Source organism: Oncorhynchus mykiss, chromosome 18 (assembly GCF_013265735.2).
Source record: "Oncorhynchus mykiss isolate Arlee chromosome 18, USDA_OmykA_1.1, whole genome shotgun sequence".
Lineage (NCBI taxonomy): Eukaryota > Metazoa > Chordata > Actinopteri > Salmoniformes > Salmonidae > Oncorhynchus > Oncorhynchus mykiss.
The window spans coordinates 10,122,751-10,266,929 of NC_048582.1; the positions used below are offsets into that span (position 1 = coordinate 10,122,751).

The 144,179-nt window shown below is 46.0% G+C and overlaps 5 protein-coding genes across 8 annotated transcripts; 2 read left to right on the forward strand and 3 right to left on the reverse strand.

Moving 5' to 3' along the window:
* The first annotated feature begins 8,779 nt into the window (after positions 1–8,779).
* LOC110495585 (frizzled-5) lies at positions 8,780–11,378 on the forward strand. The gene is made up of 2 exons (XM_036951768.1): positions 8,780–9,240; positions 9,430–11,378. Exon 2 carries the CDS (start codon positions 9,446–9,448, stop codon positions 11,234–11,236), a length of 1,791 nt encoding a protein of 596 aa, XP_036807663.1. The 5' UTR covers positions 8,780–9,240; positions 9,430–9,445; the 3' UTR covers positions 11,237–11,378.
* A 4,215-nt stretch (positions 11,379–15,593) lies between these two features.
* Positions 15,594–24,095, reverse strand: LOC110497041 (cyclin-Y-like protein 1). Of its 2 annotated transcripts, none has more exons than XR_005037367.1 (10): positions 23,233–24,095; positions 22,586–22,660; positions 20,361–20,401; positions 20,127–20,224; positions 20,003–20,038; positions 19,135–19,186; positions 18,919–19,038; positions 17,440–17,606; positions 16,170–16,484; positions 15,594–16,130 (listed from the first exon to the last, which is right to left on the reverse strand). XR_005037367.1 is itself a non-coding variant. In XM_036951769.1 (10 exons), the coding sequence occupies exons 1-10, from the start codon at positions 23,393–23,395 to the stop codon at positions 15,975–15,977; spliced, it is 1,032 nt and encodes a 343-aa protein (XP_036807664.1). In that variant the 5' UTR covers positions 23,396–24,088; the 3' UTR covers positions 15,594–15,974. The 2 variants fall into 2 exon arrangements, 1 of the variants encoding a protein (XP_036807664.1); XM_036951769.1 differs by having other exon boundaries at positions 15,594–16,091; positions 16,322–16,484; positions 23,233–24,088.
* Positions 24,096–24,198: 103 nt separating this feature from the next.
* Positions 24,199–26,379, forward strand: LOC118941088 (protein N-lysine methyltransferase METTL21A-like). The gene is made up of 3 exons (XM_036951773.1): positions 24,199–24,457; positions 24,668–24,779; positions 25,583–26,379. The coding sequence occupies exons 1-3, from the start codon at positions 24,311–24,313 to the stop codon at positions 25,981–25,983; spliced, it is 660 nt and encodes a 219-aa protein (XP_036807668.1). The 5' UTR covers positions 24,199–24,310; the 3' UTR covers positions 25,984–26,379.
* LOC110495586 (cyclic AMP-responsive element-binding protein 1) lies at positions 26,261–35,756 on the reverse strand. Of its 3 annotated transcripts, none has more exons than XM_036951772.1 (8): positions 35,367–35,756; positions 33,705–33,830; positions 31,062–31,208; positions 29,833–29,936; positions 29,464–29,609; positions 28,844–29,026; positions 28,505–28,661; positions 26,261–28,257 (listed from the first exon to the last, which is right to left on the reverse strand). In XM_036951772.1, the coding sequence occupies exons 2-8, from the start codon at positions 33,789–33,791 to the stop codon at positions 28,113–28,115; spliced, it is 969 nt and encodes a 322-aa protein (XP_036807667.1). In that variant the 5' UTR covers positions 33,792–33,830; positions 35,367–35,756; the 3' UTR covers positions 26,261–28,112. The 3 variants fall into 3 exon arrangements, with proteins under 3 accessions (XP_036807667.1, XP_036807666.1, XP_036807665.1); XM_036951771.1 differs by having other exon boundaries at positions 35,511–35,755; XM_036951770.1 differs by having other exon boundaries at positions 35,358–35,755.
* Positions 35,757–52,740: 16,984 nt separating this feature from the next.
* LOC110516308 (Krueppel-like factor 7) lies at positions 52,741–107,131 on the reverse strand. The gene is made up of 4 exons (XM_036951774.1): positions 106,671–107,131; positions 72,648–73,287; positions 55,302–55,425; positions 52,741–53,510 (listed from the first exon to the last, which is right to left on the reverse strand). Exons 1-4 carry the CDS (start codon positions 106,770–106,772, stop codon positions 53,459–53,461), a joined length of 918 nt encoding a protein of 305 aa, XP_036807669.1. The 5' UTR covers positions 106,773–107,131; the 3' UTR covers positions 52,741–53,458.
* Between the last annotated feature and the right edge of the window lie 37,048 nt (positions 107,132–144,179).

Here is a 144,179-nt window from a genome sequence, read left to right on the forward strand (position 1 = left end):
TTTCTCAATAGCAAGGCTATGCTCACTATGTCTGTACATAGTCAAAGCTTTCCTTAAGTTTGGGTCAGTCACAGTGGACAGGTATTCTGCCACTGTGTACTCTCTGTTTAGGGCCAAATAGCATTCTAGTTTGCTCTGTTTTTTTGTTAATTCTTTCCAATGTGTCAAGTAATTATATTTTTGTTTTCTCATGATTTGGTTGGGTCTAATTGTGCTGCTGTCCTGGGGGTCTGTGGGGTGTGTTTGTGAACAGAGCCCCAAGACCAGCTTGCTTAGGGGACTCTTCTCCAGGTTCATCTCTCTGTAGGTGATGGCTTTGTTATGGAAGGTTTGGGAATCGCTTCCTTTTAGGTGGTTATAGAATTTAACGGCTCTTTTCTGGATTTTGATAATTAGTGGGTATCGGCCTAATTCTGCTCTGCATACATTATTTGGTGTCCTACGTTGTACACAGAGGATATTTTTGCAGAATTCTGCATGCAGAGTCTCAATTTGATGTTTGTCCCACTTTGTGAAGTCTTGGTTGGTGAGCGGACCCCAGACCTCACAACCATAAAGGGCAATGGGCTCTATGACTGATTCAAGTATTTTTAGCCAGGTCCTAGATCCTGTCCTGTCCTGTCCTGTCCGGTAGCCTGTGTGTCTGAAGAGAGAGAAAGGAGGATAAGACCAATGGGTAATGTCCTGTCCGGTAGCCTGTGTGTCTGAAGAGAGAGAAAGGAGGATAAGACCAATGGGTAGTGCAGTTCTCCATCAAAACATATGTGACTTTGGAGAAAGTTTCATTTACATTTTCACATTTAGTCGTTTCTCTTTCAAAAGCAAATTACAGTCAATTCATATACAATCATATACAATGAAAGGCTATGAAGGCTTATCCGATTGTTTTTCCATGAGCATAAATCATTTCTAGATAGCTGAATATTCGTAGTGTGTAGTGTATGTATTTAATATTTTCTTTTTTATACTGAACTAAAATATTAACGCAACATTTAGCGTGTTGGTCCCATGTTCCATGAACTGAAGTTAAAACCTCTCTCTCTCTCCCATAACAATTCCCCAGGGAAAGAGAGAGGGAGAGGGAGAGTCCTGTGTGTCTACCACAGCCCCCACACAGCCCCTCCACCCCCTGCCTGCAGCTGATTGGCAGTGACCATGTTTGCATTTAGGCCTCATTCAGGAGTGACCTGCTGCTCTTAATTACCACACTTGAGGAACTTGATGACACAGGAATCTGTAAAATGTCAAATTAGTACAACAACAACAAAACAAAGAGGGCCTTCCCCTGTCCTCTCCTCCTCCTCCTCCCCTCCTCCTCCCCCTGTCCTCCTCCCCCTGTCCTCCTCCTCCCTCTCCTCCTCCTCCTCCCCCTGTCCTCCTCCTCCTCCTCCCCTCCTCCTCCCCCTGTCCTCCTCCCCCTGTCCTCCCCCTCCTCCTCCTCCCCCTGTCCTCCTCCTCCTCCTCTCACTGTCCTCTCCTCCTCCTCCTCCCCTCCTCCTCATGTCCTCCTCCTCTCCTCCTCCTCCTCTCCCTGTCCTCCTCTCCTCCTCCTCCTCCTCCTCCTCCTCCTCTCCCTGTCCTCCTCTCCTCCTCCTCCCCTCCCCCTGTCCTCCTCCTCTCCCCCCTCTCCTCCTCTCCTCTCCTCCCCCCTGTCCTCCTCCTCCTACTTCTCCTCCTCTCCTCCTCTCCTCTCCTCCTTCTCCTCTCCTCCTGTCCTCCCCCCCCTGTCCTCTCCTCCTCCTCACCTCCTCCCCCTGTCCTCTCCTCCTCCTCACCACCTCCCCTGTCCTTCTCCTCTCCCCCTGTCCTCCTCTCCTCCTCTGATCCCAGCATCAGGCAGGCCAGGTGAGTCCCCTTACTGAGGGGAGAGAGGCTGTAGGGGTTGTTGCTGTTCTCTACTCAAGCTGAAGCTTTGGGAGAGAGGCTGTAGGGGTTGTTGCTGTTCTCTACTCAAGCTGAAGCTTTGGGAGAGAGGCTGTAGGGGTTGTTGCTGTTCTCTACTCATGCTGAAGCTTTGGGAGAGAGGCTGTAGGGGTTGTTGCTGTTCTCTACTCAAGCTGAAGCTTTGGGAGAGAGGCTGTAGGGGTTGTTGCTGTTCTCTACTCAAGCTGAAGCTTTGGGAGAGAGGCTGTAGGGGTTGTTGCTGTTCTCTACTCAAGCTGAAGCTTTGGGAGAGAGGCTGTAGGGGTTGTTGCTGTTCTCTACTCAAGCTGAAGCTTTGGGAGAGAGGCTGTAGGGGTTGTTGCTGTTCTCTACTCAAGCTGAAGCTTTGGGAAACTGATGACCATTTGCCTCTCTGTCAAACACTACATCTAATCACATCATTAGAAGCGTTGAGAAACACTTCATATTAGAAACACCCATTTGCAACACCAAAAACACAGCGTTTTGTATGTGTGTGTGTGTGTGTGTGTGTGTGTGTGTGTGTGTGTGTGTATCTGTTCATATGAGTGTGCATGTATGTTCATGTTCCAAGAAATATACGCCTTTTCAGATGTTATCAAAAGCAGCTGCATGGTGAATCCATGCAGCTGATCAAACCATTTGTACAACACTATCGTTTAATGTTCCTGATGCCTTGGTGTCTAATGGATGTCCCTGTACACATACAAACATGCATGTGATGTGGAACCTTTTACATAAATAACGGGATGCCGGGTTTTAAGGCCTCATCAAAGATGAATTCAAAGGGTTCTTATTCATGGAGGCTCGATAAAAGAGAAGAGAGAAGAAAGGAGAAACCACTTGAAGGGGTCTGGCCCTCCAACAAACAATGCTTAGACTAAGGTTGGATTGGAGGGGAATGGGAATGGAGGAAGTGGTACTGAAGGTAATGTATGGAAGGAGGAGGGGGGAGGATGGAGGAAGTGGTACTGAAGGTAAGGTATGGAAGGAGGAGGATGGAGGAAGTGGTACTGAAGGTAAGGTATGGAAGGAGGAGGGGGGAGGATGGAGGAAGTGGTACTGAAGGTAATGTATGGAAGGAGGATGGAGGAAGTGGTACTGAAGGTAAGGTATGGAAGGAGGAGGGGGGAGGATGGAGGAAGTGGTACTGAAGGTAAGGTATTGAAGGAGGATGGAGGAAGTGGTACTGAAGGTAATGTATGGAAGGAGGAGGGGGGAGGATGGAGGAAGTGGTACTGAAGGTAAGGTATTGAAGGAGGATGGAGGAAGTGTACTGAAGGTAATGTATGGAAGGAGGAGGGGGGAAGTGGTAATGAAGGTAATGTATGGAAGGAGTAGGGGGGAGGATGGAGGAAGTGGTACTGAAGGTAATGTATGGAAGGAGGATGGGGGAGGATGGAGGAAGTGGTACTGAAGGTAATGTATGGACAGAGTAGGGGGGAGGATGGAGGAAGTGGTACTGAAGGTAATGTATGGAAGGAGGAGGGGGGAAGTGGTACTGAAGGTAATGTATGGACAGAGTAGGGGGGAGGATGGAGGAAGTGGTACTGAAGGTAAGGTATGGAAGGAGGAGGGGGGAGGATGGAGGAAGTGGTACTGAAGGTAATGTATGGACAGAGTAGGGGGGAGGATGGAGGAAGTGGTACTGAAGGTAATGTATGGAAGGAGGATGGAGGAAGTGGTACTGAAGGTAAGGTATGGAAGGAGGAGGGGGGAGGATGGAGGAAGTGGTACTGAAGGTAATGTATGGAAGGAGGAGGGGGGAGGATGGAGGAAGTGGTACTGAAGGTAATGTATGGAAGGAGGATGGGGGAGGATGGAGGAAGTGGTACTGAAGGTAATGTATGGAAGGAGGATGGGGAGGATGGAGGAAGTGGTACTGAAGGTAATGTATGGAAGGAGGAGGGGGGAGGATGGAGGAAGTGGTACTGAAGGTAATGTATGGAAGGAGGAGGGGGGAGGATGGGAGTGAGCGAGTTGTTATATAAATCAAAGGTTTACACTACAGCGTCGCTCCAACATCAAAGCTTGCCCTCTCTTCTCTCGTTACTCTGGGAAGGTCCCCCCTATCTTTCCCCTCCCTCTCCTTGCCAAACTGTTCCTCCTGTTCTTCAGTTAGAGCACAGTTGCATCAAAGCGTTATCGTTGAGAAACTTCATTAGGTACTTTTATTTCAGTATTTCAGTGACCCTGGCATTGTGGCAGTCAGTGAGGCGTGTACACACTGCTGCTCTTCCCACAGAAACACTGGACTACTGAAGGCTCAGTCCCCAGGGCCTCTGGTTCAGAAAGACTGGACTACTGAGGGCTCAGTCCCCTGGGCCTCTGGTTTAGAAAGACTGGACTACTGAGGGCTCAGTCCCCAGGGCCTCTGGTTTAGAAAGACTGGACTACTGAAGGCTCAGTCCCCAGGGCCTGTGGTTCAGAAAGACTGTACTACTGAGGGCTCAGTCCCCTGGGCCTCTGGTTTAGAAAGACTGGACTACTGAAGGCTCAGTCCCCAGGGCCTGTGGTTCAGAAAGACTGTACTACTGAGGGCTCAGTCCCCTGGGCCTCTGGTTTAGAAAGACTGGACTACTGAGGGCTCAGTCCCCAGGGCCTCTGGTTTAGAAAGTGTGTGTGTGTGTGTGTGTGTGTGTGTGTGTGTGTGTGTGTGTGTGTGTGTGTGTGTGTGTGTGTGTGTGTGTGTGTGTGTGTGTGTGTGTGTGTGTGTGTGTGTGTGTGTGTGTGTGTGTGTGTGTGTGTGTGTGTGTGTGTGTGTGTGTGTGTGTGTGAAAGAGAGAGATAGCGAGGGAGAGAGAAAGAGAGCTGCATCTTACACAGTATGCTCCATGGGAAGGGACTGCTAGGACCTTTTCAGAGAGTCCCGGACCGGGCAATAACAACTTGTAGGTAAAATGTCAACCATAAGGTTGCTGCTTTCTGAGGTACCGTCTCCTGCCGCTGAGCCCTGGAGCTTTCTGAGGTACCGTCTCCTAACTCTGAGCCCTGGAGCTTTCTGAGGTACCGTCTCCTAACGCTGAGCCCTGGGGCTTTCTGAGGATCCGTCTCCTGTCACTGTGTCCTGGGGCTTTCTGAGGTACCGTCTCCTGCCTCTGTGTCCTGGGGCTTTCTGACGTACAGTCTCCTGCCACTGTGTCCTGGGGCTTTCTGAGGTACCGTCTCCTGCCGCTGAGTCCTGGGGCTTTCTGAGGTACCGTCTCCTGCCGCTGAGCCCTGGGGCTTTCTGAGGTACTGTCTCCTGCCGCTGAGTCCTGGGGCTTTCTGAGGTACTGTCTCCTGCCGCTGAGCCCTGGGGCTTTCTGAGGTACCGTCTCCTAACGCTGAGTCCTGGGGCTTTCTGAGGTACTGTCTGTCTCCTGCCGCTGAGCCCTGGAGACAACAAGTAGAAGACTAACAAAGTCCTATTCTATTGTATCCTATCAGCTGATGTCCAGGATGTGGATTTGTTCAGTGAGTAATAGCATACAGTACTTGTGTCAGACACACCCTAGAGACATAAATAAATAGTCCACTAATCACACCAACGCTGGCATTGGCTGCAGAGTAGACTTGACTGCATCCCAAATAGCACCCTACTCCCTTCACAGTGAACTACTTTTGACCAGAGCCCTATTGGGCCCTGGTCAAAACTAGTGCACTATATAGGGAATCCTTTGGGTCGCCACCATGGGCTATACACTGTACAGTACCCATAAATCAGTCAGAATGGCATGAGGGCATTGTTGCTCACTTGTTAGATCTCAAGTTCCACCTTTGAACCTCTTTGCTAAATGATATCACCATGTTCCAAGCAGACTTGAACACAATGGATGGCTGTGTGTGAATGTTTCAACTGAATCCATACTCATGTTTACTGTAGTTCCGTTCCCTGTGAACACTGAGACTGTCCCTCAATCACCTAGAGCTGTCACGTCATGATGTCAGACAGCTACCACACTTTGATCATACAGGCCTGCCTTACTGCAGGTTGAGATAAACACTGGTTTTACTACTGCTCACAGCACTCCAGTCTTCACTGTGGCCTGTTGTGGGATTTCACCTCAGTGAACAGTACATAGATTTTTCAACAATGCAAGTGAGTGTGCGTGTGCATACTGTCCTGTATGATATGTGTGTTTCCCCTCAGTGAACGGTACATTGGTTTGGCATTCTTCAGTTCTTCAGTTTCCCACAATGCCTCTGTGTGTGTGTGTTTTGCATGTATGTGTGTGTGTTTTGCCTCTGTGTGTGTGTGTTTTGCCTCTGTGTGTGTGTGTGTGTGTGTGTGTGTGTGTGTGTGTGTGTGTGTGTGTGTGTGTGTGTGTGTGTGTGTGTGTGTGTGTGTGTGTGTGTGTTTTGCCTGTGTGTGTGTGTGTTTTGCCTGTGTGTGTGTGTGTGTGTGTTGCCTCTGTGTGTGTGTGTGTGTGTGTTTTGTGTCTGCTTGTGTGTGTGTGTTTTTCATCTGTGTGTGTGTGTGTTTTGTGTCTGCTTGTGTGTATACTGTACTGCATGTACTGAACTGCCTGACTCAGCCCATTTTCCCTCCTTCCTCTGCTGAGAAAATGGACCTTGTATTCCAACATGCTTAATTGTCAATGCCAATTAGTCCAGGGGCCATGTCCACAATGGCTCAACTGTAGCGAGCTGCAAAGCCCTCTTTGTGATTGTCCAGTGGCCCACAGAGCAATCAGACGCTCATCTAGTCTCCTAACGACAAGAGGCCTGAGAGATGCCATCAGAAACAGAAAACAAAAGAGCCTTGGACAATGAGGGCAGCAGGAGACACAGAGAGACAGCGACGAACCAGCGCAGCCCATAGGGTTGTCCTTTCACAGATAGACACACGTACGTGTATACCAGAGGAGACTGGTGGGAGGAGCTATAGGAGGACGGGCTCATTGTAATGGCTGGATTGGAATCGATGGACCGGAGTCAAACGTGGGGTTTCCAGATGCTTCATGTGTTTAACTCCGTTCCATTCACTCCTTTCCAGCCATTACAATGAGCCTATCCTCCTTTAGTTCCTCCCACCAGCCTCCTCTAGTGCATACAAACGCACGTACAAGCAAGCATGTACACACACCTACATTCACATGCACGTAACAGAGTAGATTCTATCCATCCCTCACTGGGCTCCAGACAGGAATCTTCTGCTCCCAACAGTAACTCTCAACAACACAGTGTGACTCAACCTGACATAGGACATGTAACCAACAGGTTTTCATTTAGAATTCATTTGTCATTTTATTTGTAGAGGACTTTATCTTCAGTTCTGTTCAGAATAACCTCAGAACACCCATATGTTAAATTTGGCAATCTAGGTAACTATGCAATGAGACCAAATCTATGGAAGGGAGAACCATGCCAGGACAGGTCCAAGCACCTATAGAGGCATTCCTCCCACAAACACACAGATTATCATAGGAGTATATCCCACACAGGACAAACACACAGATTATTATAGGAGTATATCCCACACAGGACAAACACACAGATTATTATAGGAGTATATCACACACAGGACAAACACACAGATTATTATAGGAGTATATCCCACACAGGACAAACACACAGATTATTATAGGAGTATATCCCACACAGGACAAACACACAGATTATTATAGGAGTATATCACACACAGGACAAACACACAGATTATTATAGGAGTATATCCCACACAGGACAAACACACAGATTATTATAGGAGTATATCACACACAGGACAAACACACAGATTATTATAGGAGTATATCCCACACAGGACAAACACACAGATTATCATAGGAGTATATCCCACACAGGACAAACACACAGATTATTATAGGAGTATATCCCACACAGGACAAACACACAGATTATTATAGGAGTATATCCCACACAGGACAAACACACAGATTAATTATAGGAGTATATCCCACACAGGACAAACACACAGATTATTATAGGAGTATATCACACACAGGACAAACACACAGATTATTATAGGAGTATATCCCACACAGGACAAACACACAGATTATTATAGGAGTATATCCCACACAGGACAAACACACAGATTATTATAGGAGTATATCCCACACAGGACAAACACACAGATTATTATAGGAGTATATCCCACACAGGACAAACACACAGATTATTATAGGAGTATATCCCACACAGGACAAACACACAGATTATTATAGGAGTATATCCCACACAGGACAAACACACAGATTATTATAGGAGTATATCCCACACAGGACAAACACACAGATTATTATAGGAGTATATCACACACAGGACAAACACACAGATTATTATAGGAGTATATCCCAAACAGGACAAACACACAGATTATTATAGGAGTATATCCCACACAGGACAAACACACAGATTAATTATAGGAGCATAGCCCACACAGGACAAACACACAGATGAATTATAGGAGCATAGCCCACACAGGACAAACACACAGATTAATTATAGGAGCATAGCCCACACAGGACAAACACACAGATTAATTATAGGAGCATAGCCCACACAGGACAAACACACAGATTAATTATAGTAGACCTACCTGTTTGATATTCTGTCTGTAGTTTAGGACAAAGATATATGTCTGATTATATGTCACAATTTCCTATGTGTGCCAAAGGACTTCCAGTCAACTGTGAGAAGCATTGGAGTCAACATGGACCAGCATCCCTGTGGAACACTTTAGACACCTTGTAGAGTCCATACCCTGAATAACTGAGGCTGTTCTGAGGGCAAAGGGGGGGGGGGGGGGGGGGGGGGGGGGGGATCTGATAAGGTTATGGTAAAAGGAATTAATGGATTGTTGGTCACAACACTACTTTAAACATTGTCTAACTTTACTGGTGATGTTACATAGATTGTAGGCCTATAAAAATAAGGAATGATATTACCTTATGTGATAAGTAGGTTATGGGTAAAGAATGTACTGATTGAGTCGTTCAGGGTGTAAGCAGATTCCTATTGGAGAGGACGCAGCCCTGTGGGCGTGGCTGTCCAGAGTAAGCGGCCACGGTGTTGTTAGTCGATATGGTTAGGAGCCGGAGCAAGAAGACGCACGAGGGAAGACAGTCGTGGAGTGTAGGTTTTTTTCTGAGAATAGGAGGCTGTTTCACTAAATATTGTTGAAAGAAAAAGTGTGGCGCAAGGATTAGGCGTTGCTGCCTGAAAATTCCGTCTGCATTATCGAGTCGAAATGGACTTTATTTGATTGCACCGGAGGCGCGTTTCCTAAAGGTACACTGGGAGTGAATTTAGTGGTGGCAAGATCGCGCTTCTCTCTTTGATTGGCATTGCATATTGATGAGGTAGCTTACATTTTCCCGTGTGATCGACTTGGTGAGTTATACATTTGATCAACTTGTTTCATCACTGTATTTCTTAGCCTTTACGTGTGAGTGAATAAGACCCAAAGTGCATTGGATGTATTATTGATAGAACATAGAAACAGTAATACAACGTTTCAAACGTTCAGAGCGCATTTCCTGTCCAATAACCTCAATTATATTTTTTTGTGGAAATCCACAGCGTTGGAGGAGCTTCCATGGCGACCATGACGCACATCTGCCCTCTTTACATCAGCGTTCCGTGCCTACTCCTGCTGATGCGCGCACTACTGGTGCGCGCTGCCTCCAAGGCCATCGTGTGTGAACCCATCACGGTCCCCATGTGCAAGGGCATCGGCTACAACCTGACCTACACGCCCAACCAGTTTAACCACGACACTCAGGACGAGGTGGGGCTGGAGGTGCACCAGTTCTGGCCGCTGGTGCGCATCCACTGTTCCCCTGACCTGCTCTTCTTCCTCTGCAGCATGTACACCCCAATCTGCATCCCGGACTATCGCAAGCCTCTGCCCCCGTGCCGCTCCGTGTGCGAGCGGGCCAAGCGTGGCTGCTCCCCCCTGATGAGCCAGTATGGGTTTGAATGGCCCGAGAGGATGAGCTGCGAGGGGCTACCAGAGCTGGGTGATGCTGACCTCCTCTGTATGGACCGGAACAGCAGTGACGCCACTACTCTGTCCCCAGGCCCGGCCTTCCCCCCGAAGCCTACCCCCAAAGCCCCCTACCGCAACCCAGCCCGCCGCAGGCCGCATCTCCTGCCCAAACCCCACCACAGTCACCACCACCAGGACTGTGAACAACGCGGCTGCCGCTGTCGCCACCCCCTGGTGTCCGTCAAGCATGAGGCCCGCTCACTGTACGGCCGCGGCGTCCACACAGGCCCCGTGGAGAACTGCGCCCAGCCCTGCCGTCAGCCCTACTTCACCCCAGACGAACACGCCTTCACCTCCCTCTGGATCGGCCTGTGGTCGGTCCTCTGCTTCGTCTCGACCCTAACTACGGTGGTCACGTTCCTGATTGACCGCGACCGCTTCTCCTACCCCGAGCTGCCTATCGTCTACCTGGCTGCCTGCTACCTCTTCATCTCCCTGGGATACATGGTGCGGCTGGCGGCGGGCCACGAGCGTGTGGCGTGCTCCGAGGACGGCGGGCATGTGCTGTACGACGCTTCGGGCCCTGCCGGCCTGTGCACCTTGGTGTTCCTGCTGGTCTACTTCTTTGGCATGGCCGGCGCAATCTGGTGGGTGGTGCTCTCGCTCACCTGGTTCCTGGCGGCGGGTATGAAGTGGGGCAACGAGGCCATCGCCGGGTACTCGCAGTACTTCCACCTGGCCGCCTGGCTGGTGCCCAGCGTCAAGACCATCGCCGTGCTGGCCCTGAGCGCTGCTGACGGAGACCCTGTGGCAGGGATATGCTACGTGGGCAACCAGAGTGTGGAGAGCCTGCGGGGCTTCGTGCTTGCTCCCCTGGTGGTCTACCTCTTCACAGGCTCCCTCTTCCTCCTAGCGGGGTTTGTGTCGTTGTTCCGCATCCGCAGCGTCATCAAGCAGGGGGGGACCAAGACGGACAAGCTGGAGAAGCTGATGTTAAGGCTGGGCCTCTTTACCGTCCTCTACACGGTCCCTGCCGCGGTGGTGGTGGCCTGTCTGGTGTACGAGCAGCACCTCAGGCCCCAGTGGGACAGGGGTCTTTCCTGCTCCTGCCAGGCTGAGAGAGAGAGGCTAGGCCTAGGGCCAGACCACGCCATCTTCATGCTGAAGTACTTTATGAGCCTGGTGGTGGGGATCACCTCGGGGGTGTGGGTGTGGTCGGGGAAGACTCTGGAGTCGTGGAGGTTGTTCCTGGGGAGGTGCTGTTGTTCATGTCCCTGCTGGGGCCACAAACCGTCCAGCGCGTCTGTATACAGCGAGGCCAGCACATCCCTCACGACACGCACCGGGCTGCTCCCCTCGCAGTCTGAGCACAAGTCCCTGTCGCACCCATCTGTGTGACCAGACTGGATGGATGCTTGTCAGACTCATGGTGCTCCACAGAGATTGACTGGATGGACGCTTGTCAGACTCATGGTGCTCCACAGAGATTGACTGGATGGACGCTTGTCAGACTCATGGTGCTCCACAGAGATTGACTGGATGGACGCTTGTCAGACTCATGGTGCTCCACAGAGATTGACTGGATGGACGCTTGTCAGACTCATGGTGCTCCACAGAGATTGACTGGATGGACGCTTGTCAGACTCATGGTGCTCCACAGAGATTGACTGGATGGACGCTTGTCAGACTCATGGTGCTCCACAGAGATTGACTGGATGGACGCTTGTCAGACTCATGGTGCTCCACAGAGATTGACTGGATGGACGCTTGTCAGACTCATGGTGCTCCACAGAGATTGACTGGATGGACGCTTGTCAGACTCATGGTGCTCCACAGAGATTGACTGGATGGACGCTTGTCAGACTCATGGTGCTCCACAGAGATTGACTGGATGGACGCTTGTCAGACTCATGGTGCTCCACAGAGATTGACTGGATGGACGCTTGTCAGACTCATGGTGCTCCACAGAGATTGACTGGATGGACGCTTGTCAGACTCATGGTGCTCCACAGAGATTGACTGGATGGACGCTTGTCAGACTCATGGTGCTCCACAGAGATTGACTGGATGGACGCTTGTCAGACTCATGGTGCTCCACAGAGATTGACTGGATGGGCTCTTGTCAGACTCATGGTGCTCCACAGAGATTGACTGGATGGACGCTTGTCAGACTCATGGTGCTCCACAGAGATTGACTGGATGGACGCTTGTCAGACTCATGGTGCTCCACAGAGATTGACTGGATGGACGCTTGTCAGACTCATGGTGCTCCACAGAGATTGACTGGATGGATGCTTGTCAGACTCATGGTGCTCCACAGAGATTGACTGGATGGGCTCTTGTCAGACTCATGGTGCTCCACAGAGATTGACTGGATGGACGCTTGTCAGACTCATGGTGCTCCACAGAGATTGACTGGATGGACGCTTGTCAGACTCATGGTGCTCCACAGAGATTGACTGGATGGACGCTTGTCAGACTCATGGTGCTCCACAGAGATTGACTGGATGGACGCTTGTCAGACTCATGGTGCTCCACAGAGATTGACTGGATGGACGCTTGTCAGACTCATGGTGCTCCACAGAGATTGACTGGATGGGCTCTTGTCAGACTCATGGTGCTCCACAGAGATTGACTGGATGGACGCTTGTCAGACTCATGGTGCTCCACAGAGATTGACTGGATGGGCTCTTGTCAGACTCATGGTGCTCCACAGAGATTGACTGGATGGGCTCTTGTCAGACTCATGGTGCTCCACAGAGATTGACTGGATGGGCTCTTGTCAGACTCATGGTGCTCCACAGAGATTGACTGGATGGACGCTTGTCAGACTCATGGTGCTCCACAGAGATTGACTGGATGGGCTCTTGTCAGACTCATGGTGCTCCACAGAGATTGACTGGATGGACGCTTGTCAGACTCATGGTGCTCCACAGAGATTGACTGGATGGGCTCTTGTCAGACTCATGGTGCTCCACAGAGATTGACTGGATGGGCTCTTGTCAGACTCATGGTGCTCCACAGAGATTGACTGGATGGGCTCTTGTCAGACTCATGGTGCTCCACAGAGATTGACTGGATGGGCTCTTGTCAGACTCATGGTGCTCCACAGAGATTGACTGGATGGACGCTTGTCAGACTCATGGTGCTCCACAGAGATTGACTGGATGGACGCTTGTCAGACTCATGGTGCTCCACAGAGATTGACTGGATGGATGCTTGTCAGACTCATGGTGCTCCACAGAGATTGACTGGATGGGCTCTTGTCAGACTCATGGTGCTCCACAGAGATTGACTGGATGGACGCTTGTCAGACTCATGGTGCTCCACAGAGATTGACTGGATGGGCTCTTGTCAGACTCATGGTGCTCCACAGAGATTGACTGGATGGACGCTTGTCAGACTCATGGTGCTCCACAGAGATTGACTGGATGGGCTCTTGTCAGACTCATGGTGCTCCACAGAGATTGACTGGATGGGCTCTTGTCAGACTCATGGTGCTCCACAGAGATTGACTGGATGGGCTCTTGTCAGACTCATGGTGCTCCACAGAGATTGACTGGATGGGCTCTTGTCAGACTCATGGTGCTCCACAGAGATTGACTGGATGGGCTCTTGTCAGACTCATGGTGCTCCACAGAGATTGACTGGATGGGCTCTTGTCAGACTCATGGTGCTCCACAGAGATTGACTGGATGGACGCTTGTCAGACTCATGGTGCTCCACAGAGATTGACTGGATGGACGCTTGTCAGACTCATGGTGCTCCACAGAGATTGACTGGATGGACGCTTGTCAGACTCATGGTGCTCCACAGAGATTGACTGGATGGACGCTTGTCAGACTCATGGTGCTCCACAGAGATTGACTGGATGGACGCTTGTCAGACTCATGGTGCTCCACAGAGATTGACTGGATGGACTCTTGTCAGACTCATGGTGCTCCACAGAGTGGCCGACGGAAACTAGATGGACGTTAATTTAATTTATTGAACAGATTGTAAATGATGTAAACTATTGTCTTCACATAAGGACATGTTTAAACAAATTGTGGCAATATAGAAGTATTTTGTATTATATTTCCTACTTCTCATTCTAGACTCATTGCAGGAGATTTCCCCTGAAGTTGGAACTTTTTAAAAGGTGTTTTTAAATTATCTGGGGGGGGGGGACAGCTCAATAGGTCTCTAGAATTTTTACATGGCATGTTTTGCTAGTATGTTCTTAACCTGAAACATAATGGTTAGGAATCCAATCACGTCATTAACCTGGAGATAAGTGGCATGGTATTCTTCTATACGGAATAAAGATGGAGAATTGCTATTTGTCATTTTATTTAAAGTGGCCTTCCTAAAAGGACATTTCACTCTTGAAATTTTTATGGACACAGTAACGCCTTGTTAGGATGAAGGAATTTCACTACCCATTTATGATTATGTGCAGATTTTTAATATGAAGTCAGTTTAAAAAGCCCAGATGAATTGAGGTGTCACCACTCAATGTTTTACTTTTCCTGTTAAATTGATATCCCAAGAACACAAAGGGTGAAAGTGAGGAAAATAGTGTTAACTGAGTTGGTCTGATTGGAATCCAGAATTTCATCGTTCTCCCCCTTGCTTGACGAGCAATACAGACCCCCCCCCCCCACCACTTGTGCTGTGATTACTTACCTGGACCACCTACTGAGACTTGAGTGCCTCTTTAAAAGGTGCAATTACCACTTTATAGACCACTGTTGTAGCCTCTTCTGCCTCCATGTGGTGGGTTCTAGTAATTACAGCAGCACATTGTCCTTTCACTATCTTGTTTTTTCCCTGCAAATGTGTTAACCATAATCTACCTGTAGCATCCCATTTATCGAATGGCCTGTGTCTTATATACCTAATAAATCAACTGAATGGATCAGTGTACATGCGATTCTCTTTTTAAAAAATTGCCTTGTCTAATTCTGGCATGTTAAACTATGTAGCCTGTAACCCAGGTAGAGAATAATAAACGTGTGAATCTGGAGTATGTTCTGTCGTGGGTTGGTCTGATTCTAAAAACCATCAGACTGCTTATGGAGCCTACGCTTCTCCAGTCTAATCTATGAAAAACCAATGGGAAAATAAAATCAGCCCAATTTATTTGAAGTAATTTCAAATACAGGGCTTGATTGAGCTTAACCTGGCACATGAAACCAATAGAACAGCTGCAGAACTGCCAACCCCACCCAGCTGGCACTCCAGACAGGCTAAAGTAAACCCAGAACTGCCAACCCCACCTAGCTGGCACTCCAGACAGGCTAAAGTAAACCCAGAACTGCCAACCCCACCTAGCTGGCACTCCAGACAGGCTAAAGTAAACCCAGAACTGCCAACCCCACCCAGCTGGCACTCCAGACAGGCTAAAGTAAACCCAGAACTGCCAACCCCACCCAGCTGGCACTCCAGACAGGCTAAAGTAAACCCAGAACTGCCAACCCCACCCAGCTGGCACTCCAGACAGGCTAAAGTAAACCCAGAACTGCCAACCCCACCCAGCTGGCACCCCAGACAGGCTAAAGTAAACCCAGAACTGCCAACCCCACCCAGCTGGCACCACAGACAGGCTAAAGTAAACCCAGAACTGCCAACCCCACCCAGCTGGCACCACAGACAGGCTAAAGTAAACCCAGAACTGCCAACCCCACCCAGCTGGCACCACAGACAGGCTAAAGTAAACCCAGGACTGACACCATAACATCATGCATCTTATCTAGAAATGAGACACCATACACAGATTTGATAGTTTATTACGGTTTATTTGAAATAAACAGCAACTGAAAATATGTTCAATTAAAAACCGATACATTTCCCAGCTAAAGGGCCTACACAGTAAGCAAAGAAAACCACCCTACATCACCATCTGTCCGTGTGCCAAACTACACCACAGGGTAGTTAGAGGCTTCCTCACCATGGTCAGTGTGTGGTGTCAGACACTCCAACCCTTCTTGCAGATCTGGAGTGTATGAGTAAGTATCAGTGGTGGAGCTGCCACCATACAGATCTGGGCGTGATTTGGGACCAGCTGTGTGTGTCGATGGTGCCAGTGAGTGTCTAGTTTAGGAAGACCTTCGGTGCATCCTCAGCCTGTCCTGTGTGTGTAGCAGGTCCAGCTTTAGGACAGCACGGCGTGGGTGGTTCGGACACCCACCAGATTGTCTGCGCTGAGGGACCTCCTTATGGTCACCTTGCCCAGATCCTTGTATTTGTCCTCACACAGTCTGGAGATAGCCTGGGAACGCAACAACACTTATTACAGCCCAGAGATAGCCTGGGAACGCAACAACACTTATTACAGCCCAGAGATAGCCTGGGAACAATTTTTTAGTAACTACATGATAGTAGGGGAGTAGGGGCTGGGGTTGTTTCTGAACAGGACCAAGTCAACCAGGACAACCATTAAACTCCCCTCTTGCCAAGTAGCAGTGTTTTCATTCCTGCCGTCCTAGAAGCTCTCCTCACCTCCAGTTTAGTGGCTCGCTGGTTGTCAAGTGGCTCCAGGGGGAAGTTGAGGTTGTTGTCGTCGGCCAGGGAGCGCAGGTCAAAGTAGTACTTGGCGTAGACGCTGGCCGGCACGTTGATGTTGAACTGAAGCAGCTCCAGGAAGTGCCTCTCCATCTCATTCCTGTGAGATGTAGAGAGAGAGAGAGAGGGGTACAGGTAGAGAGAGGGGTACAGGCAGAGAGAGAGAGCGAGAGCGAGAGAGGGGTACAGGTAGAGAGAGAGAGGGGTACAGGTAGAGAGAGAGAGGGGTACAGGTAGAGAGAGAGAGGGGTAGAGCATAAATCTCAGCAGTCTTATCCTCCATACTCTCCCAGCCTCCTTTTCAAAACGTCAGAGGGAAGTGAGTTCTCGGGGAGAGGGTTGAGGACGCAAGGAATCGAGGGAAGACTTTTGAGATGTACCTGGCCAGCAAGGCAAAATCAAAATCTAATTTTATTGATTTACATAAGATGATGAGTTTTGACCCACATGGCAACGTTCCAATTTAACAATGCACCTCATAATATTGAGATTTATATATTTTTATTCACAGTTCACTCTTGGGTGAGCCAAAACAATAAATTCCTGCACACTTCTATGGAGACATTTGTCAGCGGCATCAATCTACTATAATGTATGAATATAGTCCTTTGAACAAGGATGTGCCACAAGAAGCCCACAGTGGTAAGAAGCCCACAGTGGTAAGACAGGGGGCCTTATGGGAGACCCACAGCCTGAATCCTAAAACTACCCTGACACCCCTCAAATTCAACTGGACCTCCAAGCCACTTCCCACTGCTTTTTTATATTGTTCTCTCTAAATCAGGGACTGAGACACCTGGGACACCAGATGGGTGCAATTAATGATCAGATAGAACAGAATATCAGCAGGCTCCGAGACCTCGTAGGGTCAGAGTTGAATACCCCTGCCCTAAGCACTTAGATATGAGAGGATTGGAGAGCTGTAAGGATGATGGTAGTCGTCCCTCTTGCTTACACCTATCCAACCCTCAGGTCTAATGCCTAAAGGTTGGGGTGACTTGTGAAGGTGAGCAGTCAGGGGGACAGGTGAGTGGACAGGACAGAGGGACACTGACATGTCCTCCACGGTGATGTCCTTGAGGATCTGGCAGTAGTCTACGTTCCACACGGCCTGGTCGTCCCACACCTTGGACGCCAGCAGGATGGCTCCCAGTACGATCCGCTTCCAGTTGCAGGGACAGATGTCCATCTCAGCGTAGGTCAGCAGACGCTCCAGGTACACCTTGGGGAAGGATGGACACAGTAAATGAGACGGTCCCATCGGACACTGCTGGACACAGTAAATGAGACGGTCTCATCGGACACTGCTGGACACAGTAACACCGTTACCAGGGCCAGGTGTTCAGCAGGACACAGTAACACCGTTACCAGGACCAGGTGTTCAGCAGGACACAGTAACACCGTTACCAGGACCAGGTGTTCAGCAGGACACAGTAACACCGTTACCAGGGCCAGGTGTTCAGCAGGACACAGTAACACCGTTACCAGGACCAGGTGTTCAGCAGGACACAGTAACACCGTTACCAGGACCAGGTGTTCAGCAGGACACAGTAACACCGTTACCAGGACCAGGTGTTCAGCAGGACACAGTAACACCGTTACCAGGGCCAGGTGTTCAGCAGGACACAGTAACACCGTTACCAGGGCCAGGTGTTCAGCTGGACACAGTAACACCGTTACCAGGGCCAGGTGTTCAGAAGGACACAGTAACACCGTTACCAGGGCCAGGTGTTCAGCAGGACACAGTAACACCGTTACCAGGGCCAGGTGTTCAGCAGGACACAGTAACACCGTTACCAGGGCCAGGTGTTCAGCAGGACACAATAGATTATTATGCAGAACAAGCGTCTCTTTTACTCACGTCAGGTCTCAACGCGCCACAACACTTAACTACTAAACATGCCCAAAGTGAAACTCCCGGTGATGGCCAACTGACTGGTGGGGCCAACTGACTGGTGGGGCCAACTGACTGGTGGGGCCAACTGACTGGTGGGGCCAACTGACTGGTGGGGCCAACTGACTGGTGGGGCCAACTGACTGGTGGGGCCAACTGACTGGTGGGGCCAACTGACTGGTGGGGCCAACTGACTGGTGGGGCCAACTGACTGGTGGGGCCAACTGACTGGTGGGGCCAACTGACTGGTGGGGCCAACTGACTGGTGGGGCCAACTGACTGGTGGGCCAACTGACTGGTGGGCCAACTGACTGGTGGGCCAACTGACTGGTGGGCCAACTGACTGGTGGCATACGTGGTGGGGCAACTGACTGGTGGCATACGTACCAGGGTGACGATGGCATACGTACCAGGGTGACGATGGCATACGTACCAGGGTGACGATGGCATACGTACCAGGGGGACGGTGGCATACGTACCAGGGGGACGGTGGCATACGTACCAGGGGGACGGTGGCATACGTACCAGGGGGACGGTGGCATACGTACCAGGGTGACGGTGGCATACGTACCAGGGGGACGGTGGCATACGTACCAGGGTGACGATGGCATACGTACCAGGGGGACGGTGGCATACGTACCAGGGTGACGATGGCACACTCAGCAGTCAGCTGGGCCGAGCTGAAGAGCGTGCGGACAAAGCGGTAGATGAGCTTGTGTTCAGGGTCCACGCTGTAGTAGTCTTCTGGAACCTTCTCTCTCTGAGGAAGAGGAGGCCTGGCCAGTCAGTCTGACAGGAGGTTTGGTGTGCACACACACACAGACATACAGTATACAGTCTTCTTCCACCTACTCACCGTTAATGGGTGGATCTTCTCATCAAAAATGTCCAGAGAACGGTTTGAATCCCTGATGAGGGAAAAAAGACTGAAAACTACTGCTACAAGCCCACACACAAAGACCACTCCCATACTATGTTACTATGTCACCACACCTTCATTACCATGATACCATGTCACAAATCACCACACCTTCATTACCATGATACCATGTCACACAAATCACCACACCTTCATTACCATGATACCATGTCACAAATCACCACACCTTCATTAACATGATACCATGTCACAAATCACCACACCTTCATTACCATGATACCATGTCACACAAATCACCACACCTTCATTACCATGTCACACAAATCACCACACCTTCATTACCATGACACACAAATCAACACACCTTCATTACCATGATACCATGTCACACAAATCAACACACCTTCACCATGATACCATGTCACACAAATCACCACACCTTCATTACCATGTCACACAAATCACCACACCTTCATTACCATGATACCATGTCACACAAATCACCACACCTTCATTACCATGACACACAAATCACCACACCTTCATTACCATGTTACCATGTCACACAAATCAACACACCTTCACCATGATACCATGTCACACAAATCATCACACCTTCATTACCATGATACCATGTCACACAAATCACCACACCTTCATTACCATGATACCATGTCACACAAATCACCACACCTTCATTACCATGATACCATGTCACACAAATCAACACACCTTCATTACCATGATACCATGTCACACAAATCATCAACACAAAACTCCTCCATTTACCTCACCACGTCTCTATATAATTTTCCTCATGAAATAAATGACAGCTAAAACCTACCTGTTTTTTATGTGATAGTATATCGCCAACGTGACACTGGAACAGAGAGAGACAAGACGGTGAGTCCTTACAATGACCGCCTCTTTTCTGCTCTGCCGTGTGCGTGGAGGTAAGGAGGTCTCACCATTTGACCGTACTCTTCAGGTTGGGCAGGCTGACCGTGCTATCGTCAAGGAATATTGTGGAGCAGGAGCTGTACTTTTTAGATAACCCAGGAGACGTCTAGGAAAAGGGAGTAGTTGTTAGTCCATGGAACAGGGAAAAACACAGCATCACTTCCTGACATCTCTGCATTAGGATCAGTGGATGTCCATGGGTAGCCATAGTAACGCTCGACTGGACAGATGGATTTACTCACGTGATGATTACTTAAGTAGTTACTTCTCCTTTTCTCCCGCACTGGAGGGGAAAAAAAGTCAGACAAATCTTAGGTCAGGTAGTTCCCTGAACATGTAGAATAACATGTTGAATAATCTGACTGTGACCATTAGACTCTCCTGTTGTCCAGACCTGGGACGTGATCTGCATGGCACAACGTTGTGGGACGTTCAGATAAAGAAATATATTACGTAGAACAAGCGTGCCCCTCTGACATGTAGAATAAGAAATCATGTCAACTCTATTCATGACATCCATGATAACCAGAGGATACAGCCATGAGAAGTAGAAGATCCCCATGCCACTTGTGGCGACATGCTGCACGGAGCCTTCACTGTGCACTGCCACTTTAAGAGCGCATCAGCAGTCAGGAAGGGGGAGATAAAGATAGCTCTTCCGGCACTCTGTGGAGAGCTCTCGGTTGGCGCGGCAGTTTGACACTGTGTGCAACTCTGCAGAACTCTTGTTTATGTTCAGCTTCGTAAAGTGTTGAAGTGGAACGCCGGTGTGAGCTCTCTAGGTGGGGGGTGGTGTGAGCTCTCTAGGTCGGGGGGTGGTGTGAGCTCTCTAGGTGGGGGGTGGTGTGAGCTCTCTAGGTCGGGGGGTGGTGTGAGCTCTCTAGGTGGGGGGTGGTGTGAGCTCTCTAGGTGGGGGGTGGTGTGAGCTCTCTAGGTGGGGGGTGGTGTGAGCTCTCTAGGTGGGGGGTGGAACGCCGGTGTGAGCTCTCTAGGTGGGGGGTGGAACGCCGGTGTGAGCTCTCTAGGTGGGGGGTGGAACGCCGGTGTGAGCTCTCTAGGTGGGGGGGGTGGAACCCCAGTGTGAGCTCTAGGTGGGGGGGTGGAACCCCGGTGTGAGCTCTCTAGGTGGGGGGGGTGGAACGCCGGTGTGAGCTCTCTAGGTGGGGGGGTGGAACCCCGGTGTGAGCTCTCTAGGTGGGGGGGTGGAACCCCGGTGTGAGCTCTCTAGGTGGGGGGGTGGAACCCCGGTGTGAGCTCTCTAGGTGGGGGGGTGGAACCCCGGTGTGAGCTCTCTAGGTGGGGGGGTGGAACCCCAGTGTGAGCTCTAGGTGGGGGGGTGGAACCCCGGTGTGAGCTCTCTAGGTGGGGGGGGTGGAACGCCGGTGTGAGCTCTCTAGGTGGGGGGGTGGAACCCCGGTGTGAGCTCTCTAGGTGGGGGGGTGGAACCCCGGTGTGAGCTCTCTAGGTGGGGGGGTGGAACCCCGGTGTGAGCTCTCTAGGTGGGGGGGTGGAACCCCGGTGTGAGCTCTCTAGGTGGGGGGGTGGAACCCCGGTGTGAGCTCTCTAGGTGGGGGGGTGGAACCCCGGTGTGAGCTCTCTAGGTGGGGGGGTGGAACCCCGGTGTGAGCTCTCTAGGTGGGGGGGTGGAACCCCGGTGTGAGCTCTCTAGGTGGGGGGGTGGAACCCCGGTGTGAGGTGGAACGCCGGTGTGAGCTCTCTAGGTGGGGGGGTGGAACCCCGGTGTGAGGTGGAACGACAGTGTGAGCTCTCTTGGTGGGGGGTGTATCTTTTGGGAGCGCTCCTGTCATTGATCACATGGAGTGGTAGCAACATTGTTGCGAAGCCTTGACAAACAAACCAACCATCAGGTGTATCCGACGGACAATCCGTGCAACAGCTAAGACCCCCTCCTCTCCTCTCTGTGCTTTACACTGCAGCACTCCTCCCCAATGCAGTCCCTTTGATGTTCAGTGGCGCTGGACTACTACTGACCTGCCAGACATGTTTGGGTTGACATTGTAGTTAAAGGGAGGTTGTTGTTTGAACTGTATTGATTTGGTGTGGACCTACTGACATTTGGCCGAGAAGAGTAGAACAACCCCCCCCCCTCACTGGGAGGTAATACCGAATATTGCAAATTCTCTAAGGGTTATGAGTGGGTTCTTTCTTGTCAATTGTTTCTATGAAGTTGCCTTTTAAATTGCTCTGCCATTATTATTGTAGGTGGTATTATTGGTTGGGTTACCGCTGTGCTGTGACATGTGTTTTATATGGTGTCTCTTATCCTTTCTACTTGCCATCTGACCAACAGTCTTCACTCTAGACAGTCTCTTCTGCTGATGTGTGTTTCTGGTAGCAGAACGATCTATCCTATTATTTGCCTTTCAGCAGGGTTAATACCTGCCTGCCTGGCACCAGAACAAAAATTATTTTATTTACCCATCTAACAATACCGCTACACACTTACCATCAGTCTGAGACTTGTTGAGGAAGATTGTGCTGGCTCTGGCATTATCGGATGGGTTCGACTCCTGCGCCAATTCTGAAAGAAACAAGAAATACACACCTATTTTATCACCAACACCACAAGAAATGCACACGTATCCCAACTATATGCACCATGTGTATCTGAAAACAGAGTGAGATACAGTATACTACTGACTGATTACAGATCATTACTTCTGGGGGTGCACCTTGTGACTTGATATCATGACACTCACTATACTCTGGGAAAGGGGGATACCTAGTCAGTTGTCCAACTGTATGTATTCAACTGAAATGTGTCATCCGCATTTCACTCAGCCCCTCTGAATCAGAGAGGTGCTAGATACTCTGCAGGCTATAGCTGAAGCAAAAACAACGCTAGATACTCTGCAGGCTATAGCTGAAGCCAAAACAATGCTGGTTACTCTGCAGGATATCTTGGAATAGCTGAACCAATATGACTGAACAATCAATAGTGCAACAGGTCATAAACTGGTGTGTGATGTATGCATTGTGCGTTAACAGCAAGCAATATCTTCCTTTCCCCTTTCATGCATGTCTTGGCTGTTCAGAGAGGCGTGACCATGACGTATACCCCTCCACTCCAGCTTATCCAAAAAGTACACCTACCATCCGGGACCTCTCTATCGCTGATGTGCTGCAGATAGGTGCCCGTGTCCTCGCTTACGTCGTCGCCAGTGGTGGTTATTGGGTAGTCGTCGAGCTCGACTGCTCTCCTTGCAAGCTTTGGACTCCCGCCGGGGGACATGCAGCATGACACTGTAGCCCCCATGATTAAACAATTTGCTAAAGTCCTACTACTGACTACACCCCAGATATCTGAAAGAACCGTCCACTCGTCTATAACATCAGACTGTCAGTGATGTCTGGTCTCAAAATGACACATTCAATTTTAAATACATGAGTAGCAGCCACATATCGGGGTTCATATCTACAACACACAATTCAAACTGAACAGTTGAATCCCTGTCTTGTTCAGGGCGTGTGCGCAAAGGCATGGCGAGTAGCGCATTGATACGTCGGCCAGATACAGGCTTGACCACTAAACTAATCCAAAGGCTGGCAACGCTAGGACACCGGTTTAACCGTTAATAGCAACACGTTTTACTCGGTTTTAAAAAGCCTAGCTGAAGCTGCTAGACAGCTGATACGTTAAAAAACATAAATCTGGTCTTCATAAACCAGACGTAGTTTGCTAGCTAGCCCTACACCCGGCTAACGCTAATCCAGGCGTCAGCTAACTGGCTATTTATGCCGGTCCACTTGATCTAGCTATTCTTGCGCTGCATTGCAGTCAGAGAATATGCCGAATTCCTTCGTCTCAGCAAATGTTCTAGGTATGGTCGTTCACCGTACACAGAAATGTATAATGCTCAGATTTGAGACGACAAGCTAGCCTGCTAACAGCTGATTCCCACTCCAGCCAAAGCCAACTAGGAAGGAACGCCCTCAAGAACGGCCCATTTTGACGCACGTCAATTACCATTGGCTGTTTACCAAGATTAATAATTGTTATTTGACAGAGATTGGTGAACATTGTCATTTGACAAGTGTCAGCTCTACGATTTTATTATCGCGAGAATATAGATTTTTCCACTTCCTCATAAGAAATCGTTCAGCGAGGTATGAATTTCAAGCTTACTAAAAGTTACATATTATATTACATTTCCATGGTCTTCTTTTGACTATGGCGCTTGTACCATATGATGGGAATTATTTGCCCGTGCTCTCAAAACTACATAATTCGTCTGCCGAGTTCCATTTTGCTGACCACAATGTCAGACTAACTCAGGACTGGAATAAACTCGGAGTAGCTGCTGTCGTCTGGGATGCAGTGAGTGACCATCGTTGGTGTACGACTGTACATACTTTGCAGCATTTTTTAAATATGTTTTATTCCAATATGAACTATTCAATCATCTGTTGAATTACGGTCGTCTTCTTGAGTGTGACAAAGATGTAGCCAACTATGGAACGATTGATTCTGCCACACTTTACCGATACTGTTCTCTCCTTACATCTTATGTTTTCCTTTCTCTGTCAGGCGGTAGTGATGTGTATGTACCTGGAGCTGGGGCAGGTCGAGCTGACAGGGAAGGTTGCCATCGAGCTGGGGGCAGGCACTGGACTGGTGGGCATCGTGGCAGCTCTTCTAGGTAAGAACTCACATAAGAAACTGGTAGGAGACTTGCATTACAGGGCCAAACCAAGCTGAAGTGGGTTGGCCTGACTACTATATAGTTGAGCTGAAGTGGGTTGGCCTGACTACTATATAGTTGAGCTGAAGTGGGTTGGCCTGACTACTATATAGTTGAGCTGAAGTGGGTTGGCCTGACTACTATATAGTTGAGCTGAAGTGGGTTGGCCTGACTACTATATAGTTGAGCTGATGTGGGCTGGCCTGACTACTATATAGTTGAGCTGATGTGGGCTGGCCTGACTACTATATAGTTGAGCTGATGTGGGCTGGCCTGACTACTATATAGTTGAGCTGATGTGGGCTGGCCTGATTACTATATAGTTGAGCTGATGTGGGCTGGCCTGATTACTATATAGTTGAGCTGATGTGGGCTGGCCTGACTACTATATAGTTGAGCTGAAGTGGGTTGGCCTGACTACTATATAGTTGAGCTGATGTGGGCTGGCCTGATTACTATATAGTTGAGCTGATGTGGGCTGGCCTGACTACTATATAGTTGAGCTGATGTGGGCTGGCCTGATTACTATATAGTTGAGCTGATGTGGGCTGGCCTGACTACTATATAGTTGAGCTGATGTGGGCTGGCCTGACTACTATATAGTTGCTGGAACCATTCTGGAAAGGACAATGTGAAAATAAACCATCAGAGCCAGAACTGTTTGGGTTGGCCCTATAGTGTGGATCAGGCTCAACTGTTAGAACTACTAATTGTTAGTCACATTTTTACATGTGCTAACCGTGCAAGCCTTCTGTCCAAAGGTGCCAAAAAAGTGACCATCACAGACCGTGAGCCTGCCTTGGGCTTCCTTGCAGCCAATGTGAAAGAGAACATTCCCCCGGATCGGCTAGGAGCAGTGAAGGTCTCAGAACTGACCTGGGGCCAGGGATTGGAGCGCTATCCCACAGGAGGCTTTGACATAGTGCTGGGAGCAGACATTGTTTACCTGGAAGACACATTTCCATCATTACTGCAAACGATGGAGCACCTCAGCTCAGAGAGTAGTGTAGTGCTACTGGCCTGCAAGATCCGCTACGAGCGAGACACTAACTTCCTGAGCATGCTGAACCAGCGCTTCACAGTACACGAGGTGCACTATGACAAGGAAAGAGACATTCACATCTACAAGGCTGTGAAGCTTCCAGCAAGGAGAGATCTGTAGGAACCAGTGACTGATGGGGGATGTGAGGGGTTTGAATCACAGTGGATGGATCAATGTGCTGTCAATCATTGATGGTTCAGGGAGCTACTACTCATGAATGGACAGTCAGTGAGATGGGTTCATGGAGGATGGTTTTGTTTCATGCAGGGTTGTGTCCAGTAGGGAGAAAATATGGAGCTACAACCCAGCTACTATGGGTGATTGTAATTGTCTTAATTTCATTCATCCTTTTTTGATAAAATGGATTTGAAAACAAATTAAGACATGTGAAAAATAATACCAGAAACACATTTATTAACAGCTGCCAAAAACAAATAGTAGAATCTGTAATATAATTGTTTTGCTTTTTTCATACAAGTGAATGCTGACATTAAGAAATACAACGTTTACAAAATATGAACAGAAATGGCAAGTGTTTTAAAAATAAGATGCATATGTTATTTATGACAGATGGCTACGTAAAAACTAAATAATACAATATGGCATTCCGTTATCCAATCAAACAGAAGACCGGGTTCAGTAAGCAAATGTTCTGGAACTTTGCCGATAGAAATATAGTTGACATGAATCCTTCTTTTACATGTCAGAAAGGCATGTCTGTTCTACAAAACAGTTCTAGCTGAACATTTGGATCTGTTCCACAGTGTTGTGAGCTGCTGAACGCACCCCTGGTGTAAATCCCACGTTTGTTGACCGAGTTGTCAGTCTAAATGTCAGCGATGGGTCTACGTCATCACTGCAGATCCAAGCAAACTATCCCTTTTAACGAACTACATGATAAAAAAAAATGCTTCTTCCCTTGTTCTATCAGAAGTGTTTTGAGGCACAACAGATGAAAAAGTGAGATTGTGGGGCTAATCCTAACTTTCACTCTACAATCCCATTGATGTCAATGCATGATTAAGTGGAAGTTAGGATATCCTCCAATATGATTATGCCTTATGCCTGTTCAGGCCATGGAGAAACAAACAAGGAGACTCAAACACACACACTGCCTCAGACATCGTATACATTACATGAATGCCTAAAAGCACACTATACAACACCCATAGTCTACCCTTCAGTCATATTTCACAATTCCTCCTGTCAGCTGTGTGGTAGCTCAGTTTACATTAGCACAACTCTTTAAAAAGGTACTCAGCGAAATGACTTTCCCCCCGAGCAGCACCGGAGATATTGAGATGAGCGAGATGCAACACTTTGCCATCACACAGTAGCGCTTCACGTTGTAGTGGTAGCCACGGCACCAAAACAGCGGAGTTGAGCTTCTCGCTTCAACACTCTTAGTTGTGGAAATTGACCCACTATGCTGTTTACATTCTGCATCTACGTCATATCGCTGAGGTTACCTTTTAATGCCTGTTAGTTGATGCAGACAATCCACCCACAATCCATCTCCTACCCCAAAACACCCGACTTAGCAATGCTGAATAACAAAAGTTGGCAAGCAGAAAAATTCAATACATGATAACCCAACTCAAGCTCAAAGATAATACATTTCATCTGACAGTGGTTGGGATCTACAGTCCACATAAAGTGTTAGTAAGTAACAGAAGAGTTAAAGCAATCATCAGCCTAAATACTGAATAGTGTAGCACTCAAAAAGATGACCATTTTTCCAAAATCATTTTCAACGTGTGTTGCCAGGTGACGGTCCAAACTCAATAGTTGTATAGGGTAGTTCATGGTGGGCAGAGGGGTCCTAGTCCTCCACGGCTGGTGTTTTCCTGGTATCTGACATCTTGAGACTGGGGACTACTGGTTAGTTAGCAGCAGTGGTGTCGTGGATAGACACGATACCTACCACTGTAAGATTCCACTAGGGGCTCCATTCTATTGGTGGAGAAACAGTGTGCTCCACCTCATCCTTTTAGGGGTACTCATGATGGAAAGTACTCATCATCCTTTTAAGGGGTACCTATGAGGCCATCCTTTTTAGGGGTACTCATGTCATCCTTTTAAAGGGATACTTGTGAAAAAGTGGAGAAATTGTGTTGTTATTTTTCCTCTTTCTGTAGGTCTTATAGACTGGTAGAGCTTTTTAAAAAGAAAGGGATAAATGGGGGAGGGAGGGTGGTGCCAGATGCATGGCTCTGTGGTGAGTCTCTGTACATGGGGGGGGGGGGGCACTACTCTGATTTGTGGCAGTACAAGTCTTTAAGTGACTTCAGTTCCTCAATGAGGGTTTTGTTTTGGTTCTCCAGGACGGCCACACGGTTCTCCAGACACTTGACGTACTCCTTCTTCTTCCGGCGACACTCCCGGGCCGCTTCCCTGTCACACACACACACGGAGTCAGTACAGTATGTCTGGCTCAGCAAAGCAAATCTTAACACGATCACCATGTTTTCACTTAACCTCAGCTTTATTGTGTAGGTATAGACATAGGAGTTCCATATCAACAACATGCTAAATGTACACCTACATTATAGGATGTAGTCTACCATTTCACCCAACAGCCTTCATTAAAGTGATCAACATAACCCTAGTTAACAGTATCTATACCCTCTACTCCACCTACCTGTTCTTCATCAGTCTGACCTCCCTCTTACGGGTGACGACAACCTCTGGGCCTTCCTGGCCAGACAAGGCGGGAGAGGAGGCCATCACCATCCCAGGAGTCATGCTGCTGGTGTTGGCCGTACGGATCTGGTAGGTCTGCACTTCTCCAGAGGCAGCTGGGAAACAATGTTTACGTCAAGAAATTGTTGGCATACAGGAGTTGTTTGTGTTGTTGTGTGACTGCGTATGCAGGAAAACGGTTCTGTTTAGAATGTACGAGCAGAACAACTGACGGGCACCCAGTAAGAACCAAAACTTGATTGCGACTGGGGCCTCCCATGGTCCAAGAGGTTCTCACCTTGCATTACCACCTGGTTGCTGGGCACCAGGATTTGCTGTCCATCGGAGGTCTGGGCATACTGCAGGATGGTGGTGCCCTGCTGGGCGCCCGCCGCGTTGGTCATGGTCAGGGTCTGCATCCCCTGCATGCCATCCGTACCGTTATTGGCCAGTTGGATGGCGCCGCCCTGGGTGATGGCAACTGAAGAGGGGGGAGGGGTTAATGGATGATCGTCAGGTTAGGAACATTACTACGGTCTGCTCGGTCATGTTCAGCAAGGCACACCATAGCGAAACGGAAAATTAACATTGTCATTATTGGACATGTTCAGGTAGAACCTTCCCGTTTCATTCAAACATTTCTCCCTACTGAACATGACCCTATTTCCACTATAGTCATTGACCATACACGACTCATCAAATATAAAGTAAGAAAGCCAACTAAGCTTGTCCAAACCAGAACAAGCAGGCACTCTTCACATATGGCCATGATGAAACTGGAGTACGGGTGAAGTTGCCCCTAGATGCTGACCTTGGGTCAGTTAAGCATTTTCCCATGTAGAGGGGATTGGTGGAAGTACCTACGGGACCCCCCCCGGAGCGATAAAACTGACGATTGAATAGGTAGGGGTTACGTACTGTACTGGCCGCTGGCCGTCTGATAGATGGGGCATGATGTGGGCATGGCAACGGTGGTGATGGCGGGGGTCGAGTCGTCCTCCGATTTCTCCTCCTCGATCGGCGGGACCGCAGACACGTCAGACGACAGGTCGTTCAGGATCTTCCTGCAAGGGATAACAAACAATCCCAATCAATGTCTCGGACTCTCAGTCAATGTGTCATCAGATTTCATTCACAGCCCAATCAGATCCAAAATGGCACCCAATCTGCATTAAAAAAAGAATCCCAATTTGGCAACACTGAGTCAACATGACAGTCATGTTGCCAGATTGGGATTTTTTCCTGCCACCCTGAGGCTGAGACAGTGGCCCTGTGGAGGAGCGGTACCTGTAGGAAGGACGTCTGGAAAGTATCTCCCTCCTCTTCTGAGAGTCTGTCACACTGTCCACCGACTCCTGGGAGTCCTGGGAGTCCTCTGCAACTGTTGAAATCTGACAAGGTCAAACACAAGAGTTGCAGTTTATAGGGCGTCCAATCAAAAACACTTTTTTTTGACCAATGGGTAAAATAATATAATCCATTGGAAAGATTTTACCCTTGTAGGATGGTCAGAATTAGGGTGATTAAATCAATCGAGGCCAGAGAGAGAAAAGTGGCAAAAAATCTGGAAAATCACTTTCCCGTTGAACTGATCTTTCTTCTAGAATCCAAAGGACATGAAACAGAGGTAAGATGGATATCCACTTTTCATATTCATTCAAAATTCCTGTCATTTCCCCAAGATACCTCACAAAAACAAGCGTAGCTCTGAAATGTCAGAGCAATAAGCATATACCCCAATTTTTTTTTTTTTTACCAAAGCCTTTTACATTTATTTCAGCTTGTCTCATGCTAATTGAGTTTTTTTGCGACCCACGGAAACAACTTTGACCACAAAACGAAAAATTCTCAAAAATCATTACAGGAAACTTGCACTGCTGCTTATTATCAGATGTATTAGGTTATGAAATCCAACCTTTTAGATATGTTCATGATATGTTAGAGAAAGACCCAACTGAACCATTCAGAACACGAAGAATCATACTTGTCTTGGTAAAATGGGTTTTATAACACAAGTCTAATAAAAAGCATAGCTGGCACACACCCAGAGAAAATGATTTTGTGTGGAGGTGCTGACTAACAGCAAATAAACTATAAGCTATGAAAATAGAGTCATATATATATATATATAACTCCCAGTAATTCATTTTACAGGGATATAACATTAAGTGAAATTTCATCACCAAAGCACATAGACACCCTGCAGTTTATTGGAAATGCAGTAATACCTATACAACATCCAATAATGTTCCATTGATTTGTTATATTACTGTATGTGACCCACACCAACCCTCAAATAGCTGCCATCTGAGAGATTCTCTGCTATAGATTAGATCAGTTCATTAGTCACATGCACAGGGTCACACATGTAATTGAAGGGTACAGTGAAATTCTTAAAGCTCCAACAGTACAGGTCCAATATAGACCTGTTGCTGCCTACTACCAAAGCCTATTGCATGTATCTTACTATGTACATCACAATACACTACTGTAATGGAGGGAGGAATGGGGCTCACCTGAACAGTCTGTACTTGAGGCGACTGGATGACCGAGGGCTGGGCGGCCTGGATGACCCCGTGGACCTGAACCGTCTGACCGTTGGGCAGCTGCACCAGGGTGACTGTGGGGCCGCTGGAGGAGACCTGTCCTGCTGCCATAGACACCTGCAGCAGGGACGCAGATTTAGAAACGGCTTATGAGTGTGGGCTATACATGCTCGTTCCAGGGCCCGGTTTCCCAAAAGCATCTTAAGGCCAAGTCCATTTTAGCACAACAGGATCCTATGGGTCTAACGATGGACTTAGCCTTAAGATGCTTTTGGGAAACTGGTCCATCATTTTAACCTTTATTTAACTAGGCAAGTCATTAAGAACTAATTCTTATTTACAATGACAGCCTACCCCAGCCAAACCCTAACCCGGACGACGCTGGGCCAATTGTGCGCCGCCCTATGGGACTCCCAATCATGTCCGGTTGTGATACAGCCTGGAATCGAATCTGGGTCTGTAGCGACACCTCTAGCACTGAGATACAATGCCTTAGACCACTGCGCCACTCGGGAGCCCAAAATCCACATAATGGTTACAATCAAAGACCATGAATAGAAGTGATTGATTATTCTTCATGTCAGTGAACAGTTCTGCTCTTCTACAAAACATATTTATTTATGAACATTCTACAATGTTGTGCCCTGCTGAATGCAGCCCACACATGAATACACCCTACACGCATAGGCTGCATTTACACAGGCAGCTCAATTCTGAGCTTTCTTTTGACCAATCATATCAGCTCTAAAAAGATATGACGTGATTGGTCAAGACAAATTGGTGGGGAAAACATCAGAATTGGGCTGCCAGTGTAAACACAACCATACATGTACACCAAAAGTAGGGCCTCGTAAAGAATTTCCACCAGAGGATCAATAAAGTTTCATTTGATTCAAGTCCCAAGAGTCCCAAGAAACAAAGAGATCTTCTGTTGAATCTGACAATTAATCTTAATGGTTGTACAGTCGTCTCAAATAAAACTGTGAAGGACCTCGGCGTTACTCTGGACCCTGATCTCTCTTTTGAAGAACATATCAAGACCATTTCAAGGACAGCTTTTTTCCATCTACGTAACATTGCAAAAATCAGAAACTTTCTGTCCAAAAAAATGATGCAGAAAAATTAATCCATGCTTTTGTCACTTCCAGGTTAGACTACTGCAATGCTCTACTTTCCGGCTACCCGGATAAAGCACTAAATAAACTTCAGTTAGTGCTAAATACGGCTGCTAGAATCCTGACTAGAACCAAAAAAATTGATCATATTACTCCAGTGCTAGCCTCTCTACACTGGCTTCCTGTCAAAGCAAGGGCTGATTTCAAGGTTTTACTGCTAACCTACAAAGCATTACATGGGCTTGCTCCTACCTATCTCTCTGATTTGGTCCTGCCGTACATACCTACACGTACGCTACGGTCACAAGACGCAGGCCTCCTAATTGTCCCTAGAATTTTTAAGCAAACAGCTGGAGGCAGGGCTTTCTCCTATAGAGCTCCATTTTTATGGAACGGTCTGCCTACCCATGTCAGAGACGCAAACTCGGTCTCAACCTTTAAGTCTCTACTGAAGACTCATCTCTTCAGTGGGTCATATGATTGAGTGTAGTCTGGCCCAGGAGTGGGAGGGTGAACGGAAAGGCTCTGGAGCAACGAACCGCCCTTGCTGTCTCTGCCTGGCCGGTTCCCCTCTTTCCACTGGGATTCTCTGCCTCTAACCCTATTCAGGGGCTGAGTCACTGGCTTTACTGGGGCTCTCTCATGCCGTCCCTGGAGGGGGTGCGTCACCTGAGTGGGCTGAGTCACTGATGTGGTCATCCTGTCTGGGTTGGCGCCCCCCCCCCCTTGGGTTGTGCCGTGGCGGAGGTCTTTGTGGGCTATACTCAGCCTTGTCTCAGGATGGTAAGTTGGTGGTTGAAGATATCCCTCTAGTGTTGTGGGGGCTGTGCTTTGGCAAAGTGGGTGGGGTTATATCCTTCCTGTTTGGCCCTGTCCGGGGGTGTCCTCGGATGGGGCCACAGTGTCTCCTGACCCCTCCTGTCTCAGCCTCCAGTATTTATGCTGCAGTAGTTTATGTGTCGGGGGGCTAGGGTCAGTTTGTTATATCTGGAGTACTTCTCCTGTCCTATTCGGTGTCCTGTGTGAATCTAAGTGTGCGTTCTCTAATTCTCTCCTTCTCTCTTTCTCTCTCTCGGAGGACCTGAGCCCTAGGACCATGCCCCAGGACTACCTGACATGATGACTCCTTGCTGTCCCCAGTCCACCTGGCTGTGCTGCTGCTCCAGTTTCAACTGTTCTGCCTTATTATTATTCGACCATGCTGGTCATTTATGAACATTTGAACATCTTGGCCATGTTCTGTTATAATCTCCACCCGGCACAGCCAGAAGAGGACTGGCCACCCCACATAGCCTGGTTCCTCTCTAGGTTTCTTCCTAGGTTTTGGCCTTTCTAGGGAGTTTTTCCTAGCCACCGTGCTTCTACACCTGCATTGCTTGCTGTTTGGGGTTTTAGGCTGGGTTTATGTACAGCACTTTGAGATATCAGCTGATGTACGAAGGGCTATATAAATAAATTTGATTTGAAGTGCCTGGCAATGTTGATGAGGGTACTGTACCTGGGCAAGTGTGATCTGCTGGGCCTCAGACTCAGAAACAGCTGTGTCACCACCCTGCTGTGTATCGGCTCCCGCTTCCATGGTCATTTAGTTGGCTGGAATGGCGGGTGGAGAACTCTGGAGAGCCTGTGAATGTGCGTTTTTACACAAAATGTAAAATATTGGTATGGGGGTGGATTTAATTCAGGGCTCTCCAACCCTGTTTCTGGAGAGATAAAGTTGTGTAGGTTCACGCCAATCCTGTTCCTGGAGATACCATCTTGTAGGGTTTCGCTCCAACCCCAGTTGTACCTAACCTGATTCAGCTCATCAACCAGCTAACTATTAGAATCAGGTGCATTGGATTACAGTTGGAGCTAAAACCTACAGGATGGTAGCTCTCCAGGAAGAAGGTTGGTGTGAAACCCTACAGGATGGTAGCTCCCCAGGAAGAAGGTTGGTGTGAAACCCTACAGGATGGTAGCTCCCCAGGAAGAAGGTTGGTGTGAAACCCTACAGGATGGTAGCTCCCCAGGAAGAAGGTTGGTGTGAAACCCTACAGGATGGTAGCTCCCCAGGAAGAAGGTTGGTGTGAAACCCTACAGGATGGTAGCTCCCCAGGAAGAAGGTTGGTGTGAAACCCTACAGGATGGTAGCTCCCCAGGAACAGGGTTGGAGAGCACTGATTAAGTGATGTTATACACTGACTGTGATGTTTCAGGTCGTGGCTTTTGTGCCTCTGTCTATCCATACCAGACCAGGTTTGTTTAAGTGATTGTAGGCTACACCAGACATGCAGTATTACGTGTGACTATCTGAAAGTATGGGAGATACTATCCCAAACCATAAGTAACGTTCCTAAGGTAAAAATGTGTTGCTCAATGTTAATGTAATAAGTTCCAACATTGCATGAACGTAATGATTTTATGACAACACTAGTTAAGTGTATTTTCAATTTACAGTATAATATGCAGCACATCATTTCCTAACACGATACCGTTATTGCCGCCCTTTTCCAAGTAGTTAGCTAGCAAAGTATATAGCATTGTTAGCTACAAAGAAAACAGTAGCTAGCTGACACTTGCCTAGCTATACTAATAGATAAGAAAAAACACATTTTCAACCAAATGGTACGAAATGTATCCATGTTCATATTGTTACTCGTTATATTAAATATTTGTGGTAGCTAGCTAATATCGACAACCTGGCTAACTAGCCATAGCAGCTAGCTAGCTAACGTAAATATACAAATGTGTCCCATGCGGTAAAAATCAAGAGTTTTAGCTCAATCAATTCATTTGCATGTGGTTCATTTAACGTTGGCTAGCTATGACACTTTAATTGATGTCTTTATCTAAGTTTGCTAATGTAGTATGCTTATCCAAGACAACCACGCTGTGTTTGCAGACGGACTATCTTGCAAGCTAACGTTAGCTAGTTCTTTGGGAGGGAAATGTCTGTAGCTAAGCCAGATATTATTGGGCTGGGCTATCATTCTATACCGCTAGTTAGCTTAGCAAGTTAGGCATTCGAACCTACATGTTTTGTGATTGCCAGCTGGCTATGTAGCGAGATGGCCAAACTAGGTCTGTTAGCCAACATGCTGATGCTATTAATTACTGTGGTTGCAATCTTTACTCGAGGACTCAAGCCTCACTCCCATTTTTCCAGTACCATTCTCACATAGCTGGCTGGCTAGCTTTGTAGACTGACTCAACATCGTGTGGCTCTGCAACACCGCCGCCATGATCTCTTTGTTAGATTTGGAGCGATTTCTCCAACACACCAGGGCTTTCTTCTATCCCCCTCTCCGCATCGGATGCTTACCCGACACAGACTCGCTTCGTCACTCCCGGGTCCTCCGAGCTCCACTTTTATTCAGACCGACACGTAAGAGACCGCGTCAGGCTACACCTCTGTCGCGTCACCGAGATGAACAACAACACGGAGAACGAGGGAGACGACGAAAATCAGTTCTATCGACAGGGCTCGAATTCGAACGGAAAATGACGAAATCCACACGAAGAATACCGACATTGACGAACATTGGCGGAAGTGTACGAAATGTAGGCCTAAATAAAAGTGCGCATGTGCAAAATGTGTCAGTCGAGAACATGAACAGCTGTCAATCAAAGACGTCTTATAAAACAGAAACTATAACATCTTTGTTATATATTAGGAAGCATGAGCAGTATGCTAAAAACAGCATTGTACTGCCAGTAGAACTGATTCTAGAATCTTAAATAGACTATTTTGTACATAATTGTCACTAGTGATAAATCAAGATGTATATTCCAAATGTTCCCAAACCAATTTGCTCATGGGCTAGATATATTTTAGTATCATTATGAGGGATATAAAAGCTAGTCTTTCCTTTCCTAACTGCCTGTGTATATTGGTTCCTAACTTCCCTGAAAAGTTGCATATTGCGGGGGCTATTCGATGCTAATGCTGTACGCCACAGGATGTTTTTGTGCTGGTCGAGGGCAGTCGGGTCAATATCTGTTCCTGGTTCTACATTTTTTGAATGGGGCATGTTTATTTAAGATGGTGAGGAAAGCACTTTTATAGAACAACCAGGCATCCTCTACTGATGGGATGAGGTCAATATCTTTCCAGGTTACCCGGGCCAGGTCGATTCGAAAGGCCTGCTCGCTGAAGTGTTTTATGAAGCGTTTGACAGTGATGAGGAGTGGTCGTTTGGCCCGAAGACCCGTTACGGACGCAGGTAATGTGGCAGTGATCGCTGAGATCCTGGTTGAAGACAGCAGAGGTGTATTTGGTGCGCAGGTTGGTTAGGATGATATCTATGAGGGTGCTATTGCAGATTAAGAGAACGTACGCAGCAGGTTAGGAGAATTAGGTTAAGGTTAGGACTTTTCATCCTAACCTGCTACGAGAAGTCACTTCCGGTCGTAGCTGTATCGAAGGGGCGTGTTTTTAGGGAGTCCCAGGTGGGGGCAGTAGAACACTGTCTGTGAGCATGCTGTATAGATCTGCTGCCACACTCAAGCTACAAATCAGCAATAAGAAGCTTCTACAATCTGGGCCCTGTTGAAATACATACTTCCATCTTCCCTTTTGAAAGACAGGGATAGGTTTTTGATTAAGGTCTCCACTAAAGCAATACCCAATATAGTGTTATTGTGATTATTGGCTAGGTACTTTCACTTATTTAATCTCTGATTAGTGATCACGTTGAGGGAGAAAGGAGGCATGTTTTGGTGTTCCAACAGAGAAAACCCTGATCTTGTATTGTGGGAAATACTGTGTTGGGGTTATTGAGTTTCTGTTCGTTTTATAATGCTCAAGATGCCCATTTCATTTGCTTTATCTGTCTAGTATTCCTCTCCATCTTACACAAGCCATAAAAAACATCCCTTTATTGCAGACACAAAATTAGCTGTGTTTTAAAAGAAATTAACCCTCGGCTTTGGCAGCTGTTGCAAATCCTAAGGGAAACTTACACTTCAAACCAATTTATGACAATCATCTTTATTAGCTTTAAAAAATAAAAATAAATGTATCGATCAAACCATTTAGTCTATACACCCCCACACGCATTCAGCAAACAGTGACTGACCTTGAGCTGTCAGTGAGTGGAAGACTGGAGTGTTTCTCCGACGAGCCCCCCACTGTGCAACTCCTCCAGGAGGGCGTGTTTGTGTTCGTGTGTGAACTCCCTCTAGCCTTCACTCCAACACTCAGCAATACTGTATCCTTCAGCATGAAGCCAGTCTGCTCTTCTAATCTGTGCTGTTATAGACTTTGCCTATTGCACAAAGTACACTCTTTGTAAAAAGAGGAGCCTACAGGAAATGAAACGTTTACCTTAAAAAATAACTTAACTTCATTGTTTGGATGATGCTTGAAATCTTAAATCCATAAATTGTTGTCAAATTTTCCACATCTGCTGCATTTGGAACACACTCACACACATAAACGTGTGCATGCTTTACCTAATAACGCTACAAGAATGCAGAGGAGAAATGACCATAATCACCTAGCTCTTGAGGTAGGCTTAATAACCATAGACTGCTACACCTGGGAAAGAGTCAACACAGAGGTGGTGGGAGAAAAGACAGTCACTGATCTATATTTACTGCAGAGAGACAGAGGGAGAGGTGGTGAGATGGTGACAGGGTCCTACATAATGCATGAAGGCCAGGCGGCCCCTCAGTGCAGCAGCACTGCCTTGTCTTCATCCACCAACCCACCAGCTCTCCTACTGAACATCCATCTGGCTACCGTTTCCTACTGCACACCCATCTGGCTACCACCTACTACACATCCATCTGGCTACCACCTCCTACTGCACATCCATCTGGCTACCACCTCCTACTGCACATCCAGCTGGTTACCGTTTCCTACTGCACACCCATCTGGCTACCACCTACTGCACATTCATCTGACTACCATCTCCTACTGCAGAGTCAGCTGGCTACCATCTCCTACTGCACATGCAGGATACAATCTCCTACTGCACATTCATCTGGCTACCACCTCCTACTGCACATCCAGCTGGCTACCACCTCCTACTGCACATCCAGCTGGCTACCATCTCCTACTGCACATTCATCTGACTACCATCTCCTACTGCACATCCAGCTGGCTACCATCTCCTACTGCATAGCCAGATGGCTACCATCTTCTACTGCACATCCAGGATACCACCCCCTACTGCACATCCAGGTGGCTACCATCTCCTACTGCACATCCAGGTGGCTACCATCTCCTACTGCACATCCAGGATACCATCTCCTACTGCACATCCAGCTGGCTACCATCTCCTACTGCACATCCAGGCTACCATATCCTACTGCACATCGAGGTGGCTACCATCTCCTACTGCACATTAATCTGGCTACGATCTCCTACTGCATATCCAGGTGGCTACCATCTCCTACTGCAGAGCCAGGTTGCTACCAACTCCTACTGCAGAGCCAGGTCGCTACCAACTCCTACTGCAGAGCCAGGTGGCTACCATCTCCTACTGCAGAGCCAGGTGGCTACCATCTCCTACTGCACATGCAGGTGGCTACCATCTCCTACTGCACATCCAGTGTCTCCCTAGCCCTCCTGTCTCAGCCTCCAGTATCTATGCTCCAATAGTTTGTGTCAGGGGGCTAGGGTCAGTCTGTTATATCTGGAGTATTTCTTTACAATATTTTTGGTTATTGAATGTTCAGCTGTTTAAACCTGGTGTACAAAACCAAAAGTCAAAACAACATTTATGAAAGGGAAGCATAGAAATAGTGCAGATAGAACAGACCCATCGCTTATTAGGCTTACTGTCAATGAGAATGATAGATCTATAACTCACATTTCTATGTGAATTTAGTCAGATCGCCCAAAAAGTGACATATTGCACGTTTAAAGCAGCAGAATGAGGAGGGCTGGCGAGGGGCGTCAGAGAGCCAGGTGGAGACTAATCAAACGTTGATGAGGATCACGCTCAGAATTCACCGGGATGATTAGGCTTTAATTACCGAGGGCCACACTGACATATTCCCAATAACTGGATATGTCTAAGAGCTCCCGTTGCCCCGAGCGGGGCACAAAATAATCCATTGGAGTCGGTGATGAAATCCAAAGCTGTGAGGTGAGGAGGATGACCGTCTCACAGACTTCCCAAGCGGGGGTCACAGACAGGCAAAATACACCCTTCTAGCAAAGCAACCACTGAATAGACTACCGATACTCAATACAATGCGAATGCCAAGAAGTTTATTCTTGTACGTATGTTTGTTGCATGTTTTTAATGCAATGCATTTATTAGACAGCTCATGCACATCATCCTTTTATGTAATGCTATCTTTATGGTTCCCTACATGCCTAATGGTACTTTTCACCAGCGAATCATCTCGGCACCAGACACCAGTGTCAGAGCATAATGAACACCAGACACCAGTGTCAGGACATAATGAACACCAGACACCAGTGTCAGAGCATAATGAACACCAGACACCAGTGTCAGAGCATAATGAACACCAGACACCAGTGTCAGAGCATAATGAACACCAGACACCAGTGTCAGAGCATAATGAACACCAGACACCAGTGTCAGAGCATAATGAACACCAGACACCAGTGTCAGGACATAATGAACACCAGACACCAGTGTTAGAGCATAATGAACACCAGACACCAGTGTCAGGACATAATGAACACCAGATACCAGTGTTAGAGCATAATGAACACCAGACACCAGTGTCAGGACATAATGAAGCTGTGACCTGGAAGGAGCTACAGGGAGGGGAAATCTCAACTCCACCTCCCACTTGGTTGGCTGATCAACACTGCCAGATGTGACAATAATGTCCCCTAAACCGCTGGCGCTGCCAACATCCTGCAGACACCTGGCACCGCTCAATGATTGTTCTGTTGCACAGCCAATAGGGTTTGTATCAGGGCAGTTGTTACTGTTTTTACCAGGGATGTCTTTGTAGATTTGTAGTGTATTATTTGACTCTTTCTGTAGCTTGTCTCTAGCACGGTCACACTACTCATTCTGATCATTCACAATTTCCCACAATGCACATTGCAGATTTCTATATCTGCATCCCAAATGGCATCCTTTTCACCCAAAGTAGTGCACTATGTAGAGAATAGTTTCATTTGTCACGTAGATGTTTAAGCTGCCTTTTCTCAGTGGCTGAGAACTGTAATTAGGCAGCCTGTTTTGAATCGATGTCAACATTTCCAATACAGTCCTGGGGTGTTGGTGTGTTGAATAGTCTGGTCTAGACAGAGGATGAGTCACACACGAGCCAACATGCCCGCAGGTAAGGAACGACTGGGAGAGGTAAACACTAGCTAGCTAGCTTTTTTCCCCTGTCACATTTTATACAGCGTGGCAGAGAGACAAGAGAAAAGGAAGAACACACACCTGGGTCCATGTGAAAAACACTTCATCAATTAAACACTTCTTCAATCGACTCTTCACTTGGATCAAACTAGGAAATATTCATCATGTAGCCTATTGACCAATCTGAATAACGTCCCTGGTCTGGTGTTCTGGGTTAAAGGTGGGCATTACCTGATGTACAGCTCTGACATCAGACTGACTGCTCGCTTTGGACAATGTTATGCTACAGCCATCTTCTTTACAAGAACACCAAAGCATTAGAGACACAATGTAATGTAGCTACACTACTGTTCAAAAGTTTAGGGTCACTTAGAAATGTCCTTGTTTTCCATGAAAACATATATGAAATGAGTTGCAAAAGGAATAGGAGATCTAGTCAAGACGTTGACAATGTTATAAATAATGTTTTTTTTTATTGAAATAATAATTGTGTCCTTCAAACTTTGCTTTTGTCAAAGAATTGCAGCAATTACAGGTTTGCAGACCTTTTGGCATTCTAGTTGTCAATTTGTTGAGGAAATCTGAAGAGATTTCACCCCATGCTTCCTGAAGCACCTCCCACAAGTTGGATTGGTTTGATGGGCACTTCTTACGTACCATATAATCAAGCTGCTCCCACAACAGCTCAATAGGGTTGAGATCCGATGACTGTGCTGGCCACTCCATTATAGAAAGAATACCAGCTGACTGCTTCTTCCCTAAATAGTTATTGCATAGTTTGGAGCTGTGGTCATTGTCCAGTTGTAGGAGGAAATTGGCTCCAACAAAGCGCCGTCCACAGGGTATGGCATGGCGTTGCAAAATGGAATGATAGCCTTCCTTCTTCAAGATCTCTTTTACCCTGTACAAATCTCCCACTTTACCACCATCAAAGCACCCCCAGACCATCCCATTGCCTCCACCATGCTTGACAGATGGCGTCAAGCACTCCTCCAGCATCTTTTCATTTTTTTCTGCATCTCGCGAATGGTCTTCTGTGTGATCTGAACACCTCAAAGTTAGATTTGTCTGTCCATAACACTTTTTTCCAATCTTTCTCTGTCCAGTGTCTGTGTTCTTTTGCCCATCTTCATTTATTTTATTTTATTGGCCAGACTGAGATATTACTTTTTCAATGCAACTCTGCCTAGAAGGCCAGCATCCCGGAGTTGCCTCTTCACTGTTGACTTTGAGACTGGTGTTTTGCGGGTACTATTTAATGAAGCTGCCAGTTGAGGACTTGTGAGGCGTCTGTTTCTCAAACTAGACACTCTAATGTACTTGTCCTCTTGCTCAGTTGTGCACCGGGGCCTCCCACTCCTCTTTCTATTCTGGTTAGAGCCAATTTGCGCTGTTCTGTGAAGGGAGTAGTACACAGCGTTGTATGAGATCTTCAGTTTCTTGGCAATTTCTCGCATGGAATAGCCTTAATTTCTCAGAACAAGAATAGACTGATGAGTTTCAGAAGAAAGTTATTTGTTTCTGGCTGTTTTGAGCCTGTATTCGAAACAACAAATGCTGATGCTCCAGATACTCAACTAGTCTAAAGAAGGCCAGTTTTATTGCTTCTTTAATCAGGACAACAGTTTTCAGCTGTGATAACATAATTGCAAAATATTTTTTTAATGATCAATTAGCCTTTTAAAATGATAAACTTGGATTAACTAACACAACATGCCATTGGAACACAGGAGTGATGGTTGCTGATAATGGGCCTCTGTACGCCTATGTAGATATTCCATAGAAAAATCTGCAGTTTCCAGCTACAATAGTCATTTACAACATGAACAATGTCTACACTGATTCTCTGATCAATTTGATGTTGTTTTAATGGACACAAAAAATGTGCTTTTCTTTCAAAAACAAGGACATTTCTATGTGACCACAAACTTTTGAACGGTAGTGTACGTATAGATAATGCCAATTAGGAATCCCCAGCTTCGAATTCAATAAGCTGAAGATGGAATCCACCTCTGTTTCTTTCCATGCCTCGATGCATTAGCTTGTTTCTCCAAGCTGCCAGACACCATTAGAGAACTGCAGAAGGACTGCAGGGTAAACTGGGGGGTGAAAAACACTTATTTGGAGCTTCTGTGTTTGTTGTTGAGGATCTGACTGTTCTGTGAGGCAGGGAGGGAATATGTACGTTGGTGGGAGAATGACATTGATGCATTCTCAACGGGAACAAACTGTTTTATCTCACGGGTTGTCTTGTCCAGCCCGGTGCATGTTTGTTACTTCTTGGGATATCTCACACATCTACAGGGCCTAGTGAAAGTCTACACACCCCTTGCACCTTGTCTTCACATTTTGGGGGATTTTATATTTTTCCTACAGATCTACACAACCTACTCCATATTTTATTTAGAAATTATTATTATTTTTATAATTATTTTTTACCCCTTTTTCTCCCCAATTTCGGGATATACAATTGGTAGTTAGTCTTGTCCCATCGCTGCAACTCCTGCACGGACTCGGGAGAGGCGAAGGTCGAAAGCCATGCGTCCTCCGAAACACGACCCAGCAAAACCGCACCGCTTCTTGACACACTGATCGCTTAACCCGGAAGCCAGCCGCACCAGTCAAAGGAAACACCGTACAGCTGGCGACCGAAGTCAGAGTGCATGCCCCCGGCCGCCATAAGGAGTCGCTAGAGCATGCTGGAACAAGGACATCCCAGCCGGGCAAACCCTCCCCTAACCTGGACGATGCTGGGCCAATTGTGCAGTGCAGTCAGCTGCGACAAAGCCCGGGATCGAACCCGGATCGGTAGTGACATCTCTACCACTGCGTCACTCGGGAGGCGCCACTCTTGATTACATATGTCTTCACAGCCCAGAGTTACTTCTTGTTGAAAGTCTTTTAGGCAGCCATTACAGCTGGGAAATCATTCTGAATAAGATTCTACCCAACTCTTATGGCAACATACATCCATTGTTTTTGTCAAAATTGCTCAAGATCATTACATTTGGTTGGGAGTCATTGATGGAAGCAATATTCAAATTTTGTTTCAGATTTTCAAGCAAATTTAAGTCAGGATTGAGACTGGACCCCTCAGGAACACTCAACACCTCTTGGATACATGTGTTGACATAAGAGTTGTACAAGGTTGGTAGAATGTTATTCAGAATGATCCACAGCTGTAATGGCTGCTAAAGGTGCTTCCACCAAGTATTACGTCTGGAGTATGAAGACATATGCAATCCGAGACCAGAGACGAATGGCGCAGCAGTCTAAGGCACTGCATCTCAGTGCTAGAGGCATCACTACAGACCCTGGTTCGATTCCAGGCTGTATTTACAAATGGCTGTGATTGGGAGTCCCAAAGGGAAGCGCACAATTGGCCCAGCGTCATTAGGGGTTGGCCGGGGTAGTTTAGGGGTTGGCCGGGGGAGGCCGTCATTGTAAATAACAATTTGTTATTAACTGACTTTCCTAGTTAAATAAATAAATATGTTATTTTAATGTGTATTAATTTTGGAACATTTTCTATAAGTTTCTTTCACTTTGGAAATGTGGAGTAGGTTGTGCAGATCTGTAGGAAAAATGTACATTTGAATCCTTTTTAGATGTAATTTTAAGGCAGCAGAATGTGAAAGGGGTGTGTAGACTTTCACCAGCGACTGTACGCATCTTTTCCCCTCTTTTTAAACATGAACACACTCATTGTCATTAACATGAACACACTCATTGTCATTAACATGAACACACTCATTGTCATTAACATGAACACACTCATTGTCATTAACATGAACACACTCATTGTCATTAACATGAACACACTCATTGTCATTAACATGAACACACTCATTGTCATTAACATGAACACACTCATTGTTATTCCCATTTCATCACTGGGAATCTTATGACGTGATCGGGGTATCCCTCAATATTAAAAACTACTCATGGGATATAAGGGACGGTGGGTGAAAAATGACTCTCATTTCTAATTTCATAACCTGTCCGATAGATTGATCTCGTGTAGGTGCAATGGGCAGTAGGTACGAGGGGTGTGTGTGGTGATTGTCTGTAATTACACACAGAGGCACATTAAGTCTGACAGATACATGGTGGCTGCTTGATGAGGGTGCCCATTTCAATTAAGGACATTAAATGAGAAAACCTTATAGAGTAGCTCCCTGCCAGACATAAGCAGAATTAATACACTGCACAGGCTCATTAACTAGCATGTTAATTGCACCCTAATTAACCATTTAGTTATTTGAGTACCCTTTTATCATTTAGTCACAGTCAAAAGGAGAAGAAATGGCAGGTATGTCATCACCTTGGTTACTAACAGTTGTAATTCATCCATCATGGGTCTTGGGTTGAAAGTAGAACAAAATTAATTTCCATTGCCTCAACAAGACAATGGACTGCAACGTTTCCACATTGAATGTGAAATTAAATGAACTGATGAAAGAGTGCTTGTAGGCCTACTCCCATATTGATGGTTGATTGGTCAAATAATGAACCTGTCACTGTAAGCAGGTGAGAGAACGTGATTAGGAAGAGGAACCAAAATGGCCGCCAAGGTGTGAGCATAGAGAGAAGATTCATCTTTGTGTCTGTGCCATTATGACGTCTGTGACAGTACATTTTCTTCTTCTCGATTGGCTGATCCCTCCTGATGTCCCGGTTAGACATGACTCCAACAGGGTGCAACCTTTCTTCTATGAAAAAAGAAATCCCCAATGTAATTACAGGGACTGGCCAAGAAAAGAGAGACCGCTGGCCAGTGTGATTCTACTATTTATTACACATATTACATTCTTAAATACAAATGATTCACTCAACAGTTCTTGCATAGAGATATTACAATACCAATTTAAAAAAGAATTATGAAACAAACCAGTAACAAAAATAAATCTTTCCTTTTTCCATAATAAAGAACATTGTCATACTAACATCATACAAATAATAATTTTGAAAACACTTTGTACAGCAAAGAAAAGGAGTGAGAAAGAGAGTACAGTTAGGAATATGGGTGGGGGGCGCTGGTAGAAAAAGGTGCTGTTTCACTAAGGATGGTGTACAATACATTTTCATTTACTCCAACACAAAGCAGTGATTTACTCCCACACAAAGCAGTGATTTACTCCCACACAAAGCAGTGAAAGCCATTGTTGTATAACCAAGTTCTGATGCACAAAGACAAGTTAAAAATGACGTGTCGACTGCAGACACAAAGTAAATGGGAAATGTTTTCTCTCTTTCAGTAGTTCTTTGAATGTTTTTACTAACTTACTGACGTGTCTCTGATCACAAACAGGAAACATGATGCGTCTCTGACAGGAACCTGGAAACAGGAAATACATCAACACTGGTGTGTGCATAATGATGTTTCAGGGAGACGAATTTGGGACGTAACATCCAAAGTTCATGTGGTGGTCAGACAGCTGACATGGGAGTGGGCTTGAAGATGAGGACTGAGTGCACAGCAAACACCTGTCATACAGTACATCAAGATGCTACCCACAACTGTAAAACAATCCAAATGCCTGTCTTTCTTTTAAATGTCGTAACAAATTGTAGTGCTGAATTATACCGACTGAATGTGAGGCGATTCATTATTTTTCTAATTTTACCTCCCTGTTTTCTCTACAATTTTGATATTATCCTTGTCCTCCGAAACATGACCCACCTAACCGCGCTCCTTAACATCCGCAACAATGTGTCGGAGGAAACACCATTCAACTGGTGGGTCATGTGCCTGCAGGCATCCGGCCCGTCACAAGGAGTCGCTAGAGCACGATGAGCCAAGTAAAGCTCCCCCGGCCAAACCCTCCCCTAAACCAAACCCTCCCCTAAACCGAGCGATGCTGAGCCAATTGTGCACTGTCCTATGAGACTCCCGGGCACAGCCAGATGTGGCACAGCCTGGGAACGAACCCGGGTCTGTAGTAACACCTCTAGCACTGTGATGCAGTGCCTTAGACTGCAGCGCCACTCGGCAGGCCAGAATGAAGCTTCATTTTGACTGCTTTGGATAAGCCTCCCCAATAGTGAACTCTGTTCAAGTACACAGTGAATCTTGTTGTACGATTAAAAAAAAAGATTATATCACAATCAACATCTCAGTAATCAACTGGTAGCTAGCATTTACAGAGAAAACTTACATGAGACCATTTAGTTAAGTTGTTGTCTTAACGGTTTCACCCTGGAATACTGAAAGGTCTGAACACAGCGAGCTGCCAATAGAGGAAACATTAATCACAGTCCCAACTACTCTAAAACCTTTGTTGCTTGTAAAGGTTTGATATACACAGAACATTATTACCGGGTTCCTCTTTTGGTCTCTTCCTAGTAGTTTATACAAATCATTGAGATGTCGTGTGCAATGCATTCAACCTCCCTGCGTGTGTTTGTGCACAGTTAATCTAGATGGGCCTGGAGGTCTGGGTTGTGTTCATCCAGGACCACTGTAGCAAAAGGTTTTAAAACGTCCATGCGGTAGCTTGTTTCACACATTAATTTCCTCCCTACTGAACATGACCCTGGAGTTTGCGAGTAGCAGGACAGGAGGCTGACACTTTCTGGCAAACTAGAGTAGTTGGGAAGTCTCACTCCATGGAGAGGAGAGGAGAGGAGAGGAGAGGAGAGGAGAGGAGAGGAGAGGAGAGGAGAGGAGAGAGACATAGAGAGAGAGAGAGAGAAAGAGAGAGAAGTTGGGAAGTCTCACTCCATTGAGTCCTGTTAGAGGGCTGACCGGCACTGACCAGCACTGCTAAGGGAGCAGAATTCACTCCACATTACCTCGATGACCCTGCTGTCAACGTGCCCTCCCATTGGCCAATGTCAGCCAATTCAGTGGGCAGCTCTGAGAGGTTAGCGCTGGATGATGCTAACAGCTAACGGAGCAGATGTCTAGATGGCAATTGGCAAGTGGCTAGCAAAAAAATGTCAACAGCGAGCTAATGTTTGTCTGTCTTCTCGCCAAGTGATGTGTGCGTTTCTGCACCTTCCAATTCTTACACAGGTCAGGGTGAGGAAAGATGACGGTGATGATAATAATGAAGAGAAGACAAATGAAAGTGAATCCCACTACCTGGCTTGTGCTTACCAGTACCACCGATATGACTGCACAACAATCCCACTGCCTGGCTTGTGCTTACCAGTACCACCGATATGACTGCACAACAATCCCACTGCCTGGCTTGTGCTTACCAGTACCACCGATATGACTGCACAACAATCCCACTGACCTTTCTGGGTGCTAATGCCATGCAGACAGACAACAGTACAATCACAATAACTCACTCACTCTCCAAAAAAACTTTAACCGTAAGAAGAAGAATCCTCCCTCCACATAAAATACATTTCCCACATCCCACCTTGACTAGAAGCATCTCGGCCTATTGAAATGAACTGTAGACATGAGCAGAATTCTGTTAGAAATGTGAGGGCCGACGTCTCTGTCTGTATGCTTTTGACTCTGGCTCTAGTTTGGTCTTTTGTCTGGTAGTTGCCCTCCGTAGTTCTGTAGGGGGATTGGCCAAGTACTCTCATAGACCAATGTGTCATTTCAAGCATGTTGAAGAGTTCATAGGCTTGGTACTTTGATGTTCAGGATCTGTGCGCTCCGAAATGAACTGTTCTCAGCAAAACATATAGGGAAAGAGAAGAGATTTTAGAAAATAAATGAAGTAACCTGTACACATCATTTACGATATCCTTTGCAGTCTGTGCTTCGGTAGCTGTTTTGCTACTTGTCTTTCGCGTGTGCATATGGCAGTCCACACTAGAACAGTATGTGTCCAAGCCAACGTTTGCTGAGTTTCAAGACTTTCCAGTTCAAGACCGAAGGGTTTACAAAGGACATTTTTTACAAAAGTTTCAAAAGTGTCGCTGCGCAGCTGTGGAGGGGAACTCAGAGAGGAGGCAGAGAGGAGACAGAGAGGAGGCAGAGAGGAGGCAGAGAGGAGACAGAGAGGAGACAGAGAGGAGGCAGAGAGGAGACAGAGAGGAGGCAGAGAGGAGGCAGAGAAGAGACAGAGAGGAGGCAGAGAGGAGGCAGAGAGGAGACAGAGAGGAGGCAGAGAGGAGACAGAGAGGAGGCAGAGAGGAGGCAGAGAGGAGACAGAGAGGAGGCAGAGAGGAGGCAGAGAGGAGGCAGAGAGGAGACAGAGAGGAGACAGAGAGGAGGCAGAGAGGAGGCAGAGAGGAGGCAGAGAGGAGACAGAGAGGAGACAGAGAGGAGGCAGAGAGGAGACAGAGAGGAGGCAGAGAGGAGGCAGAGAGGAGACAGAGAGGAGACAGAGAGGAGGCAGAGAGGAGACAGAGAGGAGGCAGAGAGGAGGCAGAGAAGAGACAGAGAGGAGGCAGAGAGGAGGCAGAGAGGAGACAGAGAGGAGGCAGAGAGGAGACAGAGAGGAGGCAGAGAGGAGGCAGAGAGGAGACAGAGAGGAGGCAGAGAGGAGGCAGAGAGGAGGCAGAGAGGAGACAGAGAGGAGACAGAGAGGAGGCAGAGAGGAGGCAGAGAGGAGGCAGAGAGGAGACAGAGAGGAGACAGAGAGGAGGCAGAGAGGAGACAGAGAGGAGGCAGAGAGGAGACAGAGAGGAGGCAGAGAGGAGGCAGAGAGGAGGCAGAGAGGAGACAGAGAGGAGGCAGAGAGGAGACAGAGAGGAGGCAGAGAGGAGACAGAGAGGAGGCAGAGAGGAGGCAGAGAGGAGACAGAGAGGAGACGGAGAGGAGGCAGAGAGGAGGCAGAGAGGAGGCAGAGAGGAGACAAAGAGGAGGCAGAGAGGAGGCAGAGAGGAGGCAGAGAGGAGGCAGAGAGGAGACAGAGAGGAGACAGAGAGGAGGCAGAGAGGAGGCAGAGAGGAGGCAGAGAGGAGGCAGAGAGGAGACAGAGAGGAGACAGAGAGGAGGCAGAGAGGAGGCAGAGAGGAGGCAGAGAGGAGACAGAGAGGAGGCAGAGAGGAGACAGAGAGGAGGCAGAGAGGAGACAGAGAGGAGACAGAGAGGAGGCAGAGAGGAGGCAGAGAGGAGACAGAGAGGAGGCAGAGAGGAGACGGAGAGGAGGCGGAGAGGAGGCGGAGAGGAGGCGGAGAGGAGACGGAGAGGAGACGGAGAGGAGACAGAGAGGAGGCAGAGAGGAGGCAGAGAGGAGGCAGAGAGGAGACGGAGAGGAGGCGGAGAGGAGACAGAGAGGAGACAGAGAGGAGGCAGAGAGGAGACAGAGAGGAGGCAGAGAGGAGACAGAGAGGAGGCAGAGAGGAGGCAGAGAGGAGGCAGAGAGGAGACAGAGAGGAGGCAGAGAGGAGGCAGAGAGGAGACAGAGAGGAGGCAGAGAGGAGGCAGAGAGGAGGCGGAGAGGAGACGGAGAGGAGGCGGAGAGGAGACGGAGAGGAGGCGGAGAGGAGACAGAGAGGAGGCAGAGAGGAGGCAGAGAGGAGACAGAGAGGAGACAGAGAGGAGACAGAGAGGAGGCAGAGAGGAGACAGAGGAGACAGAGAGGAGACAGAGAGGAGGCAGAGAGGAGACAGAGAGGAGGCAGAGAGGAGACAGAGAGGAGGCAGAGAGGAGGCAGAGAGGAGACAGAGAGGAGGCAGATAGGAGACAGAGAGGAGACAGAGAGGAGACAGAGAGGAGACAGAGAGGAGACAGAGAGGAGGCAGAGAGGAGACAGAGAGGAGACAGAGAGGAGACAGAGAGGAGACAGAGAGGAGGCAGAGAGGAGGCAGAGAGGAGACAGAGAGGAGACAGATAGGAGGCAGAGAGGAGACAGAGAGGAGGCAGAGAGGAGACAGAGGAGACAGAGAGGAGACAGAGAGGAGGCAGAGAGGAGACAGAGAGGAGGCAGAGAGGAGACAGAGAGGAGGCAGAGAGGAGGCAGAGAGGAGACAGAGAGGAGGCAGATAGGAGACAGAGAGGAGGCAGAGAGGAGACAGAGAGGAGACAGAGAGGAGACAGAGAGGAGACAGAGAGGAGACAGAGAGGAGGCAGAGAGGAGACAGAGAGGAGGCAGAGAGGAGGCAGAGAGGAGACAGAGAGGAGACAGAGAGGAGACAGAGAGGAGGCAGAGAGGAGACAGAGAGGAGGCAGAGAGGAGGCAGAGAGGAGGCAGAGAGGAGACAGAGAGGAGGCAGAGAGGAGACAGAGAGGAGGCAGAGAGGAGACAGAGAGGAGACAGAGAGGAGGCAGAGAGGAGGCAGAGAGGAGACAGAGAGGAGGCAGAGAGGAGACAGAGAGGAGGCAGAGAGGAGACAGAGAGGAGGCAGAGAGGAGGCAGAGAGGAGACAGAGAGGAGACAGAGAGGAGGCAGAGAGGAGACAGAGGAGGCAGAGAGGAGACAGAGAGGAGACAGAGAGGAGGCAGAGAGGAGACAGAGAGGAGGCAGAGAGGAGACAGAGAGGAGACAGAGAGGAGGCAGAGAGGAGACAGAGAGGAGACAGAGAGGAGGCAGAGAGGAGACAGAGAGGAGGCAGAGAGGAGACAGAGAGGAGGCAGAGAGGAGGCAGAGAGGAGACGGAGAGGAGGCAGAGAGGAGGCAGAGAGGAGGCAGAGAGGAGACAAAGAGGAGGCAGAGAGGAGGCAGAGAGGAGGCAGAGAGGAGGCAGAGAGGAGACAGAGAGGAGACAGAGAGGAGGCAGAGAGGAGGCAGAGAGGAGGCAGAGAGGAGGCAGAGAGGAGACAGAGAGGAGACAGAGAGGAGGCAGAGAGGAGGCAGAGAGGAGGCAGAGAGGAGACAGAGAGGAGGCAGAGAGGAGACAGAGAGGAGGCAGAGAGGAGACAGAGAGGAGACAGAGAGGAGGCAGAGAGGAGGCAGAGAGGAGACAGAGAGGAGGCAGAGAGGAGACGGAGAGGAGGCGGAGAGGAGGCGGAGAGGAGGCGGAGAGGAGACGGAGAGGAGACGGAGAGGAGACAGAGAGGAGGCAGAGAGGAGGCAGAGAGGAGGCAGAGAGGAGACGGAGAGGAGGCGGAGAGGAGACAGAGAGGAGACAGAGAGGAGGCAGAGAGGAGACAGAGAGGAGGCAGAGAGGAGACAGAGAGGAGGCAGAGAGGAGGCAGAGAGGAGGCAGAGAGGAGACAGAGAGGAGGCAGAGAGGAGGCAGAGAGGAGACAGAGAGGAGGCAGAGAGGAGGCAGAGAGGAGGCGGAGAGGAGACGGAGAGGAGGCGGAGAGGAGACGGAGAGGAGGCGGAGAGGAGACAGAGAGGAGGCAGAGAGGAGGCAGAGAGGAGACAGAGAGGAGACAGAGAGGAGACAGAGAGGAGGCAGAGAGGAGACAGAGGAGACAGAGAGGAGACAGAGAGGAGGCAGAGAGGAGACAGAGAGGAGGCAGAGAGGAGACAGAGAGGAGGCAGAGAGGAGGCAGAGAGGAGACAGAGAGGAGGCAGATAGGAGACAGAGAGGAGACAGAGAGGAGACAGAGAGGAGACAGAGAGGAGACAGAGAGGAGGCAGAGAGGAGACAGAGAGGAGACAGAGAGGAGACAGAGAGGAGACAGAGAGGAGGCAGAGAGGAGGCAGAGAGGAGACAGAGAGGAGACAGATAGGAGGCAGAGAGGAGACAGAGAGGAGGCAGAGAGGAGACAGAGGAGACAGAGAGGAGACAGAGAGGAGGCAGAGAGGAGACAGAGAGGAGGCAGAGAGGAGACAGAGAGGAGGCAGAGAGGAGGCAGAGAGGAGACAGAGAGGAGGCAGATAGGAGACAGAGAGGAGGCAGAGAGGAGACAGAGAGGAGACAGAGAGGAGACAGAGAGGAGACAGAGAGGAGACAGAGAGGAGGCAGAGAGGAGACAGAGAGGAGGCAGAGAGGAGGCAGAGAGGAGACAGAGAGGAGACAGAGAGGAGACAGAGAGGAGGCAGAGAGGAGACAGAGAGGAGGCAGAGAGGAGGCAGAGAGGAGGCAGAGAGGAGACAGAGAGGAGGCAGAGAGGAGACAGAGAGGAGGCAGAGAGGAGACAGAGAGGAGACAGAGAGGAGGCAGAGAGGAGGCAGAGAGGAGACAGAGAGGAGGCAGAGAGGAGACAGAGAGGAGGCAGAGAGGAGACAGAGAGGAGGCAGAGAGGAGGCAGAGAGGAGACAGAGAGGAGACAGAGAGGAGGCAGAGAGGAGACAGAGGAGGCAGAGAGGAGACAGAGAGGAGACAGAGAGGAGGCAGAGAGGAGACAGAGAGGAGGCAGAGAGGAGACAGAGAGGAGACAGAGAGGAGGCAGAGAGGAGACAGAGAGGAGACAGAGAGGAGGCAGAGAGGAGACAGAGAGGAGGCAGAGAGGAGACAGAGAGGAGGCAGAGAGGAGACAGAGAGGAGACAGAGAGGAGACAGAGAGGAGACAGAGAGGAGGCAGAGAGGAGGCAGAGAGGAGACAGAGAGGAGTGCATCTCGAGAATAGGAGTGTGAATATTATAGTTCAATGTGGTCATCAGTTGTCTGACCAGGGACTGGGTCAATGTCTTCCAGTTGACCTTTGACTCCTTACAAGAGGAGTTTGACTGGGTTGGCTTTGCAAAGTAGCCTTATCCTGTGGTTGTTTACAGTTGTCCAAACACTAAGATAACCTTTGAAAGAGCAACAGAAAATGGGACGACAACTCTTCTACTCTTTATACGACACAAGCGTCAGCCGGTATTGTGTTACTGTCTCCAGGCAGAATCCCCATCTGGCAGTATCAGATTTCCAGGACTCGGGTGAGGCAGAGCTGCTTTGGGAACAACATTAGACCAGACTGTCTGTTTATCTGTCTGTACACAAACACCATGATTACGTGCCCAATGCAGCCCCACAGACCCTGTCCGTTTGTCTGGCTCTCCCATGTCTCCCAAGGCTGATCCGATCCTTGATCTGATGCAACCAAGATTTTGATTGAACTCTCTCTCTCAGTACCCTTTTCAACACAACGGAGACAGGCGTGACGTTCACCTCCATCTTCACCTCTCCTCTTCTCGCTCTCCTCCTCTCCCTCTCTTCTCCCTCCAACTCCTCAGATATGCCTTTTCATGTGTAGCGCCAAATGGTCCGACCGTGAGAAACACCTGCAGAACGGACAGAAATGATGTCGTTAGCTTGTTGCAATAGTAGGAGGAACTATTGTTGAGTCAACAGTCTAACTGCTGCTGTTAGCTAGTCGCTAGTGCGTCAAGCCAATTCTAATGCACATGCAATTAAACATGTAATTCATAATCAACATTTCAATCCGCGTTTTCAACAGGGCCGGTAATGACTGCAGCTGCATTCTGAATAGGAAAGGAATCTGTACATGGATCTGTTCAACCAGTGGTGGAGAAGCAACACAAACAACGTTTCTTGTACCATTAAGGCACAATTAGTTGAGCTGTCTGCCTGTATAAGAAATGCAACACAAACAACATTAGAACTAAATCAGTACAACACATTGAAATTGGACTCATACATTTGTTCCAGGCCAACGTCAACAGAGTAAAACATGAAGTCACATTATGTACTAAATATGTATATTTTATTCAATCATATTCATCACTTTTTCTTCTTTACTTTCCTCATTGCTACAAATAAGGAAATATTTATGTCTGACTCATATGTCTGGATGAATGGAGATGTTGGACACACACAGGACAGGGAGGTGAGGTGACACACAGATGAGGTGTTGTTGTGAAAATCAACATACTGTATTACTGTACAGCTAAGACAAGATGAGGTAAACACTGGTGCCCCAAGCTCCTCACACGTTGTCATGGTAATTTAGTCTCCTATAAAAAAAGAATAACCTGAGGGCTCTGAACAGTTGTCATGGTAATATAGTCTCCTATAGACAAATGTAGAACCTGAGGGTTCAGAACAGTTGTCATGGTAATATAGTCTCCTATAGACAAATGTAGAACCTGAGGGTTCAGAACAGTTGTCATGGTAATATAGTCTCCTATAGACAAATGTAGAACCTGAGGGTTCAGAACAGTTGTCATGGTAATATAGGCTCCTTGAGACAACAGTATAACTTGAGGTCTCAGAACAGTTGTCATGGTAATATAGGCTCCTTGAGACAACAGTATAACTTGAGGTCTCAGAACAGTTGTCATGGTAATATAGGCTCCTTGAGACAACAGTATAACCTGAGGGTTCTGAACAGTTGTCATGGTAATATAGGCTCCTTGAGACAACAGTATAACCTGAGGGTTCTGAACAGTTGTCATGGTAATATAGGCTCCTTGAGACAACAGTATAACTTGAGGTCTCAGAACAGTTGGACAGTGGATCTCTGTGTTTTTACTACACTTCTGATGTTTTTCTACATTTCTGTGGGTCTTTACATTTCTTAAGGACTGGAAGACCAGCTCCTGGTGGGCTAAAATACATCCTTATCAAAACAAATCAAACAGTTGGGAGCAGAATGCAAACACATTGGAATCTAGACGGGACCCTGCAATGAATTTCTCAGTAAAGTTCATTTTTGTAGTATTTTTTTTTTAGGCCTCTTTTAAGGCGTTCAAGTCCTCCCAACTTGACGGGTGTCTTTCTGATCTTTATGGTCTGGACTTAACATCACTACTATATGCCCTGTTCTACAGTGTTGCTTACTAGGACTGGCTGCATCAGTCTGTTAAGTACTGTAACTGCCTTGACAAACACTGGGCTTGAGTAACGCATGCCTCGCCTTCAGAGTCGATACACTTAACAGGCTTGTGTTGCTGTGTGTGTGTGTGTGTGTGTGTGTGTGTGTGTGTGTGTGTGTGTGTGTGTCTGTGTGTGATGCGCTTGTGTTGCTGTGTGTTACTGTGTGTGTGTGTGTGTGTGTCTGTCTGTGTGTGTCTGTGTGTGTGTGTGTGAGATGCGCTTGTGTTTTGACATACCTGTCACAGTGGTCACACTTAAAAGGCTTTGCGCCCGTGTGTTTGCGGTAGTGTCTCGTCAGCTCATCGCTCCGGGCGAACCGCCACTCACAGCCCTCCCATGAGCACTTGTAGGGCTTCTCACCTGAGGACAGAAACAAACACTCCTGTTCAGTACTCATCCACCAATCACACGCATGTTTAACACTTATCCACCAATCATACGGATAGTTACAGCAAGCATCCACCAATCCCACCGCCCCCATCTCACGTATTAGAGCTTGATTATTACCACCTCGGTAAACTGATATAACCATTAGAGTTTATGATAAACAGGATGGACGTTGGGTTCAGTCAACTAGATGGGGGCATATTCCCACCGTACTGTGTTTCACATGCAGCTGAGTTGATAGGAGACTTCCATTTAGGAGTGAGTGTGTGTGTCTGTAGGAGCAGACTGGCCATCTGGCATTTCGGGCAAATGCCAGAAGGGCTGGTTCATTTTTTGCCCATTGGGCCTGTCTGACTTGGGGGTTTTTTTTGCGCAAAATTATAATTTGTCAAATAATGGGCGTCTTAAGGAAAACATGAGCCACTGTGTTAGAAACGCCATGGCTGATTCTGGTGCCAGTCTGCCCCTGTGTGTGTGTGTGTGTGTGTGTGTGTGTGTGTGTGTGTGTGTGTGTGTGTGTGTGTGTGTGTGTGTGTGTGTGTGTGTGTGTGTAGTGTGTTTTCATGGATGCGGAGGGGTTCCCAGTGGTCTCTTATCCTGCTGAACGGGCAGAAATGAAAAGGAGGAGAAGAGGAGGAGGAGAAGGGCAGAGATACTGGTGGGAGGTGTGTAGTAATTAGGCCAGTGGTGTTGCTTAATGGGAGTTACTCTATATTTACAATCTGCCAGCTGCATGCCTCTCTAAGGAGATGTCACACACATCCACCAATCATCCCAACTAGACCGCATAACACAGACATCAGACTAAACACAGTCTCATAGAGACATCAGACTAAATACAGTCTCATAGAGACATCAGACTAAACACAGTCTCATAGAGACATCAGACTAAACACAGTCTCATAGAGACATCAGACTAAACACAGTCTCATAAAGACATCAGACTAAACACAGTCTCATAAAGACATCAGACTAAACACAGTCTCATAGAGACATCAGACTAAATACAGTCTCATAGAGACATCAGACTAAACACAGTCTCATAGAGACATCAGACTAAACACAGTCTCATAGAGACATCAGACTAAATACAGTCTCATAGACATCAGACTAAATACAGTCTCATAGAGACATCAGACTAAACACAGTCTCATAGAGACATCAGACTAAACACAGTCTCATAGAGACATCAGACTAAATACAGTCTCATAGAGACATCAGACTAAACACAGTCTCATAGAGACATCAGACTAAATACAGTCTCAGAGACATCAGACTAAACACAGTCTCATAGAGACATCAGACTAAACACAGTCTCATAGAGACATCAGACTAAACAGTCTCAGAGACATCAGACTAAATACAGTCTCATAGAGACATCAGACTAAACACAGTCTCATAGAGACATCAGACTAAACACAGTCTCATAGAGACATCAGACTAAACACAGTCTCATAGAGACATCAGACTAAACACAGTCTCAGAGACATCAGACTAAACACAGTCTCATAGAGACATCAGACTAAATACAGTCTCATAGAGACATCAGACTAAACACAGTCTCATAGAGACATCAGACTAAATACAGTCTCATAGAGACATCAGACTAAACACAGTCTCATAGAGACATCAGACTAAATACAGTCTCATAGAGACATCAGACTAAATACAGTCTCATAGAGACATCAGACTAAACACAGTCTCATAAAGACATCAGACTAAATACAGTCTCATAGAGACATCAGACTAAATACAGTCTCATAGAGACATCAGACTAAACACAGTCTCATAGAGACATCAGACTAAATACAGTCTCATAGAGACATCAGACTAAACACAGTCTCATAAAGACATCAGACTAAATACAGTCTCATAGAGACATCAGACTAAATACAGTCTCATAGAGACATCAGACTAAACACAGTCTCATAGAGACATCAGACTAAACACAGTCTCATAGAGACATCAGACTAAACACAGTCTCATAGAGACATCAGACTAAATACAGTCTCATAGAGACATCAGACTAAATACAGTCTCATAGAGACATCAGACTAAACACAGTCTCATAGAGACATCAGACTAAACACAGTCTCATAGAGACATCAGACTAAACACAGTCTCATAGAGACATCAGACTAAACACAGTCTCATAAAGACATCAGACTAAACACAGTCTCATAGAGACATCAGACTAAACACAGTCTCATAGAGACATCAGACTAAACACAGTCTCATAGAGACATCAGACTAAACACAGTCTCAGAGACATCAGACTAAACACAGTCTCATAGAGACATCAGACTAAACACAGTCTCATAGAGACATCAGACTAAATACAGTCTCAGAGACATCAGACTAAACACAGTCTCAGAGACATCAGACTAAACACAGTCTCATAGAGACATCAGACTAAACACAGTCTCATAAAGACATCAGACTAAATACAGTCTCATAGAGACATCAGACTAAACACAGTCTCATAGAGACATCAGACTAAACACAGTCTCATAGAGACATCAGACTAAACACAGTCTCATAGAGACATCAGACTAAACACAGTCTCATAAAGACATCAGACTAAATACAGTCTCATAGAGACATCAGACTAAATACAGTCTCATAGAGACATCAGACTAAATACAGTCTCATAGACACATCAGACTAAATACAGTCTCATAGAGACATCAGACTAAATACAGTCTCATAGAGACATCAGACTAAACACAGTCTCATAGAGACATCAGACTAAACACAGTCTCATAGAGACATCAGACTAAACACAGTCTCATAGAGACAGCAGACTAAATACAGTCTCATAGAGACATCAGACTAAATACAGTCTCATAGAGACATCAGACTAAATACAGTCTCAGAGACATCAGACTAAACACAGTCTCATAGAGACATCAGACTAAATACAGTCTCATAGAGACATCAGACTAAACACAGTCTCATAGAGACATCAGACTAAACACAGTCTCATAGAGACATCAGACTAAACACAGTCTCATAGAGACATCAGACTAAACACAGTCTCATAGAGACATCAGACTAAACACAGTCTCATAGAGACATCAAACTAAACACAGTCTCATAGAGACATCAGACTAAATACAGTCTCATAGAGACATCAGACTAAACACAGTCTCATAGAGACATCAGACTAAACACAGTCTCATAGAGACATCAGACTAAATACAGTCTCATAGACATCAGACTAAATACAGTCTCATAGAGACATCAGACTAAACACAGTCTCATAGAGACATCAGACTAAACACAGTCTCATAGAGACATCAGACTAAATACAGTCTCATAGAGACATCAGACTAAACACAGTCTCATAGAGACATCAGACTAAATACAGTCTCAGAGACATCAGACTAAACACAGTCTCATAGAGACATCAGACTAAACACAGTCTCATAGAGACATCAGACTAAACAGTCTCAGAGACATCAGACTAAATACAGTCTCATAGAGACATCAGACTAAACACAGTCTCATAGAGACATCAGACTAAACACAGTCTCATAGAGACATCAGACTAAACACAGTCTCATAGAGACATCAGACTAAACACAGTCTCAGAGACATCAGACTAAACACAGTCTCATAGAGACATCAGACTAAATACAGTCTCATAGAGACATCAGACTAAACACAGTCTCATAGAGACATCAGACTAAATACAGTCTCATAGAGACATCAGACTAAACACAGTCTCATAGAGACATCAGACTAAATACAGTCTCATAGAGACATCAGACTAAATACAGTCTCATAGAGACATCAGACTAAACACAGTCTCATAAAGACATCAGACTAAATACAGTCTCATAGAGACATCAGACTAAATACAGTCTCATAGAGACATCAGACTAAACACAGTCTCATAGAGACATCAGACTAAACACAGTCTCATAGAGACATCAGACTAAACACAGTCTCATAGAGACATCAGACTAAATACAGTCTCATAGAGACATCAGACTAAATACAGTCTCATAGAGACATCAGACTAAACACAGTCTCATAGAGACATCAGACTAAACACAGTCTCATAGAGATAGCAGACTAAATACAGTCTCAGAGACATCAGACTAAATACAGTCTCAGAGACATCAGACTAAATACAGTCTCAGAGACATCAGACTAAACACAGTCTCATAGAGACATCAGACTAAATACAGTCTCATAGAGACATCAGACTAAACACAGTCTCATAGAGACATCAGACTAAATACAGTCTCATAGAGACATCAGACTAAACACAGTCTCATAGAGACATCAGACTAAACACAGTCTCATAGAGACATCAGACTAAACACAGTCTCATAGAGGCATCAGACTAAATACAGTCTCATAGAGACATCAGACTAAACACAGTCTCATAGAGACATCAGACTAAACACAGTCTCATAGAGACATCAGACTAAATACAGTCTCATAGAGACATCAGACTAAATACAGTCTCATAGAGACATCAGACTAAATACAGTCTCATAGAGACATCAGACTAAATACAGTCTCATAGAGACATCAGACTAAACACAGTCTCATAAAGACATCAGACTAAATACAGTCTCATAGAGACATCAGACTAAATACAGTCTCATAGAGACATCAGACTAAACACAGTCTCATAGAGACATCAGACTAAACACAGTCTCATAGAGACTATGGGACAAGAAAAAACCCTCCCCTAACCCGGACGACGCTGGGCCAATTGTGTGCGGCCGGCTGTGCATCAGCCTGGGATCGAACCCGGATCTGTAGTGACACCTCTAGCACCGCGATGCAGTGCCTTAGACCGCTGTGCCACTCAGGAGGGCAATGCTTTTAAGTAGTTGATGACATGTGTGTCAGTGTTTGTTGGTTTGTACTAGTCTACAACACTATATATAATCTATATACTATAATATAACCTATATAATATATATATATACACTATAATATAAATACTATAATATAACCTATATTAACTTATATTATATAACTTATATAAAATCATCTATATACTATAATATAACATATAATATAACCTATATATCAAAATCTATATACTATAATATATATACTATAATATAACCTATAGAATATATATATATATATATATATATATATATATATATATATATATATATATATATATATATATTTATATATTACTATAACTTATATACTATAATATAACTTATATAATATAACCTATATAATATAACCTATATAATATATATATACTATAATATAGCTTATACAATATAGCCTATATAATATATATACTATAATATAACTTATATAATATAACCTATATAATATATACTATACTATAATATAACTTTTATAATATAACCTATATAATATATATATATACACTATAATATAACTTATATAATATAGCCTATATAATATAACCTATATAATATATATATATATATATATATACTATAATATAACTTATATAATATAACCTATATAATATATATACTATAATATAGCTTATCTAATATAGCCTATAAAATATATATAATATAACCTATATAATATATATACTATAATATAACTTATTAATATAACCTATATAATATATATAATATAATATAACCTATATAGTATATATATACTATAATATAACTTATATAATATAATCTATATAATATATATAATATAATCTAACCTATTTAATATATATATATATATATACAGTATACTATAATATAACTTATATAATATAGCCTATATAATATATATATACTATAATATAACTTATATAATATAGCCTATATAATATATATACTATAATATAACTTATATAATATAGCCTATATAATATATATACTATAATATAACTTATATAATATATCCTATATAATATATATAATATAATCTAACCTATTTAATATATATATATACAGTATACTATAATATAACTTATATAATATAACCTATGTAATATATATATACTATAATATAACTTATATGATATAGCCTATATAATATATATAATATAACCTATATAATATACTATAAAATAACTTAGATAATATATAAAATATCATATAACCTATATAATATATATACTATAATATAGCTTATATAATATAGCCTATATAATTTATATAATATAACCTATATAATATAACCTATATAATATATATACTATAATATAACTTATATAATATAGCCTATATAATATATATACTATAATATAACCTATATAATATATAATATAACCTATATAATATATATACTATAATATAACCTATATAATATAGCCTATATAATATATATACTATAATATAACTTATATAATATAGCCTATATAATATATATACTATAATATAACCTATATAATATAGCCTATATAATATATATACTATAATATAACCTATATAATATAGCCTATATAATATATATACTATAATATAACTTATATAATATAGCCTATATAATATATATACTATAATATAACTTATATAATATAGCCTATATAATAGCTCCCCGGGTGTTTGGATGGTTTAATGAGGCACGGTTTGTTCCAGCAGTTGTCACACGTTTTATATCTCTCTTCAAGAGCTCCATCCAATCCACATAACACTTGCTTCATCAGCTTTCAGAATGCAATTAAGAAAGGAAGGAAGCATTTTGTGGTTTGCAGTGCTTTTATAATGACCTGCCTGCTATCTCCCCAACCGAGCTGCTGAAGAACGGAAAGGTACATTACCATAATAAAGCAAATGGGATGACGTGTGTCGGCAGGTGAAGATATATTTAGGAGGACTAGCCCCCTCTTCCTCCTGGGGCCAGCCTTCTTTGGTGTTACTCTGATGTTGTCCATAAGGAATTCACTACTCAACTATTTAAAATACCAGAGGCAAATTCTTATATTCAGAGGCTAGCTGAGTGGTTGGTAACAGAGACCATTCTTATCTTTAGAGGCTAGCTGAGTGGTAGGTAACAGAGGCCATTCTTATCTTTAGAGGCTAGCTGAGTGGTTGGTAACAGAGGCCATTCTTATCTTTAGAGGCTAGCTGAGTGGTAGGCAACAGAGGCCATTCTTATCTTTATAGGCTAGCTGAGTGGTTGGTAACAGAGGCCATTCTTATCTTTAGAGGCTAGCTGAGTGGTTAGTAACAGAGGCCATTCTTATCTTTAGAGGCTAGCTTTGTGGTAGGTAACAGAGGTACAAGGTGTGTAACAGAGTACTTATCACTCACATCCAACTCATTCCCCAAAACAGGTTCACATTTCCCCTATCCTCCCCTCTCCTCTAGCCCCATCCTCCCCTCTCCTCTAGCCCCATCCTCCCCTCTCCTCTAGCACCATCCTCCCCTCTCCTCTAGCCCCATCCTCCCCTGTCCTCTAGCCCCATCCTCCCCTGTCCTCTAGCCCCATCCTCCTCTGATCTCTAGCCCCATCCTCCTCTGTCCTCTAGCCCCATCCTCCCCTCTCCTCTAGCCCCATCCTCCCCTCTCCTCTAGCCCCATCCTCCCCTCTCCTCTAGCCCCATCCTCCCCTCTCATCTAGCCCCATCCTCCCCTCTCATCTAGCCCCATCCTCCCCTGTCCTCTAGCCCCATCCTCCTCTGTCCTCTAGCCCCATCCTCCCCTCTCCTCTAGCCCATCCTCCTCTCTCCTCTAGCCCCATCCTCCTCTGTCCTCTCCTCTCTTCCTCTGTCCTTTCCTCTAGCCCCATCCTCCGCTATCATCTGTCCTTTCCTCTCCTCTAGTTCCATCCTCCTCTGTCCTTTCCTCTAGCCCCACCCTCCTCTGCCCTCTCCTCTAGCCCCATCCTCCTCTCTCCTCTAGCCCCATCCTCCTCTGTCCTCTCCTCTAGCCCCATCCTCAGCTCTCATCTGTCCTTTCCTCTCCTCTAGTTCCATCCTCCCCTCTCTTCTGTCATTTCCTCTCCTCTAGCCCCATCCTCCCCTCTAGCCCCATCCTCCCCTCTCCTCTGTCCTTTCCTCTCCTCTCCTCTGTCCTTTCCTCTCCTCTAGCCCCTTCCTCTCCTCTCCTCTAGCCCCATCCTCTCCTCTGTCCTTTCCTCTCCTCTAGCCCCATCCTTCCCTCTGTCATTTCCTCTCCTCTAGCCCCATCCTCTCCTCTGTCCTTTCCTCTCCTCTAGCCCCATCCTTCTCTCTGTCCTTTCCTCTCCTCTAGCCCCATCCTCTCCTCTCCTCTGTCCCTTCCTCTCCTGTAGCCCCATCCTCCCCTCTCCTCTGTCCTCTCCTCTCCTCTAGCCCCATCCTTCCCTCTGTCATTTCCTCTCCTGTGGCCCCATCCTCCCCTCTCCTCTCCTCTCCTCTAGCCCCATCCTCTCCTCTCCTCTGTCCTTTCCTCTCCTCTAGCCCCATCCTCCCCTCTCCTCTCCTCTCCTCTAGCCCCATCCTCCCCTCTGTCCTTTCCTCTCCTCTAGCCGCATCCTATCCTCTCCTCTGTCCTTTCCTCTCCTCTAGCCCCATCCTCCCCTCTCCTTTCCTCTCCTCTCCTCTGTCCTTTCCTCTCCTCTAGCCCCATCCCCTCCTCTCCTCTTTCCTCTCCTCTAGCCCCATCCTCTCCTCTCCTCTGTCCCTTCCTCTCCTGTAACCCCATCCTCCCCTCTCCTCTGTCCTGTCCTCTCCTCTAGCCCCATCCTCTCCTCTCCTCTTCTCTGTCCTTGCCTCTCCTCTAGCCCCATCCTCTCCTCTGTCCTTTCCTCTAGCCCAAGCCTTTCCTCTCCTCTAGCCCCATCCTTCCCTCTCCTCTCCTCTGTCCTTTCCTCTCCTCTAGCCCCATCCTTTCCTCTCCTCTGCCCTTTCCTCTCCTCTAGCCCCATCCTCCCCTCTCCTCTACTCTGTCCTTTCCTCTCCTCTAGCCCCATCCTCTCCTCTCCTCTCCTCTGCCCTTTCCTTTCCTCTCCTCTAGCCCCATCCTCTCCTCTGTCCTTTCCTCTCCTCTAGCCCCATCCTCTCCTCTCCTCTGTCCTTTCCTCTCCTCAAGCCCCATCCTCTCCTCTCCTCTGTCCTTTCCTCTCCTCTAGCCCCATCCTCTCCTCTGTCCTTTCCTCTCCTCTATTCCCATCCCCCCCTCTCCTCTACTCTGTCCTTTCCTCTCCTCTAGCCCCATCCTCTCCTCTCCTCTGCCCTTTACTTTCCTCTCCTCTGTCCTTTCCTCTCCTCTAGCCCCATCCTCTCCTCTGTCCTTTCCTCTCCTCTAGCCCCATCCTCCCCTCTCCTCTAGCCACATCCTCCTCTGTCCTCTAGACCCATCCTCCCCTCTCCTCTAGCCCATCCTCCTCTCTCCTCTAGCCCCATCCTCCTCTGTCCTCTCCTCTCCTCTCTTCCTCTGTCCTTTCCTCTAGCCCCATCCTCCGCTCTCATCTGTCCTTTCCTTTCCTCTAGCCCCATCCTCCTCTGCCCTCTCCTCTAGCCCCATCCTCCTTTCTCCTCTAGCCCCATCCTCCTCTGTCCTTTCCTCTCATCCTCTGTCCTCTCCTCTAGCCCCATCCTCCGCTCTCATCTGTCCTTTCCTCTCCTCTAGTTCCATCCTCCCCTCTGACCTTTCCTCTCCTCTAGCCCCATCCTCTCCTCTCCTCTGTCCTTTCCTCTCCTCTCCTCTGTCCTTTCCTCTCCTCTCCTCTAGCCCCTTCCTCTCCTCTCCTCTAGCCTCATCCTCCCCTCTGTCCTTTCCTCTCCTCTAGCCCAATCCTCTCCTCTGTCCCTTCCTCTCCTGTAGCCCCATCCTCCCTCTCCTCTGTCCTCTCCTCTCCTGTAGCCCCATCCTCCCCTCTCCTCTCCTCTCCTCTAGCCCCATCCTCTCCTCTCCTCTAGTCCCATCCTCCCCTCTGTCCTTTCCTCTCCTCTAGCCGCATCCTATCCTCTCCTCTGTCCTTTCCTGTCCTCTAGCCCCATCCTCCCCTCTCCTTTCCTCTCCTCTCCTCTGTCCTTTCCTCTCCTCTAGCCCCATACTCTCCTCTCCTCTGTCCTTTCCTCTCCTCTCCTCTGTCCTTTCCTCTCCTCTCCTCTGTCCTTTCCTCTCCTCTCCTCTAGCCCCTTCCTCTCCTCTCCTCTAGCCCCATCCTCCCCTCTGTCCTTTCCTCTCCTCTAGCCCCATCCTCTCCTCTCCTCTGTCCTTTCCTCTCCTCTAGCCCCATCCTCCCCTCTGTCCTTTCCTCTCCTCTAGCCGCATCCTATCCTCTCCTCTGTCCTTTCCTGTCCTCTAGCCCCATCCTCCCATCTCCTTTCCTCTCCTCTCATCTGTCCTTTCCTCTCCTCTAGCCCCATCCTCTCCTCTCCTCTGTCCTTTCCTCTCCTCTCATCTGTCCTTTCCTCTCCTCTCCTCTATCCTTTCCTCTCCTCTCCTCTAGCCCCTTCCTCTCCTCTCCTCTAGCCCCATCCTCCCCTCTGTCCTTTCCTCTCCTCTAGCCCCATCCTCTCCTCTGTCCCTTCCTCTCCTGTAGCCCCATCCTCCCTCTCCTCTGTCCTCTCCTCTAGCCCCATCCTTCCCTCTGTCATTTCCTCTCCTGTAGCCCCATGCTCCCCTCTCCTCTCTTCTAGCCCCACACTCTCCTCTCCTCTGTCCTTTCCTCTCCTCTAGCCCCATCCTCCCCTCTGTCCTTTCTTCTCATCTAGCCGCATCCTATCCTCTCCTCTGTCCTTTCCTCTCCTCTAGCCCCATCCTCCCCTCTCCTTTCCTCTCCTCTCCTCTGTCCTTTCCTCTCCTCTAGCCCCATCCTCTCCTCTCCTCTGTCCTTTCCTCTCCTCTCCCATCCTCTCCTCTGTCCCTTCCTCTCCTGTAGCCCCATCCTCCCCTCTCCTCTCCTCCCCTCTGTCCTTTCCTCTCCTCTAGCCCCATCCTCTCCTCTGACCTTTCCTCTCCTCTAGCCCCATCCTCTCCTCTCCTCTTCTCTGTCCTTTCCTCTCCTCTAGCCCCATCCTCTCCTCTGTCCTTTCCTCTAGCCCAAGCCTTTCCTCTCCTCTAGCCCAATCCTCCCCTCTCCTCTCCTCTGTCCTTTCCTCTCCTTTAGCCCCATCCTCTCCTCTCCCCTCTGTCCTTTCCTCTCCTCTAGCCCCATCCTCTCCTCTGTCCTTTCCTCTCTTCTAGCCCCATCCTTCCCTCTGTCCTTTCGTCTCCTCTAGCCCCATCCTCCCCTCTCCTCTGTCCTTTCCTCTCCTCTAGCCCATCCTCTCCTCTCCTCTGTCCCTTCCTCTCCTGTGACCCCATCCTCCCCTCTCCTCTCCTCTGTCCTTTCCTCTCCTGTAACCCCATCCTCCCCTCTGTCATTTCCTCTCCTGTAGCCCCATCCTCCCCTCTCCTCTCCTCTGTCCTTTCCTCTCCTCTAGCCCCATCCTCCCCTCCTCTGTCCTTTCCTCTCCTCTAGCCATATCCTCCCCTCTCCTTTCCTCTCCTCTCCTCTGTCCTTTCCTCTCCTCTAGCCCCATCCTCTCCTCTCCTCTGTCCTTTCCTTTCCTTTCCTCTCCCATCCTCTCGTCTGTCCTTTCCTCTCCTCTAGCCCCATCCTCTCCTCTGACCTTGCCTCTCCTCTAGCCCCATCCTCTCCTCTGTCCTTTCCTCTCCTCTAGCCCCATCCTCTCCTCTGTCCTTTCCTCTAGCCCAAGCCTTTTCTCTCCTCTAGCCCCATCCTCCCCTCTGCTCTCCTCTGTCCTTTCCTCTCCTTTAGCCCCATCCTCTCCTCTCCCCTCCTCTGTCCTTTCCTCTCCTCTAGCCCCATCCTCTCCTCTGTCCTTTCCTCTCCTCTAGCCCCATCCTCCCCTCTGTCCTTTCCTCTCCTCCAGCCCCATCCTCCCCTCTCCTCTCCTCTGTCCTTTCCTCTCCTGTAACCCCATCCTCCCCTCTGTCATTTCCTCTCCTGTAGCCCCATCCTCCCCTCTCCTCTCCTCTGTCCTTTCCTCTCCTCTAGCCCCATCCTCCCCTCTCCTCTCATCTAGCCTTAAAAACAAGAGAGGCAGATTTAGGTCTGGCCCACTCCCTCCCTCCCTCCCTCACACCGGCCAATTATAGTCCCGGGAGGCATGGATGCCTGACTCAGTCTCCTAGCAACCGGGTAAGGGATGAAACACGAGGAGGAGGCAGCTAGTGCAGCTGGCTGGATCTGGCATTGGCAGCACACGCCGCTGTGCCACCAGCCAATTACCACTCACGCTGGCAGAGGAGAATGCAGTTGCCTAGCAACCTGCACTGTAACGCTGTACATTCTTGATGGGGGTAGGGGGTGAGGTGGTTGTGAGGGGGGAGACATAGTGGAGACAGCATCGATACAGGCTGAGACCAGTGCCTAGAGCACAGCAGATAACCACTCCAGCTACACACTCCTCCATTGATAGGCTATGGTTGCCTAGCAACACACACACATACACACAACCCAGTCTCTCAGGTGGCTGAGTTGTGGTTAACTGCATTTCCTCCATTAGCTGGAGATGGACCGGGGTATCGTGGTCTCTGAGGTCATTATGGGGGCACTGGGAAAGCACTTTACAGACCAGTACTACTCACTCCTACACGTTTACTGTTACACTAGTCAATGCTGGCTCCCTTTATATGAGCAGAGAGGGAGTGTGAGAGAAAGGGAGAGATGGAAGAGACAGAGAGAGGAGGGGAGGAGGTAGGACAGAGAGGAAGAGTGTGTGGGTGTGTGTGCATGTGTGTGAGAGAAAGGGAGAGATGGAGGAGAAAGAGAGAGGAGGGGAGGAGGCAGGACAGAGAGGGAGAGCGTGTGGGTGTGTGTGAGAGAAAGGGAGATATGGAGGAGACAGAGAGAAGAGGGGAGGAGGCAGGACAGAGAGGGAGAGTGTGTGGGTGTGTGTGAGAGAAATGGAGAGATGGAGGAGACAGACAGAGGAGGGGAGGAGGCAGGACAGAGAGGGAGAGTGTGTGGGTGTGTGTGCATGTGTGTGTGAGAGAAAGGGAGAGATGGAGGAGACAGAGAGAGGAGGGGAGGAGGCAGGACAGAGAGGGAGAGTGTGTGGGTGTGTGTGAGAGAAAGGGAGAGATGGAGGAGACAGACAGAGGAGGGGAGGAGGCAGGACCGAGAGGGAGAGTGTGTGGGTGTGTGTGAGAGAAAGGGAGAGATGGAGGAGACAGAGAGAGGAGGGGAGGAGGCAGGACAGAGAGGGAGAGTGTGTGGGTGTGTGTGAGAGAAAGGGAGAGATGGAGGAGACAGAGAGAGGAGGGGAGGAGGCAGGACAGAGAGGGAGAGTGTGTGGGTGTGTGTGAGAGAAAGGGAGAGATGGAGGAGACAGAGAGAGGAGGGGAGGAGGCAGGACAGAGAGGGAGAGTGTGTGGGTGTGTGTGAGAGAAAGGGAGAGATGGAGGAGAAAGAGAGAGGAGGTGAGGAGGCAGGACAGAGAGGGAGAGTGTGTGGGTGTGTGTGAGAGAAAGGGAGAGATGGAGGAGACAGAGAGAGGAGGGGAGGAGGCAGGACAGAGAGGGAGAGTGTGTGGGTGTGTGTGAGAGAAAGGGAGAGATGGAGGAGACAGAGAGAGGAGGGGAGGAGGCAGGACAGAGAGGGAGAGTGTGTGGGTGTGTGTGAGAGAAAGGGAGAGATGGAGGAGACAGACAGAGGAGGGGAGGAGGCAGGACAGAGAGGGAGAGTGTGTGGGTGTGTGTGAGAGAAAGGGAGAGATGGAGGAGAAAGAGAGAGGAGGGGAGGAGGCAGGACAGAGAGGGAGAGTGTGTGGGTGTGTGTGAGAGAAAGGGAGAGATGGAGGAGACAGAGAGAGGAGGGGAGGAGGCAGGACAGAGAGGGAGAGTGTGTGGGTGTGTGTGAGAGAAAGGGAGAGATGGAGGAGAAAGAGAGAGGAGGGGAAGAGGCAGGACAGAGAGGGAGAGTGTGTGGGTGTGTGTGAGAGAAAGGGAGAGATGGAGGAGACAGAGAGAGGAGGGGAGGAGGCAGGACAGAGAGGGAGAGTGTGTGGGTGTGTGTGAGAGAAAGGGAGAGATGGAGGAGACAGAGAGAGGAGGGGAGGAGGCAGGACAGAGAGGGAGAGTGTGTGGGTGTGTGTGAGAGAAAGGGAGAGATGGAGGAGACAGACAGAGGAGGGGAGGAGGCAGGACAGAGAGGGAGAGTGTGTGGGTGTGTGTGAGAGAAAGGGAGAGATGGAGGAGAAAGAGAGAGGAGGGGAGGAGGCAGGACAGAGAGGGAGAGTGTGTGTGTGAGAGAAAGGGAGAGATGGAGGAGACAGAGAGAGGAGGGGAGGAGGCAGGACAGAGAGGGAGAGTGTGTGGGTGTGTGTGAGAGAAAGGGAGAGATGGAGGAGACAGAGAGAGGAGGGGAGGAGGCAGGACAGAGAGGGACGTGTTTGACTCTTCCCCTCTTCAAAATCGAATTGCACAATTCCTTATCTGCGTTGAAAACTCCATTCATAAAACTCACTGCAGGGACGTGTAATTTACACAAAGTCTGCTTGATTCCAGCTCTACTGTGAATCTCTTCTCTATCAGTCATGTATGGGAATAACAAGTGAAGAAAAGAGGGGTTTGAGTACCACCGTCTCTTAAGTCATGCCCTGATGATTGAACGAGTGGAGGCCCATGGCACTATGTCTCAGACTGAAGTGTTCCTACCTCTCCTCCTCAGTGCTCGGTCCCTGTCTTGGTGCTGTCACTAAAGTAACTATTTCAGCTAGCTATAACAGTGACCCTGTGCTTTTAGAGTCAGCATGTCACGTAACAGTACAGGTGGACTGAGATGTTCCTACCTCTCCTCCTCAGTGCTCGGTCCCTGTCTTGGTGCTTTATGTCTCTGAGTGACTAAAACACGTGTTCCAGCTATATCCCTCACGCTCGTTCACGTGTTCCAGCTATATCCCTCACGCTCGTTCACGTGTTCCAGTTATATCCCTCACGCTCGTTCACGTGTTCCAGCTATATCCCTCACTCTCTTTCACGTGTTCCAGCTATATCCCTCGCGCTCGTTCACGTGTTCCAGCTATATCCCTCACTCTCTTTCACGTGTTCCAGCTATATCCCTCACTCTCTTTCACGTGTTCCAGCTATATCCCTCACGCTCGTTCACGTGTTCCAGCTATATCCCTCACTCTCTTTCACGTGTTCCAGCTATATCCCTCACTCTCTTTCACGTGTTCCAGCTATATCCCTCACGCTCGTTCACGTGTTCCAGCTATATCCCTCACTCTCGTTCACGTGTTCCAGCTATATCCCTCACGCTCGTTCATGTGTTCCAGCTATATCCCTCACGCTCGTTCACGTGTTCCAGCTATATCCCTCACGCTCGTTCACGTGTTCCAGCTATATCCCTCACGCTCGTTCACGTGTTCCAGCTATATCCCTCACGCTCGTTCACGTGTTCCAGCTATATCCCTCACGCTCGTTCACGTGTTCAAGCTATATCCCTCACTCTCTTTCACGTGTTTCAGCTATATCCCTCACTCTCTTTCACGTGTTTCAGCTATATCCCTCACTCTCTTTCATGTGTTTCATTGACCACATACTACTCAAAATGCATGGCCGATGCATAGCTTCATTCTAAATGGGAAGCTAGTGTGGATATTGGAGCAGACCAGTTGAGGCTGTAGAACTGACATGGAGCATTAGAGTCGGGGTCCATTCCATTTCAATTCAGGAAGTGAACTAAAATTCTAATTCTCCTCAATGCCTTTCAATAAGATTTTTTTTTGGTTTGCTTTATTTTTTGAATTGACTAGAATTGAAATGGAATTGACCACAAACCTGGTTATAATACAGGTGTTTGAGAAGTGGCAGATTTAGCCTATAGAAAGAGTACGTAGAGGGATATGGGGCGGCAGACTAAAATAAACTGGGAAACCACGGCTTATCCAGGTCAATCCATCAATCACAGGGCAGTTAGTCACTCAGCGGACAGTTTCCTGACAGAGGTGTGAGTGGTTTGGGATTGAGATTGAGGAGAGTGAGAATTATGGCCATTTCCCCCTCTGGAAATCTGCTGAGGAAGTAGTGTGGTAACCTTGAGAAAGAATACTGATAGCAGAGTATACTGAGGGCCCTGGCAGCGCTGAACAGTACTGAAGTACTCATTTTGGCTGCTGGTGCCAGCACTCTAAGTTTAGGTGGTAATTATATTTTAGGGCCAATATTCTGTAATTGGTACTCAAGCAGTTAAACATTTGAGGAGCCAGTGAGCACTGGCCCAGGGTCAGGGTGAGGGTTAGGGTGAGGGTTTAGGGTGAAGGTCAGGGTTAGGGTTAGGGTCAGGATCAGGGTGAGGGTCAGGGTCAGGGTTAGGGTCAGGGTCAGGGTGAGGGTCAGGGTTAGGGTCAGGGTTAGACGGGGAAGAGGATGAAGAGGCTGAGTAGGGTTAGGGTCAGGGTTAAGGTTAGGGTTAGACGAGGAAGAGGATGAAGAGGCTGAGTAGGATTAGGGTTAGGGTGAGGGTCAGGGTTAGACGAGGAAGAGGATGAAGAGGGTTAGGGTGAGGGTCAGGGTTAGATGAGGAAGAGGATGAAGAGGCTGAGTAGGGTTAGGGTCAGGGTTAGGGTTAGGGTCAGGGTTAGACGGGGAATAGGATGAAGAGGCTGAGTAGGAGGTAGAGGATGATAAAGAAGATCTGTTCTTTAACTGATAAATGAGGCTCCATTAACAGAAAAGGCCATGATGAGTACCAGGTATGATTAAAGAGAACCTGAGATAAAAGTCAGAAACAGGAAACATGGATGGATGAGGGATGTCTAAGAAGGTAATGTATTATGTGTATTAGTTCTGATGGTGTTGGTCTGGTGGTCTAGTCTGTCTGAGAGCTCGCCCTGCCTGTTAACGACTCAGATGATCTACCTCTTTGATAAATGATACTTATGTTTTCAGATTAAGTGAGCAGTATTTCCCTGGGATGAAGTGAGCAGTATTTCCCTGGGATGAAGTGAGCAGTATTTCCCTGGGATGAAGTGAGCAGTATTTCTATATAAATACATTTGATTTGATTTGATATTTCCCTGAGCAAAAGTGAGCAGTATTTCCCTGAGCAAAAGTGAACAGTATTTCCCTGAGCAAAAGTGAGCAGTATTTCCCTAATATTTATTTCCTATCACATACTTAATTAAGCTTGCCTAGTGCAGTGGGATGGAACAGAAGAGTCCCAAAAGTGCCATCCATTTGGTATTCAAGGCAGGCTCAATCTGATGCTCAAAGTATCTGAAATAAAAACCAATGCAATTCCGACTGTGCTGTAGACTGCAGAGTAGTGCTGATGAGTGTCACCTGTGTGTGTCCTCTGGTGTGCCTTGAGATGGGAGCTCTTGGTGTAGACCTTCCTGCAGCCGTTAAACTGGCAACGGTGGACCCTCTTCTTGTTCTCAGAGATACCCCCCACGCCCATCACACACGTGCCCCCCTGCTCGCCGTCGCTGTGCCCGCCTGTGGTGTCACGCCTTGTGGGCAGCGGTGGCGCGTCTGTCGCTGCCAGCATGGCGGAGCTCAGCCCCACCTTCCTCGCTACCAGTTTGAGAGTGAGCGTGCCGTCCGCGGACGCTGTCAGAGTCTGGTGGGGGTCGGGCTTGACCAGGTGGCGTCCCAGCTCCGGGGACGAGGGCGGCGTCAGGGAGGTGACGGCGCTCAACTGGGCTGGGTGTACCCCTCCCCCTCCAGACCCTAACCCCATCCCGTCTCTAAGTTTGGCAGACTTCAAGGCCCCAGAGAGGTGCTTCCGAGAGGGGCAGAGCAGGGGCGGTAGAGGAGGGCTGGGGGGGTCCGGGAGGCTGGGGAGGAGGGGGTCTAGTAGTTCTTCTTCACTGTCCTCCTTCAGGTAGGCCGGGGTGAGCAGGCAGTCAAGCTCCTCGTCAAAGAGGTCCGACAGCCTCTTGGGCTCCGTCTGTAGGTAACGCTCCAACTCCAGGCATGTCTGAAGGGAGAAGGGAGAGACAGGGGTCAGACTCACACATAAACCCTATGTCTTAACACTGATATACAGGTACTCGTATAGTGGTACTGCTATTCCCAGACTGGTGTACTCATAACCTTGGCTGAAGCACATGCTACATAGAATCACTACAGTGCAGATTTCAGTGGAATAATGGAATACTGTGCTGCTGATGGTGAACATCCCTCTAAAGCTGAGTGGATATTTCCTGTTCGGATTGGTTCACTAGATCACATCATTCAATTAAAACAACCTGACAACTCCCATAATTACTACACCAGTCAGAGCTGGGTGATATGTGGAGCTCTCTCATCAACTGATATAATGTATCCAAGTGAGCGGGCAACTAAGGCAATTGATTGATGAATAGCTCACCCCTGATGCCCTCAATTTCCCTTTGTGCCCACCACAGGAGGTTGGTAGCACCATAATTGGGGAGGACGGGCTCGTGGTAATGACTGGAGCGGAATCAGAGGAATGGTATCAAATACATCAAACACATGGATGCCATTCCGTTTGATGCCGTCCTCCCCTCAGCAGCCTCCTGTGGAGCCCACTCCCATACCCTATCATTCTGTATGTCTTTGTGACTGTATACAGGTAGATCAGAGAAGGCACATCCCTGATTGGCAGATGAGTGACCACCCTGATTAGAAGCACCTGCTGCTCATTGGTTGTTCACCTGTGTTCCCTCCAAATGCCGAAACGTCTGTGTACGCTGTCCCCTGATGCAGTGAAAATCCTTTAAAAAAACACATTTTATGCGACATCTTTTTGAGTGTGGACCCATCATACCTTTTTATATACATGGAGAAAGACTGCTGCTGTATTTTTAGAACCCCAGGGAGGATAGTAGATGGTGGAACCAGCCCCACATTACCAGGCCTGGCAGCTCTGCAGAGATGGCTCATTACACACAGATTGATTACAATGGCTGGAGTGGGGAGAGGAGCCCTGAACCGACTAACCTCTCTCTCTCTCTCTCTCTCTCTCTCACACACACACAGGTCTCTCTTTATTGAGCACAGATAAGCCACGTGTGCAGTTTTACAACCCTCAGATAGGGGAGAGGACAGATTTATTAAGTCATCAGTCTAGGGATTTCCTTCTGCTTTGGCCGTATGCTAAAATAACGGAATATTCCATCATGAACCACCTGCATATACCTAGTAGACCAACTCCATCAGACAAAGCCTGGCTCTCTGTTCAAGAGGGGACGTGTTGGGTTGGAGATATAGGGACGCTGTTCAGACGCTGTTCAGCACAGCAGTGCTCTCCGCACAAAACCATAAAGGCGTTTTGTCTGACGGCAGGGCCCCCCCCTCCCTCCTCCTCCTCCTCTCTCTTTCTCTCTGATAGCTGTGAGTTGTGTTTGGCATGTAGAGGCTAAAGTACTCTGACAGTGGCAATGGGAGAAAACAGCCCTGCCGCCGGGCCCTTGTACTAACCATTTCAACTGAGCCAGAGGAGAATGACAGACAGCTCCATTATGGAGGTGGAGGGTGTACAGACGGCATCCATCTGACAGATGAAGTTCATATAACTCTTGTTTCTGTGTTCTGCACTCTAAAAATACTACAGTCCTTTATTATTTGTATCTGTTGCTAGGTGATACTTTTTTTGGGGCGGGGGGGCTGTTAAACTAATTAGCATATTAACGTAAAGTGGTAAGCACCCCCAAGAGTGTCTATAGAGAAATGCTGTGGAAATGTCTCTCTTACCTGTTATAATGGGGACTTATTTTAAGATGCTTTTAAAAAATAACCTTTTCCGTAGGTTTACTGCTCCCTTGATTGCTGCGGTCATTGTAAAATGTAATTGGAATGAACTGAATTTACGAGAGAGGCAATTTAAGTGTTGGCGACATTAAGATGTGATAAGAAAATGGTTTCAATCTTCACTGAATTCAAAAGGGAGAACAATCATCCATACAGCCATTGGTCACTGTCTGAGTCTGCTAACACTAGTGAGCTCAATATGCTCATGCAGTGTATAGTTCATGATGTGGACATGTTCAGCTTTCATGACTCATTTCAAGCTATTTCCCTCCCTCCCCCCCTCCCTCTCTCTCCCCCCCCTCCCTCCCTCCCTCCCTCTCTCCCCCCCCCTCCCTCCCTCCCTCCCCCCCCCCCCCCCAGTTCATGATGTGGACATGTTCAGCTTTCATGACTCATTTCAAGCTATTTCCCTCCCTCCCCTCTCCCTCCCTCTCTCCCCCCCTCCCTCCCTCCCCTCCCTCATGGGGTTATGAGTAAAGAAAGAAAGAGGGGGAAGTAAAAATGGATGAGGAAGAGAGATGGCTGAAGAGGGAGGAGGGGAAAAGAGATGGAGAGAGAGACATGAGGGACAGAAATGAGGTATGGAAGAGAAACAGATGGATGAAGGAGGGGCTGAAGAAAACCGAGAATAACCGGGGGTGCGAAGGTGTGAAAAAAGGGGAGACCGAGAGCGAGAGAGGGAGCGAGGGTGTGAAAAAAGGGGAGGCCGAGAGCGAGAGAGGGAGCGAGGGCTTGCCTTGGCTCTCACAGTGGGAAGTAAAACCAATCCTGGGCCTGTGACATTCACCGTAACGGTATCCTCACAGCAGGCTAACTAACATAGGTCCAGTAGCCTTGCACTCTGAATACCCATCTCAGGGAAAGGAGAGATGAGACTGTACTCTGAATACCCACCTCAGGGAAAGGTGGGATGAGACTGTACTCTGAATACCCACCTCAGGGAAAGGAGAGATGAGACTGTACTCTGAATACCCACCTCAGGGAAAGGTGGGATGAGACTGTACTCTGAATACCCACCTCAGGGAAAGGAGAGATGAGACTGTACTCTGAATACCCACCTCAGGGAAAGGTGGGATGAGACTGCACTGTAGCGGTTCCGTATCAGTAAGTGTAGGTCTCTAACCAGTACAGCCAGAAGAGGACTGGTCTCCCCTCTGAGACTGGTTCTTCTCTAACCAGTACAGCCAGAAGAGAACTGGTCACCCCTCTGAGACTGGTTCCTCTCTACCTGGTACAGCCAGAAGAGAACTGGCCACCACTCTGAGACTGGTTCTTCTCTACCCAGTACAGCCAGAAGAGGACTGGTCACCCCTCTGAGACTGGTTCCTCTCTACCTGGTACAGCCAGAAGAGAACTGGCCACCCCTCTGAGACTGGTTCCTCTCTACCCAGTACAGCCAGAAGAGGACTGGTCTCCCCTCTGAGACTGGTTCCCCTCTACCCGGTACAGCCAGAAGAGGACTGATCTCCCCTCTGAGACTGGTTCCTCTCTACCTGGTACAGCCAGAAGAGGACTGATCTCCCCTCTGAGACTGATTTCTCTCTACCTGGTATGCTGATGTAAAAAGGGCTTTATGAAACACATTAGATGTATTGAATGTGAGTGTAGGTCAGTGATGTCAGGTGATCAGTGTTGAGGAGGAGACTGTATGCCAGTGGAGAGGTTTAAAAGCATTATGATTGGTGTGAGATAAGCATGGGCTAGAAGGACTTTCCACCATATTTCTTACAACTTTCCTTTTAAACCCAGGAAGGGAAGTGAACAGTGCACACTTTAGTCAAGGGTTAGAGAATTGGGATGCAGACAGGGTGTCTGAGGAGTTTATTGGAAGGTAGAAGATGGAGAGAAGATGGAGGGCTGGGAGAGACAGCAGACTCTCTCTCTCACTAAAGGAATGTTGTTCAAGAGGAGTTATTCAGAATTTTCTTCACTTGTCTGTGTATCTTTCTCTGCAATGTGTGTGGTTTTCCTCTCTTTGTCAGGTTTAAAAGCAGTGCTCTGGCATCCCTCGGAGGCTGATTCCTTCCAAAGGGCAAGATGGGGCGGCAGGTAGCCTAGTGGTTAGAGTGTTGGACTAGTAACCAAAAGGTTGGAAGATCGAATCCCTGAGCTGACAAGGTAAAAATCTGTTGTTCTGCCCCTGAACAAGGCAGTTAACTCACTGTTCCTACACAGTCATTGAAAATAAGAATTTGTTCTTAACTGACTTGCCTAGTTAAATAAAGGTAAAACAAAAGATAGAGGACTTAACAGGCCACTTGGACTGACAGAATAATTGACTGACACGGATCTAAAAAGTCAACATGGATCGTCTCCACACAAAGATGTCTTTAAGTCTCTCAGGTTTAAAGCAGACTCCTTTTCTATGCATGACTTAAAAGAAAAGAGAAACCCTCTTTGGACCGCCAAGTTGGAGCAGAACTGAGGAGAAGTTATCCAATGACCTGCTGCACAAGCAAAGTTGTCCAAAGATGGATCTTTCCACTCCAACCTGGCGGTCCATTTAGTGCTATCAGTGAAGACATGCCCACAGCCAACAGTTGGATTCAGCCATGACCCTGTCTGAGTCAGCATGTTGGGCAAACAAACGTTCCGTGATATGACATTTTACTGCCATGATAACAAAGCCTTTGGGCGGAGCTGAGCTGTGTGTTAGTGAGTTAGTCACCAAGCCACCAGGGATATTATTTATGGCTGGAGAACTGACCTGTTTCTCTCTGCCCCATGGCAAAATGTGTTGAACAAACCCCTCAATGGCTATCCAGTATTCTTATGCTTGACAGAGGCTCTCTCCAATACTAGTTTTTGTTTCCTTTCTCACACCAAGCTAGTCAGTGGTTTACCCAGACAGAGTGAGTCATGTGTCACACGCTGAAGTGAGAGCAGCTCAGAATAGCAGAGTGAAATAGGCAGCGAGAGCAAAACACCACAGAGCCAATCGTCAGGCTGGGGTGAACGATACAGATAACAACGTTGTTCCCCTATATATTTCCTATCTAACTGATACATATAGTAGCGTATCCTGCCTCTGTCTTAGCCTCTACCACTGCAGTACAACTGTTACCTCATCTATCTCAACACAGCCTTCCCCCAATATTAATTCCCACCCACATGGGCACCACAGTGCCCTCCCTGCAGATAGCAAGCCTGCCAACACAGGCTATCCCTCCTCTCGCCCCCTTTAGCATCCCTCCCCTCAGCCCAGCACACAGCATGTCATTAGTATCAAAGTGCTAGCTAAGCTACCACCCACAGTTGGCTGCCTGGCTAAGTGCTGGAGAGGCTGGTAAAAACACAGGTTAGCCTATAAAAACACACAGATTTCATAGACCCCTGACTTGAGGCCAGAACACAAGACACTTAAGTGAGATAAGGTGGATAGGGGTCATTAATGTTGTGAAGATTTAATCCTGTTGCTTCAATTATTTGCCTGTTAGTGGCCAGCCTGTTAGCTTGCACGATTCTTGCCATTCTCCTTCGACCTCTCATCAACGAGCTGTTTTCACCCACAGAACTGCCGCTGACTGGATGTTTTTTGTTTGTCGCACAATTTTCGGTGGACCCTAGAGAGTCCGTGGGAGATAACCATTTTCGTGAACAGGGTGGTGTACCTAATAAACTGTATAGTGGCATCACTATTAGCTCCATGAAATCTGCAACGACATGGGTCATCTGTCAAGTCAGGTGCCTGTTCTGTCTACCAATGAGAAGCTTTGATGTGCTGCCTCACTCTGATGTGACACCAGCCAAATGACTATTCTCCAGCAGCCTGACTCAAGCAGAATCGTTTGGTCGCCTGGCTCCATTCCTGTGTGTGGGTGTGTGTGTGTGACCCTCCCAGAGGGTGATTTATGACTTCGCTGAGCAATACTTAGAAATGTCCCCCCTGCCTCCCCATATCCTATCACCTTCCCCATGCTCCTCAGCCCCTCTCCTCCTGCCTGCACCTGCACTGAATGCCACCTCAGCCAGGTGAAGATCTAAGAAGCTGTAGAGAACAGAGAGATACACTGCATGACCAAAAGCATGTGGACACCTGCTCGTCGAACATCTCATTCCAAAATCATTGGCATTAATATGGACTTGGTCCCCCCCTTTTCTGCTATAACAGCCTCCACTCTTCTGGGAGGGCTTTCCACTAGGTGTTGGAACATTGCTGCTGGGACTTGCTTCCATTCAACCACAAGAGCATTAGTGAGGTCGGGCACTGATGTTGGGCGATTAGGCCCGGCTCGCAGTCAGCGTTCAAATTCATCCCAAAGGTGTTTGATGGGGTTGAGGTCAGGGCTCCACACGGATCTCAACTCTTTCTGTATGGACCTCGCTTTTTACATGGGGGCATTGTCATGCTGAAACAGGAAAAGGCCTTCACCAAACTGTTGCCACAAAGTTGGAAGCACAGAATCGCCTACAATGTCATTGTATGCTGTAGCGTTAAGATTTCCCTTCACGGGCCTAGCCCGAACCATGAAAAACAGCACCAGACCATTATTCCTCTTCCACCAAACTTTGCAGTTGGCACTATACATTGGGACAGGTTGCCAAACCCAGATTCTGCCATTGGAGTGATGAATCACGCTTCACCATCTGTCGGATTGCCAGATGGTGAAGCGTGATTCATCACTCCAATGGCAGCCGACGCTTGCCATTGTGCATGGTAATCTTAGGCTTGTGTGGGACTGCTCGGCCATGGAAACCCATTTCATGAAGCTCCCGACGAACAGTTATTGTGCTGACGTTGCTTCCAGAGGCAGTTTGGAACTCGGTAGTGAGTGTTGCAACTGAGGACAGACGATTCTTATGCACTACACGCTTCAGCACTCGGCAGTCCTGTTCTGTGAGCATGTGTGGCCTACCACTTCGTGGCAGAGCCGTTGTTGCTCCTAGACGTTTCTCCTAGATGTTTCTACTCCTAGACGTTGCTCTTAAACATTTCTAGAATAACAGCATTTACAGTTGCCTGGGGCAGCTATAGCAGGGCCGGAATTTGACAAACTGACTTCATGGAGAGGTGGCATCCAATGAAGGTTCCACGTTGAAATTCACAGATTTCTTCATTAAGGCCATTCTACTGGCAATGTTTGTCTATGGAGATTGCATGGCAATGTGTTCGATTTTATACACCTGTCAACAACAGGTGTGGCTGAAATAGCTGAATCCACTAATTTGAGGTGGTGTCCACATACTTTTGTAAATATAGTTTGCTAGCAGCAGCACAGGCTTGACTGACTTGACTGTTCACAGGAAAGAAGACAGTACTCCATTTTCCATACTGATCTGAGTGAGAGAACACTTAGACTATAGCCTCTGTTTATTACCATTTTTAAACTACTGAGCCGAGCCTAAACAAATATTTCACATTCATTTTTTTTATTTTATTTAACCTTTATTTAACTAGGATAGTCAGTTAAGAACAAATGTATATTTACAATGACGGCCTACACCGGCCAAACCCAGACGACGCTGGGCCAATTATGTGCCGCCCTATGGCGGTTAGGGTTGCAAAGGGATTAGGGTTGCAAAGGGTCGGAAAATTCTTGGGGATAGTTTAACCAAAATATGCTACAATTCAATGGAATTGCATTCTTCCATCACATGTACAGCTGATTCTCAAGATCTTGCACACTAATGAGATGCTATTGAGCCCACACTACTACCTTGTCAGAGCCAAGGACTACATGCTTTCTGGTACATTGTGATTACAATACTGGGTGGGGTGAATATATTTTATATGACATACATCATTTTTAGTTAACTAGTATATAGTAGCCTACAGCAAAGTGTGTTTAAATCATTTCTAACTTGTTAACAATTTCTGCTAATTAGTTTTTGCTACCATGTGGGTTTTAGCTTGTTTGAGCCTGCTAACTGAGGAGTGTTAATTCACCTGTTTCCATACATGCTTCATTTAAAACATTTATCTTACAAAGGAGTTGTTTAATCTAACTGTTTAACTATTTATCTGTACATGGAATTGTATGTTTTTTTTTAACTAATTTTTTCCTAATCTTTACAGGAAAATGCCACGGTACTATCTGATGTGTGGAGACATTTCACTGCAGCTAATGTAGAAGGAAAAGCTATGTATATTTGCAAATACTGTGACAAATCATAGGTGAAGAATGCAACAAAGATGCAGAATCATCTGGCCAAGTGCATAAAGTTCCCTCAGCGCTCACAACAAGCAACGTCTGACAGAAGTCCCTCTACTTCTATTCGAGGTGAAAATGATGGATCAGACACCTTATCGATAGCAACAGCTCATGCCCTCCTGGAATCAGACACCTTATCGATAACAACAGCTCATGTCCTCCTGGAATCAGACACCTTATCGATAACAACAGCTCATGTCCTCCTGGAATCAGACACCTTATCGATAACAACAGCTCATGTCCTCCTGGAATCATAAGTTTCTTTACTCAATGGAGGAACGTAGTCAGAGAAATGCTAATGAATGTCTTGCTCGAGCTGTGTATGCAACTGGTTCACCTCTGATGCTCACAGGAAATGTGTATTGGAAGAGATTTCTGAATGTTCTTGGCCCAGCATACACCCCTCCAACCAGACATGCTTTATCTACTAATTTGCTGGATGCAGAGTTCAAGTGAAGGTCAAGCAAATCATAGAGAAAGCAGCTTATATTGCAATCATCTCTGAGAAGTGGTCGAATGTTCATGGGCAAGGAATAATTAACTACATCATCTCCACCCCTCAACCAGTATTCTACAAGAGCACAGACACAAGGGACAACAGACACATCGGTCTCTTCATTGCAGATGGGCTGAGATGGGCAGTCATCAATGACCTTGGACCACAGAAGGTATATTTGCATTGGTGACAGACAATGCTGCGAACATGAAGACTGCTTGGTCTAAAGTGGAGAAGTCCTACCCTCACATCACACCCATTGGCTGTGCTGCTCATGCATTGAATCTGCTCCTCAAGGACATCATGGCACTGAAAACAATGGATACACTCTACAAGAGAGCCAAGGAAATGGTTAGGTATTTGAAGGGTTATCAAGTTATAGCAGCAATCTAGCTCACCAAGCAAAGTGAGAAGAATAAGAGCACCACATTGAAGCTGCCCAGCAACACCCATTGGGGTGGTGTTGTCATCATGTTTGACAGTCTCCTGGAGGGGAAGGAGTCTCTCCAAGAAATGGCCATATCACAGTCTGCCGATATGGACAGCCCCATCAAGAGGATCCTCGTGGATGATGTATTTTGGGAGAGAGTGGTAAGTAGCCTGAAACTCCTGAAAACTATAGCAGTAGCCATTGCATGGATTGAGGGAGACAATGCCATCCTGTCTGATGTTCAGACTCTGCTTGCAGATGTAAGAGAATAAATCCGTACTGTCCTGCCCACTTCACTGTTGCTCCAAGCAGAGGAAACTGCAGTTCTGAAATACATCAAAAGCATGAAGACTTCTGCCTGAAACCCATACATGCTGCAGCGTAGATGTTGGACCCCAAGTATGCTGGCAAGAGCATCCTGTCTAGTGCAGAGCTCAACAAGGCCTATGGTGTCATCACTACCATATCTCACCACCTTGGCCTGGATGAGGGAAAGGTTATTGGCAGTCTGGCGAAGTACACTTTCAAGCAAGGGATTTGGGATGGAGATATGACATAAGCAATATGACAGTCGTGCCAACATATCTCATCAGCTACCTGGTGGAAGGGACTTTGTGGATCTGAGGCTCTTTCCCCTGTTGCCTCCATCATCCTCCAAATCCCACAAACATCATCCACCTCAGAGCTCAACTGGTCCTTGTTTGGGAACACAAACCAAAGCACGCAACAGGCTGACCAATACAAGGGTTGAAAAATTGGTGGCCACCCGGGCAAATTTGAGGCTTTTTGAGCCTGACAACGAGCCATCCTCAACAAGGTTGGAAAGTGACAGTGAAGATGAGGCCTCAGAGTCTGATTTTCAAGAGGTGGACATTGAGGAGGTCCAGGGAGAAGACATGGAAGCATCATTTTTTTTTTAGGGAGATGCGAAGGATCATTGGGGATCATTCAATATTCCCTTTCTTTTGTTAAGTGAAATCATCCCATGTGAAGAGTCAACTCATTTAATTAAAGTTAAATTCTTAACTAAACAGTTTTTAATATTTCTATTGGAAGGATTTAATCATTTGCAATCATGTCTACTTATGATAAGGTAAAAGGTTTATGTTTCTTTCTCCATATGATATGGTAAATATATCCAATGCGAAAACATCTATATTTAAATGGTATTAATTAGCATATATTTCCATTATTTCCCATATATTCCCATTAATTCCCACGGAAAGTTTCCACCTCTGAATATTCCCCAAAATGTGCAAACCCTAGTTGTGATACAGCCTGGATTTGAACAAGGGTGTCTGTAGTGATGCCTCTAGCACTGAGATGCAGTGCCTTAGACCGCTGTGCCACTCTGGATCCATGGGGTGGTAGAGGTTGGGTTCAGCGAGATCTAACACCTTCTGCCACCACTTAAGAGGCGTTAGAGACCGGTGCAGCCAAGCAGAGCAGAGATGTGAGATAATTACACACACACAGCCCTTATCAGACGACATTACCCTCACAATATAATCTCCCAGATCCTTCAGGGCAGGTTTAAAGGGCTTTGCTCCCAGATCCGCCAGGGCAGGTATAAAGGGCTTTGCTCCCAGATCCGCCAGGACAGGTTTAAAGGGCTTGGCGCCCAGATCATTTAGTGCAGGTTTAAAGGGCTTGGCTCCCAGATCCGCCAGGGCAGGTATAAAGGGCTTTGCTCCCAGATCCGCCAGGACAGGTTTAAAGGGCTTGGCGCCCAGATCATTTAGTGCAGGTTTAAAGGGCTTGGCTCCCAGATCATTTAGTGCAGGTTTAAAGGGCTTGGCTCCCAGATCATTTAGTGCAGGTTTAAAGGGCTTGGCTCCCAGATCATTTAGTGCAGGTTTAAAGGGCTTGGCTCCCAGATCATTCAGTGCAGGTTTAAAGGGCTTGGCTCCCAGATCATTCAGTGCAGGTTTAAAGGGCTTGGCTCCCAGATCATTCAGTGCAGGTTTAAAGGGCTTGGCAAGCATGGTTCCTGATGATGACACACTTCAGCCGGCTGTTCAAGCCAAAGCGCTCACCCCATGTACCCGGATCAGTCAACAACATTAAACATTCATTTGGTGGAATTAAAATGTCGATTTGTGGCCTCTCCCTGAAACCTGCTTACCAGGAAGGTCTGAATAATGTCCATAGACACTTCAGTGCTAATCAAGAAATCATACGTCTGCACAGAGAAGCTCACAGACAGAGCAACACAAGACAAGAACCAATCATATCCCACACGTATGCTCCCTACCTCCTCAACATGCTGATCTATTTAAGACAGAGTTATACCACCAGTCAGACAGGGACCAACGTGTGGAGTTAACAGGAGTGACCTGTGACCTGGCCTTCTCTTCCTGGTGCAGCCAATCCAAAACGTTGACAGTGAAGTGCCGTCAGCACTGAGTAAAGAAAGGGGAGCTTCAATCAAAGAAGGCCCTGGTCTAAAGTAGTGCACTACATAGGGAATAGGGCCCTGGTCTAAAGTAGTGCACTACATAGGGAATAGGACCCTGGTCTAAAGTAGTGCACTACATAGGGAATAGGGCCCTGGTCTAAAGTAGTGCACTACATAGGGAATAGGGCTCTGGTCTAAAGTAGTGCACTACATAGGGAATAGGGCTCTGGTCTAAAGAAGTGCACTACATAGGGAATAGGGCTCTGGTCTAAAGTAGTGCACTACATAGGGAATAGGGCTCTGGTCTAAAGTAGTGCACTACACAGGGAATATGGCTCTGGTCTAAAGTAGTGCACTACATAGGGAATATGGCTCTGGTCTAAAGTAGTGCACTACATAGGGAATAGGGCTCTGGTCAAAACTAGTGCACTATATAGGAAATCGGGTGCCATTTGGGACAGGGCGGTGTGCTCTGACTGCCACAACCCCATCTCACAGTTAGGCTTACATCATAATTCAATGCCAATAAAAACAGCAGGGAGTTATACACTTCCACTTGACACATGCTGTCATTATACAACAGATTGTCAGTATACAGCCAACTGTTAGTATACAGCCAACTGTTAGTATACAACCAACTGTCAGTATACAACCAACTGTCAGTATACAACCAACTGTCAATATACAACCAGCTGTCAGTATACAACCAACTGTCAGTATACAACCAACTGTCAATATACAACCAACTGTCAGTATACAACCAACTGTCAGTATACAACCAACTGTCAGTATACAACCAACTGTCAGTATATAACCATTTGTCAGTATACAACCAACTGTCAGTATACAACCAACTCTCAGTGTACAACCAACTGTTAGTATACAGCCAACTGTTAGTATACAACCAACTGTCAGTATACAACCAACTGTCAGTATACAACCAACTGTCAGTATACAACCAACTGTCAGTATACAGCCAACTGTCAGTATACAACCAACTGTCAGTATACAACCAACTGTCAGTATACAACCAACTGTCAGTATACAACCAACTGTCAGTATACAACCAACTGTCAGTATACAACCAACTGTCAGTATACAACCAACTGTCAGTATACAACCAACTGTCAGTATACAACCAACTGTCAGTATACAACCAACTGTCAGTATACAACCAACTGTCAGTATACAACCAACTGTCAGTATACAGCCAACTGTCAGTATACAACCAACTGTCAGTATACAACCAACTGTCAGTATACAACCAACTGTCAGTATACAACCAACTGTCAGTATACAACCAACTGTCAGTATACAACCAACTGTCAGTATACAACCAACTGTCAGTATACAACCAACTGTCAGTATACAGCCAACTGTCAGTATACAACCAACTGTCAGTATACAGCCAACTGTCAGTATACAACCAACTGTCAGTATACAACCAACTGTCAGTATACAACCAACTGTCAGTATATAACCATTTGTCAGTATAACTATCAGTATACAACCAACTGTCAGTATACAACCAACTGTCAGTATACAACTCTCAGTGTACAACCAACTGTCAGTATACAACCAACTGTCAGTATACAACCAACTGTCAGTATACAACTCTCAGTGTACAACCAACTGTCAGTATACAACCAACTGTCAGTATACAACCTATTGTCAGTATACAACCAACTGTCAGTATACAACTCTCAGTGTACAACCAACTGTCAGTATACAACCTATTGTCAGTATACAGCCAACTGTCAGTATACAGCCAACTGTCAGTATACAGCCAACTGTCAGTATACAGCCAACTGTCAGTATACAACCAACTGTCAGTATACAGCCAACTGTCAGTATACATCCAACTGTCAGTATACAACAGATTGTCAGTATACAACTGTCAGTATACAACAGATTGTCAGTATACAACCGTTTGTCAGTATACAACCGATTGTCAGTATACATCCATTTGTCAGTATACATCCGTTTGTCAGTATACAACCGATTATCAGTATACATCCGTTTGTCATTATACATCCGTTTGTCAGTATATAGTGAGGGAACAAAGTATTTGATCCCCTGCTGATTTTGAACGTTTGCCCACTGACAAAGAAATGATCAGTCTATAATTTTAATGGTGGGTTTATTTGAACAGTGAGAGACAGAATAACAACAACAAAATCCAGAAAAACACATGTCAAAAATGTTATAAATTGATTTGCATTTTAATGAGGGAAATAAGTATTTGACCCCTGTGCAAAACATGACTTAGTACTTGGTGGCAAAACCCTTGTTGGCAATCACAGAGGTCAGATGTTTCTTGTAGTTGGCCACCAGGTTTGCACACATCTCAGGAGGGATTTTGTCCCACTCCTCTTTACAGATCTTCTCCAAGTCATTAAGGTTTCGAGGCTGACGTTTGGCAACTCGAACCTTCAGCTCCCTCCACAGATTTTCTATGGGATTAAGGTCTGGAGAATGGCTAGGCCACTCCAGGACCTTAATATGCTTCTTCTTGAGCCAGTCCTTTGTTGCCTTGGCCGTGTGTTTTGGGTCATGCTGGAATACCCATCCACGACCCATTTTCAATGCCCTGGCTGAGGGCATTGGGCATTGGGCAGCCAGGGCAGCCAGGGCATTGAAAATGGGTCGTGGATGGGTATTCCAGCAGGTTCTCACCCAAGATTTGACGGTACATGTCCCCGTCCATCGTCCCTTTGATGCGGTGAAGTTGTCCTGTCCCCTTAGCAGAAAAACACCCCAAAGCATAATGTTTCCACCTCCATTTTTGATGGTGGGGATGGTGGTCTTGGGGTCATAGGCAGCATTCCTCCTCCTCCAAACACGGCGAGTTGAGTTGATGCCAAAGAGCTCCATTTTGGTCGCATCTGACCACAACACTTTCACCCAGTTGTCCTATGAATCATTCAGATGTTCATTGGCAAACTTCAGACGGGCAAGTATATGTGCTTTCTTGAGCAGGGGGATCTTACGGGCGCTGCAGGATTTCAGCCCCTCACGGCGTAGTGTGTTACCAATTGTTTTCTTGGTGACTATGGTCCCAGCTGCCTTGAGATCATTGACAAGATCCTCCCGTGTAGTTCTGGGCTGATTCCTCACCGTTCTCATGATCATTGCAACTCCACGAGGTGAGATCTTGCATGGAGCCCCAGGCCAAGGGAGATGGACAGTTCTTTTGTGTTTCTTCCATTTGCGAATAATCGCACCAACTGTTGTCACCTTCTCACCAAGCTGCTTGGCGATGGTCTTGTAGCCCATTCCAGCCTTGTCTAGGTCTACAATCTTGTCCCTGACATCCTTGGAGAGCTCTTTGGTCTTGGCCATGGTGGAGAGTTTGGAATCTGATTGATTGATTGATTGCTTCTGTGGACAGGTGTCTTTTATACAGGTAACAAACTGAGATTAGGAGCACTCCCTTTAAGAGTGTGTTCCTAATCTCAGCTCGTTGCCTGTATAAAAGACACCTGGGAGCCAGAAATCTTTCTGATTGAGAGGGGGTCAAATACTTATTTCCCTCATTAAAATGCAAATCAATTTCTAACATTTTTGACATGTGTTTTTCTGGATTTTGTTGTTATTCTGTCTCTCACTGTTCAAATAAACCTACCATTAAAATTATAGACTGATAATTTATTTGTCAGTGGGCAAACGTACACAATCAGCAGGGGATCAAATACTTTTTTCCCTCACTGTATAACCGATTGTCAGTAAACAACCTATTGTCAGTAAACAACTCAGTATACATTCTGACACATTCTACAGTAAATGGACAGACTGCTTCGAGATGTAAATCCTTCTAGAAGAAAAGTAATTAAAGATTAGGAGAATTACTGAGGCAACATCATGCAGTGCCTCAGAAAAGCAAACCAAATGTATTCTTCTGATCAGCAGTCTAATTTGGTTGTGACGTGCTGTGAAAACGCCTGTGTGTCCTGGCAATGAAGAGAGGATGGAGAGGACAGGGGAGATGAGAGGATGGAGAGGACAGGGGAGATGAGAGGATGGAGAGGACAGGGGAGATGAGAGGATGGAGAGGACAGGGGAGATGAGAGGAAGGGAGGAGCAGAGGACAGGGGAGATGAGAGGAAGAGAGGACAGGGGAGATGAGAGGAAGGGAGGAGCAGACGAGTGAGAACAGAGGGTGGAAATGAGAGGAGAGGATAGAGAGGACAGGGGAGAGGAGAGGAAGGGAGGAGCAGACGAGTGAGAACAGAGGGTGGAAATGAGAGGAGAGGATAGAGAGGACAGGGGAGATGAGAGGAAGGGAGGAGCAGACAAGTGAGAACAGAGGGTGGAAATGAGAGGAGAGGATGGAGAGGACAGGGGAGATGAGAGGAAGGGAGGAGCAGACGAGTGAGAACAGAGGGTGGAAATGAGAGGAGAGGATAGAGAGGACAGGGGAGATGAGAGGAGAGGAGAAGGGGAAGACATGAGAGAAGAGGAGAGATTAGAAGACAGGAGAGGAAGAGTGAAATAGGAGAAAGAGGAGAGGAGGAGGGAGACAAGAGAGAGAAAGGGGGAGAGGAGAAAAGAGGAGAGGGAGAGGAGATAGCTTTGGGGAAATAGAGAAGTTGTGGGGAGAGGAGCCAAGCCCAGTGGATTATCCCAGTGACTGGAGAGACTAGCGTGACGGTAGTGGAGCTCACTGGGGAGAGGATCCTTGTCTCTTTAACTGGCTTTGGTTGAGCTGCTGTTTATCGGTGTAGCGACTCACCAAAAGGTCCCCTCTCAGCGGCCAAATCCACGCTAATCTAATCAGGAAACAGCCATTCCCATTCAACCAGTGAACCGGCCGAAAGTATTACACCCCCCCCCCCACACGCTCACCGAAAGGGTTGGAGTGGGTTAGGATAGGGGTTGGGTGGGAGACAAGCGTTTTACACCAGGGTTAACAGTTAGCGGGGGGATTTGGAGTCGTCTGTATGCTGGATTTGGGTACCCCATTGTGAGCCACAAGCTAGCTAATCTTCATTACCACACACAATGACAGGGCAGAGAGAATGGCACTCGGCTGGAAATGAGTTTGGCGAAACAAAAGAGCTGTGAGGGAGAGAAAGGGGAGGGGGGGATAACAGAGGCAGAGGAGAGAGAGGGGAGAGATAAAGGGAACAGCGAACTGGAAAAAGTCAGCTTCCTCTTCATACAGGCTTGGTGCAGATACAGAATGGGCACCCAAGTCACGTCGTCCAGAATGGAGAACAGGCTAAACTGGGTCTGTACAGATAGGACCTGTTAGGTTTTGTTTCTGTCTGCTGCACGGTGCTACGGGCGGCAAGGCACTTAGCGGTTAAGAACATTGGGACAGTAACAGAAAAGTCACTGGTTCAAATCCCGAGCAGACTAGTTAAAAAATCTGTAGATGTGCCCTTGTGCAAGGCACTTAACCCTGATTGCTCCTGTAAGTGGCTCTGGATAAGAGCATCTGCTAAAGGACTAACATGTAAACGATTTGCCAAGGTCAAACACAGTCTGGTAGTGAGGGCTGAGGTGTGATGTCTACAGATGTGCAGCGTTTGAAGAAAGCGGTTGTGAAAGGTTATTTTACAGCCAGTCATGGGACTGATCATTGCCAACCACTGAGGTTCACTAGGGGTCAAGAGGGTCATCTCCACTGATTACAGCATTGAGATATATATATACCCCTAGTTAACCTCAGTGGGGGCATATCTCAATGCTGTAATCAGTGGTTGGTGGAGTTCAGCTTCTTGACCCCCAGTTAACGTCAGTGGGGGCATATCTCAGTTATAATCAGTGGTTGGTGGAGTTGACCAAATGCCCCCACTGAGGTTAACTAGGGGTCAAGAGGGTCAACTCCACTGATTACAGCATTGAGATATTGACCCCTAGTTAACCTCAGTGGGGGCATTTGGTCAACTCCACCAACCACTGATTATAACTGAGATATGCCCCCATTGGGGTTAACTAGGGGTCAAGAAGGTGAACTCCACCAACCACCGATTACAGCATTGAGATACGCCCCCACTGAGGTTAACTAGGGGTCAAGAGGGTCAACACCACCAACCACAGCATGGAGATATGCCCCCACTGAGGTTAACTAGGGGTCAAGAGGGTCAACTCCACCAACCACTGATTACAGCATTGAGATATGCTTCCAATTAAGTTAATTAAGGTTCAATAGGGAAAAAAGGCGGGATTTTTCGAAAGCAGGTAACCACACCCTGCTAGGGCCTCAGGTGACGGGGTTAAATTGTTTACGTGTGTGTGTGTGTGTGAGCGCAACTTCCCTCCTCCAGAATTAACTGGGAGGGTGTATGAGCCAGAAGAAAGAGATAATGTGTCGTTCTCCCCCGTCTTCATTCACACAGGAACGCTTTTAAAACAAACCTCAGGAACACAGATTAGCCAAGCTGCTTAAATATTGAACAACATACCTCTCTGTTGCCACTGCAGTGGGCTTTCCTCCAGAGATAGAATGGAAGAAAAGCCTGTTTAGTGTTCTGTGCTGATTGAGGACTGTGCCGTGGAAGGAAGCACGCTACTCTGCTTGAACCTGCTCACCCCTCTCTGCCCAGAGTCTGCCTCCTCAGTGAAATACTGAAACAGAGTGCAAGCACTTTAATCCCAATTTCCTATAACTAAACCTGTTTTTATAACAGAGCCTCTTCCTAATAGCCGAGCCTCTTCCTAATAGCCGAGCCTCTTCCTAATAGCCGAGCCTCTTCCTAATAGCCGAGCCTCTTCCTAATAGCCGAGCCTCTTCCTAATAGCCGAGCCTCTTCCTAATAGCCGAGCCTCTTCCTAATAGCCGAGCCTCTTCCTAATAATTGAGTATCTTTTTAGTGAAGATAGAAGCACTACAACCAGACTTTTGCTTCTGTGTGTGTGTGTTGTGTGAGTGAGTGTGTGTGTGCACGCGTGAGCTGTCTGTCACATGGACGAAGGGCATAGTATGAGTCAGACACTGTAATAATAAACAAGAGACTGGATTTCGGTTTTGTAAGCCTCTATTTGATTGGTTCAGGCTTGGAAGTCTATTTTGTAAGCCGGTGTTTGATTGGTTCAGGCCTGGAAGCCTGTTTTGTAAGTTCGTATTTGATTGGTTCAGGCTTGGCAGGCAGGTCCCATTTAAAAGGAAATTAGTGCAGTATAGTATGAAAGGTGAGACTGAAGTTTATCTGATAAGGGCAACAACACATCTGCCACACTGATCATCAACACAGGGGCCCCTCAGGGGTGCGTGCTTAGTCCCCTCCTGTACTCCCTGTTCACCCACGACTGCGTGGCCAAGCACGACTCCAACAACATCATTAAGTTTGCTGACGACACAACAGTAGGCCTGATCGCCGACAGCGATGAGACAGCCTGTAGGGAGGAGGTCAGAGACCTGGCAGTGTGGCGCAAGAACAACAACCTCTCCCTTAACGTGAGCAAGACAAAGGAGCTGATTGTGGACTACAGGAAAAGAAGGGCCGAACACACCCCCATTAACATCAACAGGGCCGTATGTGGAGCGGGTCGAGAGTTTCAAGCCCCTTGGTGTCCACATCACCAACAAACTATCATGGTCCAAACACACCAAGACAGTCGTGAAGAGGGCACAACAAAACCTTTTCCCCCTCAGGAGACAACAAATATTTGGCATGGGTCCCCAGATTATAAAGATAATTTCTACAGCTGCACCGTCCTGACCCCCCCCCCCCCCCCCCCCCCCCCTGTTTTTACACTGGTGCTACTCGCTGTTTATTATCTATGCATAGTCACTTTACCCCCACCTACATGTACATAGTACCTCGACTAACCTGTACCCCCGCGCATTGACTCTGTATTTAGCCTCGTTATTGTTATTTTATTACTTTAGTTCATTTAGTGAATATATTCTTAACTCTATTTCTTGAACTGCATAGTTGGTTACGGGCTTGTCTGTAAGAGTTTCACGGTAAGGTCTACACCTGTATCAGGCGCATGTGACAAATACAATCTGATTTGGATTGGATCTATCCATTAATACAATCATATAGGTAGAAAAGTCCGTCCCAGAGCCCCATCCAATCTAAACCACAGGTTCACATCTCAAGACAAAACAACTCTTTCATGGTTCTTTTGTTACCCACATTAGTCATGTAGCACACGATCTCATCTCAACCCAAACACAACCTTTCCCCAACTCACCTTTCTACGAGCCATATCTGGGCTAGTATTACCTGTGTTTGTTCACCACTCACCGAGAGAGCGCCATTCACTTTGCACACAGAGATCAGTCACATGTGCTTGAGGTAGTGTTTGAATGAACGCTTCCCATAATGGACTGTGTGCAGAGTTGTGCTTGATGTTGCCTGGTTGGTTGGAGCTATGGGGGACTGTTTGGAAGGAAAACACCGGCCCACAGTCCCTTGGCTGTGGGTTCACTGGTTGCACCAGTTCAGGCTTAAATAAATACGACTAGTTGCGATTTAAGTGAACACATGGGACCTGCTCTACTGAACCTCATAGACAGAGTGGTCCCAGCAGACACCTGGGACCTGCATAGACAGAGTGGTCCCAGCAGACACCTGGGACCTGCTCCACTGAACCTCATAGACAGAGTGGTCCCAGCCGGCTACGACAAGAACACATCATTATACAGTAGGGCATGTAGAAGCATACAGGTAATAATGTACACAGATCACTGCCTTGCTATAGCTCCCCCTCTCATTCACTCTCTCTCTCTCACACACACACACCGCCTCTCCCTCCAGACACACAGACACACACACACCGCCTCCCCCTCCAGACACACAGACACACACACACACACACACACACAGTCCAAAATTATTGATGGTCTCTCTTATAAAACCCAGTCTGTTCCCTAAGGTATTCCCGGCAACATCACCGGGACTAAAATATCTAGCGACCCAAATAACTTCCCCCTGTTGGAACTGTCTGAGGCGCCCAACGTTACACCGAAGCCATTTGTTTGACTGGGTAATTAATTTCCTCCTTTTTATAACCAAGTGTTTATGGCCTATCTAGGCCAAGAGTGTACAGTAGTGGGCCAGGGAGAGGTGGGGGATGCAGTCTACTGTATATTGCCTGGGAGACAGAACATCATAGACATACATTTGCTCTAAAATGGCTGCAGGACAGGGACTGGGGTCACAAGATTACAGTAAATAGGATCAACTGCTTGAATGGGGTCCTCTTTGGCCAAATATAGGCCTTCTATAGGTCTATACTGGTAGTGCAATGAGACAGACCAATAGTACTGATCAAAACCAGGCCACTGATGTCAGAAGAAGACCGTGAGGAATGACTTGCCCCAGGATTCATCAAATCACTGAGGGAGAAGATAGTCTCCAGACTAAATAGAGACCATCTGCCAGTTCAGCAGCCTAGCATTAGTTTCTGTAAAACCAGCCACCCTCCTCTCCTCCAATCCCAGCAAAGTTAGCCTGTAGCTGCTATTGTGGTGAACCACAATGTAACTGACCGGGGTTCAAATCTAGGTCTGAACTTAGCCCTCTGAGCTAAAGCCTGGGCATTACTGTCTATAGTATAGCCGTAGCCTAACCACCACTGATGCACTACAGCTGATGGTGCATATTGTATTCCAGTAGCCGGGTCCAGCCAGCAGCCTGCGTTGCTCTGAGTGAGAGACAGCAGAGGGAGGGAGGGGGGAGGACATTACATCGAGGTCCTGACACACACTGGCTGACTGGAGAGCGGCCAGGTCGTGTTGGAACTGAGGAAATGATTACTCAGAGCATATGGAAATACCGCTGGGTTTGCATATTGGGCCACAGAGCTGAAGAGAGACACACACACACACACACACACACACACACACACACACACACACACACACACACACACACACACACACACACACACACACACACACCTCTTATTGGGCAACTCAAAACCACCACATCTTCAGCATCCTACCTCTTCTTAGTAAAGGAAGCCAAGGTCACTTAACATTCTGAACCTAACCACATGCCTCCATGTTCCCATTACAGCACTGTTCTCTCATGTGATCAGTCCCTCACTCTCTCATTCATCCCAATCTCCCTCACCATCATCCATGGGTAACTCTATATCCCAATCGCCCTCATCCATGGGTAACTCTATATCCCAATCTCCCTCATCCATGGGTAATTCTATATCCCAATCTCCCTCACCATCATCAATGGGTAACTCTATATCCCAATCTCCCTCACCATCATCAATGGGTAACTCTATATCCCAATCTCCCTCATCCATGGGTAACTCTATATGCCAATCTCCCTCATCCATGGGTAACTCTATATCCCAATCTCCCTCATCCATGGGTAACTCTATATCCCAATCTCCCTCATCCATGGGTAACTCTATATCCCAATCTCCCTCACCATCATCAATGGGTAACTCTATATCCCAATCTCCCTCACCGTCATCCATGGGTAACTCTATATCCCAATCTCCCTCACCATCATCAATGGGTAACTCTATATCCCAATCTCCCTCACCGTCATCCATGGGTAACTCTATATCCCAATCTCCCTCACCATCATCCATGGGTAACTCTATATCCCAATCTCCCTCACCGTCATCCATGGGTAACTCTATATCCCAATCTCCCTCATCCATGTGTAACTCTATATCCCAATCTCCCTCACCATCATCCATGGGTAACTCTATATCCCAATCTCCCTCATCCATGGGTAACTCTATATCCCAATCTCCCTCATCCATGGGTAACTCTATATCCCAATCTCCCTCACCGTCAACAATGCGTAACTCTATATCCCAATCTCCCTCACCGTCAACAATGCGTAACTCTATATCCCAATCTCCCTCACTGTCATCCATGGGTAACTCTATATCCCAATCTCCCTCATCCATGGGTAACTCTATATCCCAATCTCCCTCACCATCATCCATGGGTAACTCTATATCCCAATCTCCCTCACCGTCATCCATGGGTAACTACCAATATGACAGAGGCTGAACCGTGCATAAGCCACAGACGTTTATCCTGCACTATGTTCCTGTCTGTAAGGCTTCCCCATTCTGTCTCTGGGGGAATCTGAAAGGGCATCCTTTTTCATATCTAGTGCACTACTTCTGATCTAAAGTGCACTACTTCTGATCTAAAGTGCACTACTGTTTAACTCTCTCCTTCCACGTCACAGTAAAGGACTCTTTGGCTGTTACTGGATGTCAATCCTTGCTTCCTCCGTCCTTGTTTCCTCCATTCCTCTCCTCTCTCTCAAAGAGCATAGGAGGAGGTCGCAGAGGGCAGGGTCCTGGGATCCTCTCCTCCAATCCACTTTACCAGAAAGGTGAGGAATGGAATAAACGAGGATGGAGAAAACAGATTTGACATCTCCCTTCTCTAGACCTCGATGTTCCATGGGTAGGTGGGATTATTGTTCCAGACTAAACAAACAAATGATCCTAAGCCTGCCTGGTGCTCGGTGCCGGCTGCTTAGCAACAGGTGTTGCTAGACTAGAGAGATCTGAGGTTGATTTTATGTTTGGTTGTCAACAGCGGTTGATCATTGATTTGGCATGCTAGGACACCTTCCACTGACGTTTGTCTGGGGTAAAAGGTTATAGAAGAATAGGGCAGACAAGTAAAGTACCATGTATCCTTGGTACACTGTGTTCAGTTGGAACAAAACTCCATGGTCTTAGATAACAACAATGATGAACCTTCTCAGTCTTCCAGTTCCTCACCGATGCTGAGTGTGAGAGACAGACAGGGAGAGAGAACGAAACAGAGACAGGCAGTCAGACAGGCAGGCAGGAAGACAGACAGGCAGGAAGACAGACTGAGACCGAGAGAGGATATAAGAATTGCCAAAATGCCAAATTTTAAGGACATGTCGGAAATGTCTGAGCCCTCTCTCTCGCTCTGGTTGCAATGTCAGGATGAATTGCGACGAGGCATGTCGGATCACTCTAAAGCACTGTAACAGCTTCCCATCTCCACTCAAATGATGTGAAAGTCATTGCCTGGCCATGTGTGAGTCTGGTGTGAGAATAAATGACTGGCTCCCTCTCCCCACTGTTAATCAAATCCCCCCAGGGCAGGGTTGCCAGATATGCTCGACGTGCTCGTCCAGCGCGGAGATGACAGAATCCATACATAAAGATGTGCTTTCCCTCCCCTTTTCTCCTCCTCCTCCTCCTCATCCCCTCTTCCCCCCTCTCCTCTCATCGTCTCTCCAAGAGGGTGCTACTGACGTGACAGTCACTCCTCTGAATGAGACGAGCCAGACAAATGAACGCATTGTCTCCTCCTTCCATCCTCTTCTTTACTTCATCAACACTCCACCTCTCCGTCGACTCCTTTTCAATGCATCACCCACCCATCACTCGCAATCATCTTCTCGCTTGTTGAATGACGAGCTCACCTCTTGGAGGAGCAGGCAGAGTGCATTGTGGTCCGATCACTTAAAAGATGTGTTCTGAGGTCAGAGGGTGACACAGACAGACACACACAAAATGATGATTATGAAGTGATTCACAGTGGAGTGCTTGAATGCCAGTTGAATAATGAGGGCTTGCTTTTGGCAACAGCCTTCTAATGCTTGTATGCATGTCATTTTTCTCCCTGACAGTGCAATAGGAATCTCATTAAGAATCTCCTTGCTGTCAGTCTTTGTATCTGGTCTGAATTGCACCTTGAACTCTATTGTTCAGTATTAGATACGTTAGATTAGCCTGGTGGTCCAGTCTATGTTAGTTTATATACATTAGATTAGCCTGGTGGTCCAGTCTATGTTAGTTTATAGACATTAGATTAGCCTGGTGGTCCAGTCTGTGTTAGTTTATATACATTAGATTAGCCTGGTGGTCCAGTCTGTGTTAGTTTATAGACATTAGATTAGCCTGGTGGTCCAGTCTGTGTTAGTTTATAGACATTAGATTAGCCTGGTGGTCCAGTCTGTGTTAGTTTATAGACATTAGATTAGCCTGGTGGTCCAGTCTGTGTTAGTTTATATACATTAGATTAGCCTGGTGGTCCAGTCTGTGTTAGTTTATAGACAGTAGATTAGCCTGGTGGTCCAGTCTGTGTTAGTTTATATACATTAGATTAGCCTGGTGGTCCAGTCTATGTTAGTTTATAGACATTAGATTAGCCTGGTGGTCCAGTCTGTGTTAGTTTATATACATTAGATTAGCCTGGTGGTCCAGTCTATGTTAGTTTATATACATTAGATTAGCCTGGTGGTCCAGTCTATGTTAGTTTATAGACATTAGATTAGCCTAGTGGTCCAGTCTGTTAGTTTATAGACATTAGATTAGCCTGGTGGTCCAGTCTGTGTTAGTTTATAGACATTAGATTAGCCTGGTGGTCCAGTCTGTGTTAGTGTATATACATTAGATTAGCCTGGTGGTCCAGTCTATGTTAGTTTATAGACATTAGATTAGCCTGGTGGTCCAGTCTGTGTTAGTTTATATACATTATATTAGCCTAGTGGTCCAGTCTGTGTTAGTTTATATACATTAGATTAGCCTGGTGGTCCAGTTTGTGTTAGTTTATAGACATTATATTAGCCTGGTGGTCCAGTCTATGTTAGTTTATATACATTAGATTAGCCTGGTGGTCCAGTCTGTGTTAGTTTATAGACATTATATTAGCCTGGTGGTCCAGTCTGTGTTAGTTTATATACATTATATTAGCCTGGTGGTCCAGTCTGTGTTAGTTTATATACATTATATTAGCCTGGTGGTCCAGTCTGTGTTAGTTTATATACATTAGATTAGCCTGGTGGTCCAGTCTATGTTAGTTTATATACATTAGATTAGCCTGGTGGTCCAGTCTGTGTTAGTTTATATACATTAGATTAGCCTAGTGGTCCAGTCTGTGTTAGGTTTAGCCAGCTCCTCTCTGTCAATTCATTGTCATGCAAGTGTCTGACGACGATGATACAAGAGTTAGCTACAGCAACTAGAACAGAATATATAACTGTATTAGACTTAGATACAGCAACTAGAATAGAACTGTATTAGACTTAGATACAGCAACTAGAATAGAATATAACTGTATTAGACTTAGATACAGCAACTAGAATAGAACTCTATTAGACTTAGATACAACAACTAGAATAGAACTGTATTAGACTTAGATACTGCAACTAGAATAGAACTCTATTAGACTTAGATACAACAACTAGAATAGAACTGTATTAGACTTAGATACAGCAACTAGAATATAATATAACTGTATTAGACTTAGATACAGCAACTAGAATAGAACTGTATTAGACTTAGATACAGCAACTAGAATAGAATATAACTGTATTAGACTTAGATACAGCAACTAGAATAGAACTCTATTAGACTTAGATACAACAACTAGAATAGAACTGTATTAGACTTAGATACAGCAACTAGAATAGAACTCTATTAGACTTAGATACAACAACTAGAATATAACTGTATTAGATTTAGATACAACAACTAGAATAGAACTGTATTAGACTTAGATACAGCAACTAGAATAGAACTCTATTAGACTTAGATACAACAACTAGAATAGAACTGTATTAGACTTAGATACAGCAACTAGAATAGAACTGTATTTGACTTAGATACAACAACTAGAATAGAACTGTATTAGACTTAGATACAGCAACTAGAATAACTGTATTAGACTTAGATACAGCAACTAGAATATAACTGTATTAGACTTAGATACAACAACTAGAATAGAACTGTATTAGACTTAGATACAACAACTAGAATAGAACTGTATTAGATTTAGATACAACAACTAGAATAACTGTATTAGACTTAGATACAGCAACTAGAATAGAACTGTATTAGACTTAGATACAGCAACTAGAATATAACTGTATTAGACTTAGATACAGCAACTAGAATATAATATAACTCTATTAGACTTAGATACAACAACTAGAATAGAACTGTATTAGACTTAGATACAGCAACTAGAATAACTGTATTAGACTTAGATACAGCAACTAGAATATAACTGTATTAGACTTAGATACAACAACTAGAATATAACTGTATTAGACTTAGATACAACAACTAGAATATAACTGTATTAGATTTAGATACAACAACTAGAATATAACTGTATTAGATTTAGATACAGCAACTAGAATAGAACTCTATTAGACTTAGATACAGCAACTAGAATATAACTGTATTAGACTTAGATACAACAACTAGAATAGAACTGTATTAGACTTAGATACAGCAACTAGAATATAACTGTATTAGATTTAGATACAGCAACTAGAATATAACTGTATTAGACTTAGATACAGCAACTAGAATAGAACTGTATTAGACTTAGATACAGCAACTAGAATATAACTGTATTAGACTTAGATACAGCAACTAGAATAGAACTTCATTAGTCCATCTGTAGAATAGAACTTCATTAGTCCATCTGAGATGGAAATTCTTATTTTATTCTGCTCCAGGTCACCAAAGCCTATTTCCTCTTGAATTCTGTCCTCCTGTTTTCTAAGAAATGGCCGCTCAGTCATAAGATAGTGTCTCCTGAGCGCTGCGTAACGCCCTCCTGAGAAATGACGCTCAGTCATAAGATAGTGTCTCCTGAGCGCTGCGTAACGCCCTCCTGAGAAATGACGCTCAGTCATAAGATAGTGTCTCCTGAGCGCTGCGTAACACCCTCCTGAGAAATGACGCTCAGTCATAAGATAGTGTCTCCTGAGCGCTGCGTAACGCCCTCCTGAGAAATGACGCTCAACCATAAGATAGTGTCTCCTGAGCGCTGCGTAACGCCCTCCTGAGAAATGACGCTCAACCATAAGATAGTGTCTCCTGAGCGCTGCGTAACGCCCTCCTGAGAAATGACGCTCAGTCATAAGATAGTGTCTCCTGAGCGCTGCGTAACGCCCTCCTGAGAAATGACGCTCAGTCATAAGATAGTGTCTCCTGAGCGCTGCGTAACGCCCTCCTGAGAAATGACGCTCAGTCATAAGATAGTGTCTCCTGAGCGCTGCGTAACGCCCTCCTGAGAAATGACGCTCAGTCATAAGATAGTGTCTCCTGAGCGCTGCGTAACACCCTCCTGAGAAATGACGCTCAGTCATAAGATAGTGTCTCCTGAGCGCTGCGTAACGCCCTCCTGAGAAATGACGCTCAACCACATGAAGCTCCTTTCATAAAGAGTGTGTCATGAGTGATGTCATCTCAGGACAATCTCTGTCCTCTCCTCCACATGCTGATGATCTATTGGATTCCTGGGACAAAGCTTTGCTCACCAACCTCTTTCTTCTGTCCGATTCCTTTGAGGTGGATTCATAGAATTGCTATTACGTCACTTCATTACTTTGAAATGTAGAGATCTGCATCATATCAGATGACGATAGTGATTTATCATACAAGTTACTGCACGTCTGACAATATTTCAGGGTTTTCTCACTACGAATTGAGAAATGAAGGAAAAATGTATGGAAAAATACTAGAATTGAATTGAATGAATCCCTCCATAAGTGAACGGCTGAATTGAAGACTGCTCCTATACCAGTAAACAATCAGCATCAGCAAGGAAACATGGCCATTCTAGAGAGGACTGCAGGCTTGGTGGTGAAGGCAGACATAGAATAAGCTAGAGAGGACTGCAGGCTTGGTGGTGAAGACAGAAATAGAATAAGCTAGAGAGGACTGCAGGCTTGGTGGTGAAGACAGAAATAGAATAAGCTAGAGAGGACTGCTGGCTTGGTGGTGAAGACAGAAATAGAATAAGCTAGAGAGGACTGCAGGCTTGGTGGTGAAGGCAGATATAGAATAAGCTAGAGAGGACTGCTGGCTTGGTGGTGAAGACAGAAATAGAATAAGCTAGATATATCCTGTATCTCCCCATACAGAACATGCACTCACAACACACTGGAGCTTATCAGAAACACAGTCTCAGAGGTCATGTCCTCACACAAGTGTGTGTTTTTGTGTGTGTGTTTGTGTGTGTGTGTGTTTTTTTGTGTTTGCGTTTTTGTGTGTTTATGTGTGTGCGTACACGTCCTCTTACACACTAACCAGAGTGCTGCCGTCTGACAATCCCATTGGGAGTTGATTCTTCATTTCATATGAACGAGCTAAGGAGGTGGGAAGGAGGGAGAAAAGGAGGAAGGGAAGGAGAGAGGGAGAGACGGAGGGAGGGAGGGAAGGAGAGAAGGAGAGAGGGAAGGAGGGAGAGAGGGAGAGTGTAAGTGCTCTCCTCCTCCAGTCTGCATGCTATGAGAAAGCAGCTGGGGCCCTACTGAGGATTACAACACACACTCACTCACGCACGCAGCCGGCTGGCTGCAGACAGGGTCAGGATAACACAAGAGACACTCCGGGGCAGATTCCCTGGTCAGTCAAAGGGAAAGCCGGTCAGTCAGTCCAGCTCCATGTCTGTCTCTTCATGCTTTTCTTTTTCTTTGACTCTCTATATCTCTATATCTCTACATCTCTACATCTATCTGCTCCTGCAGGCTTGGCCCAGTGGACTGTGAAATGTGAAACCCTGCAGTAGCAAATGTGCATGCTTGGCACTTCTCTCCTTTATCTCACTGTCCTCCTCTCCTCTTCTCTCCTTTCCTTCTCTCCTCTCCCAGCCTCTTCTTGCCTCTACTCTCTCTCCTCATCTCCTTGCTTCTACTTTCCTCCTCTCCTCTCCTCCTTGCCTGTACTCCCTCTCCTCCTACTCCTCTCTCCTCCTCTCCTCTCCAGTCCTCTCCTCCCCTCTTGTCTTCTCTCCTCTCCTTTCCTCTTCTCATTTTTCCTCTCTACCTTTTCCCTTCTCTCCTCTTCTTGCCTCTACTCTCTCTCCTTGCTTCTACTCTCTCCTATCCCCTCCTCCTCTCCTGTCCTGTTCTCTTCTTGTTTCTCCTCTCATTTCTACCCTCTCCTCTCCTCTCCTCTTGTCTCCTCTCCTCTCTGCTTTATTCTCCTACCCTCTTTTCCTATCCTCACTCCTCTTTCTTCTACTCTCTCTCCCTCTCTTCTCCCATCCTCTCCTCTCTTCTCCTCTCCTCTCCTGTTCTCTTCTCGTTTCTCCTCTCCTCTCCGCTTTCTTCTCCTGCCCTCTCCTCATCTCCTCTCCTCTTGCTCTCTCTCTCCCTCCCTCCTTCCTCTCTTTATCATCAACCACCACTGCTACCTGCCAGGTTGCTGGAGATCTCCACACACATGCACACACACACACAGCTCCTCTATAAAGACATGCTATATCCCTTTCACTACATTTAGAAACCAAGCACATCTCTGATACAGTAGAGTGATATTCGGCCATGTTGCCTGAGTACTGACTAGACATCCCTTATTGTGAGTGAACCCTGAAGGACAAAGTGAGTGTGTTGGAGGGCAGACAGACTGTCTGTAGGTCAATGTCAGCCAGCTCTTGTGTTGTGGCTGTAGTATTACAGTGTAGCCATGAGGTCCATGTGATGTGGCCAGTGATAATTCTACATCTACCAACTGGGTAGACAGGGAATAACAAAACACTCTACAAATTCTATCAAGACAGCTGGTCAGTCAGTCATGTGACAAAATAGGCAATGTGCTCCTATTCAGGTTATGGTTGGGTGCTGAATCTGTGTATTGTATTGCACGTCCTATTCATGGTCTATGGTCGGGCAGTCTCACCTCGTGTAGGCCTAGCAGCTGATGCCAAAACCACCTGATTTATGCCCTGTAGACAGGGAGGAGGGAACACCACCACAATGCCAGTGGTGCCCTTTAAAACCAAGGTTCTATCACAGCATCACTTAAAGCATCACATGTCTACTGTGGGCCACAGCATTAAGACAACATTGTTCCATGTGCCAGGCAGAGTTTTATGTGTTTTATACAGGCAATATTTCTCCATGGAGGTGGACAATGCCAGTCGCTTGTCCCTGAGTGGCTGCCGTCAGGTAGACAGGTCTGTTATAATGACTTATCTGGTCTGGGGATGTCAACTCCAGACCTTGAGACATTTTTCATTCACTCACACAAACATCTAGGAAATATTGCAAGCATATACATTGTAAGTACAATAGGCTGTGTCTCTAGAGTACAACATTTTGAAACTACACCAGGCCTATGTCAGCCTGGATTTAACACTCATTCTACCAGATTGATGACAGGTTGTATTCTCCAGACCAGGATTCTACCAGATTGATGACAGGTTGTATTCTCCAGACCAGGATTCTACCAGATTGATGACAGGTTGTATTCTCCAGACCAGGATTCTACCAGATTGATGACAGGTTGTATTCTCCAGACCAGGATTCAGATTGATGACAGGTTGTATTCTCCAGACCAGGATTCTACCAGATTGATGACAGGTTGTATTCTCCAGACCAGGATTCTACCAGATTGATGACAGGTTGTATTCTCCAGACCAGGATTCTACCAGATTAATGACAGGTTGTATTCTCCAGACCAGGATTCTACCAGATTAATGACAGGTTGTATTCTCCAGACCAGGATTCTACCAGATTGATGACAGGTTGTATTCTCCAGACCAGGATTCTACCAGATTAATGACAGGTTGTATTCTCCAGACCAGGATTCTACCAGATTGATGACAGGTTGTATTCTCCAGACCAGGATTCTACCAGATTAATGACAGGTTGTATTCTCCAGACCAGGATTCTACCAGATTGATGACAGGTTGTATTCTCCAGACCAGGATTCTACCAGATTAATGACAGGTTGTATTCTCCAGACCAGGATTCTACCAGATTGATGACAGGTTTTATTCTCCAGACCAGGATTCTACCAGATTGATGACAGGTTTTATTCTCCAGACCAGGATTCAGATTGATGACAGGTTTTATTCTCTAGGCCAGGATTCTACCAGATTGATGACAGGTTGTATTCTCCAGACCAGGATTCAGATTGATGACAGGTTTTATTCTCTAGGCCAGGATTCTACCAGATTGATGACAGGTTTTATTCTCCAGACCAGGATTCAGATTGATGACAGGTTGTATTCTCCAGACCAGGATTCTACCAGATTGATGACAGGTTGTATTCTCCAGACCAGGATTCTACCAGATTGATGACAGGTTGTATTCTCCAGACCAGGATTCTACCAGATTGATGACAGGTTGTATTCTCCAGACCAGGATTCTACCAGATTGATGACAGGTTTTATTCTCCAGACCAGGATTCTACCAGATTGATGACAGGTTGTATTCTCCAGACCAGGATTCTCCCAGATTGATGACAGGTTGTATTCTCCAGGCCAGGATTCAGATTGATGACAGGTTGTATTCTCCAGACCAGGATTCTACCAGATTGATGACAGGTTTTATTCTCCAGACCAGGATTCTACCAGATTGATGACAGGTTGTATTCTCCAGGCCAGGATTCAGATTGATGACAGGTTGTATTCTCCAGACCAGGATTCTACCAGATTGATGACAGGTTGTATTCTCCAGACCAGGATTCTACCAGATTGATGACAGGTTGTATTCTCCAGACCAGGATTCTACCAGATTGATGACAGGTTGTATTCTCCAGACCAGGATTCTACCAGATTAATGACAGGTTGTATTCTCCAGACCAGGATTCTACCAGATTGATGACAGGTTGTATTCTCCAGACCAGGATTCAGATTGATGACAGGTTGTATTCTCCAGACCAGGATTCTACCAGATTAATGACAGGTTGTATTCTCCAGACCAGGATTCAGATTGATGACAGGTTGTATTCTCCAGACCAGGATTCTACCAGATTAATGACAGGTTGTATTCTCCAGACCAGGATTCTACCAGATTAATGACAGGTTGTATTCTCCAGACCAGGCCAGAGCCATGTCAGTAATACAATAACATGACATTTATCAATGGTTACATAGTGTTTCAAATGCCTGCAGTAATATCTGGTGTGTGATTGGACAGTGATCTTGAGTTAAGTCTGGATGTTTGAGTGGCTGACAGCAGGAAGCCAATTAAGAAGGTGACTAGAGAGGGTAAAGCCATGGTCATGGACCACTAGCCTTCATTTACACACAATAACTCTACTGGCACAAGTAGCCGGCATCAAATGACCACGCACTGCTGTTGTCTGCAGCTCAGCGATGCTGGTGGCGAAATCGATCATCCAAAACTGCTTCCATCAGCGCAGGTGGATGGCATGCTGCATGGAAACCGCGTGGTTCTTTAAATGCCTTTACACGCACCGCGAAAAACAAGAAACATCGAGACTTTATGCATACAGAGAAAACTGAACGTGTATATGTTGTCTTTCTTGCATAGTAAGTGAAACAGTTTACTTCCCAGCAGACCAGAGTTGAATAACGCCTGCGGCCCTACGGAGAGTAGGTTGGTTTCACCATGTGTCCCCCGGCGTGACATTTCACCATAGAGCCTGTGCTTATAAAAACTATGACACAATGTGACTCGGAAACCTCGAGGCTTGACTCCTGGACCACATCATTCCCCCATTATAATCCCCCTCTTCCTATTCCCCATTTCCACAGCATCTTGTAAAAAGACCACTTGCTTATCTCGAACGGCAACCCTATACATCTGCGTTAATACATTATGCATTTGAATGGGGAACCTCCTCGCCTCATGCCGCCGAGGGTTTCAAAACAAGTAATCCGACGGAAGCAGATGTATTATTTATGTACAAAGCACTGGTTTTATTATTCAGAGATCTACATCATCCCTGTCGAAATTATGACCGCTTTTCCCTAATTGCTGTTGACAGCTGAGACCATGCGCACGGGTGAAGGATACATTAGCGGCAGCGAATAACAACCTGCGCTCGGCTCAACACAGAACAGCACTCCGCTGGTATGATCTAATATCATAACACAATCATACTTAGTACAAGTTTACATTGCGACACTGTTAATTAGACTACATGCTTCAAGTTAATCACACAGGGTAATATTCTTAACAATACCGTAACAATACATCGTGCAGATTTATTTGCCTAGTATGAAGATTTAATTGCAATAGCGCAGCGGTTTCCTTTCATAAACTCATCTATTTGACAAGTTACTATTATATTTAGGCTATAGTACCTCTCTCTCTGAACTTGTGATGCAAGATATTGGAGGAAAGTTGACGCCTATGTCAGTGATTCGGGCGCACTTCGGTGGCTTTGCCAAACCACCATCAGCAATATAGCTACACTTAACGATTAATATAGCTAACGATCGAAACTCTATAGTCACCTGCTGCCAGTTCTCCTCCAGCGAAGGCATCGCAGAGAAGTAGCCGGTGTCATGCACGAGCTGGAGTTCCTGAAAAATACCGTGATTCGCCAAAACGTCCATGGTGATGCTCTGTATGCGGAGCGCAGAAAGGAGACTGTTCCACGAAAAAAAGGAATCCGGCTGCGCCTAATCAAATGTCAAAATCCACGTTCATGCCAGTCCTTTCAGGAAATATAATGCATAGAAAGAAACATAAACAGATCCGAAAGAAGGAAATATATAGTTTCACTATTTGCTGGAGACTCTAATGAACGAGTTTAGACTTGGTGATAAACGCAAACTTGCAGAGATGATGGAGGCTCCATGTGTATCCGTAGGATATTGCTAGGTAGTAACCTTGCTCATCCCCACTAGGCTTTTCCCCAGCGCTCCGCTTCCGTAGGAAAATGTTCGGGCAGGATGGTAGTAGGCTACAGGCATCGCAAGACAAACGGGGAGGAGAGTAGCGAGTGGAGGGGCGTGTACATACTGTCAATCAACTTCGTGCGTGGCTATATAAGGTAAATGGCTTTGACGATCCCGCCAAAGGGGCGATTTGACAGGTTAAGGTGTGTAAGAGGAGGAGATATGCAAATCATTGGACCACAATAGGCTCTCGGTTATAGGCCTACACATTAACCATATACTCTACGTGTGACTAAAGTAGTAGACCAAAGAATTTAGAAAGACAAACACAGACCTTGGAGTTGCTTTGAAGGTACCAGGTCACCCGTGATACAAGTCAGTATTCGACATCCATCCATGTCTGAGGAAGTCCGGAAATGACGTGAAAAGGCCACTAGGGGCAATTGTGAGCGCTGTTACCTTTTAAGTAGGTTTCGTTTTGTTTGGGTGTTGGGGATGGTGAATGGGGGTGTAAGCATCCGCTACTGTTGCAGAAAGTTGAACCCAGTGATAAAAGTAATTTTTGAGACTTTTGTTTTAAGCCTGTCCCAAACCTTAACCCTTACGTTAACCATTTGGAGTTAATGACTAACCTCCCTCTAGTGCAACAGGTTGCATGTTCGAATCCAATGATAGAAAGTTATTTTTGAGATTTTTGTTTTAAGCCTACCTCAAACCTTTACCCTTAATCATTCAAAGTTCATGTCTAACCTTAACCACTTCAACATTGTGCGTTTGGAACAACTTCAAAATGATGAAAGTCTAATTGTGACGTGAGACTGTGAGAGTTTGTTGAAGGAACCAACATGTAGCAGTACATGTAGGATATACCCTGTGTCTTTCTCATTTGGGGTCACCAATTTACACAAGGCCCATTATGTGAGGTAAACAGGATATAGTGTATATAACAGTATTCTTCAGTGCAATGAAGTTGTTGGAATACGCCTCAAAGTTTGTGAATGGAACATAACTCTCGTTTGACAATAGACTACCATTGTGTGTTAGGGGTGCTTGTCACTACGACCTCTTCTGAAAGAGGACGTGAAGGAAGACTCCCCATGTGAGAATGAACTCAACCTTTCATCCCCAGACCCTACATTTTCTTAGTCTATGTAGACAAGATTGTTGGCATCTTAAAAGTCCTGCTGAGACTGAGGCTGCCCTAATATGGACACCGTAATACAAACATACAGTACCAATCAAAAGTTTGGACACACCTACTCATCCAGGGGGTTTTCTTTATTTTGACTATTTTCTACATTGTAGAATAATAGTGAAGACATCAAAACTATGAAATAACACATATTGAATCATGTGTTATCAAAATACATTTTAGCCACCCTTTGCCTTGATGACAGCTTTGCACATTCTCTCAACCAGCTTCACCTGAAATGCTTTTCCAACAGTCATGTGCTGAGCACTTGTTGGCTGCTTTTCCTTCATTCTGCTGTCCAACTCATCCCAAACCTTCTCAATTGGGTTGAGGTCGGGTGATTGTGGAGGCTAGGTCATCTGATGCAGCACTCCATCACTCTCCTTCTTGGTAAAATAGCCCTTACACAGCCTGGAGGTGTGTTGGGTCATTGTCCTGTTGAAAAACAAATGATAGTCCCAGTAAGCCCAAACCAGATGGGATGGTGTATTGCTGCAGAATGCTGTGGTAGCCATGCTGGTTAAGTGTGCCTGGAATTCTAAATAAATCACAGACAGTGTCACCAGCAAAGCACCCCCACACCATCACACCTCCTCCTTCATGCTTTATGGTGGGAAATACACGTGGAGATCATCCGTTCACCCACACCACGTCTCACAAAGACACGGCGGTTGAAACAAAAAAATCTCAAATTTGGACTCCAGACCAAAGGACAGATTTCCACCGGTCTAATGTCCATTGCTCATGTTTCTTGGCCCAATCACGTCGCTTCTTCTTATTGGTGTCCTTTAGTAGTGGTTTCTTTGCAGCAATTCGACCATGAAGGCCTGATTCACACAGTCTCCTCTGAACAGTTCATGTTGAGATGTGTCTGTAACTTGAACTCTGTGAAGCATCTACAGTGGGGCAAAAAAGTATTTAGTCAGCCACCAATTGTGCAAGTTCTCCCACTTAAAAATATGAGAGAGGCCTGTAATTTTCATCATAGGTACACTTCAACTATGACAGACAAAATGAGAAAAAAAAATCCAGAAAATCACATTGTAGGATTTTTTATGAATTTATTTGCAAATTATGGTGGAAAATAAGTATTTGGTCAATAACAAAAGTTTATCTCAATACTTTGTTATATACACTTTTTTGGCAATGACAGAGGTCAAACGTTTTCTGTAAGTCACAAGGTTTTCAAACACTGTTGCTGGAATTTTGTCCCATTCCTCCATACAGATCTCCCCTAGAGCAGTGATGTTTTGGGGCTGTTGCTGGGCAACACGGACTTTCAACTCCCTCCAAAGATTTTCTATGGGGTTGAGGTCTGGAGACTGGCTAGGCCACTCCAGGACCTTGAAATGCTTCTTACGAAGCCACTTCTTCGTTGCCCGGGCGGTGTGTTTGGGATCATTGTCATGCTGAAAGACCCAGCCACATTTCATCTTCAATGCCCTTGCTGATGGAAGGAGGTTTTCACTCAAAATCTCACGATACATGGCCCCATTCATTCTTTCCTTTACACGGATCAGTCGTCCTGGACCCTTTGCAGAAAAACAGCCCCAAAGCATGCTGTTTCCACCCCCATGCTTCACAGTAGGTATGGTGTTCTTTGGATGCAACTCAGCATTCTTTGTCCTCCAAACATGTCGAGTTGAGTTTTTACCAAAAAGTTATATTTTTGTTTCATCTGACCATATGACATTCTCCCAATCTTCTTCTGGATAATCCAAATGCTCTCTAGCAAACTTCAGACGGGCCTGGACATGTACTGGCTTAAGCAGGGGGACACGTCTGGCACTGCAGGATTTGAGTCCCTGGTGGCGTAGTGTGTTACTGATGGTAGGCTTTGTTACTTTGGTCCCAGCTCTCTGCAGGTCATTCACTAGGTCCTCCCGTGTGGTTCTGGGATTTTTGCTCACCGTTCTTGTGATCATTTTGACCCCCATTTTGACCCCTTGTTATCATTTTGCTAATAATTGCTCCTACAGTTGATTTCTTCAAATCAAGCTGCTTACCTATTGCATTTTCAGGCTTCCCAGCCTGGTGCAGGTCTACAATTTTGTTTCTGGTGTCCTTTGACAGCTCTTTGGTCTTGGCCATAGGTGAGTTTGGAGTGTAACTGTTTGAGGTTGTGGACACGTGTCTTTTTATACTGATAACAAGTTCAAACAGGTGCCATTAATACAGGTAACGAGTGGAGGACAGAGGAGCCTCTTAATGAAAAAGTTACAGGTCTGTGAGAGCCAGAAATCTTGCTTGTTTGTAGGTGACCAAATACTTATTTTCCACCATAATTTGCAAATAAATTCATAAAAAAATCTACAATGTGATTTTCTGGATTTTTTTTCTAATTTTGTCTGTCATAGTTGAAGTGTACCTGTGATGAAAATTACAGGTCTCTCTAATCTTTTTAAGTGGGAGAACTTTCACAATTGGTGGCTGACTAAATACTTTTTTGCCCGACTGTATTTGGGCTGTAATTTCTGAGGCTGATAACTCTAATGAACTTATTTTCTGCAGCAGAGGTAACTCTGGGTCTTCCTTTCCTGTGGTGGTCCTCATGAGAGCCAGTTTCATCATAGCGCTTGATGGTTTGTGCGACTGCACTTGAATAAACTTTAAGAGTTCTTGAAATGTTCCGCATTGACTGACCTTCATGTCTTAAAGTAATGATGGACTGTCATTTCTCTTTGCTTATTTGAGCTGTTCATGCCATAATATGGACTCTGTCTTTTACCAAATAGGGCTATCTTCTGTTTACCATCCCTACCTTGTCACAACACAACTGATTGGCTCAAACACATTAAGAATTAAAGACATTCCACAAATGAACTTTTAAGAAGGCACAATTGAAATGTTAATTGAAATGCATTCCAGGTGACTACCTCATGAAGCTGGTTGAGAGAATGCCAAGAGTGTGCAAAGCTGTCATCAAGGCAAAGGGTTGCTATTTGAAGAATCTCAAATAAAACACTTTTTTGGTTACTACATGATTCCATATGTCTTATTTCGTAATTTTGATGTATTTCACTATTATTCTACAATGTAGAAAATAGTAAAAATGAAGAAAAACCCTTGAATGAGTAGGTGTTCTAAAACTTTTGACCGGTAGTGTATATGAGACTGAGGCTGTCTTAATATATATTGACTCAGGAGACTAAAAACAGGTAGACGAAAACTATTCTGATGCCTACTTTCACCTCATCTGTTTTTATGTGAGTAACAGAGCTTATTTGCCTGGATTTGTGTCAGTCTAGTTTATACTGAGTTACCTTACACACACAAACACACACACACACACACACCACACACACACACACACACACACACACACACACACACACACACACACACACACACACACACACACACACACACACACACACACACACACACACACACACTCACACGGTGGCATGCAGCAGAGCCGTAATCTTATTACAGTGTTCTGGGAGGCTGGCTGACGGCCCTGGATGTGTGACTTACACATGGCATTTGGGGAGGGAGAGCACGCTGTGAGCTGATGAAGCACTGACTGACATTTATCCATTTGACTCGTTCAGCTCTCACTCTGTCTCACTCTCTCTCTGTTTCTCTTTTTCTCTCTCACAGACACAGGGACACAGACAAACACACGCATGCACACACGTAACCACACAGTCTCTTTCTCTCTACCTCCTCTCTACACCTCTCCCTCTCCATTTTTCTCCCTACGTGTTGAGCCAGAGAGAGAGAGAGAGCTCAGATAAGATGTTCTCCCTACGTGTTGAGTCAGAGAGAGAGAGAGCTCAGATAAGGTGAAAGAAAAACTAACGATAGAGCTCAGACCAAGACATGTAGCACCAACACACACACACAGGCATTTTGCTTATCTCTGCATGGTTGACTGAGGTGTAAATATTTAACAACTGCTGGTGAGGACCCTGGTGGGCATCTCTGGGGAGTAAACCTACCATCACACACACACACACACACACACACACACACACACACACACACACACACACACACACACACACACACACACACACACACACACACACACACACACACACACACACACACACAGTATGACCTTATCATACCAGCCTATGTTATGTGGCAGTAAACACACACACACGGCGTATCACCGTATCATCCCAGCCCATGTTGCATAGTGGTAAAGTGCATGCATACACAAGCTGCTATTGCAACATAAAAGCTTCCGTCGGTTCCATTGAGAGTCCCTGTGTGCATGCATATCATAGATAAAAAACAAACCGTCCACCACTCTGCTCACACTGTTGCACCCGGATGCTGACATCGCTTTCACCTGGCAGTTAGTGCTTTTACAGTATAAATAATTGAACGACTGCGATCCATCATTGGAATATGAGGCAGCAGGGCTGCTAATCCCGTCAGCTGAATGCAGGGCTTTTATTGAGGAAGATGGATCAGGACAATTTCAATGGACTTTAGTAGAGCAGAGAGCACAATGACAGATGCCCTTTACCCAAAAGGCAGTGGCTGGGTGTGTCACTGACAGGAGTTCACTCATTCAGGTATTTAAGCAGGATGAGATTAATGGGGACCTCTATGCTCGGTGTTCATTGGTTCTAGTCTATTATGGTAAGCCTGCAGTGGAGTGGAACATCCATATGACCGCACATTTCAATGGTGATGTCTATGTGTGTGTTACCGTGGTTGCACTTCCTGGGGCAGTTTCTGGGACTCAGATTCTATCTATTCTTGGACTAATAAATGTTTTCAATGGAGATGCTTCATTGAAGCGATCACTGGTGTAGTGGTGCCTGGAGATGTGGGTATACTCTCATTTTGCCAAAACATTTCCCAAACGGATCGCCCGGCGAAGTAATGGCGGCCTGTGTGAAAAATCATGTGAGAATTGTACTCTGAATGACCTAAAATGATCAATGCCATATTGGTCTCTCACAGTAAGACCAAACCAAGCTGTGCCGGTGAGTAGGCTAATAGTAGACTACCATTAAAACAGATGAGTCAGAAATGAACAGGTTTCTGATTGTTCCCATTTCTTTCAGGTTTTAGCTCTCAAAGTCACGCTTTTTTAATAGAAAAACAACAACATTGGATGTTCTAAGTTCACAATAATGCTTAAATCACATCAGGAGACCACTTTTGAGGACTGGGTCAAATCTGAGAAATTTATATTTTTTTGTTGTGTCGTTATCCTTTAATGAAAGTGTTCAGGCAACCAGTGTTTCTGTAGCACACATGAGATGGAGCAGAACAAATGGCCACTGGATCATGATATCATGTGGCCAGGAAGACATAGGCTACTTTAGTTAACGTTTCATTGAGAAGGTTTTGGGGAAGCCGTTCCATCTGAAAACAGTTGCATGTGTGGTGCACGTTTCAGAACAGTGTTTTCCAGCTGATGACATTCTGGAACATTGGCATGTTGGCTTAACCACCATGTGCACATCGCTGCACTCAAATGTGCAGAAATAACAGTTTATCAACATTTTAAGATAAACAGTCTGATCTGTTCCATCAGCCGTATTAATTGATACAGCATATACCTCCACTATACTACTTTGATACACATCAGAGGGAATTATGAAGTGTGTATATGCAATGCCCACTGAAGAAAAGGTGTGTATATGGGTGTATACCTGCATATAGAGTACCACAGTATGAGTCATTATAACCATAACATCTATCTGTCAAACAGGGAAATGGTTCCATTCATTTTCCCCATAGGGGGTTTCAGAAACACTTCAAATAAGGGCTGTGTTTCGTGTCTTCTTACCCTGGCGTGGCGTATTGATAACCATGTAAATCTCTCTCGGACAAGGTGACTTTTATCAATATATTTGCCTCTATTTACTCTCAGAATCGAAAAATGCTAATTAGCAAAATCCCCTATGGGGAAAAATGAATGGTGGAAAAACGATTGGAACCATTTCCCTGTTTGACCGCTAAGTTTTATGGGTATTATGACACCTCCCCTGTGGGGCTCTATACCCTTCACTACACCACTGGAAGAGATTGTTCCTCAGCACGGGAAACAGGCTTTGGCTCAGCATGATGCAGTGCCTACACCCTGGATGTCTAGATGTGTATGTACATAGATAACTATACATATGCACTACCAGTTTGCAGCGGGAAGTCAAGACCACAGCTGAAATCTGAGGCCTTTTGTAGCACCCTAATGGACAGTTCTCCTCTTCAGACTATTTTCTAAGACTCTATGCTTGGGCCCTGAATGCTGCAGACCTCCTCACTACCATCCTCCATTACTCATCTGAGCAAGGAGACAGGAGGGAGGAAGAGAGGAGGGAGGGACTGGAGGGATTTGGAGTGACAGACTGAGAAAAACAGAAAAACGATAATGAATGCTAGGGGTTTCGGAGGTTCAGTCTCCCCTGCAGTCGCTGAAATAGAGAACCAGGGATGGGGGAGGGAGACAGAGCCAGAGAAAGTGCCCTTTTAGCTGGGTGATATTTAGTGCTGCGCTGGTCCTTCCTAAGCCAGAACACGCAGAGGAAATAGAACATAGACAAGGCCACCGTGGCCAGCTGTTTAGAACCAATTAAAGCCCGTTGAGTGTGAGAGAAAGAGAGAGATAGTGACAGTGTGTGAAACAGACTGTTTCTAGCATTGTCTTGGCCTGCCAGTCTGTTGAAGGTTATCTCCATGATACTGTGGCCCTTCTGTGCTGAGTGTGGCCATGATTGGCGACACCCATGTCCTTTTCACACTAGCAGAGCCGATCCGAGGCCAATCCAACTAATGGAGTAGACCAGCAATTCAACAGCATGGCGATCCCGTTTTGAATAAAGGATTGTGATTGTGAAAGAAAATGTGTGGTTTTTGGTTGCAGTGAGATCTGCATTGATTAAATATGATTTGTGACAGTAAAAGGAGCAGTTTTCAGTAGGGTGTGAATTGGTTTTATCTAAATTGATTAAATATAATTTGTAACAGTATAATGAGAAAGTGACAGTGTGAAAAATACTTTTTATACCACTGTCTGGGTCTGGGCCTGCCAGTCTGTTGAAGGTTATGTCCATGATACTCCAGGAAAATACACAAGCCAGCTTCCTATGCTTTGTGTGTACACGATAGTGTGAATACGGTACCGTTCAGGTTTGTCTGTCTAGCCTCAACCTGAATGGCAATGAAAAGGAGTGGGAAAGGGCCCGTTTGTGCCATTGGTGGTACAGCCTTGTCATATCATGTCATACAGGTGTAGGATCTTAATTTGACCTGTATTGACTGTTAAATAGCCATCACTAGCCGGCTACCACCCGGTTACTCAAACCTGCACCTTTTGAGGCTGCTGCCATTTATACATAGACATGGAATCACTGGCCACCTTAATAATGGAACACTAGTCACTTTAGTAATGTTTACATACTGCTTTACCCATCTCATACTGTATGTATATACTGTATTCTATTCTACTATATTTTACTCAATGCCACACCGACATTGCTCGTCCTAATATGTATATATTTCTTAATTCCATTCTTTTACTTTTAGATTTGTGTATTGATGTGAATTGTTAGATAATACTGCACTGTTGGAGCGAGGAACACAAGCATTTAGCTGCACCCGCAATAACATCTGCTAACCATGTGTATGTGACCAATAACATCTGCTAACCATGTGTATGTGACCAATAACATCTGCTAAACATGTGTATGTGACCAATAACATCTGCTAAATATGTGTATGTGACCAATAACATCTGCTAAATATGTGTATGTGACCAATAACATCTGCTAACCATGTGTATGTGACCAATAACATCTGCTAAACATGTGTATGTGACCAATAACATCTGCTAACCATGTGTATGTGACCAATAACATCTGCTAAACATGTGTATGTGACCAATAACATCTGCTAAACATGTGTATGTGACCAATAACATCTGCTAAATATGTGTATGTGACCAATAACATCTGCTAAATATGTGTATGTGACCAATAACATCTGCTAACCATGTGTATGTGACCAATAACATCTGCTAAACATGTGTATGTGACCAATAACATCTGCTAACCATGTGTATGTGACCAATAACATCTGCTAAACATGTGTATGTGACCAATAACATCTGCTAAACATGTGTATGTGACCAATAACATCTGCTAAACATGTGTATGTGACCAATAACATCTGCTAAACATGTGTATGTGACCAATAACATCTGCTAAACATGTGTATGTGACCAATAACATCTGCTAAACATGTGTATGTGACCAATAACATCTGCTAAACATGTGTATGTGACCAATAACATCTGCTAAACATGTGTATGTGACCAATAACATCTGCTAACCATGTGTATGTGACCAATAACATCTGCTAAACATGTGTATGTGACCAATAACATCTGCTAACCATGTGTATGTGACCAATAACATCTGCTAAACATGTGTATGTGACCAATAACATTTGATTTGATTTGGAATTTGATTTGGTTGTCAAAGCAAAATAATCTGGCAGCAACAGGATTTGAATGTTTAGTCCATAATGTTGCTTGATCGCTGGTTAGAATTAATATAATCGTGTGTTAATGGGGGTTTTCAGTGAATTTAGGTAAATCACGAAGCTGTGGTGCAGTGAAAATTCTCAGCAACAAAAGAGTGATAAAAAAAAACATCCTACATCTGTAGCTTTTAATTCTCAATGGGTGAATTCCTAATGGCATTCATGACTTGTCTTCTGCTCAGTGACAAACATGACAAGGTGTGATGAGACACAGGAAACTCTAATAGCCGCTTGGTTTTGGAGCATGAATAGAGACTGGAAGGTACTCATCCACAGATGCTGAACGCCATGTATTATCTTGTCAAAAATGAAGCAGTGATTTTGATGTGTGTCTGTCTGTGTGTGTGTGTTCATGTGTGTAACCTTTCTCTCTCGCTTTCTCTCACACACTCTCTCTCTCTAGTTGTGTGTGTTTCCTCTCACACACTCTCTCTCTCTAGATGTGTGTGTTTGATTTGATTGCAGCTTCTCCGTGAGGTGAGTGGGCATAAAAGAGAAGACAAGAGGTCAAAGAAACTAGGCCATCCACTGGGGAGCCATGGCAACAGCACACAGCCAAGCAGCTGTCAGGTATTGACCTCCACAGCACACAGCCAATCAGCAGCTGTCAGGTATTGACCTCCACAGAGGGAGAAAAGAAGACCCGGAGCAACCCAAAGCAAAAAAAACATTTATCATTTATTACCATCTAACACCTCTCCATAACACACAGGAGAACTGCCTGGGACAGATATACTACTCTGCACATAGGCCTACACATGCAGTACACTGTACACCAACATAGCAATCCCAGTTTTGAATAGGATTGTGATTATTGTGTGTGTTTATTTATTTTTTATTTTTTGTGATTTTCAATATGGTTACAGGAAGATCTGCATTGATTCAATATTAATACATGCCGTTTTCTATATGGGCTGTAAATTTGATTGAATCTGAATGGATTGAATAGGATTTGGAAGTAAATGTGCTGTTTCCGATATGCTTTCATTGACATACCGACGGTGATAGTCAGGGCGTGTGTGATTGCAATGCATTCCTAGTCGCTGTCTGTGAACGATCCATTGGAATATGGTCTGATAGTCTAGTCTAGCTGGTTGCTATGTGTCTTCAACAACTTGATTTCCCCTGATTGTCCTATTGTGTGTCCCAAATGGCACCCTAATCTTCATGGGTCCTGGTCAATTGTAGTGCACTATAAAGTGAATAGGGCCCTGGTCAATTGTAGTGCACTATAAAGTGAATAGGGTCCTGGTCAATTGTAGTGCACTATATAGTGAATAGGATACCATTTGGGAGGCATGCCATTTGGGAGACATGTGAGAGGTGACCATATTGCATCTGTATATTAATGTGTGTACCTTCCTCTCTTAATCCTATTTGGTACCCAGGTGGCCGTCTGACTCTGTCAGGAGAGATCTGTCCGCTCGTAGTGAATGGTCCAATATTGACAGGACACCTCCTGCATCAATGAGCAGTGTTGCTGTGCAGAGAACAGAGAAAGCCCTCCCTCTGAGACGCAGCTGGAATCATTCTGGGGGAAAGTGTGTTTTATCCTATGGTAATTAATGTTAATGTATATCAAGACAATCCAAAAGGTGTTCTTTAGACGAGTTCCTATCTGTTCAGTATGGAAATAACATTAACAGAAACCTAATGAGAAAGTAGGATAAATATTTTTTTTTTATATATAACATAGAGAGAGAGGGAGGGAGGGAGGGAGGGTAGCTTGTGTGATCTGGACCCAGATTTTCAAAAGTTAGCTATCTGGATTTCGCCTATCGGATGGGATTAAAAGCGTAGAAATAGAATGAAGAGAACGGGAGTCCCCATTCAAGTCAATGATTTGTCCATTCTATTCATTCTGTTTCTATGTATTTAATCCTATCCGATAGGTGCATTTTTTTGTATCTTGTAACTCTATAGTGTAATTAGTCGTGCATCATCTGATGAACTGCTAAATGTTTCTTTGCTAAAGAGATGGGAAAGGTTGGTGCTGGAACCATTTCCAACTGCCGTCTTCATCAGCTAGAGGCGTAATGATGCTCACCATAGGTCCTCTCTCCACGAGGCTGACGATCACATTCTCTCTGGGTAACCTGCTCTGACCCCAGGAGGCATCAACCCTGTCACCTGATCCCTGATCAGTAGATAGACCGAGGTGAAAAGGTGACGGGGAAGGATGAACTTCTTTCATCTCTGGATTGTTGTTCATAATATTGGAGCTTCCCTCATCTTTTTCAAGGGGCTTTGCCATTTCAAAGGCATGTGTGAAAATGATTTACGAGAAAAGAAGTGTCTGCATTCGCAGTTCTCAGATTCTCAGATTCTGAAAGTCTCTCTCTCTCTCTTACTCTCTCGCTCTTTGTTTTTCACCCTTTCATGAATACATTTATATATTTCTGTGAAGAGTGTGAGAATGATTGAGCCTCAGTTCCCCGCTGCTCTTTCAAGGTGCATCACCAGTCAGCCAGCAGGCCGTACGTCATTACCAGTGACATTAACAGATGCCACCGCAGAGTCTCAGAACACACTAACACTGTGAGGTTCAAAGAGCCTTATCTGGATAAACATAACAGAGGGAGAGGGAGTGGGATAGAGAGTGCATGTGTGCATGTGTGTGTTCGCGTGCACGCATAAGAGAGACTCAGACTAACACTGTGAGATAAAGAAATGGTTGAGGGTAAATTGAGTCTCTCCACACGTGACGATCATATACTCCCTTCTTACCTATGTCTCCAATCTCTACCGTACAGAAGTCAGCCATTCAGATAAAACCACTGGTGACTATCGATTAAGGTTCCACGCCAGTAAACCTCTCCACTAACACCGCCATGCCAGTAAACCTCTCCACTAACATCTCCACACCAGTAAACATCTCCACTAACATCTCCACACCAGTAAACCTCTCCACTAACACCTCCACACCAGTAAACCTCTCCACTAACACCTCCACACCAGTAAACCTCTCCACGCCAGTAAACCTCTCCACTAACACCGCCACACCAGTAAACCTCTCCACTAACACCTCCTCACCAGTAAACCTCTCCACTAACACCTCCACACCAGTAAACCTCTCCACTAACAGCTCCACACCAGTAAACCTCTCCACTAACACCTCCACACCAGTAAACCTCTCCACTAACACCTTCACACCAGTAAACCTCTCCACTAACACCTCCACACCAGTAAACCTCTCCACTAACACCTCCACACCAGTAAACCTCTCCACTAACACCTCCACGCCAGTAAACCTCTCCACTAACACCTCCACACCAGTAAACCTCTCCACTAACACCTCCAACCATGAAACCTCTCCACTAACACCTCCACACCAGTAAACCTCTCCACCAACACCTCCACACCAGCAAACCTCTCCACTAACACCTCCACACCAGCAAACCTCTCCACTAACACCTCCACACCAGTAAACCTCTCCACTAACTCATGCCAGTAAACCTCTCCACACCAGTAAACCTCTCCACACCAGTAAACCTCTCCACTAACAGCTCCACACCAGTAAACCTCTCCACACCAGTAAATCTCTCCACTAACACCTCCACACCAGTAAACCTCTCAACTAACTCCACACCAGTAAACCTCTCCACACCAGTAAACCTCTCCACTAACACATCCACACCAGTAAACCTCTCCACTAACACCTCCACACCAGTAAACCTCTCCACTAACACCTCCACACCAGTAAATCTCTCCACACTAGTAAACCTCTCCACTAACATCGCCACACCAGTAAACCTCTCCACACACACTCGACACCAGTAAACCTCTCCACTAACACCTCCACGCCAGTAAACCTCTCCACTAACACCTCCACACCAGTAAACCTCTCCACACCAGTAAACCTCTCCACACCAGTAAATCTCTCCACACCAGTAAACCTCTCCACTAACACCTCCACACCAGTAAACCTCTCCACTAACACCTCCACACCAGTAAATCTCTCCACACCAGTAAACGTCTCCACTAACATCGCCACACCAGTAAACCTCTCCACACACACTCCACACCAGTAAACCTCTCCACTAACACCTCCACGCCAGTAAACCTCTCCACTAACACCTCCACACCAGTAAACCTCTCCACACCAGTAAACCTCTCCACAACAGTAAACCTCTCCACACCAGTAAACATCTCCACACCAGTAAACCTCTCCACTAACACCTCCACACCAGTAAACCTCTCCACACCAGTAAACTTCTCCACTAACACCTCTGATGTCCAGTCAAGGCAAATACTTAGACACAATAGTTGTTTGTGAACTAAACAGTGGAAGTTACCACCTTTCTTTCAACAGTTACGGTGGGCAGACACGTTTATCTTGTTATCCCTCAGAACAAGTTCAGAAAGGAAACGCCACGTGTACATTCAACCATTTATTAGAAAAGATTACAACGCATAGTCTTGGCGTTAGGCTCTGCTCCTTCAGGGTAGCTCACTGCCAGAGCCAAGCATCATATAAAGATGATAAAATATCTACAGGCAATGAGCACAATAGTCTGAAGGAAGAAACCCAGAACACAGACAGGAGGAGGCTGGAGTGGATATCAGAAAACAGCCAGCATAGTGACTAACAGCTATTTACAGCAGCAGCGCAATGGCAGCAAGATACATCCGGCATTGAGGAAGCATGTGTAGAACTGGTCAACTTAAATAGACCGCATGTGAGTTGTATGAATCCAGTTGGTGTGATATCCGCTGATGTGATCAGCTGGTGGCACCACACTGGCGTGCTCCTTCTGAACTGGCCTCACTTCATTCATACTCACTTTTAGACTAGTACGTATAGTCACATGAAAATCATTCTATCAATTAACCCAATAAATTAAATGGCCTGAAACGCAACCAATCCGCCACTCCTTAGACACATTCAGGAACAATGTACTTTACTTCCTCAGTGATTCTGGTCTGGTGTGTACAATTCCTGGTAGCTAAACGGATAGAGGTCAAGTAGTGCACTATATAGGGAATAGGGCTCTGGTCTAAAGTAGTGCACTATATAGGGAATAGGGCTCTGGTCTAAAGTAGTGCACTATATAGGGAATAGGGCCCTGGTCTAAAGTAGTGCACTATATAGGGAATAGGGCTCTGGTCTAAAGTAGTGCACTATATAGGGAATAGGGCTCTGGTCTAAAGTAGTGCACTATATAGGGAATAGGGCTCTGGTCTAAAGTAGTGCACTATATAGGGAATAGGGCTCTGGTCTAAAGTAGTGCACTATATAGGGAATAGGGCTCTGGTCTAAAGTAGTGCACTATATAGGGAATAGGGCTCTGGTCTAAAGTAGTGCACTATATAGGGAATAGGGCTCTGGTCTAAAGTAGTGCACTATATAGGGAATAGGACTCTGGTCTAAAGTAGTGCACTATATAGGGAATAGGGCCCTGGTCTAAAGTAGTGCACTATATAGGGAATAGGGCTCTGGTCTAAAGTAGTGCACTATATAGGGAATAGGGCTCTGGTCTAAAGTAGTGCACTATATAGGGAATAGGGCTCTGGTCTAAAGTAGTGCACTATATAGGGAATAGGGCTCTGGTCTAAAGTAGTGCACTATATAGGGAATAGGGCTCTGGTCTAAAGTAGTGCACTATATAGGGAATAGGGCTCTGGTCTAAAGTAGTGCACTATATAGGGAATAGGGCTCTGGTCTAAAGTAGTGCACTATATAGGGAATAGGGCTCTGGTCTAAAGTAGTGCACTATATAGGGAATAGGGCTCTGGTCTAAAGTAATGCACTATATAGGGAATAGGGTGCCATTTGGGATGTAGTCAGTGTACATTCTACATAACCGCCTCATCTTCCCCTGTCTGCATAATGAGGTGAATAGCTGCGAGGTAGACGGTTATTGGGTCTGTTTTGATTTTCAGACGCGCTTTCGGCACATTACAAAATCTCCTTTTCAATTTGTCGTCCCCGAGCTTGAATACGCTGTCTCGCTCCCCTGGCATGGGCCTAAAATGACTTTTCTGCATCAATGGCAAACAAGGGCTACATTCCAAATGGCTCCCTATGCCCTACATAGTGCCCTATAGGCCCTGGTCAAAATAAGTGGAGTATGTAGGGCATAGGGTTCCATTTGGGACGTAGCCCTTGTTGTCCAGGGCTGGCAGACGGACAAACCCATCATCAGGCTGGAATAATAGAAATGGGGTCGCTGATAAACTAGAACAATTATGGCATCCTCTGGTGTAAATGGGCCTGTTCAGACTGACCTCTCAGAGAGGAGAGGAGGGGGGCTTGGAGAGAGGAGAGGAGTTGGGCTTGGAGAGGGGAGAGGAGTTGGGCTTGGAGAGGGGATTGTCGAGGAGTTAGGTATTGTATAAAGCTGCAGGGCAGGGTAGTGCCCTCCACCCCTCCACTTTGCATCTGCATGAAGAGCGGCTCCATTGTGCCTGGGCTAATTTCAAGTAATTAGACTCATTCTGCAGGGGTTAATCAAGGATGACTTACGCCCATTACAACCAGAGAGGATGAATCAGATGCAGCTGGCAGCCCGGAGCCTCGACACTGACACTGCCGGCGCTGGCAGACATATCCTTCCATCCTGTGCCCTCAGGAGGAGGGATTCACTGTCGGGAGAGGCACGACAATACAGTTAGTACATTTAATAATGTAGAAATAAAGATATTTTCCATCTCTTGGAGTTCAGTCTAAACCGTGGGTAGGACACATACATTTCCTAGCGTTAATTGGCGCTAAGTGATTATAAAGGCGAAACTGTAACGTGTACGCTAAGAATTGGGAAGCAAGTACAGGAGTGAATTTAATAAATAACGGCACATGGAACGAAACACGAGTAGCGTACAGACATAAAACAGAGTCAATGACACCTGGGGAAAGAACCAAAGGGAGTGACAGATATAGGGGAGGTAATCAGGAAGGTGATGGAGTCCGGGTGAGTCTCCTGAGGCACAGGTGCACGTAACGATGGTGGCAGGTGTGTGTAATAATGAATGAACTGGCGACGTGGAGCGCCGGGGAGCGGGAGTAGAAGTGACACTACACCCTCCCTGATGTGCGACTCCAGCTGCAGGACGTTGACCAGAGGGACGGTCCCGAGGACCAGGAGCGGGCCGGTTGCTTCTGCTGAGGTGCGGGAACCTGTGGAGCCGGCTGGGGCGCGGGAACCTGTGGAGCCGGCTGGGGCGCGAGAACCTGTGGAGCTGGCTGGGGCGCGGGAACCTGTGGAGCCGGCTGGGGCGCGGGAACCTGTGGAGCCGGCTGGGGTGCGAGAACCTGTGGAGCTGGCTGGGGCGCGAGAACCTGTGGAGCCGGCTGGGGCGCGGGAGCCTGGCGAGCCAGCCGAGGCATGGAAGTCTGACAAGACAGCAGAGGCACTTGGACCCAAGGTCACCAGTAAATCCCTGATGCTTTCCTTTGGTGAGGCGTTGTTCTGTAACATGTACGCTAAGAATCGGGAAGTAATTACAGGGAGTGAATTTAATTACTAACGGAACATGGAACAAAACAAGAGACACGAGTAGCGTACAGACATAAAACAGAGTCAATGACACCTGGGGAATGAACCAAAGGGAGTGACAGATATAGGGGAGGTAATCAGGAAGGTGATGGAGTCCGGGGGAGTCTCCTGAGGCGCAGGTGCGCGTAACTATGGTGGCAGGTGTGCGTAATAATGCATAAACTGGCGACGTTGAGCGCCAGTTAGGGGGATGGGAGAAGACGTGACAAAAACATGCCAATGCAAAGCTAAATCCTCCTACTGACTGACCTGGTCAAATGATTTGATGTTTTCTGCCCTGTCCTGTCGGTTGTGAGGATGAAACAGTGGGGCTAGCTGCTGCTGAAAGACAACACTGGTCTCCATATTGGGCAGTGAGGCTAGCTCCTGCTGAAAGACAACACTGGTCTCCATATTGGGTAGTGAGGCTAGCTCCTGTTGAAAGACAACACTGGTCTCCATATTGGGCAGTGAGACTAGCTCCTGCTGAAAGACAACACTGGTCTCCATATTGGGTAGTGAGGCTAGCTCCTGCTGAAAGACAACACTGGTCTCCATATTGGGTAGTGAGGCTAGCTCCTGCTGAAAGACAACACTGGTCTCCATATTGGGCAGTAAGGCTAGCTTCTGCTGAAAGACAACACTGGTTTCCATATTGGGCAGTATAACCTGCCCACATTCTTCTCCTTTCCTTTAAAAAGGCCAGTGCTGTCCATTCAGGAGGAACCCTTCACTGTACTACACCTGACTAAAGGCCCCTGGGACTAGACTCATTATGGCTGGGGCCCACACAACAGATAGAGAGTAATGGGTCTGCTCAGGATGCTAATGGTGAGTGTGTGCCATGTAACCTGCATGTTTGGTTTTTAGATGTTCCATTACAAATGGAATGGTATGGGCTATGTGGTTTCTTCAATAGATATCTTGGAGCAGTCTGATTGGCCACAGACCAACAGACCAAATAACAGCTGTTTGTTTTCAACTATTCATTTTCTACGACAAACCATCAAGGAAACGGCATTTGCGAACGACACATAGCTACTCATTACTGCTCTACTTGTTCCACCTTCAGTCATTGATCCAGATGGGGACTTCTTTCACAGTGGGACACTACAAAAATGTCCTCTCATATCTTATGTGACTGCTGTTTGAATGCCTCTGAATGGGATTGTCTGTCTGTCTATGGTTCTCCATGGTACCGTTAGCAGGAAGCTGCAGAACGGCTATTAGGGAGGTAATTCTGCCCATAGCTAGCTGAGAGAGAGAGAAAGGGACAGAGAGAGAGGGAAAGAGAGGGAGAGAGGGAGATCGAAAGAGAGGGAGGGAGAGAGAGAGAATGGAATGAGAGGTGGAGAGGGAGATGGAGAGAGAGATGGAGGGAGAGAGATGGCTTCCATTAGCTGGCTTCCATGAGCTGGAGACTCCCACCACAAACCGGTACTCTTCTCCTCACACACACACACACACACACATACACACACACACACACACACACACACACACACACACACACACACACACACACACACACACACACACACACACACACACACACACACACACACACTCATCACACACTCATCACACACTCATCACACCGACATTTCTCCAGTGAGACATCTAAACCACCTCAGTCAATCCATAAAACACTTGACAGTTGCTGGAACACTAACAGAAGGACCCTCCCATTGGTCACGTGATATAGTCTCAACCTTTTTTGAGACTATGCACACTCACTGCACTCTACCCACACAATCACCCCTACTTAGACCCCAACACACACACATACACTGGACTCTACCCACACAATCACACCTACTTACACTGACACCCCATAACACACACACACACACACTGGACTCTACCCACACAATCACACCTACTTACACTGACACCCCATAACACACACACACACACACACTGGACTCTACCCATACAATCACACCTACTTACACTGACACCCCATAACACACACACACACACACACACACACACACACACACACACACACACACACACACACACACACACACACACACTCTACCCACACAATCACACCTACTTACACTGACACCCCATAACACACACACACACACACACACACACACACACACACACACACACACACACACACACACACACACACACACACACACACACACACACACACACACACACACACTGGACTCTTCCCACACACTCACACATACTTGCACTGACACCCCAACACACACATGCACACACCACATACGCTGATGCCACTGTTTATTATCTATCCTGTTGCCTAGTCACCTTGCCTATATGTACAGTATATACAGTGCCTTGCGAAAGTATTCGATCCCCTTGAACTTTGCGACCTTTTGCCACATTTCAGGCTTCAAACATAAAGATATAAAACTGTATTTTTTTGTGAAGAATCAACAACAAGTGGGACACAATAATGAAGTGGAACGACATTTATTGGATATTTCAAACTTTTTTAACAAATCAAAAACTGAAAAATTGGAAGTGCAAAATTATTCAGCCCCTTTACTTTCAGTGCAGCAAACTCTCTCCAGAAGTTCAGTGAGGATCTCTGAATGATCCAATGTTGACCTAAATGACTAATGATGATAAATACAATCCACCTGTGTGTAATCAAGTCTCCGTATAAATGCACCTGCACTGTGATAGTCTCAAAGGTCTGTTAAAAGCGCAAAGAGCATCATGAAGAACAAGGAACACACCAGGCAGGTCCGAGATACTGTTGTGAAGAAGTTTAAAGCCGGATTTGGATACAAAAATATTTCCCAAGCTTTAAACATCCCAAGGAGGACTGTGCAAGCGATAATATTGAAATGGAAAGAGTATCAGGCCACTGCAAATCTACCAAGACCTGGCCGTCCCTCTAAACTTTCAGCTCATACAAGGAGAAGACTGATCAGAGATGCAGCCAAGAGGCCCATGATCACTCTGGATGAACTGCAGAGATCTACAGCTGAGGTGGGAGACTCTGTCCATAGGACAACAATCAGTCGTATATTGCACAAATCTGGCCTTTATGGAAGAGTGGCAAGAAAGCCATTTCTTAAAGATATCCATAACAAGTGTCGTTTAAAGTTTGCCACAAGCCACCTGGGAGTCACACCAAACATGTGGAAGAAGGTGCTCTGGTCAGATGAAACCAAAATTGAACTTTTTGGCAACAATGCAAAACGTTATGTTTGGCGTAAAAGCAACACAGCTGAACACACCATCCCCACTGTCAAACATGGTGGTGGCAGCATCATGGTTTGGGCCTGCTTTTCTTCAGCAGGGACAGGGAAGATGGTTAAAATTGATGGGAAGATGGATGGAGCCAAATACAGGACCATTCTGGAAGAAAACCTGATGGAGTCTGCAAAAGAACTGAGACTGGGATGGAGATTTGTCTTCCAACAAGACAATGATCCAAAACATAAAGCAAAATCTACAATGGAATGGTTCAAAAATAAACATATCCAGGTGTTAGAATGGCCAAGTCAAAGTCCAGACCTGAATCCAATCAAGAATCTGTGGAAAAAACTGAAAACTGCTGTTCACAAATGCTCTCCATCCAACCTCACTGAGCTCAAGCTGTTTTGCAAGGAGGAATGGGAAAAAATGTCAGTCTCTCGATGTGCAAAACTGATAGAGACATACCCCAAGCGACTTACAGCTGTAATCGCAGCAAAAGGTGGCGCTACAAAGTATTAACTTAAGGGGGCTGAATAATTTTGCACGCCCAATTTTTCAGTTTTTGATTTGTTAAAAAAGTTTGAAATATCCAATAAATGTCGTTCCACTTCATGATTGTGTCCCACTTGTTGTTGATTCTTCACAAAAAAAAAACAGTTTTATATCTTTATGTTTGAAGCCTGAAATGTGGCAAAAGGTCGCAAAGTTCAAGGGGGCCGAATACTTTCGCAAGGCACTGTAGCTACCTCAATGACCTCGTACCCCTGCACAGCGATTCAGTACTGGTACTCTCTGTGTATAGCCATTGTTTTTATTAATTCATTATTCACTGTGTATATATTCTTTCTATGTCACTATTTATTTTATTTTATTTTATTTTTTATCTTGTAACTCTGCATTGTTGAAAAAGGACCCGCAAGTAAACATTTCACTGTTAGTCAACACCTGTTGTCCATGAAGCATGTGATAAATCAAATTTGATTTGACTAGGAACCCTCATAATAGTTACATGATATTTAGTCTCAACTATAGACCGTCTCAATGGTCACATGATATCAAGCCTTAACTGTGGACGCTCCCAATGGTCACATGATATCAAGCCTTAACTGTGGACGCTCCCAATGGTCACATGATATCAAGCCTTAACTGTGGACGCTCCCAATGGTCACATGATATCAAGCCTTAACTGTGGACGCTCCCAATGGTCACATGATATCAAGCCATAACTGTGGACGCTCCCAATTGTCACATGATATCAAGCCTTAACTGTGGACGCTCCCAATGGTCACATGATATCAAGCCATAACTGTGGACGCTCCCAATGGTCACATGATATCAAGCCTTAACTGTGGACGCTCCCAATGGTCACATAATATCAAGCCTTAACTGTGGACGCTCCCAATGGTCACATGATATCAAGCCTTAACTGTGGACCTTCACAATGGTCACATTGAGTGATTGACAGTTAGTGGATTAATACCAATCAAACCTGATGCTGTTTAAGGCTGAGCTGTGGAGAGAAGCGGTTCAAGGCTGAGCCAGACACATGCTTTGGGGTGATGCTGTTCAAGGCTGAGCCAGACACATGCTGTGGGGTGATGCTGAGCCAGACACAGGCTGTGGGGTGATGCTGTTCAAGGCTGAGCTGTGGAGAGAAGCGGTTCAAGGCTGAGCCAGACACATTCTGTGGGGCGATGCTGAGCCAGACACAGGCTGTGGGGTGATGCTGTTCAAGGCTGAGCCAGACACATGCTGTGGGGTGATGCTGTTCAAGGCTGAGCCAGACACATGCTGTGGGGTGATGCTGAGCCAGACACATGCTGTGGGGTGATGCTGTTCAAGGCTGAGCTGTGGAGAGAAGCGGTTCAAGGCTGAGCCAGACACATTCTGTGGGGTGATGCTGAGCCAGACACAGGCTGTGGGGTGATGCTGTTCAAGGCTCCCATGTGAATGTGAATAAAATAGACTTTGTAGAAAGAGCATGAATCTCCTCTAGCTGTTTTTAAATGTTTTATTTCACCTTTATTTAACCAGGTAAGCTAGTTGAGAACAAGTTCTCATTTACAACTGCGACCTGGCCAAGATAAAGCAAAGCAGTGCAACACAAACAACAACACAGAGTTACATGTAATTAACAAGCGTACAGTCAATAACACAATAGAAAAAAAATAAAGTCGATATACAGTGTGTGCAAATGTTGTGAGGATGTATGTCAATTAATAGGCCATAGTAGCGGAGTAATTACAATTTAGCAGATTAACACTGGAGTGATAGATGAGCAGATGATGATGATCAGATGATGGTGTGTAAGTAGTGATACTGGTGTGCAAAAGAGCAGCAAAGTAAATAAAAACAATATGGGGATGAGATAGGTAGATTGGGTGGGCTATTTACAGATGGACTATGTACAGCTGCAGAGATCAGTTAGCTGCTCAGATAGCTGATGTTTAAAGTTAATGAGGGAAATGTAAGTCTCCAGCTTCAGCGATTTTTGCAATTTGTTCCAGTCACTGGCAGCAGAGAACTGGAAGGAAAGGCGGCCAAAGGAGGTGTTGGCTTTGTGGATGACCAGTGAGATATACCCGCTGGAGCGTGTGCTACGGGTGGGTGTTGTTAACGTGACCAGTGAGCTGAGATAAGGCAGAGCTTTAGCTAGCATAGACTTGTAGATGACCTGGAGCCAGTGGGTCTGGCGATGAATATGTAGCGAGGGCCAGAGCGTACAGGTCGCAGTGGTGGGTGGTATAAGGCGCTTTGGTAACAAAACGGATGGCACTGTGATAGACTGCATCCAATTTGCTGAGTAGAGTATTGGAAGCTATTTTGTAGATGACATCGCCAAAGTCGAGGACCGGTAGGATAGTCAGTTTTACTAGGGTAAGTTTGGCGGTGTGAGTGAAGGAGGCTTTATTGTGAAATAGAAAGCCGATTCTAGATTTGATTTTGGAGTGGAGATGTTTGATATGAGTCTGGAAGGAGAGTTTACAGTCTAGCCAGACACCTAGGTACTTATAGATGTCCACGTATTCTAGTTTGGAACCATCCAGGGTGGTGATGCTAGTCGGACGGTCGAGTGCGGGCAGCGAATGGTTGAAAAGCATGCATTTGGTTTTACTAGCGTTTAAGAGCAGTTGGAGGCCACGGAAGGAGTGTTGTATGGCATTGAAGCTCATTTGGAGGTTAGTTAACACTGTTGTCTCAATGCTAATGTTTCTCCTCCATCACCGCTCTATCACGCCGAACCAACTTGAGTCCCAAATGACAGCCCATTCTCTACATAGTGCACTACTTTTGATGAGGGTCCATAGGGCCCTGGTCAAAGGTAGTGTACTATGTTAGTAGTAGGGGTGTCATTTGGGACGCAAGCCAACTCTTGATTGGAACGAGAACCTCTATATGATTGCAGTCTCTTCATACAAAGAAAAAACCCATCTAATTTACTTGGGATATCTCTCCACCATCTTCCATTTGGTAAAGTGGAAATTGTGGGGGGGGGGTGGACCTAGCGAGCGTCTTGGAAATGTCCCAGCCAAGCCACCATTGTAAATCTTGGCCAATTCCCCATTATTTTAGTATGGCTCCCACCCCAGTGAAATGTCCCATCAATGAGGTAATTGGGGTTCTGGTTATCTTCCCGACATTTCTGATAGTGTGTGCATGTGCGCGTGCATTCACGTGCATGCGCGTGCATTCACACGCGCATGTGTGAATGTGTGCTTCCATTTGTGTGTGTGTGTGACCATGTGTGGGTGCGTGCTTCCATGTGTGTATGTGTGCTTCCATGTGCGCGTGTGTGTGAGACAGTGGTAATTACTTCTCACAGTCGGAGAACAGAGGAAGAGCTGGAGTCATGAAGATACTGTCTTCTGCTGTCTATAGGACACTACTCTGAACTGCACTCTTCCTGATCTAAGGGACTGTAGCTCACACTGCAGTGAGACATTCCACTAGGTCTGATACAGAGACATAGAAACAGCACTGATACTGATACAGAGATATAGAAACAGCACTGATATAGAGATATAGAAACAGCACTGATATAGAGATATAGAAACAGCACTGATATAGATATATAGAAACAGCACTGATACTGATATAGAGATATAGAACAGCACTGATACTGATACAGAGATATAGAAACAGCACTGATACTGATATAGAAACAGCACTGATATAGAGATATAGAAACAGCACTGATACAGAGATATAGAAACAGCACTGATACAGAGATATAGAAACAGCACTGATACTGATATAGAAACAGCACTGACATAGAGATATAGAAACAGCACTGATATAGAGATATAGAAACAGCACTGATACTGATATAGAGATATAGAAAAAGCACTGATATAGAGATATAGAAACAGCACTGATACTGATATAGAGATCTAGAAAAAGCACTGATATAGAGATATAGAAACAGCACTGATACTGGTATAGAGATATAAAAACAGCACTGATACTGATATAGAGATATAGAAACAGCACTGATACTGATACAGAGATATAGAAACAGCACTGATATAGAGATATAGAAACAGCACTGATACTGATGTAGAGATATAGAAACAGCACTGATATAGAGATATAGAAACAGCACTGATACTGATACAGAGATATAGAAACAGCACTGAGATAGAGATATAGAAACAGCACTGATACTGATGTAGATATATAGAAACAGCACTGATACTGATATAGAAACAGCACTGATACTGATACAGAGATATAGAAACAGCACTGATACTGATGTAGAGATATAGAAACAGCACTGATACTGATATAGAGATATAGGAACAGCACTGATACCGATATAGAGATATAGAAACAGCACTGATACTGATATAGAGATATAGAAACAGCACTGATACTGATGTAGATATATAGAAACAGCACTGATACTGATATAGATACATAGAAACAGCACTGATACTGATACAGAGACATAGAAACAGCACTGATACTGATATAGAAACAGCACTGATACTGATATAGAAACAGCACTGATACTGATATAGAGATATAGAAACAGCACTGATATAGAGAAATAGGAACAGCACTGATACTGATATAGAAACAGCACTGATACTGATATAGAAACCGCACTGATATAGAGATATAGAAACAGCACTGATATAGAGATATAGAAACAGCACTGATACTGATATAGAAACAGCACTGATATAGAGATATAGAAACAGCACTGATATAGAGATATAGAAACAGCACTGATACTGATATAGAAACAGCACTGATACTGATATAGAAACAGCACTGATACTGATATAGAGATATAGAAAAAGCACTGATACTGATATAGATATATAGAAACAGCACTGATACTGATATAGAGATAAAGAAACAGCACTGATACTGATATAGAGATATAGAAACAGCACTGATACTGATATAGAGATATAGAAACAGCACTGATATAGAGATATAGAAACAGCACTGATACTGATATAGAGATATAGAAACAGCACTGATACTGATATAGAAACAGCACTGATACTGATATAGAGATATAGGAACAGCACTGATTTAGAGATATAGAAACAGCACTGATACTGATATAGAGATATAGAAAAAGCACTGATACTGATATAGATATATAGAAACAGCACTGATACTGATATAGAGATATAGAAACAGCACTGATACTGATATAGAGATATAGAAACAGCACTGATACTGATATAGAGATATAGAAACAGCACTGATACTGATATAGAAACAGCACTGATACTGATATAGAGATATAGAAACAGCACTGATACTGATATAGAGATATAGAAACAGCACTGATACTGATATAGAGATATAGAAACAGCACTGATACTGATATAGAAACAGCACTGATACTGATATAGAGATATAGAAACAGCACTGATACTGATATAGAGATATAGAAACAGCACTGATATAGAGATATAGAAACAGCACTGATACTGATATAGAGATATAGAACAGCACTGATACTGATACAGAGATATAGAAACAGCACTGATACTAATATAGAGACATAGAAACAGCACTGATACTGATACAGAGATATAGAAACAGCACTGATACAGAGATATAGAAACAGCACTGATATAGAGATATAGAAACAGCACTGATATAGAGATATAGAAACAGCACTGATACTGATATAGAGATATAGAACAGCACTGATATAGAGATATAGAAACAGCACTGATACAAAGATATAGAAACAGCACTGATACTGATGTAGAGATATAGAAACAGCACTGATATAGAGATATAGAAACAGCACTGATACAGAGATATAGAAACAGCACTGATACTGATATAGAGATATAGAAACAGCACTGATACTGATACAGAGATATAGAAACAGCACTGATACTGATATAGAGATATAGAAACAGCACTGATACTGATATAGATACATAGAAACAGCACTGATACTGATATAGATACATAGAAACAGCACTGATACTGATATAGATACATAGAAACAGCACTGATACTGATATAGAGATATAGAAACAGCACTGATACTGATACAGAGATATAGAAACAGCACTGATACTGATATAGATACATAGAAACAGCACTGATACTGATATAGATACATAGAAACAGCACTGATACTGATATAGATACATAGAAACAGCACTGATACTGATATAGAGATATAGAAACAGCACTGATACTGATACAGAGATATAGAAACAGCACTGATACTGATATAGATACATAGAAACAGCACTGATACTGATATAGAGATATAGAAACAGCACTGATACTGATATAGAGATATAGAAAAAGCACTGATACTGATATAGAGATATAGAAACAGCACTGATACTGATACAGAGATATAGAAACAGCACTGATACTGATATAGAGATATAGAAACAGCACTGATACTGATACAGAGATATAGAAACAGCACTGATACTGATACAGAGATATAGAAACAGCACTGATACTGATACAGAGATATAGAAACAGCACTGATACTGATGTAGATATATAGAAACAGCACTGATACTGATATAGATACATAGAAACAGCACTGATACTGATATAGAAACAGCACTGATACTGATATAGAAACAGCACTGATACTGATATAGAGATATAGAAACAGCACTGATATAGAGATATAGAAACAGCTCTGATACTGATATAGAGATATAGAAACAGCACTGATACTGATACAGAGATATAGAAACAGCACCAATACTGATACAGAGGCAACAGTCAGTCTACAGTTTGTGATCAACTTTACAGTTGGTTTATACGAATGATATTAAGACAATGGTTTATTGTCTTAGATGAAGAGGAGGAGGGGAGGTAGAGGAGCAGAGGAGGAGAGGAGGGTGAGATGGAAGATAAATACAAGAGAAGGAGAATAGAGAAAAGCAATGGGAGAGGTAGAGAGGGATAGCCCAGCTTGACTCCAGATTGACTGTGGGAATTGTGTGTGTGTTTGTGTGTGAGGGTGTGTTTGTTTGTGGGTCAGTGTCTTTGTGTGTGTTTGTGTGTCTCTGTGCAACTGTGGAAAAAGTACCCAATTGTCATACTTGAGTAAAAGTAAAGATACCTTCATAGAAAATGACTTTTGTGAAAGTGAAAGTCACCCAGTAAAATATTACTTGAGTAAAAGTCTAAAAGTGTTTAGTTTGAAATATACTTAAGTATCAAAAGTAAATGTAATTTCTAAAATATACTTAAGTATCAAAAGTAAAAGTATAAATCATTTCAAATTCCTTAAATTAAGCAAACCAGACGACACAATTTTATTTCTTATACTTGATTCATTTACGGTACCCTGAGGCACACTCCAACACTCAGACATCATTTACAACCAAAGCATTTGTGTTTAGTGAGTCTGCCAGATCAGTGGCAGAAAGGATGACATGGGATGTTCTCTTGACAAGTGCTTGAATTGGACAATTTTCCTGTCCTGCTAAGCATTCGAAATATAACAGCTACTTTTTGGTGTCAAAGAAAATGTATGGAGTAAAAAGTACATTATTTATTTGGGAATCTAGTGAAGTAAAAGTTGTCAAAAATATAAATACTGAAGTGCAGATAAAGACAAAACTACTTTTACTTAGTTACTTTACACACATGTACCTGTGTATGTCTGTCTCTCTGTGTGTCTCTGTGTGTGTGTGTCTCTGTGTGTTTGTGTCTCAGTGTGTGTCTGTGTCTCTCTGTGTGTGTGTGTCTCTGTGTGTGTCTGTGTCTCTCTCTGTGTGTGTCTGTGTGTGTATCTGTGTGCATCTGTGTTTGTCTCTGTGTGTGTCTGTGTGTGTTTGTGTGTCTGTGTGTGTCACTCTCTCTGTGTGTGTCTGTGTGTGTCTGTCTCTGTGTGTGTGTCTGTTGTGTGTGTGTCTGCGTGTGTGTGTCTGTGTGTGTCTCTCTCACTGACCTAGCAGCTCTAATTGATAATATGATATCTTTCAGACACTCTCTGGCCCAGTTGGCATAGTTGCCCATGGGTGTGTATAATGTGCATGATATAATTTGAGTTCTGTCAACTCCATAACACATGAGTATGATGACTGCTTTGAGAGAGTGGAGTGGAGCATCACTGCAGAGCAAATAGAGAATACAGTATTACAGTAAAATAATCACTTTCTTTGTTGATCCTCTTCCATTCCTACCTTTACACTGCCTTGATCCCCCTCCATTCCTACCTGTACACTGCCTTGATCCTCTTCCATTCCTACCTTTACACTGCCTTGATCCTCTTCCATTCCTACCTTTACACTGCCTTGATCCCCTTCCATTCCTACCTTTACACTGCCTTGATCCTCTTCCATTCCTACCTTTACACTGCCTTGATCCTCTTCCATTCCTACCTTTACACTGCCTTGATCCTCTTCCATTCCTACCTTTACATTGCCTTGATCCTCTTCCATTCCTACCTTTACACTGCCTTGATCCTCTTCCATTCCTACCTTTACACTGCCTTGATCCTCTTCCACTCACACCTTTACACTGCCTTGATCCTCTTCCATTCCTACCTTTACACTGTCTTGATCCTCTTCCATTCCTACCTTTACATTGCCTTGATCCTCTTCCATTCCTACCTTTACACTGCCTTGATCCTCTTCCATTCCTACCTTTACACTGCCTTGATCCTCTTCCATTCCTACCTTTACACTGCTTTGATCCTCTTCCATTCCTACCTTTACACTGTCTTGATCCTCTTCCATTCCTACCTTTACACTGCCTTGAGCCTCTTCCATTCCTACCTGTACACTGCCTTGATCCTCTTCCATTCCTACCTTTACACTGTCTTGATCCTCTTCCATTCCTACCTGTACACTGCCTTGATCCTCTTCCATTCCTACCTTTACACTGCCTTGATCCTCTTCCATTCCTACCTTTACACTGCCTTGATCCTCTTCCATTTCTACCTTTACACTGCCTTGATCCTCTTCCATTCCTACCTGTACACTGCCTTGATCCTCTTCCATTCCTACCTGTACACTGCCTTGATCCTCTTCCATTCCTACCTTTACACTGCCTTGATCCTCTTCCATTCCTACCTTTACACTGCCTTGATCCTCTTCCATTCCTACCTTTACACTGCCTTGATCCTCTTCCATTCCTACCTTTACATTGCCTTGATCCTCTTCCATTCCTACCTTTACACTGCCTTGATCCTCTTCCATTCCTACCTTTACACTGCCTTGATCCTCTTCCATTCCTACCTTTACACTGCCTTGATCCTCTTCCATTCCTACCTTTACATTGCCTTGATCCTCTTCCATTCCTACCTTTACACTGCCTTGATCCTCTTCCATTCCTACCTTTACACTGCCTTGATCCTCTTCCATTCCTACCTTTACACTGTCTTGATCCTCTTCCATTCCTACCTTTACACTGCCTTGATCCTCTTCCATTCCTACCTTTACACTGCCTTGATCCTCTTCCATTCCTACCTTTACACTGCCTTGATCCTCTTCCATTCCTACCTTTACACTGTCTTGATCCTCTTCCATTCCTACCTTTACACTGCCTTGATCCTCTTCCATTCCTACCTTTACACTGCCTTGATCCTCTTCCATTCCTACCTTTACACTGCCTTGATCCTCTTCCATTCCTACCTTTACACTGCCTTGATCCTCTTCCATTCCTACCTTTACACTGTCTTGATCCTCTTCCATTCCTACCTTTACACTGCCTTGATCCTCTTCCATTCCTACCTTTACACTGTCTTGATCCTCTTCCATTCCTACCTTTACACTGTCTTGATCCTCTTCCATTCCTACCTTTACACTGCCTTGATCCTCTTCCATTCCTACCTTTACACTGCCTTGATCCTCTTCCATTCCTACCTTTACCCAAAAAGAGAGAGTGGGCAATCGGACTAAGGAAGGTGGGTACCAGGCTGAAAAGTACCACCGGCACCTGGTAACCCAGTGTGGACTTCGGCTCTGGGCGGAATGCGGCCGGGTGACCAGGTTCACATGGGCCTTTTCAGGTGCACAACGTCCATTTTGGGTCACCAGGTGCAAGCGGTTCGTAACAGCGCGGCTATATGCTTTATAGTCAGAGGAAGGGTGCTTAAGTGTGGGTGCCCTGGTTCGCCGGATGTGCGAGGTTGGGTGACCAGGTGCACATGGACCTCTTTAGGTCACCAGGTGCACGCGGTTCGTAACAGCGCGGCTATATGCCCTATAGTCCGAGGAAGGGTGCTTAAGTGTGGGTGCCCTGGTTCACCTGGTGTGCGAGGTTGTGGATGTGGGGGGGGGGGTCCCCTGCTGGAATCATCCCCGGCAATAGAGGGGTGTTACCCGGGTGGTGAGTAAGGGCCTACATGCCTGGAGGTCCATAGCTCCAGGGGGTAAGCTCTACTCTCATGTCCGGAAATAGAGTGGTGTTACCCGGATGGTGAGTGAGGGCCTAACATTCGTCTGCTCATTCGTCTGCTCATGTTTTACACGTGGTTACCACGACGATCCCAGCTTCTCCCATCTCCTTCTGATGATGCTGGAAGTCTGGTCATGTCCCATTTCCAATCCAAGTGCCACCAGCGCGCGCACACACACACACACACACACACACACACACACACACACACACACACACACACACACACACACACACACACACACACACACACACACACACACTCCCCCTACCCCCCTCTTTCCCCCTTCTTCATCTCTCCCTCTGTTTAATAAGAAACCAGCCGGTGGTCTCATCTCTCCTCTCAGCAGTGTTCTGGGGATGGAGTGAGATGACGGGAGCTTGTCAGAATGCAATCTGGGGGCTTAGTCCTGGTTGGAAATAACGTCTAACAGACATGAGAGATGTTATCACCCCACCGTTGTGCAGCACGGCCGAGAGGAGATGAGAGACAACTGTCTGTGTTTACTTGTTTATCTGTGTCCTAGGTGAAAAACACACACACACACACAGATAGCATTCACAACGACCCGATAGCCTTCGCTCCTTCAGAGTCAGACATCAGCCTCACACCTTCATATTGGTGGTTGGTGGTTGGTGGTTGGTGGTGGTTGGTGGTGGTTGATGGTTGGTGGTGGTTGATGGTTGGTGGTTGGTGGTTGGTGGTTGGTGGTTGGTGGTTGGTGGTGGTTGGTGGATTGTGGTTGGTGGTGGTTGGTGGTTGGTGGTGGTTGGTAATGGTTGGTGGTTGGTGGTTGGTGGTTGTTGATGGTTAATGGTTGGTTGTTGGTGGTTGATGGTTGATGGTTTTTGGTTGGTGGTTGATGGTTGATGGTTGGTGGGTGGTGGTTGGTGGTTGGTGGTTGGTAGTGGTTGTGTGTTGGTAGTGGTTGGTGGTTGGTGATGGTTGGTGGTTGGTGGTTGGTGGTGGTGGTGGTTGGTGGTGGTTGATGGTTGGTGGTTGGTGGTGGTTGATGGTTGATGGTTGGTTGGTGGTTGGTGGTGGTTGGTGGTTGGTGGTTGGTGGTGGTTGGTGATGGTTGGTGGTTGGTGGTTGTTGATGGTTAATGGTTGGTTGTTGGTGGTTGATGGTTGATGGTTGGTGGTTGATGGTTGGTGGTTGGTGGTGGGTGGTGGTTGGTGGTTGGTGGTTGGTGGTTGGTAGTGGTTGGTGGTTGGTGATGGTTGGTGGTTGGTGGTGGTTGATGGTTGGTGGTGGTTGGTGGTGGTTGATGGTTGGTGGTTGGTGGTGGTTGATGGTTGATGGTTGGTTGGTGGTTGGTGGTGGTTGGTGGTTGGTGGTTGTTGGCCAGTTGGTGGTTGGTGGTGGTTGGTGGTTGGTGGTGGTTGGTGGTTGGTGGTGGTTGGTGGTTGGTGGTGGTTGATGGTTGGTGGTGGTTGGTGGTTGGTGGTGGTTGGTGGTTGGTGGTGGTTGGTGGTTGGTGGTGGTTGATGGTTGGTTGGTGGTTGGTGGTGGTTGGTGGTGGTTGATGGTTGATGGTTGGTGGTGGTTGATGGTTGATGGTTGATGGTTGGTTGGTGGTTGGTGATGGTTGGTGTTTGGTGGTGGTTGGTGGTTGGTGGTTGGTGGTGGTTGATGGTTGATGGTTGGTTGGTGGTTGGTGATGGTTGGTGTTTGGTGGTGGTTGGTGGTTGGTGGTTGTTGGCCAGATGGTGCAGTGCTGTGATGACTTTCCTGATGAGGATCAGATGCTTTTGTAATATGATCAACCCTCTGTCTATGTAGTTCCGGGGGGAAGTTTCCCCCAGGTACAGATCTAGAATCAGCTTGCCCTCCTCCAATTCTAACCTCAATCATTAGTGGGGGAAATGCAAAACTGACCCAAGATCAGCATCTAGGGGCAACTTCATCCTACACTCTCTGTGTAGTAACAGTTTCACTACAGTATGAGTGGTGGGGATATTTAACAAGCAATTTCATAATGGTTTCAAAGGGATGGAATTACAATAAGCATCCACCTGCTACGATGAGGCAACGAGGAATGGAAGAGATGAGATAACAGGTGTTGTTTCGTCTCAACGTTCAGATAAAATGCTGATATTTTTGACAGATATTTTAAGTCCTGTCTGTCCAAATTCAGTTTGTTGATGCCACACAGGCTACAGTGTCAGCATAGCAACCCACAGAGCTCCCCTGTTGATCTGACATCTGACCTGATTCCTATTGGCCACTCAAAGATGTAGATATATATTCTATTATACCCTCTGCAGGCAGTTACAGATAAACAAGGAAGCAACAACGTCGATTCTATGATCTGCCCAGTCAGAGAAAACCCATCTTGTGTGTGTGTGTGTGTGTGTGTGTGTGTGTGTGTGTGTGTGTGTGTGTGCGTGCGTGTTGTCTCTATGTCCCACTGGTCTCATGTAAACAACACTAGATCACCTGTGGAGACGCAGGCTGGATAGACAGCAGTCTGTCGTCCATATGAACCAGAGTCAGTCTGTTCAATACACACACACACACGGCCCTAGGGGTCTGTTTCACACCAAAACAACAGGGACTCTCGCTGGCCATGCAACAGTCCACATGGGATACAGGAGAGGTGTGTGTGTGTTGGGGAGGAGGGTGTGTGTGCATGTGTGTATGTGAGAGATTTTGTGTGTGTGTGCTTGTGTGCTTATGTGTGTGTATGTGTGCATCCCTCTGTGTGTGTGTGTGTTGAAGCTATGTATCAAGGCTAATAATCAAGCAGCATTACTCACCCAGCATGTAAGCCAGAGCCTATGGGTCAGTGTTAGATATCATCATCTCTGTTAACAGCAGTCTATGGGTCAGTGTTAGATATCATCATCTATGTTATTAACAGCAGTCTATGGGTCAGTGTTAGATATCATAATCTCTGTTAACAGCAGTCTATGGGTCAGTGTTAACAGCAGTACATGGGTCAGTGTTAACAGCAGTCTATGGGTCAGTGTTAACAGCAGTCTATGGGTCAGTGTTAACAGCAGTCTATGGGTTAGTGTTAACAGCAGTCTATGGCTCAGTGTTAACAGCAGTCTATGGCTCAGTGTTAACAGCAGTCTATGGGTCAGTGTTAACAGCAGTCTATGGCTCAGTGTTAACAGCAGTCTATGGCTCAGTGTTAACAGCAGTCTATGGGTCAGTGTTAACAGCAGTCTATGGGGTCAGTGTTAACAGCAGTCTATGGCTCAGTGTTAGACATCAGTGGTCAGTCTGTAATGTCATAAAGACAGTATTAGTGCTCCTGCTGTGGGTCATACATGAGCCTTTGGCATATAGAAACACACACACACACACACACACACACACACACACACACACACACACACACACACACACACACACACACACACACACACACACACACACACACACACACACACACACACACACACACACACACACACACACACACACACACACAGTCATATGAAAGGAGGAAATGTAGTGCAATTCCACTTTTTATATGAAAATTACAAACTCATTATCCCCCAAAACATGATGGATATTCCTTCAATACGTAACAATCACCTCATTAAAAGGTAGTGGGAACTACCAACACTACCTGAAAGGACCAGTCCCACTGCTAGGCAGGAAGCCAATCGTATAGCCCTGTGACCAGTGGGGTATCATGACAAACGGCTGTGAGCACTCCTCCATGTTTCTTCCTGTTTCTCTGCTAGGATGGGAAGATTGAGGATCACCAAGGCAACGCCCCAAATGGCATCCTATTCCCTTCATAGTGCACTACTTTGACCCGAGTCTTATGGGCCCTAGAAAGAAAATAGGGTGCCATTTGGAACACAGCCAACGCGTTAGGGAGAACACAGCAGACAGGTATCAATAATTCAACTGCTGTTCAGAGACTCTTCATCAATGACTGTCTGATCATCCCTGGTGATCCCTGGTTCAGAGACTCTTCATCAATGACTGTCTGATCATCCCTGGTGATCCCTGGTTCAGAGACTCTTCATCAATGACTGTCTGATCATCCCTGCTGATCCCTGGTTCAGAGACTCTTCATCAATGACTGTCTGATCATCCCTGCTGATCCCTGGACCAGAGACTCTTCATCAATGACTGTCTGATCATCCCTGCTGATCCCTGGACCAGAGACTCTTCATCAATGACTGTCTGATCATCCCTGGTGATCCCTGGACCAGAGACTCTTCATCAATGACTGTCTGATCATCCCTGGTGGTGGGATGTACATGTACTACTGTCAGATATGAATCACTGGTTTCCAGTCTTGCAATGGTACAAGCTATAGCCTGGTCTCTAGGAGTGTTGATGCTTTAGCTTTTAGTTCAGCCAGTGTTGTGGTGGCAGACACACAGGCAGACAGACAGTGTAAGTAAGGATTGGCCATAATGTGCATGCTGAGGCAGAATAAACATATTACATGCATTTGTCCATCTAACACAGGTTTAGAAGAGAGGGACTCCAGCGAGGTCGAACAGGGGAACAGAGGATAAAGAGATAAGGTGTAAAACAGAGATCATCTCTGTAGGGAAGTCAAGTAGACCACCCTGACCACAACCGATGCTCCTCCTCTCACTAAAAGATACAACTCACTTAGTGTGTCCTCTTTGCTAAATGAAAAATACATTGACCCTCATGTTCCCTCTACCGTAACAATACACTGACCCTCATGTTCCCTCTACCATAACAATACACTGACCCTCGTGTTCTCTCTACCTTAACAATACACTGACCCTCATGTTCCCTCTACCTTAACAATACACTGACCCTTGTGTTCTCTCTACCTTAACAATACACTGACCCTCGTGTTCTCTCTACCTTAACAATACACTGACCCTCATGTTCTCTCTACCTTAACAATACCCTGACCCTCATGTTCCCTCTACCTTAACAATACACTGACCCTCATATTCTCTCTACCTTAACAATACACTGAACCTCATTGTCTCTCTACCTTAACAATACACTGACCCTCATGTTCTCTCTACCTTAACATCACACTGACCCTCATGTTCCCTCTACCTTAACAATACACTGACCCTCAAGTTCCCTCTACCTTAACAATAAACTGACCCTCATGTTCTCTCTACCTTAACAATACACTGACCCTCGAGTTCTCTCTATCTTAACAATACACTGACCCTCGTGTTTTCTCTACCTTAACAATACACTGACCCTCATGTTCTCTCTACCTTAACAATACACTGACCCTCGTGTTCTCTCTACCTTAACAATACACTGACCCTCATGTTCCCTCTACCTTAACAATACACTGACCCTCGTGTTCTCTCTACCTTAACAATACACTGACCCTCGTGTTCTCTCTACCTTAACAATACCCTGACCCTCGTGTTTTCTCTACCTTAACAATACACTGACCCTCATGTTCCCTCTACCTTAACAATACACTGACCATCATATTCTCTCTACCTTAACAATACACTGACCCTCATGTTCTCTCTACCTTAACAATACCCTGACCATCATATTCTCTCTACCTTAACAATACACTGACCCTCATGTTCTCTCTACCTTAACAATACCCTGACCCTCGTGTTTTCTCTACCTTAACAATACACTGACCCTCATGTTCCCTCTACCTTAACAATACACTGACCATCATATTCTCTCTACCTTAACAATACACTGACCCTCGTGTTCCCTCTACCTTAACAATACACTGACCCTCATGTTCTCTCTACCTTAACAATACACTGACCCTCGTGTTCTCTCTACCTTAACAATACCCTGACCCTCATGTTTTCTCTACCTTAACAATACACTGACCCTCATATTCCCTCTACCTTAACAATACACTGACCCTCATATTCTCTATACCTTAACAATACACTGACCCTCATGTTCTCTCTACC

Coding starts and splice junctions, on each gene's coding strand:
- LOC110495585 (XM_036951768.1), top strand. CDS start 9,446: ATGGCGACCATGACGCACATCTGCCCTCTTTACATCAGCGTTCCGTGC.
- LOC110497041 (XM_036951769.1), bottom strand. CDS start 23,395: ATGGGGGCTACAGTGTCATGCTGCATGTCCCCCGGCGGGAGTCCAAAG. Junction 17,607..18,918: donor AGTGTGCCATCGTCACCCTG/GTACGTATGCCA, acceptor TCCTTCCCCAAG/GTGTACCTGGAGCGTCTGCT. Junction 16,092..16,321: donor AGCGAGCCACTAAACTGGAG/GTGAGGAGAGCT, acceptor TTGCGTTCCCAG/GCTATCTCCAGACTGTGTGA.
- LOC118941088 (XM_036951773.1), top strand. CDS start 24,311: ATGGCGCTTGTACCATATGATGGGAATTATTTGCCCGTGCTCTCAAAA. Junction 24,458..24,667: donor CTGCTGTCGTCTGGGATGCA/GTGAGTGACCAT, acceptor TTTCTCTGTCAG/GCGGTAGTGATGTGTATGTA. Junction 24,780..25,582: donor CATCGTGGCAGCTCTTCTAG/GTAAGAACTCAC, acceptor TTCTGTCCAAAG/GTGCCAAAAAAGTGACCATC.
- LOC110495586 (XM_036951772.1), bottom strand. CDS start 33,791: ATGACCATGGAAGCGGGAGCCGATACACAGCAGGGTGGTGACACAGCT. Junction 29,610..29,832: donor TCCAGACGTCCTTCCTACAG/GTACCGCTCCTC, acceptor TATCCCTTGCAG/GAAGATCCTGAACGACCTGT. Junction 28,258..28,504: donor GTCAGACTGATGAAGAACAG/GTAGGTGGAGTA, acceptor TGTGTGTGACAG/GGAAGCGGCCCGGGAGTGTC.
- LOC110516308 (XM_036951774.1), bottom strand. CDS start 106,772: ATGGACGTTTTGGCGAATCACGGTATTTTTCAGGAACTCCAGCTCGTG. Junction 73,288..106,670: donor TGGAGGAGAACTGGCAGCAG/GTGACTATAGAG, acceptor TTCTCCCTTCAG/ACATGCCTGGAGTTGGAGCG. Junction 53,511..55,301: donor AAGTGTGACCACTGTGACAG/GTATGTCAAAAC, acceptor TCCGTTCTGCAG/GTGTTTCTCACGGTCGGACC.